Raw genomic sequence first — 144179 nt, forward strand, 5'->3', positions numbered from 1 at the left:
TGTTAATTAGATTCTGACATTTTACTCCTATCTGACCCCAAAATGTCGCCTGCCAATAGCCTGGTTCTGAGGCATTAGACGGCAACCGGAATATACTACCCACCCAAATGAAAAACTCACAACTAATTTGTATTAGAAAGAAGTCTGAGACTATCAAAACAAACAAAAAAGCCTGTTGTTATTGAGTTGATTTCAACTCCTAGTGACCCGCAGAGTAGAACTGTCCCATAGGATTTCCAAGGCTATAATCTTCAAAGGCCTCCATGTGTCTGTCACTTTGTCGTACTGTGGGGGCTTGTGTGTTGCTGTGATGCTGGAAGCCATGCCACCAGTATTCAGATACCAGCAGGGTCACCCAAGGAGGATAGGTTTTAGCTGAGCTTCCAGACTAAGACAGACTAGGAAGAAGGACCTGGCAGTCTACTTCTGAATGCCAGTGAAAACCTCAGGAATAGCAGCAGAACATTGCTGATATAGTGCTGGAAGATGAGCCCCCCAGCTTGGAAGGCACTCAAATGATGACTGGGGAAGAGCTGCCTCCTCAAAGTGGAGTCAACCTTAATGATGTGGATGGAGTAAAGCTTCCAGGACCTTCATTTGCTAATGTGGCACGACTCAAAATGAGAAGAAACAGCTGCAAACGTCCATTAATAATCAGAACCTGGAATGTATGAACTATGAATTTAAGAAAATTGGAAATCTTCAAAAATGAAATGGAACACATAAACATCGATATCCTAGGCATTAAAAAAAAAGTGAGCTGAAATGGACTGATATTGGCCATTTTGAATCTGACAATCATATAGTCTACTATGCTGGGAATGACAGCTCGAAGGGGAATGGTGTTGCATTCATGGTCAAAAAGAATGTTTCAAGATCTATCCTGAAGTACAATGCTGTCAGTGATAGGATAATATCCATATGTCTACAAGGAAGATCAGTTAATACGACTATTATTCAAATTTATGCACCAACCACTAGGGCCAAAGATGAAGAAATAGAAGATTTTTATCAGCTGCTACAGTCTGAAATTGATGGAACTTGCAATCAAGATGCATTGATAATTACTGGTGATTGGAATGCGAAAGTTGGAAACAAAGAAGAAGGATCAGTAGTTGGAAAATATGGCCTTGGTGATAGAAACAATGCCAGAGATCGAATGATAGAATTTTGCAAAACCAACGACTTCTTCATTACAAATACCTTCTTTCACCAACATAAACTGCAACACTATACTCCCCACTTGTTCCTACTAAAATAGCTTAACAGAGTTCTGGGTTTCTTGACGGTAATCACCTCCTCCTAAGACACATTCTTTACTTTGTGTCCATTAATAATTATGTCCATTAGTAGTTAGGGAAATGATTAGAGATATTACAGCACACCTGTGCACCTTGCAAATAGTAAGATGATACGTTCAAAGTTAACCACATAAATATTCACATTAAATGTAAATGGTCTAATTATCCTAATTATAAGGCAGATATTTTTGGGTTGGTTACAAAATTAAGACATAATTTTATACTGCTTGCAAGAAATTCAAATAAAAAAACATAAAAAGGTTAAAAGGAAATAGGTTCTGTTATCACCAGTAAAAAGAAGACTAGAATGACTAGATTTATGTCAAAGTAGACATCAGAGCAAAGAATATTACCAATGATAAAGAGGGCCATTAAATAGTGATAAAGAGGTCAGTTAATCTAGAGAACATACAAATTTAAACATGTATTCACCTAACAGCAAAACTTCAAAATACACAAAGCAAAAACTGATGAAATGTAAAGGAGAAATAGACAAATCCACAATTATAGCCAAAGATTTCTATACTCCTCTCTCAATAAATAATAGAACAAGTAGACACAAAATCACTAAGGATATGCAAGATGTGAACAATGTTATTATCTCATGAGATCTAATTGACATTTTTAGAACATTCTACTCAACATTAACAGATATATATTCAAGTACACAAAAGCCATCTACCAAGATACATCATCTTCTAGGTTATATAATAAATTTAAAAATAATCAAACCCAGTGCAGTTGAGTCCATTCCGACTCATAGCGACCCTATAGGACAGAGTAGAACTGCCCCATAGAGTTTCCAAGGAGCACCTGGTGGATTCAAACTGGCGACCCTTTGGTTAGCAGCCGTAACACTTAACCTCTATGCCACAAAAATAATCAAGTGAAATTAAATTAGAATCAGTAAGTGGTGCAGTGTTTAGTGCTCGGCGGCTAACCAAAGGCTCAGCGGTTCAAATCCACCAGCTGCTCCATGAGAGAAGGATGTGGCAGTCTGCTTCTGTAAAGATTTATAGCCTTGGAAGCCGTATGGAGCAGTTATACTCTATTGGAAATCTATGAGTTAGAATAGACTTGACAGCAATTGGTTTATAGATAAACAGCAAAACCTGTGAGAGCTGGATTTCAATGGGGCTGCCTTGTTTTTCTGGGTCTCACAAGTTTTTCGCCTTTGACAGGGTGTAGTCTTAAGATTTTCCTTTTACTCGGTTTAGTGGAAAATATTTGTTTTCCTTCTCTGATGTGTTTTCACCTTACATAATTCCTGGCTTTCTCAGGTTTTACACAAAATACGTTAAGGAAAGGAAATAATAGAGATCAGAGTGGAAATCAATGAAATAGAAAAACAATAGAGAGAGTCAGTGGAACCAAAACATATTCTTTGAGAAGATCTATAAAATTGATAAACTTCTAGTCAGTCAGTTCAGGAGGGAAAATAAGGAGCAAATTACGAACTTCCAGGAGAAAAAAGGTAATATCACTACAAACTCTTTAGTTCTTGAACAGATATAAAGGAATATCATCAACAATTTTTTGTCTCTAAATTGGACAACTTAGATGAAACAGGCAAGTCTTAAAAGATGCTTGCTACCAACACTGACTCAAGAGAACTGATAATCTGAATACCATTTGTCTTTTAAAGAAAATTATTTATAGGTTAAACAAAAACAAAAAAAACCTTTCGGCCAAAGAAAGCTATAAATTCAGATGAATTAACTGGTAAATTACATAATAATTTTACAGAAGAAAAAATACTAATTCTACAAAAACATATTCACAAACTTGAAGAGGTTGAGGTAATTTCTAGCTCATCCTCTGAGACCAGCATTACCTTGATACCAAAATGAGGCAAAGACATTACAAGGAAAACAAACAAACAAAAAAACTAGAGATCACTCCAAACCAAACCCAACCAACTGCTGTCAAGTCAGTTTCAACTCATAGCAACCCCATAGGGTTTCCAAGGCTGTAAATCTCTACAGAAGCAGACTGCTACATCTTTCTCTCATGGAGCTGCTCATGGTTTTGAAAGGCTGACCTTTTGATTAGCAGCTCACCACTTTAACCACTGCGCTACCAGGGTTCTCTGTCTTTCAAAAATACAGAAGTAAAAAATTTCAAGAAAGTTTAGCAAATAAAAGCCAACAATATACAGAAAAGGGCAATATGTCAAAACCAAGCAGAGTTTATCTCTGGATGCAGGGTTGTTTGACCTTCAAATATTAACCAGTGTAATTTACCATACTGACAAATCAAAAAATAAAACCAAATGATAATTAAAGCAAAAATATAAATATCACTTGACATAATATGACTTCCATTCTTGATTTAAAAAAATGTCCTCAAATTAGGAACAGAAGGAAACGTCTTCAACTTGATAAAGGCCAGTTATGAAAAACCTTAAGGAGCCCTGGTTGTTAAGCACTCAGCTGCTAAGTAAAAGATCAGCAGTTCAAACCCACCAGTCCCTCTACAATAGAAAGGTGTGACAGTCTGCTTCTATAAAGATTAAACCAAAACCAAACCAAACCTGTTACCATCAAGTGGATTCCGACTCATAGCAACCCTATAGGACAGAGTAGAATGGCCCCATAGGGTTTCTAAGGAGAGCCTGGTAGATTCAAACTGCTGACCTTTTGGTTAGCAACTGAACTCTTAACCACTTGCCACCGAGGCTCCTAGGAAACCCTATGGGGCCATTCTACTCTGTCCTACAGGGTCACTATGAGTCAGAATTGACTCGATGGCAGTGGAGTTCAGTTTTTTGTTTTTATGAAAAACCTACAGCTAAAGTACTTAATGGTGAAAGACTAAACATCCACCCTCACTATTTTCATTCAACATTATAATGGAATTTCTGGACAATGAAATAAGACAAAAAAATAAAATACAATAAAAACTTTAATAACAAGCATTCATATGAGAAAGAAAGTAAAAATATCTTTTTCATTGATGACATGACTGTGTAGAAAATCTGATGGGATCCACACAAAAAGCTACTACAACTATTGATCAAGTTTAGGAAGATTGTACCATATAACATACAAGTATCTAAAAAAAGTATCTAGTATGTGGAAATTATCAAACAATACCATTAACATCACAAGCAAATAAAATTTTGCTGAAGATAGTTCAAAAACGTTTGCAGCAGTTAATTAATAGGCAACTGCCAGAAATTCAAGCTGGATTCAGAAGAGGATGTGGAACCAGGGATATCAATGCTGATGCCAGATGGATCATGGCTGAAAACAGAGAATACCAGAAAGATGTTTAACTATGTATTATCGACTATGCAAAGGCATTCAACTGTGTGGATCATAACAAATTACAGACAACATTGCAAAGAATGGGAATTTCAGAATACTTAATTGTGGTTACGAGGAACCTTTACATAGACCAAGAGGCAGTCTTTTGAACAGAACAAGGGGATATTGCGTGGTTTAAAATCAGGAAAGGTGTGCATCTGGAATGGATCCTTTCACCATACTTATTAAGTTTGAGCAAATAACCCAAGATACTGGATTATATGAAGAAAAACATGGCATCAGGATTGGCAGAAAACTAACAACCCTTGATATGTAGATGACACAACCGTGTATGCCGAAAGTGAAGAGGACTTGTGTCACTTGCTGATGAAAATCAAAGACTACAGCGTTCGTTATTGGTAACATATCAACACAAAACAAAAATTCTCACAATGGAACCAATAAGCAACATCATGATAAATGGAGAAAAAATTAAGTTGTCAAAGATTTCATTTTAGTTGGATCTACAATCAATGCATGTGGAATCAGCAGTCAAGAAATCAATTTTTTTTCCCCATCGGGCAAGTCTGCTGCAAAAAGCCTCTTTAAAGTGTTAAAAAGCAAAGATGTCACACTGAGGACTAGGGTGTGCCTGACCCAAACCATGGTATTTTTAATCACCTCATATGCATACAAAAGTTGGACAATGAATAAGGAAGACCGAAGAAGAATTGATGCCTTTGAATCATGGCATTGGCAAAAAACTGTCAGAAGAACAAACAATTCTGTCTTGGAAGAAGTACAGCCAAAATACTCCTTAGAAGCGAGGATGGCTAGACTTCATCTCATGCACTCTGGACAGGTTATCAGGAGGGATAAGTCCCTAGAGAAGGATGTAAAGTTTGGTAAATTAGAGGGCCAGTAAAAAAGGGGACTCAGAGAGATGAATTGACACACAGTGGCTGCAACAATGGGCTCAAACATAGCAATGATTGTGAGGATGCCACAGGATCGTGCAATGTTTTGTTCTGTTGTGCATAGGGTTGCTGAGTCAAAACCAACTCTAATACACTCAACAACACCAGAATATATTCCTATATAGAAGTACTGAAATGAAACAAATATTGAAAAAAAAATTAAGATAGCATAAAAAATATTAAATACTTAGGGTTAATCTGACAAAATACATATAAGATTGTATATTGAAAACCAAAAACCATTGATGAGGGAGATTAAAGAATACCTAAGTACCTAAATAAATGGAAACCTTAGTGGCATAGTGGTTAAGTGCTATGGCTACTAACCAAAGGGTGCTCCTTGGACACTCTATGGGGCAGTTCTACTCTGTCCTACGGGGTCGCTGTGAGTCGGAATCGACTTGATGGCACTGGGTGGGTTAAGTAAATGGAGAGACATGCCATCTTCCCTGGTTGTAAGACTCAATATTATTAAAATATCATTAAACAAAAAAAAAAACACAACAAACCAAGCTTACTGTCGTCAAGATTGATTCCGAATCATAGTGAATCTATAAGACAGCAGAAATGCCCCCTGGGGTTTCTAAGGCTGTGATCTTTATGGAAGCAGACTGCCACATTTTTCTTCCATGGAGTGGCTGGTGAGTTTAAATTGCTGACCTTTCACTTAGTAGCCAACTGCTTAACTACTGTTCTACCAGGACTCCTGAAAACATCAGTAAAGATATAAAAGTCATACAAAGAAACCAAACAAATTTTGGAATGGAAAAGTATGATAAATAAAATTAAATGTTTACTAGAGGTGTTTCACAGCAGATTTGACCACAAGGGGGGGGAAAAATCAGTAAATTTGATGATAGCACAAATGAACTTACCTAATCTGAAGGACTGAAAGAAAAAAAAAATAAAGAAAAAGAACAGAGCCTATAGAATCTGTGAGTCACTATCAAGTATACACATTACGTAAGTCTCAGAAGGAGGAAAAAAGAGAGAACCAAAAAAAATTTTTTTAGAAGAAGTAATGGCTGAAAATTTGCAAAATTGAATGAAAGATGTTAATCTATACATCCAGAAGCTCAATGAATCCTAAGCAAAATAAAATCAAAGAGGTTCACAATGAGACACATTACAGTCAATCTGTTAAAAAGAAAAGACAAATATCTTGAAAACATCAAGAGAAAAGTCTTGTGTCACAAGCAAGTGATCCTCAATAAGATTAATAGCTGATGTCTTATCAGAAACAATAAAAGCCAGAAGGCAAAGTAATGATATATTTTAAGTGCTGAAAATAAAAACGTATATATATGTATCAAACAAGAATTATATGTTCTGTAAAAATCTCCTTTAAAAATGAGGGAGAAATTAAGACATTCCTAGACAAACAAAAGGTAAAGGGTTTCGGTGCTAGTAGACCTGCCCTGCAAGAAATGTTACAGGAAGTATTTGAGACTGAAAGGAAGTGACACTAGTTAGTAAGTTTAAGCCATGTGAAGAAAACAAAGATTTCTGGTTTCTAGTTTAAATTTTAAAATTACACCATATTTGGTCTGTAATTCTTCTATTTGAGTCATATATGATCTAAAAAACATATGCTTAAAACAATAATTATATATCTAAATATATTTTAATGGACACACAATGCATAAAGATATAATTTGTGACAAAATCAACTAAATGGAAGGGGAAAACCAGGGTAAAAGTAGAGATAATGTATGCTGTTGATTCTAAGTAGATATAAATTTACAGTAGAGCGTTATAAATTTAGGATGTTAGTTGTAATGCCCATTGTAACCACAAACCACTGTAGAATTTCACAAGATGACTTTAATATACATTTGGAAATGCAGAGAACTTAAAGTAATTCTGAAAAATAAAAACAAAGTGAATTTCAAGGTTTATGGTAAAGCTAAAATAATCAACACAGTGTGGAATAGGTACCAAGTTAGAAAAATAAAATGATGCTATGAAAGATTTAACATTGTTAAGGTGGCCATACTCCCTACAGATTCAATGCAACCCCTATCAAAATTCCAATGCCCTTTTTTTTTTTTCAAAAATAGAAGAGTCAATCCTTTAATTCATATGAGTTAAAAAGCTACACATAGCCAAAATCAATTTTGAGAAAGAAAAACAAAGTTGGCGGATTCACACTTTCTGACTCCAAAATTTACTACAAAACTACAGTAATCATAAAAGTGTGGTAATGATATAAGAACTGACATGTAGAACTAAAAAATAGAATTGAAAGTCCAGAAATAAACCCTTACATCTATGGTCAATTGATTTTTGACAAGGGTGCTAAGCCCATTCAATGGAAAAAGAATAGTCTCTTCAACAAAAAGTGCTGTGAAAACTGGATTTTCACATGCAAAAGAATAACGTTGGACTCCTATTTCACTCCATCTACAAAAATTAACTCACAATAGATTAATGAAATAATATGAGTTAGAACTATAAAACTGTTAAGAGAAAACATAAGGGTAAATTTCCTTGGTCTTGGATTTGTCAAAGGATTCTTAAACTTGACTGTAAAAGAACATGCAACTAAAGAAAAGATACGTAAGTTAGACCTCATTAAAATTAAAAGGAGCCCTAGTGGTGCAACAGTTAAGCACTTGGCCGTAAGCCAAAAGGTTGGCAATTTGAACTCACCCAGATGCTCCATGGGAGAAAAACTTGGTGCTCTCTGCTGTAATGAATACAGACTAATAACCCCTACAGGGGCAGTTCTACTCTGTCACATAGGGTAGCTATGAGTAGATCAACTTGATGGCAGCTAACAACAACAAACTTAAAAACTTTTGTTCAGCAAGGACATTATCAAGGAAATAAAAAGACATCCTAGAGAATGAGAGAAAAAATTGGGGGACAATATATCTGATAAGGACTTAATGTTGAAAACATGCAAAGAACTCTTCCAACTCAACAGCAAAAAGACAAATAACCAAATAAAATTGGAGGAAGGGCTGGAATAGACATTTTTTCAAAGTAACATAAATGGCCAAAAAGCACTTGAGATGATGTTTGACATCATAGGTCACTAAAGAAGTGCAAATCAAAATCACAATGAGATAATGCTTCACAACTACTGGGATAGTTAAAATAGAAAGGAGAGCAGGCAAGAAGGCAGGCAGGCAGGCAGGCAAGAGGGCAGGCAAGAGGGAAGGAAGGAAAGATGGAAGGAAGAAAGGAGTGAAGGAAGGAAGGAAGAAAAAGAAAGGAGGAGGGGAGGAGGGAAGGGAGAAGGAAAGAGGGAAGGAAGACAGTGAGAAAGAGAAAGGGAAGAGAAGGAAAGAGCAAAAATGAAATAAAAAGTTTTGGTGAGGATGTGAAAAAATTGAAACCCATATCCATTGCTGGTGGAATTTTGTAAAATGGTGTAGCTGCTGTGGAGAATAATTTGATGGTTCCTCAAAAAGTAAATACAGAATTACCGTATGACCCAACTATTCTACTCCTATATATATATCCAAAAAACATGAAACAGTGACTCACACAGATAATTACGTGCCAATGTTCATTGTAAAATTACTCACAATGAACAAAAGGTAGAAACAACCCAAGTGACTATTAACAGATAAATCTATTAAAAAAAAAAAGAGGTATATATATATATATAATGGAATATTATTCATCCATATAAAAGAATGAAGTTCTGATGCATGCTACTGCCTGGCTGAACCTTGGAAATACTATGCTAAGTGAAATCATACAATAAGAACAAATATTGTATGATTCCATTTCTATGAAATCTCTAAAACAGGCAAATTTATGGAGGCAGAAAGTAATTTAGAGTTACCAGGGCTGGAGGAGAAAGAGTTACAGCTTAATGAGCACAGAATTTCTGTTTTGGTTGATGAAAATTTTTGGAAATAGTTACTAGTGATGTGTGCACATCTTTGTGAACTAGTGCCACTTTTAATTGTGCACTTCAAATGGTTAGAATGGCAAATTTTATGTTAAAAATATTTTCCACAATTAAAAAATAACCATACAATTAGACACCTCTAGATACTAGAATGGAGAAATGAAAAAAAATGACAACAGCAAATAATGGCAAGGATGTGGAGTCACAGGCACTCTCATATATTGCTGCAGTGAGCATGAAATGATACAATGACTTTAGAGAAGTTTCGAACTTTTATTATAAAATTAATCATCCATCTACTCTAAGGGCCAGCAACTCACTTTCAATGGTCCTTTAGAGACACCATGATAATGTAGAGTCTGTGCAGGTTGAGGGTTGAGGGGAAGGGTGTTAGGAAAGAGAGTCACACTGGTTTGCCATGGAAGGTAGAAGGTGTCATTGATATTAGGAGAAGCATGAGGTGAGTAAGTAACTAGATAAAATCAAACCTGCCTAACTCACCTTGTACTGTTAACTGTCATCTTATCTACCTGAGTTACTTATTTTTATTTTCTTATATCCGTCTTATAACCAGGTCATTCATACATGATGTGTCAAATGTCTTTAATTCACTTCTTCTTGGGGCTAACATTCTTTTAAATTAACTCTCGGCTAGCTTAGTCATAGCTTCTTCTGGGAAGGTTTTCCTGACTCCCAAGTTTACGTCTTAGACCCATCCATCATGTCTCACCAACACCTTATACCTTGGGTATCACTTTTCTTTCCCGAGAATCTGTGCTTCATGTTGATGTTGTGGATATATCACCAGGAACCAGGAAAGTCCTTAAGAAAAATTTTATTGATTGGTTAATTTCCTTTCTCAGTGAAGAGTTTAGTAACAGCAACACAAATGTTACATATCCTAATATTTGTATGGACTGTATTAATGATGACCCATATTATGATAAACTCCTTTAACTTTCTAAGAATATTAAAGTAATCCTATTGTATTAGTTTCCTAGGCCTTCTGTAACAAATTACTAGAAACATGGTGTTAAAACAACAGAAATTTATTCTGTCACAGTGTGGAGGCTAGAAGTCCAAAATCAAGGATTCAGCAGAACCACACTCTCTCACTGAAGGCTGTAGAGGAGAATTTGCTCTTGTCTCTTCCACTTTTGGCTCCTCACATTTCTTGGCTTTGAGCAACATAACTTTAATCTCTCCCTTCATCTTCACATGGCCGTCTTCCCTGTGTGTCTGAAATCTCTCTCTCTACTTTCTCTTTTAAAGCTACTAGACATTGGATGTAGGGCTACCCTAAATTCTGGATAATCTCATCTCAAGGTCTGTAAATTAATTATAACTGCAAAAACTCTATTTCCAAATAAGGTCACATTCACAGGTAAAGGGAATTAGGACTTGGACAAATCTTTTTGGGTCACATAAATCTTTTTGGCCCTCCCATCAAAAAGTCTTACTGAGAGTTAAAATTTAACTAGTCAATTGGTAAAGCCTACTTTTTAGACTAAAATGAACTTTTACAAGATTAAGCTGATATAATGCACTGATTTAAAACAAGCTCTTATTTATGAAATTGAGAAATGCAATTATTTTGAGAAAAGAATTTTCAACAGGTACGAGATGATTCTTTGAAGAGATCATAAGACAAGTTTGTAATTCAGAGTATCTTACCTTTGCTACATGCCTGTATATAGTAACAAGAACAACACAGAGTAGCTATAATTTAGGAACTAATCAGATAATTTAATATTATTTATTTATTTATTTTTTAATATTAGGAGACCATAATCCATCACTGTCAAGAGGCCTATTCTCCATGAAGCATCCTACAGGACATATTAAACTCTTTTTCTGGGCAACACACATCTCAGAATATTATACTGTGATTACAGGTGGACATGGTGGATAGGCATGTTGAAGCATAGAGAAGGTACTATCCATTTCACCCACCATTATTTTATTACCATATTTAATATGTAAGCTTCTAATTTTCTATGTCAAGAAGATGGCTTTAGAGAAAATGCAAACACATAAAGGAAGCAAGGCAAATGTCTTGCTCTAAGCTTAATTGACTTAATGATAGGGCACTTATCAGATAACAGGTAATGCTGAGATACAAAGGATGCTCTTTCCTAGGCCTTTCTTTTTTTTTTTCCCCCAGAAAGAAAGCTGTGAAAATGTGATGATGTCTAGTTTAATTGAATATTGGTAATTCAAAACCTGTGTGGGAGTAAAAGTTAAAATAGAGATGGAAAAGGAGCAATAAAGGGAGCAGAGATTACAAAGGGATAAGACTTAGAAATTTCAGTAAGTTGAATCTTCAGGTGTTGACAATAGAGGCAGCAATAAAACAACTTAATGTCTAAAGTTACCTAAGAAAACAAACAACAACAATAACAACAAAAAAGTTGACATGGAGTTAATCCCATGCACGTCAGAGTAGAACTATGCTCCAAAGGGTTTTCAATGTCTGATTTTTTAGAAGTCGATTGCCAGACCTTTATTTCAAGGTGCCTCTGAATGAATGCGAACCACCAAACTCTCAGCAGCCAAGTGTGTTAACTGTTTGCACCACCCAGGGACTCCCCTAAAGATATCTGTTGTTGTTGTTAGGTGCGTTGGTCCAGCTCATAGCAACCCTACATACAACAGAATCAAACACTGCCTGGTCCTATGCCATCCTCAAAATCATTGTTATGCTTGAGCCCAGGGTTGCAGCGATTGTGTCAATCCATCTTGTTGAAGGTCTTCCTCTTTTTTGCTGACCCTCTACTTTACTAAGCATGATGTCCTTCTGTAGGGACCGATCCTTCTTCCGAAGTATGGGAGACAAAGTCTCACCATCCATGCTTCTAAAGAGCATTCTGGCTGTATTTCTCCCAAGACAGATTTGTTTGTTCTTTTGGTAGCACATGGTATATTCAATACTCTTCAAAGGTGTCAATTCTTGTTTGGTCTTCCAACTTTCACTTGCATATGAGGTGACTGAAAAAAACCATGGCTTGGGTTAGGCAAACCTTAGTCCTTAAAGTGACATCTTTGCTGTTTAACACTTTAAAGAGGTGTTTTGCAGCAGATTCATAATTAGTAATGATATGTAGTAGCATGAAATTAACAAACCAAGCAAAAAGAAGAGAAAAAGAAACCAATATACACTGCTACCAGACACTATTACTGGGGCATTATGACTAAAAACATATCAATTTCTCATGACAAGTAATTAGGCAGGGAGCATCCTCATTTTACAAGTGTACAATGACTCACAGACTAACTAACTTACTTAAGGTCACAAACATAGCAAGTACCTGAGACAGGATTTGAATGTAAGCCAGTGCAAAGTTAATGTTTAAAAAATGTTGAAGGAGGACAACATGGAGCCCTAGATAACTGCACTATGCTATCCCTCTGCAGCAAAGACCTGAAAATATAAGTAAAACAGATACAAATATCAATCCTGGAACACTAAGCACCAAATGAAGAGATAAAGAACTAGATCAAACACTGAATGGAATAAGAAATGGGTAAAAATAGAGAATGAGGAAAGATAAGAAGTGGAGGCCCCTGCAAACTAACACAGCACAGTGTCACCATCTTTGAGCACAGCCAGCAATGACCTGGGACAGGGAATATGAGAAAGCAACTTCATGGAGCTCCCAACAAGAGACAGAGCATCCAGAAACCAGAGAAGCACACTTTTCCAACTCTCAACCTTCTGCCCTTTAAACCACCTCCCTCTACTTCCCGCCCTTGGAGAAAAATGAAAAGTCACTTACAAAGAGGAAACGATAAGACTAAACTCTGATTATTTGCCAGAAACTATGCAGGCAAGAGGGTAATGAGATTATATATGTAAAACATTGAAAGAAAAAAAAAATTCCAGCCAAGAACAATATATTCTGCAAAACTCTCTCTCAAATATGATGGTGAAATTAGGACATTTCTAGATAAAGAGGAATTAAGGGAATTCATAAAAACCAAACCAAACTTACAAGAAAGATTAAAGGGAGCCCTTTGGTTAGAGAACCAATATCAGACAACGACCTGAGTCTAAGACAGTGAACATCATCCAGATACCAACCTAGATAAAGAAGTCTCAACAATAAAGCAAAGCTTAAAGACTTCAAAAAGGGACACAGAGAAGTCAATATGTAAATGTAGACAACCTCAACACAAAGGGGATATCAAGAATAGGTATAGAACTTTCAAAAGGAGAGGAAGTCAAAGGCTGTGTCAAGTAATAAAAGACTGGTTTAAACTTAGAAATATAAGGGTAAATTTCCAGTTAACCACAAAGTTAACAAACCCACCCATCAAAAGAAAAAAGAAAAACAAAGGCTGTGTAAACACAAAATCTATAATAATGAAAAAAAGAAAATCCACAAACAAAAGGAACTCAACACAAGTGAGAGGAATAAAGAAAAAATGTCAGCATCACAAAAAATAAATGAATAAAATAAAACAATATGACAGCAATAAACTCATACCTATCAATAACTACATGGAAACACTGATGGCATAGTGGCTAAGTGCTATGGCTGCTAACCAAAATGTCAGCAGTTCAAATTCACCAGGCACCAATTGGAAACTCTATGGGGCAGTTCTACTCAGATTTGACTCGCTGGCAATGGGTTTTTGTTTTTTTATCGATAACCATGCTGAAATGGCTAAAGCACACATAAAGAGGCAAACAGTGATAGAATGGATAAAAAAACACTTAGACAAAGACATAAATATATTAAAAATCAAAGGATTAAAAAAATAGATCAAGCAAACAATAATCAAAAAAGAGCAGGAGTGGCAATACTAATTTCAGACAAAATAGATTTTAGGGCAAAATCAACCTTAAAAACAAGGAAGGACATTATATAATGATTAAAGGGACAATCCACCAATAAGACATAAACTAATTAAAAAGCAACACACCCAACAATGATCCAAAATACATAAAATAAACTCTAAAAGCAAAAAAAAGAGAAATAGACCGTTCCATGATAATAGTAGAAGGCTTCAACACACAACTCTCAGCAAAGGACAGAACGTCTAGAAAGAAACTCAGCAAAGATGCAAAAGGCCTAAAGGCCACAATCAACCAACTTGACTTCACAGACTTATATAGAACACTACACCCAACAGCAGCAAAGCATATATTCTTTTCCAAAGCACAAGGAACTTTCTCCACAATAAACCACATTTTGGGACACAAAGCAACCCTCTATAAAACCCGAAACATGAAAATAATACAAATCATTCTCTCTGATCACATGCCATAAAAGTAGCAATCAATAACAGGAAGAGTTAAGGAAAAAAAAATCAAATACATGATATCTGGGTCAGGAGGCAATTTATAGCAATAAAAGCAAACATTAAAAAGGCAGAATTGGCCAAAATCAAAACTTTAGCCCTACAATGTGAACAAATAGAAGAATGGCAAAAAAAAAAAAAAAGCCCATAGGCACCAGAAGAAAGGGAGTAAGAAAGGGAGTAATAAGGATTAAAGCAGAAATAAATGAAATTGAGAACAGAAAAACAAAAGAATCAAAAAGATCAAAATTTGTTCTTTGAAAAGGTCAACAACAACAAAAAAAACCCTTGGCCAAACTGACAAAAAAGGAAGCAAATAACCCAAATAAGAAATGAGATGGATGACTTCACAACAAATCCAACTAAAATAAAAAAGGATCATAATGTAATAGTATGAAAAATTATCAGAACCTAGGGGAAAAGGACAAATTTCTAGAAACACACTACCTACCTAAACTAACACTAACCAAGATAGAAAAACAGAACAGATCCATAACAAGAGATGAAAACAAAGAAGTAGTAACAAAATACCCAATGACAACAACAACAACAACAAAAAAAAACCTGGCCTGGACAGCTTCACTGGAGAATTCTACCGAACATTCAGAGAATAGCTTAGACCAGTACTACTCAAACTATTTCAGAGCATAGAGAAGGAAGGAATACACCTGAATTCTTTCTATGAAGCCAGCATAACCCTCACATCAAAGCCAGGCAAAGATGCCACACAAAAAAAAGAAAGAGAGAAAGAAAGAAAAGTACAGACCGATATCTCTCATGAATTTAGATGTAAAATTTTCAACAAAGTTCTAGCCAATAGAATTCAGCATCATATCAAAAATATAATATACCACGACCAAGGTGAGATTCACACCAGGTATGCAAGAATGTTTCTACATTAGTAAATTAATCAACGTAATGGACAAGACAAATAGAACAAAAGAAAAAAAATCACATGATCATCTCAATCAACACAGAAAGGTCATATGATAAAGTCCAAGACCCATTCCTGATAAAAATCTTAATAAAGTAGAAATAGAACGGAAATCCCTCAGCATAATGAAGGACATCTATACAAAACCGACAGCCAACATCATTCTCAATGAAGAGAGGCTTAAAGCATTCCTCCTGAAAACAGGAGCAAGACAAGGGTTCCCTTTATCACCTCTCCTATTTAACAGTGTAGTGGGAGTCCTAGCTAAAGCAACAAGGCAAGGAAACAAAATAAAGCACGTCCAAATTGGAAAGGAAGAAGTATAACTACTCATATTTGCAGATGATATGATTCTATATGTGATGCTTAAGGTTGCATGTCAACTTGGCTGGGCCATGATTCTCAGTGATTTGGCAGTCATTTGATGTTGAGATCATATCCATGATGACATTTGATGTAATGTGATCACCTCCAAGGTGGGACCTTTTGTGAGTAGTCAATCAGTTGAAAGGGAGTTTCTTTGGGCATATGGCTGCACAGAATATAATTGGACATTCTGGCAAGGCTCATGGGCTTTTGTTATCTCTGGATCCTACAGTTGGCTCCTGTTTGTCTGAACTCCTGTTCTTGGGACTTGAACTAGCAGCTTAACTGTGGTCTTTATGGCTGATCTTAGAATTTGTCGATCTTCACAGCCTGTGAACAAGAGCCCTGCTTTCTGACCTGCTGATCTTGGATTCTTCACTCCTGTTACTTTGTGAATCAGGAGAAGCCACTATCCTGACCCAAGGACTGGGGATGTTTCAGCCTCTACAACCACGTGAGCCATTTCCTTGATATAAATCTACAAATATCGTTATATGCTTTACTGGTTTTCCTTCTCTAGAGAATGCAACCTAATACATTTGCTACCAAGAATGATTCTAGAGAAACAAAATTATAAGAATATGTTTTCTAAATTGGTTCTCAACACTGGTCAGTTTTAAAGATGTTGTTGGCTCTGCTCCTAGTAATAAATAGTGCACTGCTAATTGATGGTGTGAATTGGCAATACAAATACACAAAATATCACCACCAATAGATCAGATAGATATTGGTTTAAGTCAAGGCTCTGGGTGATTGCATGTGTAATACCTTTCTACAATTTTGTCATAATGAAAAGTATAAGGAAGCCAGTTGGTTGGTCCTATTTCGCTAGACAAACTGGTGAAAGAAAGAGATGAGCTCAGAACTTCAGCGTCAAAGTTCAAGCACCGCATAAGTGACCTCAAAGTCTCCATGTGTGCATTGAAGAAAGCCTTATTTCTTGTAGTAACAGAGCTGATATTGCCAAAAACCATACCCAGAGTCTTATTGTAAGAGTGGCTGAATTACAACACCTACTCGATTGCCAACCTCAAGAAGTATCAGAAGTTAAAGTGAGGGCATTGTTTGGGAAGAAGTGGAATACTGAAACTCAGGATGGTGACATACAGGTATATAACCAGGAAGCTGGGGACACTAAGCCCCTAAATTGAATCACTTCTGCCAACAGAACCAACCATCTCACTTTCATCTGAAGAGATTACTCCATGTTTGTCTGCTAAACCACCCTTCTCAGTAAAACCATTAGCCCCTCCACCCCCACCTAATGAGATTAACCCAGCTGTGTCTAAAGAGCTGTTGTCTAGAAAGGGTCACATAAACCAGAGACTATACCAGCCTGAGACCAGAAAAACTAGATGGTGCCTGGGTACAACCAATGACTGCCCTGACAGGGAGTACAACAGAGAATCCCTGCTGGAGCAGGAGAACAGTGGGATGCAGACCTTAAATTCTCATAAAAAGACCAGACTTAATGGTCCAACTGAGACTTGAAGGACCCTAGAGGTCATAGTCCCTGGACCTTCTGTTAGCCCAAGACAGGAGCCTTTCCAAAAACCAACTCTTCAGATGGATTGGACTGGACTATAAGACAGAAAATGATACTGGTGAGGAGTGAGCTTCTCGGCTAAGGTAGACACATGAGACTATGTGGGCAGTTGCTGTCTGGAGGGGAGATGAGAAGGCAGAAGGGGACAGAAGCTGGCTGAATGGACACAGGGAATACAGGGTGGAGAGAAGGAGTGTGCTGTTTCATTAGGAGGAGACCAACTAGGAGTACATAGCAAGGTGTATATAAGTTTTTTATGAGAGACTGACTTGATTTGTAAACTTTCACTTAAAGCACACAAAAAAATTAATTAATTAATAGCCTTTGAGTCATTGCCTGGGGTATTGGCTGAGGCAGATGCTTTACAAAACAATGATGACTGTTCTCAAAATACTCGACCACTACTGAGTTTTGCTTCTAGATCTATAACTAGGTTTAGTACCAGCAAGCCCCCAAAAAATGAAGCACAAAATGTGACACAGGAGGAGGCACACTACAGTCCAAAATAGCTGCTTAATATTTCTAATATGTACAAACAGAAACCTGGGGAATATGTGTGGGGATGGCTATTAAGGGTGTGGGATAATAATGCAAGGAACATAAAAATGGATCATTCTGTGTTTATTGATATGGGTCCACTAAGCACAGAATCTTCATTCAATATTTCAGCTTGAGAGATTAGGAAAGGATCTAATAGTTTATTTGGTTGGTTTGCTGAAGCATGGATTATGTGGTGGCCTACTCTAAATCAAAAAAAGAATTTTCTTTTTACTCTAAATCAAGTTGGAGTACCAGACCTGCCTTGGTATACTGTAGAAGAAGGTATCCAAAGGCTTTGGGAAATTGGCATGCTAGACTCAACGGCACTGGGGTTCTGGAGAGTAGATTTATCAGGATAAACCCACAGACCCACACATGGGGTGTCCCGAGGACATAGCTTTTACCAAAATGCTGAGGAACAAATTTGTGAAGGGAGCCCCAGCATCATTGAAGACTGCTGTGATTGCTATTTTATGTAAGTCAGATTTGACAGTGGGAACTGGCCTAACTGAATTAAGGTACCTTTTTTTTTTTTTTTTAACTACCATGGAGTGGATTGGACTGCATGGTAGTAAGGGCTAGTTGGTGGAACTCAATCAACAAAGACAAGGTGGGGATGGTTACTGTAAAGGACAGCAGTGTTGAAGAAGCAATCAGGATAGTCTGACTCATACAGAGTTATGGCTTTGGCTATTTAGTCATAGTGTCCCTAGGAGTGAATTAGATAGGAAATCAATTAAATATTTACAATTTCAAATATCAGCAGGGTCACCCATGGTGGACAGGTTTCAGCTGAGCTTCCAGACTAAGACAGTCTAGGAAGAAAGACCTGGTGATCTATTTCTGTAAAAAAAAATAGCCAGTGAAAACCTTATGAGTAGCAACAGATCACTGTCTGATTAGTGCTAGTAGATGAGCCCCTCAGGTTACAAGGCACTCAAAATATGACTAGAGAAGAGCTGCCTCCTCAAAATAGAGTTGATCTTATGACATGGATGGAGTCAAGCCTTCGTGACCTTCATTTGCTGATGTGGTATGGCTCAAAATGAGAGAAACAGCTGCAAACATCCATTAATATTAAGAAGGTGGAATATACAAAGTATGAATCTAGGAAAATTGGAAGTCATCAAAATGAAGTGGAATGCATAAACATTGATATCCTAGACATGAGTGGGCAGAAATAGACGAATATTGGCCATTCTTAATTGAACAATCATATGGTCCATGATGCTGAGAATGACAAATTAAAGAAGTAAGACACCACATTCATTGTCAAAACAAATATTTCAAGATCTATCCTGAAGTATAACACTGTCTATGATAGGATAATATTCATATGCCCATAAGGAAGACTAGTTAATATGACTATTATTTAATTTTACATATCAACCACCAACAATAAAAATGAGGAAATTGAAGGTTTTTACCAACTTCTGCAGTCTGAAAATGATCAAACATGCAATCAAGACGCACTGATAATTACTGATGTTTGGAATTCAAAAGTTGGTAACAAAGAAGAAAGGTCAGTAGTTGGAAAATATGGACTTGGTGATAGAAACAATGCCAGGGATTGAATGACAGAATTTTGCAAGACCTATGACTTCTTCATTGCAAATACCTTTTTTCACTAACATAAAAGGCAACTATACACATGAACCTCACCAAATGGAATACAGAGGAATGAAATTGACTACATCTGTAGAAAGAGATGATGGAAATGATCAATATCATTGGTTAGAACAAGGGCAGGGGCCAACTGCAGAACAGACTATCAACTGCTCATATGCAAGTTCAAGTTGAAGCTGCATATAATTGGAACGAATGCACAATAGCCAAAGTATGAGAGTATAATCCATCTGAATTTAGAGACTATCTCAATCTAATGATCGAATGACCAAATGATTGAAAACCAGACAAATTGTGGAATGAAATCAAGGACATCATACATGAAGAAATAAAAAGGTCATTAAAAAGACAGGAGAGAAAGAAAGTACCGAAATGGATATCAAAGAGAATCTGAAACATGCTCGTGAACATAGAGTAGCTAAAGCAAAAGGAAGAAATAATGAAGTAAAAGATCTGAACAGAAGATTTCAAAGGGCAGCTTTAGAAGACAAAGCAAAATAAGGAAATGTGCAAAGACCTAGTGTTAGAAAACCAAAAGAGAAGAATATGCTCAGCATTTCTCAAGCTGAAAGAAGTGAAGAGAAAATTCAAGCCTCGAGTTACAATATTAAAGGATTCTACAGGGAAAATAATAAACAATGTAGAAAGCACCAAAAGAAGATGGAAGGAATACACTATACCAAAAGAACTGGTTGACTTTCAACATTTCACGAGGTAGGATACAATCAAGAACTCATGGTACTGAAGGAAGAAATCCATACTGCACTGAAGACGTTGGTGAAAAACAAGTCTCCAGGAATTCACGGGATACCAATTGAGATGTTTCAACAGAAGCATGCAATGCTGAACGCATACTCTCATCTAAACCAAGAAATTTGGAAGACAGGTACCTGGTCAACTGACTGAAAGAGATCCATATTTGTGCCCATTCCAAAGAAAGGTGATCCAACAGAACGCAGAAATTATTGAACAAAATCATTAATACCACACACAAGTAAAATTTTGCTGCAGATCATTCAAAGGAGCTTGCAGCAGTACATCAAAAGGGAACTGTCAGAAATTCAAACCAAATTCAGAAGACAACATGAAATGAGGGCTATCATTGCTGATGTCAGATGGATCTTGGCTGAAAGCAAAGAATACTAGAAAGATGTTTACCTGTGCTTTATTGATTATGCAAAGGCATTCAACAGTGTGGATTATAACAAATTATGGATAACATGATGAAGAATGGGAATTCTAGAACAATTGTGCTCACGAGGAACCTGTACATAAACCAAGAAGTAGTATTTCAAAGAGAACACGGGGATAGTGTGTGATTTAAAATCAGGGAAGGCTTGCATTGACCATACTTATTGAATCTGTATTCTGAGCAAATAATGTGAGAAGCTGGACAATATGAAGAAGAACATGTCATCAGGATTGGAGGAAGACTCATTAACAACCTGCGTTATGCAGATGACACAGCCTTGATTCCCTAAAGTGAACATGATTGCAGCACTTATTGATGAAGATTAAAGATTACAGCTTTCAGTATGGATTACACCTTAGCATAAAGAAAACAAAAATTCTCACAACTGGACAAATAAAAATAAGCAACATCATAATAAACAGAGAAAAGATTGAAGTTGTCAAGGATTTCATTTTACTTGGATCCACAATCAAACCCTTGGAGGCAGAAGTCAAGAAGTCAAATGACACATTGCATTAGGAAAATCTGCTGCAAAAGACCTCTTTAAAGTGTTAAAAATCAAAGATGTCACTTTAAAGACTAAGGTGCACCTGACCCAAGTCATCGTGTTTTTAATCGCCTCATATTCATGTGAAAGCTGGACAATGGATAAAGAAGACCCAAGAAGAATTGATGTCTTTGAATTGTGGTTAGGCAAAGAATATTGAATATAACATGGACTGCTGGGAAAACAAACTAATCTGTCTTGAAAGAAGTATAGCTGAAATCCTCCTTAGATGCAAGGATGGCAATACTTCATCTCACATACTTTGGACATGTTATCAGGAGGGATCAGCCCCTGGAAAAGGATATCATTCTTGGTAAAGTAGAGGGTCAGCGAAAAAGAGGAAGACCATCAACAAGATGGATTAACACAGTGGCTAGAATAATGGGCTCAAGCATAACAACAATTGTGAGGATGGTGCAGGACTGGGCAGTGTTTCATTCTGTTGTACACAAGGTCACTATGAGTTGAAACCGATTCGACTGCACCTAACAACAACCCAAAGTGATCTAGAGGTGTAATGCAGTTCCAACCCAAATACCAAGAGCATTCTTTAAGGAGATGGAAAAACTAATCATAAACTTTATACGGAAAGGAAAGAGGCCCTGAATATGCAAAGTATTATTACAAAAAAAGGTCAAAGTGGAGGTCTCACACTACTTAATCTCAGTACCTACTGTATAGCCATGGTGGTCAAAACTGCCTGGTATTGGTACAACAACAGACACATAACCAATGGAACAAAATCAAGAATTCAGATGTAAACTCATCTACCTATGGTCAGCTGATCTTTGACAAAGAACCAAAGTCAATTAAATGGGGAAAATACAGTCTTTTTTGAAAAATGGTGCTGGTAAAACTAGATGTCCCTTTGTAAAACAATGAAACAGGACCCATACTTCACACAGTACACAAAAACTAATTCAAAATGGATTGATGGCCTAAGTAGAAAACCTAAAGCAGCAAAGATCATGAAAATTAAAATAAATAAGGGCAAAGCTAGGGACTCTAATTCATGACATAAGTACAGTACAATCCATAACAAACAATGCACAGACATTTATACTCATCAAAAGACTTCACCAGAGGCGGGGCCAAGATGGCTGACTAGGTAGAAGATATCATTGATCCGTTTTGCAAAAAAGACTCAGAAAAACAAGTGAATTGATTACATACATGACAATCTACCAAACCTGACCATCAAACACAGAACTAAGGAGCTGACCCGAGTGACAAGGGAGAAAAAACCTGTACCCTGAAGCAGTGACAGCTTCTGGAACAGACGTCCCATGCCACAACCTTGAGCCATCACGGTTCCCTGGTGAAAGAGTGGTGGGGCTGATTGCGGCTTACCGAGACAGGGTAAGCACGGGGCACAGCCCTATCCCCTAACCCCCTGGAGTACCCTTGGTAGAGACTCAGCCAGCACAAGCAGGCTGCACACTGACGTAGCTGACAAGAGAACGAGCAACCACGGGGAAGCAGCGACTGTTTTCGGAGCCTGGAGCCAGTGTCCCAGTCAGAAAACCTTAGCACCGGGCTTTGGACTAAGAATAGAGGAGCTGAGCACAGCTTTCTGAGATGGCACAAGCACGGGATGCAGCCCTAACCCCCAGAAGTAACCTCGGTGGAAACCCATCCAGCACATGCAGGCTGTACAACAATGTGGCTAACAGGAGGAGAAATCACGGGGAAGCAGCGACTGGTTTTGGAGCCTGGAGTGCAGCATCCCAGCCAGAAAACCTTGGTGCTGGGTTTTGGACTACAACCGGAGGAGCTGATCAAGGCTTCCTGAGACGGCACAAGCACAGGAGCACGCCTGACCTTCAGGGGCAATCTTGACCCAGCCAGCACAGGCAAGATACACGCCCTTCTGATATCTCAGACAAAACAGTCATCACCAAGCAAAATAAGTAACTTTGTCTATATTGCCTCCTGCTACTCTCTGCTATCTATCTGATCCCTCCCCTCCCTGCCCCAGGCGGCTTCATTAACATTGGAATTTCCTGGGCCAGGGAGTGAAGTGCTCTGCAGGGTGTTTTTTTGTTTTTTTTTTTTCTAACCCATTCTCCTGGCCTGAGAGAAGCAGCAATTAACAACCCAGGGTGGGGGATAATCCTTCCTTGACTTCCCTAAACTGGAATAAAAATACAAAACCAGCTCCAGCCAAGCATAAGAGACCACAGTCTTTGGCTTTCATCCCTAAAGGGAACAAGGTGGCTATTATAATGCAAAGGCAATTCTCATAGAGATCTGACTGTAATTGTTTTAGTGGAGCAGTGGAAAGACAAGTTTTTGAGCTCTGATACTTCTCTACCTATTAAACAGAGCCCTCACTGATCCACAGCGGGGAACTGAGGGCTGAAGTTACACCCAAACCACCTGGCCACCTGCTAAAGGGGTGTGAGGATAGTGATGCCTACCAGTCATTAGAGGAACAAGCACTGGGTGCCCAAGGTACAGCTGCAGAGCCCACCCACCAAAGTGCTCTAGGAATAGAGAAACACCTACCTCACTGGCACGTGGGGGAAGGCTGTCACCATCCTGCCCTCATTGGAGTGTGACCCCCTGCCACTACTAGAATCTGGTGCACACAACTATCACCACTACTTATCTAAGTTAACAGGTGACAGCCTACAGCACACACTTGGTGACCCAAAATCAGGACACCTAAGCTGATTCTATTCAAGAATAGTGAATGGACTCTTAGGCTTATATATCTGATAACATCTCAAACCAACTGGTAATAGGACATAAGTGATTCAAAGGCTACAACAATCAAGACAGCTCAATTAGTAGCCCATCTGGGTATATTGAAACAAAACAAAACAAGAAGGTAAGACTCAGTGAGCAAATATAAAACAAATCATTACAGTATCTTATAGGTGGCTCAGAGACAGCAGTTGATATCAAATCACATAAAGAAGCAGGCCATGATTGCTTCTACAAATCCCCAAATTAAAGAATCAAAATCTTTCCCAAATGAAGAGGTAATTCTGGAATTGCCAAATGCAGAATATAAAAAACTAATATACAGAATGCTTCAAGACAGCAGGAATGACCTCAGAAATGAAATAAGGCAATCTACAGAAAAAGCCAAGGAGCACACTGATAAAGCAGTTGAAGAAATCAAAAAGATTATTCAAGAACACAGTGGAAAAAATTAATAAGCCACAAGAATCCATACAGAGACAGCATTCAGAAGTCCAAAAGATTAACAGTAAAATTACAGAATTAGACAACACAATAGGAAGCCAGAGGAGGAGATTCAAGGAACTGGAATGCAGAGTGGGGGAGTTGAAGGATACGGCAATTAACACCAATACAGTTAAAGAAAAATCAGATAAAAGAATTAAAAAAAATGAAGAAACCCTAAGAATCATGTGAGACTCTATCAAGAAGAATAAGTTGCATGTGATTGGAGTTCCAGAACAGGGAGGGATAACAGAAAATATAGAGAGAATAGTTGAAGATCTCTTGGCAGAAAACTTCCCTGGCACCGCAAAAGATGAAAGGATATCTGTCCAATACGCTTATAGAACCGCATATAAGATAGATCCCAAAAGAAAATCACCAAGATATATATATTATCATCAAACTTGTCAAAACCAAAGATAAAGAGAAAATTTTAAAAGCAGCCAGAGATAAACGAAAAGTCACCTACAAAGGAGAATCAATAAGAATAAGTTAGGACTACTCGTCAGAAACCATGCAGTCAAGAAGACAATGGGGTGACATACATAGAGCACTGAGGGAGAAAAACTGCCAGCCAAGAATCCAGCAAAACTCTCTGTCAAATATGCAGGTGAAAGTAAGATGTTTACAGATAAACACAAGCTTAGAGAATTTGAAAAAAAACAAACCAAAGCTACAAGAATTACTAAAGGAAATACTTTGTTCAGAAAATCTATAATATCAGATACCAACACAACACAAGGTCATAGAACAGAACATCCTGGTATCAACTCAAATAGGGAAATCACAAAAACAAGATTAATTTAAAAAAGAAAAAAAAAATGCTCAAAACAGGAAATCATTGAAGTCATTATGTAAAAGATTACAATAATCAAAAAAGAGGGAATAAATACAGCAGGCATAGATCTTCCATATGGAAAGGAAAACAAGATGATATAGGACGATACAAGTTAGATTTTCACTTAAAAAAATAGGGGAAAATATTAAGGTAACCACAAAGAGATCAAACAATTCCATACTTCAAAATAAAAACCAAGAAAAACATAATGACTCAGCAAAAATAAATTCAACTACAATGCAAATAAGGAACACACAATTTACAAAGAAACACTGCTCAGCACAAAAAGTGAAAAAATGAAATTGTCAACACACACAAAAAGGCATCAAAATGACTGCACTAAACTCATACTTATCTATAATTACCCTGAATGTAAATGGATTAAATGCACAAATAAAGAGACAGAGAGTCTCAGACTGGATAAAGAAACACGATCCGTCCATATGCTGCCTACAAGAGACACACATTAGACTTAGATGCAAAAACCAACTAAAACTCAAAGGAGGGAAAAAATATATCAAGCAAACAATAATCAAAAAAGAGTAGGAGTGGCAATATTAATTTCTGACAAAATAGACTTTAAAGTTAAATCCACCACAAAGGATAAAGAAGGACATTACATAATGATTAAAGGGACAATTTACTAGGAAGATATAATCATCTTAAGTATTTAGGCACCCAATGACAGGGCTGGAAGATACATCAAACAAAATCTACCAGCATTGAAAAGTGAGATAGACACCTCCACAATTATAGTAGGAAATTTCAACACATCACTTTCGGAGAAGGAAAGGACTTTCAGTAAGAAGCTCAAGAGAGACACGGAAGATCTAATTGCTACAATCAACCAACTTGACCTCATAGACTTATACAGAACACTCCACCCAACTGCTGCAAAGTATACTTTTTTTCTAGTGCACATGGAACATTCCCTAGAATAGATCACATACTAGTTCATAAAACAAACCTTTGCAGAATACGAAACATCGAAATTTTACAAAACATCTTCTCAGACCATAAAGCCATAAAAGCACAGATCAATAAGAGAAAAATGAGGGAAAAGAAATCAAATGCTTGGAAACTGAACAATACCCTGCTCAAAAATCCCTGGGTTATAGAAGACATTAAGGAGAGAATAAAGAAATTCATAGAATGCAACGAGAATGAAAACACTTCCTATCAAAACCTCTGGGACACAGCAAAAGCAGTGCTCAGAGGTCAATTTGTACCCATAAATGCACACATACATAAAGAACAAAGAGCCAAAATTAGAGAACTGTCCCTACAACTTGAACAAATAGAAAGCAAGCAACAAAAGAATCTGTCAGGCACCAGAAAAAAAAAACAAATAATAAAAATTAGACCAGAATTAAAAGAATTAGAGAGCAGAAAAACAATTCAAAGAATTAACAAAGCCAAAAGCTGGTTCTTTGAAAAAATTAACAAAATTGATAAACCATTAGCCAGACTGACTAAAGAAATACAGGAAAGGAAACAAATAACCCAAAGAAGAAATGAGATGGGCCATATCACAACAGACCCAACTGAAATTAAAAGAATCCTATTAGATTACTATGAAAAATTGTACCCTAACAAATTTGCAAACCTAGAAGAAATGGATGAATGCCTAGAAACATATTACCTACCTAAACTAACACAATCAGAAGTAGAACAACTAAATAGACCCATTACAAAAAGAGAGATTGAAAAGGTAATCAAAAAACTCTCAACAAAAAAAAGCCCTGGCCTGGACGGCTTCACTGCAGAGTTCTACCAAATTTTCAGAGAAGAGTTAACACCACTACTACTAAAGGTATTGCAAAGCACAGAAAAGGATGGAACACTACCTAACTCATTCTGTGAAGCCAGCATATCCCTGATAACAAAACCAGGTAAAGACACCACAAAAAAAGAAAATTACAGACCTATATCCCTCATGAACATAGATGCAAAAATCCTCAACAAAATTCTGGCCGATAGAAGTCAACAAGATATCAAAAAAATAATCCGCCACGACCAAGTGGGATTTATACCAGGTACGCAAGGCTGGTTCAATATTAGAAAAAACAATTAATGTAATCCACCACATAAATAAAACAAAAGACAAAAACTACATGATCTTATCAATTGATGCAGAAAAGGTATTTGACAAAGTCCAACACGCATTCATGATAAAAACTCTCAGCAAAATAGGAATAGAAGGAAAATTCCTCAGCGTAATAAAGGGCATCTATACAAAGCCAACAGCCAACATCATTCTAAATGGAGAGAGCCTGAAAACATTTCCCTTGAGAATGGGAACTAGACAAGGATGCCCTTTATCACCACTCTTATTCAACATTGTGCTAGAGGTCCTCGCCAGAGCAATTAGGCTAGACAAAGAAATAAAGAGCATACAGATTGGCAAGGAAGAAGTAAAATTATCTCTATTTGCAGATGACATGGTCTTATACACAGAAAACCCTAAGGAATCCTCCAGAAAACTACTGGAACTAATAGAAGAGTTCAGCAGAGTTTCAGGTTACAAGATAAACATACAAAAATCACTTGGATTCCTCTACATCAACAAAAAGAACACCGAAGAGGAAATCACCAAATCAATACCATTCACAGTAGCCCCCAAGAAGATAAAATACTTTGATGTAAATCTTACCAAAGATGTAAAAGACCTATACAAAGAAAACTACAAAGTACTAGTGCAAGAAACTAAAAGGGACCTACATAAGTGGAAAAACATGCCTTGCTCATGGACAGAAGAATAAACACAGTAAAACTGTCTATTCTACCAAAAGCCATCTATACATACAGTGCACTTCTGATCCAAATTGCAACGACATTTTTTAATGTGATGGAGAAACCAATCACCAGCTTCATATGGAAGAGAAAGAATCTCCGGATAAGTAAAGCATTACTAAAAAAGAAGAAGAAAGTGGGAGGCCTCAATCTACCTGATTTTAGAACCTATTATACAGCCACAGTAGTCAAAACAGCCTGGTACTGGTACAACAACAGGCACATAGACCAATGGAACCAAATTGAGAACCCAGATATAAATCCATCCACATACGAGCAGCTGATATTTGACAAAGGCCCAGTGTCAGTTAATTGGGGAAAAGATAGTCTTTTTAACAAATGGTGCTGGCATAACTGGATAACCATTTGCAAAAAAATGAAACAGGACCCATACCTCACACCATGCACAAAAACTAACTCCAAGTGGATCAAAGACATAAACATAAAGGCTAAAACAATAAAGATCATGGAAGAAAAAATAGGGACAATGTTAGGAGCCCTAATACAAGGCATAAACAGAATACAAAACATTACCAAAAATGACGAAGAGAAACCCAATAACTGGGAGCTCCTAAAAATCAAACACCTATGCTCATCTGAAGACTTCACCAAAAGAGTAAAAAAACCACCTACAGACTGGGAAAGAATTTTTAGCTATGACATCTCCGACCAGCGCCTGATCTCTAAAATCTATATGATTCTGTCAAAACTCAACCACAAAAAGACAAACAACCCAATCAAAAGTGGGCAAAGGATATGAACATGCGCTTTACTAAAGAAGATATTCAGGCGGCTAACAGATACATGAGAAAATGCTCTCGATCATTAGCCATTAGAGAAATGCAAATTAAAACTACGATGAGATTCCATCTCACTCCAACACAACTGGCATTAATCCAAAAACACAAAATAATAAAAGTTGGAGAGGCTGTGGAGAGATTGGAACTCTTATACACTGCTGGTGGGAATGTAAAATGGTACAACCACTTTTGAAATCTACCTGGTGTTTCCTTAAAAAGCTAGAAATAGAACTACTGTATGATCCAGCAATCCCACTCCTCAGAATATATTCTAGAGAAATAAGAGCTTTTACACGAACAGATATATGGATACCCATGTTTATTGCACCACTATTTACAATAGCAAAAAGCTGGAAGCAACCAAGGTGTCCATCAACAGACGAGTGGATAAATAAATTATGGTATATTCACACAATGGAATACTACACATCAATAAAGAACAGCGATGAATCTCTGAAACATTTCATAACATGGAGGAACCTGGAAGGCATTATGCTGAGTGAAATTAGTCAGATGCAAAAGGACAAATATTGTATAAGATCACTATTATAAGATCTTGAGAAATAGTGTAAACTGAGAAGAACACATTCTTTTGTGGTTACGAGAGGGGGGAGGGTGAGAGAGTGGGAGAGGGGTATTTACTGATGTGCTGGTAGATAAGAACTACTTTAGGTGAAGGGAAGGACAACACTCAATATCTGGGAGGTCAACACAACTGGACTGGGCCAAAAGCAAAAAAGTTTCCTGAATAAACTTAATGCTTGGAAGGTCAGTGGAGCAAGGGCGGGGGTTTGGGGACTATGGCTTCAGAGGAAATCTAAGACAATTGGCAAAATAAACTCTATTAAGTAAACATTCTGCATCCCACTATGAAGTGTGGCATCTGGGGTCTTTAATGCAATCGAGTGGCCATCTAAGATGCATCAATGAGTCTCAACCCAACTGGATCAAAGAAGAATGAAGAACTCCAAGGTCGCAATGTAATTATGAGCCCAAGAGACAGAAAGGGCTACATGAACTAGAGACTACATCATCCTGAGACCAGGAGAACTAGATGGTGCCCAGCCATAACTGATGACTGCCCTGACAGGGAGCACAACAGAGAACCCCTGAGGGAGCAGGAGAACAGTGGGATGCAGACCCCAAATTCTCATAAAAAGACCAGACTTAATGGTCTGACTGAGACTAGAAGAATCCCGACGGTCATGGTCCCCAAACCTTCTGTTGGCCCAAGACAGGAACTATTCCCGAAGCCAACTTATCAGACATGGATTGGACTGGACAATGGGTTGGAGAGAGATGCTAATGAGGTGTGAGTTACTTGCATCAGGTGGACACTTGAGACTATGTTGGCATCTCCTGTCTGGAGGGGAGATGGGAGGGTAGAGGCAGTTAGAAACTGACAAAACAGTCACGAAAGGAGAGACTGGAAGGAGGGAGTGGGCTGACTCATTAGGAGGAGTGTAAGTGGGAGTATGTAGTAAGGTGTATATACGTTTATATGTAAGAGACTGACTTGATTTGTAAACTTTCACTTAAAGCACAATAAAAATTATTAAAAAGAAAAAAAAGACTTCACCAAAAAAGTAAAAAAGGAACCTACAGGATGGGCAAAAAAATGTTTGGCTACAACATATCCTACAAAGGTCTGATCTCTAAAATCTATAGAATAGTTCAACACCTCAACAACAAAAAGGCAAATAACCCATTTAAAAAATGGGCAAAGATGATGAGCAGACACTTCGGCAAAGAAGGATTTCAGGCAGCTAACAGACACATGAGGAAATGCTTGTGATCATTAGCCACTTGAAAAATGCAAATCAAAACTACAAGGAGGTATCATCTCACTCCGACATTACTGGCACTAATGAAAAAAAAGAACATAATAAATGTTGGAAAGGTTGCAGGCAGCTTGGAACTCTTGTGGGTTGCTTGTGGGAATGTAAATGGTTCAACCAGTATGGAAAACAATATGGCTCCTCATTAAAAAGCTATCCTACTCCTAGGAATATATTCCAGAGAAATAATAGCCATAACAAGGGTAGGCATACCCACACCCATGTTCATTTTAGCATTATTCACAATAGCAAAATGTTGGAAACAATCTAAGTGCCCATCAACAGACGAATGGATAAACAAATTATGGTATATACACACAATGGAATACTACACAATGTTAAACAACAATGATGAATCTGTGAAGCATTTCACAACATGGATGAACCTGGAAGGCATTATGGTCAGTGAAATGAGTCAAACACAAAAGGACAAATATCATATGAGACCATTATTACAAAAACCCAAAAGAAGGCTTATTCACAGGAAAACAAAACAATATTTGATGGTTATGAGAGAGGGGAGGTGTGGAGAAAGAAACTCACTAACTAGGTAGCGGACAAGTTTTAACTTTGGTGATGGGAGAGACAACAAACAATACAGGAGAAGTCAGCACAACTTGACCAAGGCAAAGCCATAGAACCTTCCTAGGCATATCCAAACACCTTAAAGGATTGAGTCACTGGGGCCAAGGACAGGGGACCATAGTCTAAGGGGACACCTAGTTCAATTGGCCTAAGGTAGTTCATAAAGAAAATGTTCTACATCCTACTTTGGTGAGTAGTGTCTGAGGTCTTAAAAGCTTATGAACAGCCATCTAAGATACACCTACTTGTCCCATTGCATTCGGAGCAAAGGAAATTGAAGAAAGCCAAAGAAACAAAGAAAATATTACTCTAAAGGACTAATACACCACATGAATCACAGCCCCAAGCAGCCTGAGCCCGGAAGAACTAGATGGTGTTTGGCTACCACCACTGACTGTTCTGACAGGGATCACAATAGCAGGTCCTGGGCAGACTTGGAGAGAAATGGAGAACAAAATTCAAATTCACAAAAAAAGGCTAGACTTGTCTGGAGTTTTAAAAGGTAGCAAGTGACCATCTAAGATGCATCAATTGGTCTCAAGTCACCTGGACCAAAGGAGAATAAAGACACAAGAAAAATATGAGCCCAATAGACAGAAAAGGCCACATAAACCAGAGACTCCATCAGCCTGAGACTAAAAGAACAAGATGGTGCCCAGCTACCACCAATGACTGCCCTGACAGGGAAAACAACAGGATCCCTGATGGGGCAGGAGAAAAGTGGGATGCAGAACTCAAATTCCAGTAAAAAAGACCAGACTTAATGGTCTGACTGAGACTGGAGGGACCCCACAGGACATGGCCCCTGGACTCTCTGTTAGCCCAGAACTAAAATCCTTCCCAATGCCAATTCTTCAGACAAAGATTAGACTGGACTGTGAGACATAAAATGATACTGGTGAGGAGTGTGCTTCTTAGCTCAAGTAAACACATGAGACTATGCGGCCAGCTCCTGTCCAGAGGTGAGATGAGAAGGCAGAGGGGGACAGGAGCTGGTTGAATGGACAGGGGAAATATAGAACGGAGAGGAGGAGTGTGCTGTCACATTGTAGGGAAAGCAACTAGTGTCACATAGCAATGTGTGTATAAGTTTTTGTATGAGAAACTGACTTAAAATGTAAACTTTCACTTAAAGCACAATAAAAAAAGAAAAAGGCCAGACTTACTGGTCTGATGGTGACTTGAGGAACCCGAGACCATGGTCCCCAGACACCCTGCTAACAAAACTGAAGCCACTTCTGAAGTCCATCTTACAGCCAAAGATTAGACAGGCCTATAAAACTAACAATAACACAAGCAAGGAACGTGGTTCTTAGTTCAATCGATACAGGGGACCAATAGGCAACACCTGCCCAAAAGCAACAATGAGAAGGCAGGAAAGGACAGGAAAATTGGATGAATGAACACCGAGATCCTCAGTGGAAAGGAAAAGGTGGAGAGTGCTGACGCAAAGTGGGGATTACAAACAATGTCAAACAACAATTTGTGTATAAATTTTTGAATGAGAAATTAATCTGCACTGTAAACTTGCACCTATTGCACAATAAATTTTGTTTTAAAAATGTTGAAGGAAAACTTGAGAGTTCCTTCATTTTGTAGCAATGACATTCAGACGAAGGGGCTCTTTTTATTCATTAGGCACCTACCAAAGAGCCTTTGTCGTGCATAGGTTAACCAGTCAGCTGCTAACGGAAAGGTCAGCAGTTTGAGCCCATCAGCTGCTCCATAGGAGGAAGATGTGGCAATATGTTTCCATAAAGATTCTAGCCTTGAAAACCCTATGGAGCAGTTCTACTCTGTCCTATAGGGTCACCATAGGTAGGAATGCACTCGAAGCCAAAGGTAAGGCACCTACTGCCCCAATAACTCTTCCCAGCTCAAGCTATATGTAGTCGTAGTACAGCCCAACCAAAGATGGATAGACTAATATCTTTTAAGCAGATAGCGATGATGGCAGCTCCTGCTTGGCAGTCGAAAGATTGCAGATGTAGTATAGATATATCAACTGGCAGAACTCACTGAGAGGCAGAAGATGTTACCCAGATGAAATACAGGGACCAAAGTTTTACTTTTAACAATAAATACTGTCTGTTGTTGATGTGTGCGGTTGAGTGAATTCCAACTCATAGAGACTCAACGTGAGAGAGTAGAACTCCCCCATAGAGTTTCCTAGGCTCTAATCTTTACAGGATAAGATCACCAGCCCTTTTCTCCCATGAAGTTGCTGGTGGATTCAAACTGCCCACCTCTTGGTTAACAGCCAAGGGTTTAACCATGACCCCACCAGAGTTCTTTCAATATTGCCTACAGCATGGAATATGCCTGTTTTAATTTAGCTCATCAGAAAGAAGATGCCAGAATGAAATGGATAAAGCTTTAAAAAAAAAAAAAAAAAGTCTCAGTATATAATATACTTGAATGCGATCACCTCATTTTGTTCAGAGATATATTTGGAAAAAGGTTTGTCTACCTTCTTCAAGCTTAGATTCATACAATGAGCAAGCCCCCTGAAAGTGGAGAACACCCTGCCAAAGAAGCCCCTGCATTCAGTGCCAGTGGGTCTTAAACCTTAACCAAGAAATGTTCTCTAAGGAGACAGAGAAAATTAGAATCCTATAACCTAGCCTGCATTTCCTTTCTGCCTGTGCTGAAGAACCGCAGGGCAAAAGGTAGTGCTCAGAGGACGTAACTAAATCATTCCAGGAAACTATTTTATTTGCCTTTATCTTCTTCCTAATTGGTTTTTTATTTGCCTTTAAATTTTAATTGCCTTGATTTATGTGTCTCTCACTTTATAATGCTCCTCAAATCCTTTGTGGAAAAGGCTATAAAATATAAATTCTTCAAAAAAACGATATTCTCTAGTAATACATGTCTATGAGGATACATGAAGGAAATGAAAGTGTGATTATAGAGCAGCTCCTTTTTCTACAAGTGCCTAACAGACTTGTAAAACGATTAAATGCAGGTGCTCAGCTTCATTAGCCCACTCCTGGTTACTATGAGTATGATGGGGAAGATAATCCATTCTTGTTACCCTTGACAGTATTTTATAAATACTTAGCATAGCTCTAAGCTGCGTTTTGGGTTCTTCTTCCTCTACCTTGACCACCTGGGCATAAAGGGGAGTTTGATTTAATTTTGTGCAAGATTAATAAAAAATCCCTCTCAAATGTTTGTGAAGTTCTTATTGATTATTCTGAAAATCAAGTATCACCCTGTTTAAAGTTATAATATCAGAATTGAAATATCTGTTCTGAGAGTAATTTAAAATTGCATTTGGTGTGACAGAACTTAGACATAAACTTGTTTAATTTACTTTCAATTAAGCCATTATATAATTGAATCTCACCAGAACTATTGGATTATGTTACAGTTGGATAAATTGAAAGGGCTTATGTTACCTTTTTGTTTAAAATCAGGAGAAAAGCAATCTAAATGAATCCCTCCATTGCTTCATTTTATTATTTAATATATAAGAAAATTATCCAGTCTAAAGAAACATAACAGATTTGTTACAGAAAGAAATAAGAAATGAATCTTTCTTTGATGAAATCCATTCATTTTATACATTACCATCTTGGTGCCCCTGTTTAAAGTTCACTCAACCATTATTCGCCACCAAGCAACTAAAGTTCAAGGGCATTTTTGTACACAAATGCTTAAGCAGGCTTTATGGATGCCAGGTGTCAGTAAAGTGATCACTGACTTTAACTGTGCTATATGAAAGATGTCTTAGTTTTCTAGGGCTTCCATGTCAAAATACCACAAAGTGAGTGGCTTTAAATAGCAGAAATTGATTGTCTCATAGTTCTGGAGACAAATCAGAGTGTTAGTTGAGGCTTCTGGGAGGGAAATTGTTCCAGCTTCCCTCCTAGCTTCTAGTGGCTTCCAGCAATCCTTGGAATTCCTTTGTTTTTTGTAGATATATTTTCGCAGAGTGTCTTTATCTGTGTGTGACTCTGTTTCCATGTCTGTTCTCTTTTATAAGACACCAGCCATACAGAATTACGACCCATCCTACTCTGGTGTGACTTTATTAACTAACGTCTTCAAAGAATATGAATATTTTCCCAAACAAGGTCACATTCACAGAAACAGGGGTTAGGACTTCAACATATTTTTGGGGGGACACAGTCCAATCCATAACAGGAGGGTACTGACACAATGACACAATCCAAGGGTCAGTCCAAGCTGAATCACAGGCCCCTTTGTACTTCTTACAATCCTGCTACCAACAGACTTACCAACATCTATCATGCACCAGGCATCGTGCTCGGGATCAAAAATTCAAATATGAAAATGCTTCGTTTCGTTTCTCAAGAAACTTTTGCAAGTGGAAAGGATAAAGGTGTATGGAGGAATGATCACTAATACCACGACATATGTTATTACGGAGGCATGAATAAATTATAATTAGAGCACAGAGAAGGTACAGAGAGATAAGAATGAAATGTTAGGGAAGTCTTCTCAGAGGACTACTTCAGCTGTGAGTTAACAAATGAGTCTAGCTTACCCTGGCTGGCAAAGGTAGAAGGTTACTTCAGACAAGGAATAATGAAATTGATGTCTTCAGGGAGGATACACAGTTGAATTCTGTTGAAGGGCATGGTTCTTGAGGGAGAAGTACATATGCAAATTCTTATGAGATAGGTGGGGGCAGACCATGGAGTGCCTTTTCAGGCTAATGAACCTCCACTTGAGTCTGTAGTCGATGGGGGAGCTAATGAAATCTGAAAAGCTAGGGAAGCAGCGTAACTGGATTCTCACCCTTAAAAGAAAGTTGTAGCTGAAAAGTAGAAACTGGACTGGGGGTACCAGCACCTGAAGACAAAAAGGTCCAGACGAGAGATTTAAAATAATAGAAATGGAAATGGAAAATGTATGCTATTTAAATGATGGTATTATTTTTATGATAACATCTTGAAAATTGCTTTGAAACAAGTGTCTTGTTTTTCTGAAATTTCTGAATTTGAAATGGCATATATTCTGCCATTTCAAATTCAGAAATCTAGTTATTAATGGTAGTTGATATGAAGCTTCCACACTTAATACACCTTTGGAAGTTCTTTAGAAGTTTATGAACTTTGTTGGCCCTACAGATGAATGGAACATTGATTTATTCCATCATATCCATAGTGAAGCTCCTTTGAAAACCAGCATAATTCATAGGTATCTTGTAGGGTCATCAGCAGGTTTCAGTGAATCATCTAAGAACAAAATTCATTTCCTGTGATGAAAATCTGTTACAATGTTAAGTTTAGGAAGCAGTTGTATCAGACAGGATCTGGAAGGAAGCAGATGGTACATTTAAAGGATTGACTGAACAAAGTCTAACTAGGTGACTATTCACAGTGGTGTGAGCAAGAACCAAGACTAGACAGAAGATCCTAGGGACTGCCAACCTTTACACTGCCAAGCCTGAGGGACAAGGTGAGGGAATGTTACTCCCAGAGTTAGCAAGAACTGTAGCTCTGGAAAGAGGCAGCTGCAGTGCCTGGCGGTGAGGACCATGGGGAATAAGCTACTTCCAAAACCAAGGTGAGGAAAAGAGGGAGTGAGAAACAAATAAAAAAACTGTTCTTTCCTTTCACACCCCTGTCCTGTTGGCACTGCCTGTTGTGCAAAACCAACTGCAGGACAGAGAATGACACAGCACAGAAGACACGGTGTATGGATGGCTACATCCAGGGCACAGAGAATACAGAGCTGGGTGCAGGGTGAGATAATGGGCAACACTTTAAAATATACTATCGAAGGGGGCCCCTGCTACTTTTCAGAGTCAACTGGCTATTTGAACAAACTTTGCATTTTTTAAGACATACGTCTTTGCACATGCTGTTCTTTTTGCTAGATTGCACCCATGTTCCCATCTTGCTTTTCAAATCCCTCTTAGGCCTTACTTCTGTGGCAAGTCTCCACTGAGACACATTTTCCAAAAGTTTGGATGCCTGGTTTATATGTTCAATTATGCTGTATAATATGCTAATTATGGTAAAATATATATCTATAGGTCTATAGATATATATTTTATATATCTATAGATGTTGCAATAGTTAAGTGCTTGACTGATAACCAAACGGTCGGCGTTTTGACCCCACCAGTGGCTCCGAGGGAGAAAGAACTGGAGATCTGCTCCCATAAAGATTAAAAAAAAAAAAAAAATACAGCTTACAAAACACTATGGGGCAGTTCTATTCTGTCCTATAGAGTCAACAAGAATCAGAATCAATTCAACGGCACACAACAACAACAATATATATCTCTATATCTCTGTATATCTCTCTCTATAGAGAGAGATTGATTTTTGAGGAAATGACTCATGCAATTGTGGGAGCAGGCAAGTCCAAAATTTGTAGTGTAGATAATAGGCTGGAGGTTTTTGAAGACTTTTGTCCCAAAGTGGGCAACTTGGACAATGGGGGAGGGAGAGAAATTCTGACAAGGTGTCTATTTATAGTCTGTAGGCAGAATAATCTTTGACAAGCCTTCCTTTTTGCTCTTAATGCCTTCAACTATTGACTGGAAAAGTCTGTGATGACATTATGGAAGACAGTCTGCTTTTAAGGCCAACTGATTTAAATACATGCAAATAGTTCATGATAGCATCTAAACTAGTATTTGACCAACTACTGGATGCCATAGCCTAGCCAAGTTGACACGGAAAATTAACATCACAGAGGCCTTCATGAATAAATAAAATAAAATTTAAAAAATCAAAGATTTGGATGTTATGAATGATAAACCTCAGAAGTGAATTTTCCAGAACTGTAGAACAGGCATTAAGAGATAAGGAATCATTTCATCTTGTTCAATGTTGTCATTCGCTCTTTACCTCCTTTCCACTCTTTCCAGTGAATCAGTTATCAATGCATGCTGAACATAAATGAGAGTTGATTTTAATAAAAGGATATTTATATCAAGGCAAGGGGGAGGGGAGACATCTAGAAACAGTAAGTGTTACAAGAATTGGCTAGTTGAAATAACAGTATTTTGGTGAAACAAGGATTTCTCCTTAATAGGTTTCTAGTGCATTAACTCAGCCACTTTTACAGAATTATAGACATTTTTCCAAACAAGTAATCTACTTATTATTCATAATCTTCAGAGCAGTAGCTTGATGTTAAATAGCCCTTAAAATACACTCAATAAAGTAGTTCCCCCTGTTCCCCCACTTTATCCAGAGACCTTAGAAGCACCTCTCCAATCCCTCCTCAGACACTCAGAGACTTACACCATTATTTTCAAGGCACAGGTATTTAATCAAGTGCCAATGCATATTGTTCAGTCATACAGAGGTGAGAGTTATAAACAACAAATAATGCAGAACTGGAAAAGTCAGACAAATCAGCCTAAGATTTATAACCTCGGTGCTTCGTAAGGAAACGTAGAAGAGGAAGAATGTTTGCTTGCGTGCTGCATCCTGCTGCCTGAAATGCCATCAATGTGGATGATTAGTAAAGAAAAAGTCCCAGAGAGAGGGGTTCTAGGGAAGTGGGACCCCAGACATCCTGTGCTGTAAAATGGGGATAACTGTACCCTGAGTTCAGAGAACGATGTGAGGATGAAAATGGCTAATGGAAATAAAAGTGATGCGTAAATAATGATGGTTTTATAAAAATTATCACAGTAGGCATACTAATATGCTACTGGAACATTCCAGCACTTAGTTTATGTGTAAGATATATTGATACAGAAGAAAATTATCATTTACTCTCGAACATTCAGTGATTAAAATAATTTAAGGTATGTCCAATTGATGCACATGAATTTGGCATCATAATCAGTTCCACCGCTTTCATTTAATTCTTACATGGAGTTCTGATGTAAAATCCAATTCCATGAGAGTTATTTATTATGCCAAGCAAAGTCCCAAAACTTGGAGGAAGAGAGCTGGGTAAACCTGCTTATCTTTTCTCTACCGATTCAGTCCTCTATTCAATTATACAAAGCAAAACCCTGGGAGACTTGGGCTTCCTTTTCTTCTCTTTGCATAACAAATCAGAGATCCTTTCTTAAATCCATCTTCTCTTCTTCCTAACTATAACTGCCCTAAATTACATCAATATTATACTTTGTCTAGATTATGGATTAACTTTGTGTTTTCCCATCCTCCATCTTGTTACCCACGGTCCATTTCTTCTTAAAGTGATTATTGATGCCTTATGATCAGTCTAACAGAGTTAAACTCCATAACCCCATACTATTGTTTTCAGTTGCTCCAAAATCTAGCTTCCACCTCCCTTCCAAATTCCATCTTCTGCCAGCTTTGGCTTGTACTTTATTGCCCACTAATATTAAATGGTCAGAGATTCCTATCCAATGTACAGTTGATTCATCCATGCCTTTTTGCTCATAGCGAGCCTATGATTAAGAAAGTCACCTCTACTCCTTAGGTTGTAACTGCTGCTCTCCTTGTAAGGATTATGTGGTAACTGCTACACTCCTTGCAAGGATCAACTGATCATGATCACAGACTGACCTGAAATTCTTTAAACCAATGGAATTGATTATGATGAAAGACGTAAATTTCTCCTTTTTCTCCTCCTCCATAAACCGTGTTATATGGCACTTCTCTGTGCTATGTTGGACACTGTACTTCCTCTATTACTGCTTTTATAATAATAAAATGAAATTATGTCTTATGACTTTTTTTTCCTTCAGTATACCATGGTCTAATCCCAGTCTATATCTTACTCATCCTTTCAACCCCACTTCCAAGTATACTGTAGTACACATATAGTAAGCACATTGTTCTAAGATGACATGTATACTCCTTGATCCTGATTTTCTAAATATTTGGAAAATATCCCGAAATATATAGTTGGCTTACACTGCACCTCGTGGGTTATCTACCTACTGAGTGTGTTTGCCATTTGGGTTCACTCATTTCATCTCTGTTACATTCTTTTTGGTTCCAGATATGTAAATAAACTATATAAACTCTGTTTCCATAAATGCAGAACTGGGAATTTTCTAATCCACTCTGGACCTACCAAGCAATTCTCTATGCTAATGTCATTCTAGATGATCCTCTGGTACTTGAGCTTAAGCAATGGAACTGATTATGATACAAAATACATTCTGCATGAATTGGACCTAACTTTATTTTTTAAGTTATTAAATGTTCAAAAGTGGATGGTAAATTTTCTCTACTGCAATATATTTTCTTGACATAAAAAGTGCTAAAAGGGAATTAAAGTTTCATAAAAACTGTAATATGCACTATACATATTTCCCTGTCAGACGAGCTGATTTTAGTAAAGTCTTCTAGGATATTCAGTTTCAATCAGTGTAAATTTAATAAATTCATTCTAATCCCCACTTTCTCTTTTGGCAATAAATCTGGTGAGACTTTCATAATTAATCTGAGCCCACTCTCAACGTAAGATCAATGGGAAAAACATTTTATTGATATTAAACACAAAATTACAATAGGCAATTATACTAAATCTCTGGCTCTGAAAATAATATAATTAAATAAAATTTCTGTCATCTTAAATCAAGATATTTAAATATAAACTCCTGTGGTCAGGGAAATGTAAAGCTACCCGAAGAATGATGTTTAATTCACTCTTAAAAAAAAAAAAAAAAAAAGGATTCTACTGGTAAACAGAATGGGAATTTTTTGCACATTTATAGCCAATTTCACTTCTTAATCTAACGTATCAAGTTTATCAGATTCTCTAGGCATAGACTATCACCCCTAGTATAGTCCATTTGGAGCCCTAGTGGCTCAGAGGTTATGAGATCAGGCTGCTAACCAAAACGTTGTCAGTTCTAATCTACCAGCTGCTCCTTGGAAACCTTGTGGGGCAGTTCTACCTTGTCCTATAGAGTAGCTATGAGTCAGAGTCGACTGTATGGCAACAGGGATTGGGTTTACAGTCCATTGTCTGATTTTATATTAATTTAATGGTGAAGGCTAAATGGAGTAATACAAGAAAGATCATCAACTATCAGGGTTAAACAAAGTCATCTCCAAGGCCCTTTCAGCTCTGACATTCTAAGATTATAACTATCAGACCATTGCAACTGTTTCTAGTAATGGCCTTGACATGGGGAAAACTAAAATTGAAAAAGAAATTACAACTTGTAAAACTACTGATTTCCCAAACAGATCAACTCTACCAAAGCATCTACGATCACAGACTGAGCCAAAACTCTTTAAACCTTATTTTTGTTTTTTACATCCATATACTTTAGTAAGACTACAGTCAAGTTAATGGTAACTTGATATGAGTTAGCGTTGTAAATTTAAGTCCACTGACTGTTTAAATGACTTGCCTGATTTATAAATTCTGACCATAACTTTCAAGACCATCCTGAGACTAACTCTCACCTCCAAAGCCCTAGAAGTACAGTTCCATGTAATTTTCCTTTTCTGAAATGCCCGTTTCTTACAGTGTACGTTCTCTTTTTCTGTAACAATTAACACACATAAATTTGTTTGACTCTAGGTGTATTCCTCATGGTCTTTAGTTAGGAGAGCATTGTAGTTCCTAAATCACAGGACTGCCATAAAGATTAAAATAAGCTTATGTGCCTGGCACAAAGTGAGTTTAATGTTAGCTATTGCTACTGTGCAGTTATCAATTCACTGTCTCTCAACTCCAAATGCATGCTTTATTGCCCAGGTTTATGATACTGGAGCTGAACCTTGTAATTGTTTCTCTTGAGAGCTTGTACAATGGCGTGAGTTGGACGTCCAGTAGTGCCAGTCTTCTCCAGGTTTTCCCTCATTCCAGCAGGAGGCTTTCAGCTTGCTGGTCCCAGCTTATGGCCCCATGACCTCTAGCCTTGGCTTACAGTCAACCCAACAGAGGGTTTGTACTTACCAGTCCCAATTTATGTTTTCCTGCTCTCCACCCTCACCCCACAGCCTGTGGACCAGGTCTAGGCCCAGGCAAAACAGTCAATTTCTCCACTATCCCATGTGCCACAGCCCACCAGCTTGCAACAAAGTTCAAACTCATCTTTGGGAAGTGGCCTCCTCTTCCAAGGTTGTTCCTTTCTTTGATACTCTCACTGAGCCATATATTTTTAAAAATCTAAAATATACCCAGTGTGTCGAAGAACACCACAAAAAAAGAGACTAACCGTCACCCATTTTCACCAGAATTTGTCCACTATCAAAAATATAATCATACACCGCACTATGTCCTTTCGGGCAATGTCTGACCACATATACATCTGTGGTCCCATAAGGTTACAATAGAGTTCAGAAATCTTGATTGGAGAGCTGGACATAGTGGACATAACTGGACATAGCAAACGGAACAGCTTCCTGCATGCAACATATGTATCTCATGTCTCTTGTAGACAAAGCAATTCCATTGCCAATACATATATAACCTATAATATATGTCTTCATAGTCATAATAAATGCCTATGTTACTGGCTTATTCATGTACTGTACTGTACTTTCTATTGCTTTTTTAATGTGAACATTCCCTATTTACAAATAAAGATTGCCGTATAAAAGTGTATGCCTCAATTCATAGGCAGCAGCATCCACTCTTGGGTATTGTGGGTCTCTTAAGTGTTGTAGTGGTATTTCTCTGTTTAACTTCCATTTGAAAATATTACTGTGAATTACATCATGGCCCCCAAATACAGCAAAACCAGTGCTAGTGATAGCAGCAGTAGGGGGCAAAGGAGAAGTATCAGTTTGGAAGTGAAATGAGGTATCCTATACATCTTTGCTAAGTATGTAATATGGTGGTCGAATAACGTCAAAACCACATAATGTACTATTTCACAGAGTGCATTGTGGACGTTTAGAGACACATGACTGTATATTTCTTCCAGTTTTATATTTTGTGCTGTTTTAAGAAAAAACTTGTTTCTTTAAAACAATGCATGCTTATTAAAAAGAATTTAAACAGGAGGCGGGGCCAAGATGGCAGAGTAGTCAGATGCTTCCAGTGATCCCTCTTACAACAGAGACCTGAAAAAGCAAGTGAATCCTTTACATATATGACAAGCTAGGAACCCAGAACATCAAAGGCAGAGTTAAGAAATTGGACTGAGTGATGGGGGAGGGGGAGAGAGTGCAGAAGCATCAAGCAGTTGCTGGACCATGGCAGCACCTCAGCCCTGATTCCTTGGTGCAACTGAGGTGGGGCAACTGGTAGTTTTCAGGGACATGGTCACTCCAGCGAAAGAAGGCAAGCAAAGTGGCACACCCCTGACCCTGTGACGTGTCTGCAGTAGGGCGGGCCATGGTGTTTAGAAGACCACAGTTTCAGCAAAAGAAGGCAAGCATGGGACGCAGCCCTAAACCCCTGGGGTGATCTCGGTGGAGACCCAGCCAGTGCACACAAGCTACACATGCCCCTTGAATCTGAGATAAAACAGCACTCTTGCCACAAGAGAAGTGATTTTGTCTAATTTACTGGAAGGATCTAATAGCTCCTCCTTTTGAAAGAATTCTCGACTATCTATCTGATCCCTCCTCCCTCTACCCCATTTGGCTTCAGTAACAGTGGATTTCCCTGGGCCTGAGATCCTGCTGCACTCTCTGAGCCATTCTCCTGGCCTTGGAGAAGGAACAAATTAACTAATGAGGAAAAAATACTCTGCCAACTCCCCTAATCTGGAAACTCAGAGCAGAAGTGGCTCCAGTCCAGGCACAAGTGATCCACAGACTTTCATTCCTGCATGGATCCAGATGGTCCCACTATTATATTGCATGGGTGAATCTGTTTGAGGCCTGACTGTAACTGTTTCAGCTGTGCCGTGGAGAGGCAGATTTTGGACGTTTGATACAGCTTTGCCTATTAAACGAGGCCTTCACCTACCCACAGCAGGGGCCTGAGGGCTGGAGCCTCCAACCACACCACCTCACCATTTGCGAAAGTGTTCCAAGGATAAGTGGTGCCTACAAGTACTTACAGGTAAAAGCTTTAGGTGGCTATGGTACAGCTACAGAGCCTACCCACCAGAGTGCTCTAGAGAACAGGTAAGTGCCTTCCTCACAGACACTCAGGGGAAGGTTGTCAGCCTCCTGCCTTCCTCAGAGTGTGACCCCCTGCTGATACCAGAAACCTGTGCATACACCAATCACCACTCACCCTCTAAGACAGTAGGTGAGAGCTTAAACCACACTTTAGGTGACTGAGTATCAGGACACCTGAGCTAAATCTGTACAAGAATAGTGAATGGACTTCTAGGCTCAAATACCAGGTAACAGCTCTAGCCATCTGGTAACAGGACATTGGTGCTTCAAAGGCTCCAATAATCAAGTTAGTTCACTCTAGTAGCCTATTTGGGTATATCAAAACAAAGTAAGAAACTAGGATACAGTGAGCAAACATAAAGTAAAATAATACAATAACTTATAGATGGCTCAGAGATAACAGTTGCTATCAAATACATAAAGAAGCAGACCATGACTGCTTCAACAAACTCCCAAACAAAGAACCAAGGACTAACCCAGATGAAGATTAATTCCTGGAATTAACAGATGTAGAATACAAAACATTAATATACAGAACTCTTCTAGACATCAGGAATGACATTAGGAATGAGATCAAGCAAAATGCAGAACAAGCCAAGGAACCCACAGATAAAACAATTGAAGAAATTAAAAAGATTATTCAAGAACATGATGAAAAATTTAATAAGCTGCAAGAATCCATGGAGAGAAAGCATTCAGAAATTGAGAAGGATAACAATAAAATTACAGATTTAGACAACTCGATAGAAAGTCAAAGGAGCAGAAATGAGGAAATGGAAGGCAGACTTAGTGAGACTGAAGATAAAACTCTTGGCAATAATATAATCAAAGAAAAATCAGATAAAAAAGGTTAAACACAATGAAGAAACCCTAAAACCCTAAGAATCTTGTGGGACCCTATCAAGAAGAATAACCTGCGAGTGATTGGAATACCATAACAGGGAGGGATAACAGAAAATACAGAGAGAATTTTTGAAGATTTGTTGGCAGAAAACTTCCCTGACGTCATGAAAGATGAAAGGATATCCATTCAAGATGCTCATCAAACCCCATACAAGGTAGATCCCAAAAGAAAGTCACCAAGACATATTATAATCAAACTTGCCAAAACCAAAGATAAAGAGAAAATTTTAAGAGCAGGCAGGGATTAGCGAAAAGTCACCTACAAAGAAAAATCAATAAAAATAAGTTTGGACTACACAGCAGAAACCATGCAGGCAAGAAGGCAATGGGATGACATATATAAACCATTGAAGGAGAAAAATTGCCAGCCAGGAATCATATATCCAGCAAAAAATGTCTCTCAAATATGAAGGCGAAATTAAGACATTTCCACATAAACAGAAGTGTAGGAAATTTGTAGAAACCAAACCAAAACTATGAGAAATACTAAAGGGAATTCTCTGGTTAGAAAATCAAAAATAATATCAGCCATCAACCTAACACTAGAACACAGGACAGAGCAACCAGATATCAACCCAGATAGGGAAATCACAAAAATAAATTAAGATTAAAAAAAAATGCTCAAAACAGGGAAGCAGTGATTTTATTATGTAAAAGATAATGACATTAAATAAATAAAGATGGACTAAATAGGTAGGCATAGATCTTCCATATGGACAGGAAATCAAGGCGATATAGGGAATCACATGTTAGGTTTAAACTTAGAAAAATACAGGTAAATATTAAGGTAACCACAAAGAAGGCTAACAATCCCTCACTTCAAAATAAAAACCAAGATAAACATAAAGAGTCAACAAAAACAAATTTAACTACAATGAAAAAGAGGAACACACAATCTACAAAGAAAAACTTCCCGGCACAAAAAAGTAAGTGGAAAAATGAAACTGTCAACAACACACAAAAAAAGGCATCAAAATGACAGCACTAAACTCATACCTATCTATAATCATGCTGAATGTAAACGGACTAAATGCACCAATAAAGAGACAGAGAGTGGTAGAATGGATAAAAAAGAAACATGATCCATCTATATGCTACCTACAAGAGACACATTTTAGACTTAAAGACACAAACAAACTAAAACCCAAAGGATAAAAAAAATGTGTCAAGCAAACAACAATCAAAAAAGAGCAGGAGTGGCTATACTAATTTCTGACAAACACAGACTTCAAAATTAAATCTACCACAAAGGATAAGGAAGGGCACTATGTAATAATTAAAGGGATGATATACCAGGAGAATATTACCATATTCGATATTTATGCACCCAATGACAGGGCTTCAAGATACATGAAACAAATTGTAACAGCACTGAAAAATGATATTCATAGCTCCACAATAATAGTAGGAGACTCCAACACACTATTTTCTGTGAAGGACAAAACATGCGGAAAAAAGCTCAATAAAGACATGGAAGATCTAAATGCCACAATAAACAAACTTGACCTCATAGACATATACAGAACACTTCACCCAACAGAATCCAAGTATGCTTTCTTTTCCAACTCACATGGAACATTCTCTAGAATAGACCACATATTGGGCCATAAAGCAAGCTTAACAGAATCCAAAACATCAAAATATGACAAAGCATTTTCTCTGAGCATAAAGCCATAAAACTAGAAGTCAATAACAGAAAAATTAGGGAAAAGGAATCAAACACATGAAAACTGAACAACACTTTGCTCAAAAACGATTGGATTATAGAACAAATTAAGGACAGAATAAAGAAATTCATAGAATACAATGAGAATGAAAACACTTCCTATCTGAACCTTTGGGATACACCAAAAGCAGTGCTCAGAGGTCAATTTATATCAATAAACGCACACATACAAAAAGAAGAAAGGGCCAAAATCAAAGAATTATCCCTACAACTTGAATAAATAGAAAGAGAGCAACAAAAGAAACCTTCAGGCATCAGACAAAAGCAAATGATAAAAATTAGAGCAGAATTAAATGAAATCGAAAACAGAAAAACAATTGAAAGAATTAACAAGACCAAAAGCTGGTTCTTTGAAAAGATTAACAAAATCGATAAACCACTGGCCAGACCGACAAAAGAAAAACAGGAGACAAAGCAAATAACCCGAATAAGAAATGAGATGAGCGATATCACAACAGAACCAACTGAAATTAAAAGAATCAGAGTACTATGAAAAGTTGTACTCTAACAAATTTGAAAACCTAGAGGAAATGGACAAATTTCTAGAAACACACTACCTACCTAAACTAACACAAACAGAGGCAGAACAACTAAATAAACCCATAACAAAAGAAGAGATTGAAAAAGTATTTTAAAAAATCCCAACAAAGAAAAAGCCTGGCCTGACGGCTTCACTGGAGAATTCTACCAAACCTTCAGAGAAGAGTTAACACCACTACTACTAAAGATATTTCAGAGCATAGAAAATGATGGAATACTCCCAAACTCATTATAACTGGGCGCTCCTAAAAGTCAAACACCTATGCTCATCCAAAGACTTCAGCAAGAGTTAAAAGACTACCCACAGATTGGGGAAAAGTTTTTAACTAAGACATTTCTGATCAGGGGCTGATCTCTAAATCTACATGTTACTGCAAAAACTCAACAACAACAACAACGAAAGACAATCCAATTAAAAAATGGGCAAAGGACATGAACAGACACTTCATTAAAGCAGACATTCAGTGGCTAACAGATACATGAGGAAATGTTCATTATCATTAGCCATTAGGGAAATACAAATCAAAACTTCAATGAGATTCCATCTCACTCTAACGGGGTTGTGAAGAGACTGGAACACTTCTACACTGCTGGTGGGAATGTAAAATGTTACAACCACTTTGGAAATCGATTTGGCACTTCCTTCAAAAGCTAGAAATAGAACTACCATATGATCCAGCAAACCCACTCCTTGGAATACATCCTAGAGAAAGAAGAGCCTTTACATGAACAGATATATGCACACCCATGTTCGTTGCAGCACTGTTTACAATAGCAAAAAGATAGAAGCAACAAAACTGCCCATCAATGGCTGAATGGATAAATAACTTATGGTATATTCACACTATGGAATGCTATGCATCAGTAAAGAAGAATGATGAATCCATGAAACACTACATAACATGGAAGAACCTGGAAGGCACAATGCTTAGTGAAATTAGTCAGTTGCAAAAGGACAAATATTGTATGAGACCACTATTGTAAGAACTTGAAAAAACAGTTTAAACAGAGAAGAAAATATTCTTTGATGGTTATGAGATGGGGAGGGAGGGAGGAAGAGAAAGGGGTATTCACTAATTAGATAGTAGACAAGAATTAATTTAGGTGAAGGGAAAGACAGCACACAATACAGGAGAAGTCAGCACAACTGGACTAAACCAAAAGCAAAGAAGTTTCCTGAATAAACTGAACACTTCTAAGGCCAGTGTAGCAGAGGCAGGGGTTTGGGAACATCTAGGTCAATTGGCGTAATAGAATCTATTAAGAAAACATTCTGCATCCCATTTTGGAGTGGCGTCTGGGGTCTTAAACTCTAGCAAGCGGCCATCTAAGATGCATCAATTGGTCTCAACTCACATGGAGCAACAGAGAATGAAGACTACAAAGACACAAGGTAATTATGAGCCCAAGAAGACAAAAAGGGTCACATAAATTAGAGCCTACATCAGCCTGAGACCAGAAGAACTAGATGGCGCCTGGCTACAAATGATGACTGCCATGACAGGGAACACAACAGAGAATCCCTGAAGGAGCAGAAGAACAGACCTCAAATTCTCATAAAAAGACTAGACTTAGTGGTGTGACTGAGTCTGGAAGAACCCCAGAGGTTATGGTCCCCAGACATTCTGTTAGCCCAAGACAGGAACCATTCCCAAAGCCAAATCTTCAGACAGGGATTGGGTTGGACTCTAAGATAGAAAAGCACACAGGTGAGGAGTGAGCCTCTTGGATCAAGTATACACATGAGACTATGTGGGCAGGTCCTGCCTGGAGGGGATATGTGAAGCCCAAGGGAGATAGAAGCTGGCTGAACGGGCACGGAAATGCAGGGTGGAGAGAAGGAGTGTGCTGTCTCATTAGGGAAAGAGCAACTAGGAGTATATAACAAGGTGTATATTTTTTGTATGAGAGACTGACTTGATTTGTAAACTTTCACTTAAAGCACAATACAAATTAAAAAAAAAAAAAACAATGTATAAAAGTACAAAAAAAAAATTCTCCAACCTTAACAGTCAGAAATTATCATTAACATTAAGTAAATGTAATTTTATATATTTTACCATACTTAAATGGAACTAGAAGGAACTCTAGTTAGACAGATGAATATAAAGAAAGAAATGAATACTTTTATTAAAATAGGATCAAACATAGATGTTAGTTTCTTAGAGTATTTTTAAGACTTCTTTTTTAATCCCTTCTCTCCCTGGTAAGCAGGAAACCTCCCACAGGAATGCTGGAAAACTTGACAGCACTGGGTGTCTACACACTCTACTGTACCAACTACAGAAGAGAAATTTTACTGGTTTATAACTCTTTATATTATTTTTTTTTCTTGTTTAAATCACTGATGCATTTTCTGTCTCCCAGTTTGTCCCTGGATAGTATAGCTACTTGAAAGAGTCTTCTTTAAATGTAAAGTTTTTTATGTGAATTTACCTCCAGACTTCTCAACATCTCTTATTTTATTTATTTACGTTAAACCTTTTGCACCACCCAGGGACTCCTCCCCCATACTGCTATGGGAAAAAGTCTTAGAAAATATGGATCTGATCATGTGACTGTCCCTCAGTGGAAAACCCTTGCTAGTTCCCAGTTTTCTTTAGGAAAAATCTCAGAGGTTCTAGCGCAGTGTTCCCAGCCCTCTGTTCTACTGTGTGGCTACCTCCGGGGTTTCATGCCATGCTGCTTTCTGCCACCCCTCACAGTTTCTGCTCCTGTGGCACCAGACCACTTCCAGTTCTGAGATTATGCAACGCTGCTTCTGGCCTCTGTATCTCTGCTCATGAACCTCTGTCTGGCTGGCATGTTTTCTCCCTGCTTATTTATGTCTGAAAAACTTCCCAGTCAAGATGCCACCTCCTTAAGATGCTCCCTCCCACTCTCTCACACTACCCTGAGGAGTCCATCAGTCCCTCCTTGGGACTGCTTCTGTACTCCATGTATGTGTCTGTCATTTTTTTTTTAATTGTACTTCAGATGAAGGTTTATAGAACAAACAAGCTTCTCATTAGACAATTAGTACACATATTGTTTTATGACGTTGGTTACCAACCCCATGGCAAGTTAACACTCTTCCTTCTCAACCTTGTGCTCCCTATTACCAGCTTTTCTGTCCCCTCCTGTCTCCTAGTCCTTGCCCCAGGGCTGATGTACCCCTTTAGTCTCGTTTTGTTTTATTGGCCTGTCTATACTGGGTAATAGCTGAATGAAGGGTGAACCTCGGAAGAGACTTCATTACTGAACTAAAAGGGTGCCCAGGGGCCATACTCTTGGAGTTTCTCCAGTCTCTCTCAGGCCAGTAAGTCTGGTCTATTTTATGATTTAGAATTTTGTTCTACATTTTTCTTCAGCTTTGTGAGAGATCCTCTATCGTGATCCCTGTCAGAGCAGTCAGTGGTGGTAGCCAGGCACCAACTAATTGTGTTAGACTCAGTCTGGTGGGGGCTGTGCTAGTTGTGGCCAATTTGTCCTTTGAACCAATCTTTCCCTGTATCTTTGGTTTTCTTCATTCTCATGTGCTCTAGATGGGGTGAAACAGTGGAGTATCTTAGATGACCACTCACAAGCTTTTAAGATCCCAGACACTACTTACCAGAGTAAAATGTAGAACATTTTCTTTATAAATTATGTTATGCCAATTGAGCTAGATGTTTCCTGAGACCTGGTCCACACAGCCCTCAGCCCAGTAATTCTGGGAGTTTGGATGTCTCTGTGGAACATCTCTTATTTTATTGTGGCCTCTTGACCTCTGACCAACTTGACCACAAAACATAAACTAGTTCTTGATGTGGGTTATCTTTAGTTTTAATGCCTTGCTCTTCCCTAATTTCTGATTCTTTTTCCAAGACACTGGCTTGGTCAGCTATTTATCTTTAGGCCTGGTTGGGGAATTTCTGTAAAATGACAAGCCTTTCTCGGAACTTTGCCTCCAAAATAATGTTTTGATTGTAATAAAATCTAGATATTGAATTTTTGCTTCCCCCACTCCACTCCTTGCCTGCCCTAATCTCATCTTTCTATGTAATAAAGGTATATATATTCCTGGTAATGCTAATAATAATAACAACTGTTGTCGTTGTTAGGTGCCATCGAGTCACTTCTGACTCATAGCGACCCTACGTGCAAGAGAACGAAACACTGCCTAGTCCTGCGCCATCCTTACAATCGTTGTTATGCTTCACCCTATTGTTGCAGCCACAGTGTCAATCCACCTCGTTGAGAGTCTTCCTCTTTTCTGCTGACCCTGTACTCTGCCAAGCATGATGTCCTTCTCCAGAGACTGATCCCTCCTGACAACATGTCCGAAGTATGTAAGACACAGTCTCGCCATCCTTGCCTCTAAGGAGCTGGTTGTACTACTTCTAAGACAGATTTGTTTGTTCTTTTGGCAGTCCATGGTATATTCAATATTCTCCACCAACACCACAATTCTAAGGTATCAATTCTTCTTCAGTCTTCCTTATTCATTGTCCAGCTTGCACATGCACATGACTCTATTGAAAATACCACGGCTTGGTTCAGGCGCACCTTAGACTTCAAGGTGACATCTTTGCTCTTCAACACTTTAAAGAAGTCCTTTGCAGCAGATTCACCCAATGCAATGCGTCTTTTGATTTCCTGACTGCTGCCTTCATGGCTGTTAATTGTGGATCCAAGTAAAATGAAACCCTTGACAACTTCAATCTTTTCTCCGTTTATCATGATGTTGCTCATTGGTCCAGTTGCGAGGATTTTTGTTTTCTTTATGTTGAGGTGCAATACACACTGAAGGCTGTGGTCTTTGATCTTCATCAGTAAGTGCTTCAAGTCCTTTTCCCTTTCAGCAAGCAAGGTTGTGTCATCTGCGTAACACAGGTTGTTAATGAGTCTTCCTCCAATCCTGATGCCCTGTTCTTCTTCATATAATCCAGCTTCTTGCATTATTTGCTCAGCATACAGATTGAATAGGTATGGTGAAAGAATACAACCCTGACTCACACCTTTCCTGACTTTAAACCATGCAGTAGCCCCTTGTTCTGTCCAAACAACTGCCTCTTGATCTATGTAAAGGTTCCTCGTGAGCACAATTAAGTGTTCTGGAATTCCCATTCTTTGCAACGCTATCCATAGTTTGTTATGATCCACACAGTCGAATGCCTTTGCGTGGTCAATAAAACACAGGTAAACATCCTTCTGGTATTCTCTGCTTTCAGCCAGGATCCATCTGACATCAGTAATGATATCCCTGGTTCCATGTGCTCTTCTGAAACTGGCCTGAATTTCTGGCACTTCCCTGTCGATATATTGCTGTAGCCGTTTTTGAATGATCTTCAGCAAAATTTTGCTTGCATGTGATATTAATGATATTGTTCTCTAATTTCCACATTCAGTTGGATCACCTTTCTTGGGAATAGGCATAAATATGGATCTCTTCTAGTCAGTTGGCCAGGAAGCTGTCTTCCATATTTCTTGGCATAGACAAGTGAGCACCGCCAGCGCTGCATCTGTTTGTTGAAACATCTCAATTGATATTCCATGAATTCCTGGAGCCTTGTTTTTTGCCAATGCCTTCAGAGCAGCTTGGACTTCTTCCTTCAGTACTGTCAGTTCCTGATCATATGTTACGTCTTGAAATGTTTGAACATCGAATAATTCTTTTTGGTATAATGACTCTGTGTATTCCTTCCATCTTCTTTTGATGTTTCCAGAATCTTTTAATATTTTCGCCATAGAATCCTTCACTATTGCAACTCAAGGTTTGAATTTATTCTTCAGTTATTTCAGCTTGAGAAACACTGAGTGTGTTCTTCCCTTTTGGTTTACCATCTCCAGCTCTTTGCACGTGTCATTAGAATATTTTGTCTTCTTGAGCCACCCTTCGAAAACTTCTGTTCAGTTCTTTTACTTTATCAATTGTTCCTTTTGCTTTAGCTGCTCAACGTTCAAGAGCAAGTTTCAGAGTCTCCTCTGACAACCATCTTGGTCTTTTTGTCCTTTTCTGTCTTTTCAATGACCTCTTGCTTTCTTCATGTATGGTGTCCTTGATGCCATTCCACAACTCGTCTAGTCTTTGGTCACTAGTGTTCAATGAGTCAATTCTATTCTTCAGATGGCCTCTAAACTCAGGTGGGATATACTCAAGGTCATGTTTTGGCTCTCATGGACTTGCTTTGATTTTCTTCAGTTTCAGCTTGAACTTGCATATGAGCAATTGGTGCTCTGTTCCACAGTCAGCCCTTGGCCTTGTTCTGACTGATGATATTGAGCTTTTCCATCGTCTCCTTCCACAGATGTAGTCAATTTGATTTCTGTGTGTTCCATCTGGCAAGGTCCATGTATATAGTCGTCATTTATGTTGGTGAAAGAAGGTATTTGCAATGAAGAAGTCATTGGCCTTGCAAAATTCTATCATTTGGTCTCTGGCATTGTTTCTATCACCAAGGCCATGTTTTCCAACTACCAATCCTTCTTCTATGTTTCCAACTTTCCCATTCCAATTGCCAGTAATTATCAATGCATCTTGATTGCATGTTTGATCAATTTCAGACTGCAGCAGCTGATAAAAATCTTCTATTTCTTCATCTTTGGCCCTAGTGGTTGCTGCGTAAATTTGAATAATAGTCATATTAGCTGGTCTTCCTTGTAGATGTATGGATATTATCCTATCACCAACAGCATTGTACTTCAGGATAGATCTTAAAACATTCTTTTTGAGGATGAATGCAGCACCATTCCTCTTCAAGTTGTCATTCTCAGCATAGTAGACTACGTGATTGTCTGATTCAAAATGGCCAATACCAGTTCATTTCAGCTCACTAATGCCTAGGATATCAATGTTTATGTGTTCCATTTCATTTTTGATGATTTCCAGTTTTCCTAGATTCATACTTCATACATTCCAGGTTCCAATTATTAATGGATGTTTGTAGCTGTTTCTTCTCATTTTGAGTTGTGCCACGTCAGCGAATGAAGATCCCATCAGCTTTATTTCAACCACATCATTAAGGTCGACTCTACTTTGAGGAGGCAGCTCTACCTCAGTCATCTTTTGAGTACCTTCCAACCTGGGGCGCTCATCTTCCAGCACTATATCAGACAATGTTCTTCTGTTACTCATAAGGTTTTCACTGGGTAATGCTTTTCAGAAGTAGACTACCGGGTCCTTCTTCTTAGTCTGTCTTAGTCTGGAAGCTCAGCTGACCCTACTGATATCTGAATACTGGTGACATAGCTTCCAGCATTACAGCAACACGCAACGCCCCACAGTACAAGAAACTGACAGACACGAGGGGGAAAATAACAACTGTACTAACATTTATTGTGTAGTTACTCTTTTGCCAGGCACTGTACTAAATGCTTTACACTTTATTTAATTCTCACAGTAATTGTCTTAGTTATCTGTGCTACTATAACAGAAACTGAAAATGGGTGGCTTTAACAAACAGAAATTTATTTTCTCACAGTTTAGGAAACTAGAAATCCAAATTCAGGGTCCTAGCTCTCTCTGTCAGCTCTGGAGTAATGTCCTTTTCTTTTCTGAGTTTCTGCTCCTAGGAGATCTTCATTAGGCTTGGCATGTGTCTTTCTCCATCTCTGCTTCCTACTGTGCTTTTATATCTCAAAAGAGATTAACTCAAGGCACACCCTACAGTAATGCTGACTCATTAACATAAAAAAGACAACCCATTACCAATGGGATTATAACCATAGGCATAGAGGTTAGGATTTACAAAACACATTTTGGGGGGACAGAATTCAATCCATAACAATAATCCTACTTGTTATGTACTGATATTGAAACTGAGACTTGGAGAAATTTAGTAACTTGGCCAAGATCAAGCAGCTAATAAGTAGCAAATCTGAGGCACTAATTTTTAAATTTATGCTGTAAACCATTAGGCTATTCTATTCAAGTAAAAGAAACTGTCCCTAAGTGTCCATTGTCAGTAATTATTCAAATTTAAACTGTTATTATTTAGCTTGTTATTTCAACAGAGATCACAGTATCATCTCCCTGTGGTTTTAAAAATATATATATTTTTTATTTTCAATGAAGTCTCTATAATGCTGAATTTAACAGCTGTTCATGGTGTTTAAATGAATATCCCTGTTTGAATCTCCCTTTTACAGTGACATTTGATTTAGTAATTACTACAAAGATGATAAAAATTACTCGAACATGTACAAAACTGATTGGATTGACTTGGTAATGTCAATGAGTGCAAAAACTTTGCCCTGATGACCCCACCTACTAAATCTGGGTGAAGGAAAGATCACTGACTACGTATTTGGTGCAATTTAATTAATTAAACAAGACTCTGCTAGTTGAAAGTATGATTTATTCTTTGAAATGGAGTTCATAAGCTCATACCTAGAGCACACTTAAAGTAATTTAAATTCAATTGTTGCTGTTTGAGCTGAACAAATAAATAAATCATTTTCAAATATAATTATACATGGCTTCCATATAATTGGGAAGACTTGTGAGGCTAGTAACCAACAAATAGACTGTAAATGCAATTAATTAGCCTTAGTCAACAAAGCATGCAGTTTAATTTCTTTTAGATCAGGTAACACCATATACCAGTTTATTCTCCTCCACAGGTCTGGTTTAGAAAAAATGAATATTCACACATAATTTAGCAATGAGATATGATGAAAAGAAGAGCGGATCTGAAAAAATAATTCCTTCTTCATAGGAGTTTTAGATAGTCATATTAATAGCAACTTTTTGTAAATAAAAATTGAGGTGGGCATCGCAGGGCTATGATAAATGTCAAATAAAATGATGTGTGTGTGTCAAAAATGTAACTAAGTAACGCATTGTTGTCAAATCAGTTCTGACCCATAACAACCCTGTAGGACAGAGTAGAACTGCCCCAATAGGGTTTCCAAGGAGATGCTGGTGGATTGGAATTGCTGAACTTTCGGTTAGCAGCTGTAGCTATTAGCCACTACATCACCTGTGCTCCGCAGCATTATATAAATGTAAATGGCCTGCTGTTATAAGCCTGTTGTAAACCTCAAATCTTGTTCAGTTCTTCCTGCTTTCACAGTCCTCTATTCATTCTTTGCTTATTGAGGATTTTTGTTTCTCTCAACATCCTCAGTTTTTATTTATCACAAAATCTTTAGAAGCTGTTATTCTTTCTAATAAGTCAGAAGGGAGAAATACATGCCTTTAACCTATAACATACAGTGAAACCTGTGAGAGCTGGAACTCGATACGGTTGCCTTGTTTTCCCTGGTCTTGAAAGTTTTCCATCTTTGACAGGGTGCAATCTTACCACTTTTCAATCACTCATTTCCATCTTTGACAGGGTGCAGTCTTACCACTTTTCAATCACTCATTTCCATCTTTGACAGGGTGCAGTCTTACCACTTTACAATCACTCTTTTTAGTGGAAAATATGCCAGTTTTTTCTCTGATAGGTTCCCACCTTACACAGGCTCCAGCTTTGGCAGGTTTTCCTCTATAATTGCCATATAATGGAGGAATCCATAATAAAAACACTGTTACAAATCTTCCAGATGACAGACAGAATTCTGTTGTATTCATTTTTATGACATTTAATATACTGTTTTTATTTTTAATTTATATTCCATAAAATTCATGTTTCAGGCTTTACTATTGTGTGATTTTTTACACATGCATAGACTTACATAACCCCCATCATAATCAGGATACAAAATGATTCCGTTACCACAGAATTTCCCTTGTCTTGCTCTTTGTTATCAAACCTTTTCCTCTTTTTTAACCTCTGACAATCACAGATCTGTTCTGTCTCTACAGTTGGCCTTTTCCCAGATATCTTCCAAATGGACCCATACATTGTGTAGGCTTTGAGTCTAGAGACTTTTACTTACCATAACACAATTGGGATTTATTCACATTTTTTTTTTTGTGGGTATGGGTAGTTCATTTCTTTTGATTTTTAACTAGTATTTTTTTATATAGAGGTATCAGAGTTTGTATAGTCACTCATCTGTTGATCGACATTTCGGTTGTTCCATTTTGGGCAATTATTACTAATGCTGCTATAAATATTCACATGCTTTTGTGTGAACACAAGTTTTTACCTCTCTAATAAAAATACTTAAGAGTGGGATTGCCGAGTCTTATCGTAAGCACCCAGTTAAGTGTATAAGCAACTTCCAAACTGTTACAAAAAGTGACTGTACGATATTGCATTCCCACCGGCAATGGGTGAGATCTCTAAAACCTACATATTCTCACCAGCACCTGGTAATGTCAGGTTTTAAATTTTACTCATTCTAATACTTGAGAGGTAGTATCTCATTGTAGTTTTAATTTGCATTTGCAACTGTTTATGTGATTTTTTTTTCTTCTCATCTATATATCCAATTTGGTGAAGCGTCTATTCAAATGCTTTGACCCCCTTTTTTTTTAATTAGGTTGTTTGTTTACTTATTGTTGAGTTTTGAGTGTTCTTTCTATACGCAAATCATTTGTTAGATATGTGATTGATTGCCATATGTTCTTCCAGTTTGTAGATTATCTTTTTATTTTCTTAACAGTGCTGTTGACAGAACATTTTTTTTTTTTTAATGACATCTAATTTATGTATGTTTTCTTTCATGGATTGTGCTTGTTATATGTATATAAGAAATCTTTGCCTAACCTAGCTCACATAGACTGCCTCCCACGCTTTCTTTTAAAATTTATAGTTTCACATTTTGCATATGAAATTAAATTCTAGAATCCTGTTTGAATTAATTTCTTGAAAAGTTTGAGGTATAGATCAAGATTTGTGCATTTGCTTATAAATGACTAATTGTTCTAGCAAACATTTGTTAGAAAGATAATACTTTCTTCATCAAATTGTCTTTGCATCTCTTTCAAAAATCAATTCCTTTTCAACTTCACTTCATCCCAAAGGAATCGGAAGGAATTAGAATTCCCAAAGGAATTTGCATGAAACAAAGAGCAGTGACACTTTAATAAGCCCAAGTCCCAAGAGGCAGTTTTATTGGCTAGGATCTAAAAACCTCCTACATTGGAGTGTCAGCCTGTGATTGCTGCACTTTCAATCCAAAGGGAGTGGCCTAGGAGAGAAAGGACCAGATAGACTCCAGCTCTTGGCTCTCTCTCAGTCTGACAAGATAAGTTGGCTCAAGAGCTTTATCCAAGAGAGCTTCAATTGAATAATTACCAAACCAAACCAAACTGGTTGCCATGAACTCAATTCCAGCCCACATTGACAGAGAAGAACTTCCCCATAGGGCTTCCAAAGAGTAGGTGGTAGATTTGAACTGTCAAACCTCTCTAATACAGCTCACAGACCTCTGGTGGCACAGTGGTCATAAGAACCACTGGTGGCACGGTGGTTAAGCTCCTGGCTGCTACCCAAGGTCTTTGGTTTGAATCCACCAGCTGCTCTGCAGGAGAAAGATATGGCAGTCTGCTTCTGTAAAGATTCCAAAACAAACCAAACCTGTCGCCATACAGTCGATTTCGATTCATAGTGGCCTTATGGAACAGAATAGAATTGCCCCATAGGGGTCACTATGAGTCGAAATTGACTTGAAGGCAACTAACAACAATAGCAACAATCTAGGCTTTAAGGAAAAATAATTTCTGTTTTGTTTTGCCTCTTGATTTTAGTTTAGATAAGAAGCTTTCTATGTGGTGCAGTCAAGCTCACCAGGGTTTTATACTTGGCTTCTTCATCAGTCAGTCATTATATCCTGGGCATATATTTCCTTCAGGTACCTGATAGGGAGGATTAGCTAGTCTAGAGGAGGATCCCAGTTTTAGATCACTTGCCCAATCTGTCTACCTCATTTCAATACCATTGCAGTAGTTGCTCCAACTATCTGCTGTTTTCTGTATTCCTCTATACGACACTGATGGGACCTAGTCATCCTGGTCATCCTGGAGTTTATACACTGCCTCTAAGCTGCTCAGAGCCCTCCTTTAGTCTGCAAAGAAGACGCATTGTTACTGTCACATTAGGGATGTAATACACAGACTTTGATTCAAATCACAGCTCTGCTGACCTTGAGTATGCCACTTAAATAAACTCTTTGAGCTTTTATCCCCACATCTATAAGGAAAATGCAATTCTCTATATCACCTAGTAGTGTAGATCAAATAAACAAATGAATTTAAAAGCATCTAATGCCTATTCTGTGAAATAGGGGACAAGGAGGTGGGGGGGGCAAATGTTCTGAGATCAGATGAGGCCGGGCCTGCTAGACATTCTATCCTGTAGTTGAAAACTCATGATGCTTATTGACTTACTGGAAGCTCTGAAGATTTCTCAGGTAACTAAATACCAATAGTTTTATTTAAACAGAGAACACCAACTAACTGGGAGTTGGGACCATTTTTCTTATCTACCCAGACCCAGTGCCACTGAGTCGATTCTATTTTTCTTTAATGTCTGATAAAGCCAGTGTCCCACGTTTTCTCTTTTGAGCAACTCTTTGCAGGGCTATAGGGTCAATTTTAGCACCCCTCTACTAGCTCATAGATACACAATGGCTCACACAGATCCTCCTGAGCAATAAGCCAAAATGTTTTGCCTTCTCTTCCTTTACCAGCCTGTCCACCGGGAAGCTTAGAGTCCTCTGGGGGCTCTTAAAAATGCAGTCTTTGAGTCAGTCTGCCTCCTCGCTCCTCCAGCCCATTGCTAATCTCCACTAATCTGCAAGGTGTTGGTGATTAGCACAGTAATTATCTTAGCAACAGGATGGCAGCTGGGAAAGCATCTGAGCTTCCAAGCTGTTTTTATGAAAATTCTGCCCGAGAAGGTGTTGAGAGAGAAGGCAGGAAAAACATGATTGGGCCAAAAGTTGAACACGTGCCTTCCCAAATGCCATACGGCTTTGTTGAGTCATTCATTATACAGTGTTGGATGATTCACCATGGATCAGCTTTTCTGGTTAACAAGCCATTTCCTTACATTTCCTTTCTTCCCACTTGTGTCTCTGGATATTTTTACCCAATTTCCCAAAATTAACAAATATTTATCGAGTCCTAGATGAGGACGTTTTGGAGGATAGAGAGCAAGGGTAGTATTTATCTTGCCCCTCAGAACTAAAATTTTAACAGCTCTCAAGATAGACTTATAAATTTTGTTGTTGTTAGTTGCCGTTAAGTTAGTTCTGACTCATAGCGACCCTGTGCACAACAGAATGAAACACTGCCTGGTCCTGTGCCATCCTTACAATCACGGTTATGCTTGAGCCCATTGTTGCAGCCACTGTGTCAATCCACCTCCTTGAGGGTCTTCCTCTTTTCCCCTGATCCCTGACTTTGGGAAGCACGATGTCCTTCTCCAAGGACTGATCTCTCCTGACAACGTCCAAAGTATGTAAGATGCCGTCTCGCCATCCTTGCTTCTAGGGAGCATTCTGGTTGTACTTCTTCTAAGTCAGATTTGTTCCTTTTTTGGCAGTTCATTTATACTTATAAATAGGTATAATCAAATGATAACATTAATGAATATCCTGACAGAGGCTCAGGGAAACAGCTAGGAAGGTGAGGGAAAGACAGGTATTATTTCTTCATGGAAAAATGTGAAAAGCTTCATAGAAAGTGTGGGCTTGGACCATGGCCGCGGGAATTCTCTATTAGACTGAGCGTGGCACATGAATTTCTCACTGGAGCTTCTCCAGCATGTAGCACAGCACCTGGGACCACTGCAGATGTCTAAAAAGTTTTGGGCTTTGTTTTTAAATGTCCAGAATCTTGAAGAGTAAGTTTCCCAACATGGAGAGGAAGGCCTTTGAGGCAGAAAAAAAATCCTTAAAAAAAAAAAAGAGCGTAAAGCGCATAGCCCTTAAAGTGGCCTTAGGGCTCTAGACCTGGGTCTGACTCCCTACTATAAAACCTTCTAACTTTGTAACCATGGTTGAGACATATGATCTCTTTATGTATCAGTGCCCTCAATTAGAAGATAGAGACAATAAAATTAACTTATAGTTTCTACTAGCCATGCCCTAAACCCCAAACTCTGTGAAAACCACCCCAGGTGTGGAGGTGGCTTTGTAACAAAACATACGCATGTTTGATTCCAACTTTACAATTTACTTTTCATGTGACATCAGTGAAGTTATTTAATCTTTCTGAGATATACTTTATCTTAGCCATAAAACAAACAAACAAATAAAAAAAACAGGTATAACAGTATCTGGTTTGCTGATTAAACTTGATGAGAAACATAAGAATCTAGTAGGGCATGAAGTATTAGGCTTGTAACCAAAGTTAGTTCCTTCCTGGCTAGGCTTTTCCCCAGTTGCACTCAGTTAGTGGTATGCTTTTCTTGTTTTCTGGTGTTGCCTTTGGGGGAGGGGTAATGGGTTGTTAAATTTTGGATGAGAATGAGATATAGAGAAGTTCTTCAGGATTAAACTTGTATTCTAAACCTAGTTCTATATATATATATATGTGTGTGTGTGTGTGTGTGTGTGTATGTAGTTATGTGATCTGGGGCATGCATTCTACGTGATTCAGTTCCTAAGTAGAACTGTTACAGTTATCAAATGCATGTTGAGAAAGCTTGAAGAAATCTTCAGGCATATATGTAGATGAGGGGTCCATAAGTATGGGCTTTCTTCTCTGCATCATCCTTTCCTTGAGGAACACTTTCTTTCAGGTTGTCATCTGCCTGAGCTCCAGGAAACTGAATTGGCAAGTGAAGTTCCCTTCATTTGTATAGAGATATGGTTTTTCTCTGAATGTTTAACTGGGACAAAAGTAAATATCTCCTAATTTGGTTCAAAAAGTAAATTGGAACATTCCAATGGCCATCTGAAGCACAGCATAAGGGAGATTGGAGCTCTTGCTGTGGATTCCATCCTGTGCCCCTGCTATAGTATTGTCTACCAGTTAAGTGAAATCATATTAAGTCCTTTTCTTTGTTTCTGTAGAATAGTTTCAGAATTGCATCTCTACTTCACAGACAAGAATAATTGGTGGCCATTTTTTTTAACATGAAAAAGATGATCTTAATAAAACAATAAAAAGTATTCTACTACACAAATCTATATACACATATCTTTATATGTTTAATTCATTCACATAAAGCAGATGTGAACATATCTTCCTTAAGATGTGGGAAGTTTTTCTCATGAGAACCAAAAATAGAAAGGGGAATTTTAAATTGAAAACTGGGACATGAGCTCCAAATTAGATAATGGCAAGTAAGAATCATAGGACGTGAGGGCTAAAAGAGTCGTTAGTGGGTATCTATCCAATTTCTGCACTTTGAGGGCACTGAAATTCAACGAGTTAAGATTTTGATCTGAGGTTATAAAGCAATGCAATAACACAACAAGGACAAGAATCTAGGTCCTTTGCTCATCAGCCTCTGGTGCCCAATTAGCCCTTCATTAAAGTGACCTTGAATGTCCTCCACTGTCACCTCATAAAAGCCTATGCCCAATTCACTTTCCCAGCCAGAGCTCCCAAGAGAGAAGTTTGGTTATAAAATATTCATTATATATATATTTTTTTTAACTGACAAGAAACACTGAAGGAATTCCATTATTCAACAGTGTAAGTATTAACAACAATTGGCTATGATTTTGCTTGCTCATGGCTAAATTTACATGTGGTTATTTAAGTCCAAATTCCCACCCCATGTGGGACACCCTTTGACTTTCCTTCTTTGACAAGGTTAATCTAATCCTTTCTGTCTCTGCCAGTGACAGATTCCTGTCACTCTAACTCCACTCTTGTATTGCTGCAGCCTTCTCACTGACCTCCCTGTCACAATCTGTTTTTTGTTTGTTTGTTTATTTGTTTTTATATTAGTCCATACTGGTGGCATAGTGGTTAAGAGCTTGAATGCTAACCAAAGGGTCAGCAATTCAAATCTACCAGCTGCTCCTTGGAAACTCTATGGGGCAGTTCTCCTCCGTTCTATAGGGTCGCTATGAATTGGAATCGACTTGACGGCAATGAGTTTATACTCAAAACCATCACCAGAGAAACATTTTGCTACAATAATGCATCTGCTTTTCCCATCCCTGCTCAATGGTAGTATAATGTCCATCAACAGATGAATTGATAAACAAAATGCGGATCATCTATACAATGGACTATTACTCAGCCATAAAGAGAAACAAAGTCCTGAAACACACTACGACATAAATAAAACTTGAAAACATTACGCTGAGTGAAATAAGGCAGTCACAAAACATCAAATATTGTATGATCCTGCTTGTATGAAATATCCAGAATAGGCAAATGTATGGAGACCAAAGTTAATTAGTGGTTGCCAGGGGAGGGGAAGGGGAGGGAGAGGAGAGTCATTGCTTAGGGGGCACTGAGTTTCTGTTAAGAGTGATGAAGACTTCGAAAATGGATCATGGAGATGATGGTACAGCGTGATGACTGTAATTAATGTCTCTGAGTTTTACATGTAAAAACATGTTGAAATGGCAAACATTTTGTTACATACATATTTACCACAATAAACAAAGGCGGTATCTTTTTCAGGATTAAACACAAAATGTTTTGGCTAGGCTGACGTAGCTTAAGTCCTTTAAGATACAGTGCCTAACTGACATTCTACCTTTTTTCTTGACACTTCTCCTACTGCAACTGAACAAGTAGCCACTAAAGAAAATGTCATCTCTAAATACGCTCATTCAAGTCTCTTGGCTTTGGTCTGTCAAAACTGACTTCTCCTCCTTTAAACCAGTTGCCTTCCAGTCGATTCTCATATGAGCCTGGTGACTCCATGTGTCAGAGCATGACTGTGCTCCACCAGATTTTCAATGGCTGATTTTTTTTTAGAAGTAGATTGCCAGGCCGTTTTTAGGATCAAACTGCTCATTAACAGCTGAGATTACTGGCCATTTTTGCCACCCAAGGACTCCTATCCACCTTTATCACCTGACAAATCCCCACTTATTATTCAAAATCTTTCTGAGATGTCATTTTTCAGAAACTACTCTTGGTGTTCCTTTGCAGAAGAGCCATTCCTGGGCTCGGTGCTCAGGCTGGGTCCAAGAATCAGCAAGAACCCTTTTATAGAGCAGTCTGTGAGGCCAGTGATTGCAGACCACCTAGCCGTGGTAGACAAGGGAATGCTTAAGGAAGGAAGGAGGGAAGAAAGGAAGGAATAAATCTTTTTTTAAAAATATATTTTATTGTGTTTTCAGTGAAGGTTTACACAGCAGTTTAGGTTCCCATTAAACAATTTCCACACAAGTTGTTCAGTAACATTGGTTACATTCTTCACAATGTGTGAACACTCTCATTATTTCCGTTCTGGTTGTTCTGTTAAGGAACAAATCTTTTATTTTGGCGTTGGTGTGGGAAACGGTTGGGACACCTCTGGTAAGGTTGATACCGGAATATTCTTTCTGCTCACACTTTGGAGGAAAAAAAAAATCCTGTTGTGTAATGCCAGTTTGATCTCTTCCACTGCAATAGTTTTTCTAGAGATGCATCATTTTTTAAAGTGGGTTATTCCATGCCAAAAATAAAACATGAAATGGTCATAGGCCTAAAGCTTTCATGTTTAACAACCTCTAAAATATCTCAGAAGGGCAGAGCTAAGAGCCTAAAGTTCTCTTCAGAAAAGCTTGTGAAGAAGGTAGTGCTAGAGTTCTGGCTGACATGGGTAAACTGCTACCTTGAGATTTATTACTAAGCCCTTGTGAAACAGAAAACCAGATAGAATAAGTAAATGAATTGTGAAGAAATAGATCGGTAACAGCCTCATTTGTAGAACACACGTTTGTTTTTAAATTGTACTAAAATCTCATTTTTGTCAGAAGGCTTATGCTACCGTAAGGGCAAATACAAAATCTAAAAAGGAAAAGTAATAATTTTCATGATAAAAAAAAAGTAAGTAAAGAAATCCCTCCCCTCTTTTCTTAGAGAATTTTCTTTTGGAAATTTTTGTTGTAATTTTTTTTCTCTGTCCTGTCCCTATGAAATGTATGCAAATCTTTTTAAAAGCTAAATGAGCCTCTTGACAGTTTTACAGTCCAGGATTCTGTTTTTCTTAAGAACAGGGGAGCCATCTCTTTGAAATGTAAACATCAAGAAAGGTGTCCTTTGTTGCCTTCAATCAGCTCCAACTCACTGACCCTATGTACAACAGAACAAAACATTGCTTGGTCCTGAGTCATCTTCACAATTGTTGATACGCTTAAGCCGTTGTTGCAGCCACTGTGTATTTTGAGTGCCTTCCCATCTAGAAGGCTAACAGTACTATATTGGGCAATAGTCTATTGTGAGCTATAGGGTTTTCATTGGCTAATTTTGGTAAGCAAATGGCCAGACCTTTCTTCCTAGTCTGCCTTAGTTTGGACACTGCTGCAACCTGTCCACCATGGATTACCCTGATGGTATTTGAAATTAAATATCAGTGACATAGCTTCCAACATCACAGCAACATGCAAGCCACCACAGTATGACAAACAGAGATGACAGAAGGGGTGGTGGAAAAAGAAGGTAACTCTCCTGTTCCCCCTTCTCAGTGAGAGGGTAAGAGTTTAACCTAGGTACCTGGCTCCAAGTGGTAAAACTACCTGCTTGTCATAGAGATGAGAAGTTCTCTGGATAAAGACAATCAGGTAACACAGGTGCCACTCCAATTACCAAAGGAATGTAGAAGAACTCTGTGTGACAGATGGTACTGTCCAATCCTCTTGTTGAGGACTACATACAGTTTATCTTGAGGACATTTATGTAAGGGTTATACCCAGCTTGGCTATATAAAAGGGTGAGATTTCCTTCTGTATTTACAATCTCTTTAGCAGAGTACCTGTGATGCACATCACAAAAAAAACAGTCTGGTTTAATTCCTACTCTATAACAAAACCTTTTTTTCCCCCTCTACCTTTGTGGAGAGGTTTTCTGGGTTAGCAGGAGATAATTTTTTTTTAAACTATTTTCTGAAAACAACCTGCAAACTCCTACTCCTATATTTTAATAGTCTAGGAGATTATAAAAATATTATCTCTAAGTTTATTATACAATCACAAAAAGCATTGATGTTACATGCTATCTTTCACAATATTTCAAAAAGGATGGGCCTTAGAATTCCCATGGTGCTGTAGGTATTTGTTTGCATGCTTGTTTTCCATAAAAATGGAATATATTTCAATATATTTCAGCAAATCAACTGTATCAGGCATGTGGAGTGTGGCTTTGCATGAAATTTATAAGAAAGATAATTAAAAAGTATTTTCTATTCATCCAACAAAATTCTGGAGTATCTATTATGTGCCAAAGATTGTGCTAGAAAATATCTCCTGTTCTTTCTTACAGCAAATGTAAATATTTTACAAGTAAATATTGTTAAGATATTTAAATTTCCAATTTTTTAATAACAATAAGAATGGTCAAAGTCAAAATTCTAGTTACCTATTTACTTATTACTATATATATATATATATATATATATAATCCTGATTTCTTTTCTTACAAAGAATAATTTTCCTTGAAGTTTAGGACTGAGGCTTTTCAAGTGTATCAACTATTTCATTTGTCTACATCAAGAAGCTTTCAGAACTACAGTGAATTTTCAGGCTTCCATGACATCATTTAACTAATGGATAAACCAGTGTGTTACATGATGCTGTGATGAAACGATTTAATCAATGAGCCTATTATAATAACATTACAAAGCTTAGATGATGGAACACAAAGGGTCAGATTGTCAAATCAAATCAAATGAATCAGAAATCTTATCCAGGGTCAAACTTTACTGATAGTTTCAAGGATGCAAACATTCAAGAGGCACAGACAAAGCACAGAGAGGTTCTAGAACATCCTGCATGGCTACCAGGCACTTCCTTCCCATATTGGATATAGGCTTTAAATAGATTCCTGAACCACCTCACAACCATAGTAAGTGCTTCCATTATGAAATATCTTTGTTTTATAGATTCAGAGAGTTGTATGGCTTAGATGATTTTCCTTGGAGAATCAGGCCACAAAAATCCATAAATTGGTGAACTTTTTCTCATGAACAACCCTAATCCAGGAGTACTCGACTGTTACTGTTCCAGAGAAAAGGATTCTTCTTCTATCAAGTATCATTAGTCTATTTGCTAAGAGGTCAAATTACCAAACTGTCTCTATGGCAAGAAACCAAAAGAGACCTACATAAATGGAAAAACATACAATGATCATTGATAGGAAGACTCAACATCGTGAAAATGTCAGTTCTACCCAAAGTGATCTACAGATGCAATGCAATTTTGATCCAAATACCAATAGCATTCTTTAATGAAATGGAAAAACTAATCACCAACTTCATATGGAAAGGAAAGAGGCCCTAGATAAGCTGAGCATTATTGAAGAAAAAGAACAGAGTAGAAGGCCTCACACTACCTGATCTCAGAATCTACTATACAGCCACTGTAGTCAAAACAGCCTGGAACTGATACAAAGACTGGGACATAGACCAAGGGAACAGAATAGAGAACCCAGATGTAAATCCATCCACCTTTGATCAGCTAATCTTTGACAAAGGATCAAAGTCCATTAAATGGGTAAAAGACAATCTTTTTAACAAATGGTGATGGCAAAGCTGGTGCCCACCTATCAAAAAAAAAAAAAAAGAGGACCCATACATCACACCACACACAAAAACTGACTCAAAATACATCAAAGGCCTAAATATAAAACCTAAAATGATAAAGATCTTGGAAGAAAAAATAGGGACAACACTAGGGGCCCTAATACATGACATAAATAGGATACAAACCATAACTAACGATGCACAAACACCACAAGGTAAGCCAGGTAACCAGGAGCAACTAAATGCTCATCAAAAGACTTCACCAAAATAATAAAAGGTGAACTGACAAACTGGGAAATTTTTTGGCTAGAACACTTCAGACGATGTTCTAATCTCTAAAATCTATAGAGTACGTCAACATCTCAATAACAAAGACAAATAACCCAATTAAAAAATGGGCAAAGTTGATGAACAGGCACTTCCCCAAAGAAGATATTCAGGCAGCTAACAGACACCTGAGGAAATGCTTGAGATCATTAGCCATTGGAGAAATGCAGATCAAAAGTACAGTGAGATACCATCTCACCCCAATGTCAGAGGCACTAATCAAAAAAACAGGAAACAAATGTTGGAAACCTTATGGGGAGATTGGAACTCTTATGCACTACTGGCGGGTATGTAAGATGGTATGAACGCTATGGAAAACTACGTGGCACCTCCATAAAAAGCTAAAAATAGAAATACCATATGATCCATCAATCCCACTACTAGGAATATATCCTAGAGAAATAAGAACTGTCATCACATGAACAGACATATGCACAGCCATATTCATTGCAGCATTATCCACAATAGTAAACAGATGGAAACAACCTAAGTGCCCATCAACAGATGAATGGATAAACAAATTATGGTATATACACACAATGGAATACTACAAAATGATAAAGAACAACGATGAATCCGTGAAACATCTCACAACATGGATGAATCTGGAGGGCATTATGCTGGGTGAAATAAGTCAAACACAAAATGACAAATATTGTATGAGACCACTATTATAAAAACCCAAGAAAAGACTTGTATACAGAAAAAAAACCAAAAAACAATCTTTGATGGTTATGGGTGGGGAGAGGTGGAGAGAAGAAATCACTAGACAGCAAACAAGTGTTAACTTTATGGAAGGGAAAGGCATTGGTCTGTTTTCATTGTGGAAAGGATAGCGTTTCATTCTTACTGGGATAGACACTCTGGATACAGATTTGCCTTCCCTTCATGCAATGCTCCTGAAAAAACTATCATCCATGGACTTTCAGGATGCCTTTTCCACTGTCATGATATCTACCTCACACAGCATTACCTTGGATCAAGAGACTCAACTTAACAGCAAATGAAGTGTAGCAATGGACTTACACTCATGCAATTCACTGGTCTTACCCATGTTCCTCATTATCCTGAAACAGTTGACTTGATAGAATGATGGAATGGCCTACTAAAGCCACAATTCCAGTGCCAGCTACGTGACAGTACTTTGCATGGTTGAAGCAATGTTCTCCAGGTGCCTGTATATGCTCTAACCCAGCATCTCTCCCCTAGCCAGGATTCACCATACCAGAAATCAAAGGGTGAAATATGGGAGTGGCTTGACTCTCAAAATTTTTGCTTCTTGTCCGCATGACCCTATTCTCTGTGAGTCTACAGGTCTTAGTTTCAAAGTAGGAATGCTTTCATCTGGAAAAACAGCATGGATTCCATTGAACTGAAAGTTAATAATGCCAGCTGGGCACCTTGGGCTTCTCAAGTCTCTGGATCAACAGACAAAAAAGGGAGTTACCGCATTGGCTGGTGTGATTGATCCTGACTACCAAAGGAAGCACTGGTGGCGTAGTGGTTAAGAGCTCGGCTGCTAACCAAAAAGTCAGCAGTTTGAATTCTTGAGTCGCTCCTTGGAAGCTCAATGGGGCAGTTCTACTCTGTCTTATAGGGTCACTATGAGTAGGAATTGACTTGACTTTTTTTTTTTTTTTTTGTACCAAGGGGAAGTTGGACTGATGTTGCATAATGGAGGTAAAGAAGAATGTCTGGAATACAGAGGATCTCCCCAGCCCTCAGCCCCAGTAACTCAGTCCTTCAAGGTGTTTGGATGTGCCTAGGAAACTTCTATAACATAACATTGGTTAAGTTGTGCTGACTTCCCCTAGATTGATATCTATTCCAATTAGGCATTCTGGAACCCACTATAGGATGGGTTCAGGGACCCACTGGACTCATCGTGAGATGAACCTGAGCTAAGACTCCATTAATAACCTGACCTTCATATGCTTCCACTCTGAATGGTGGGCCACAATGACGTCTTGAGTCTCCTGGAATTAGTGTCTGTTCAGTCAGTATCCAGTAATCCCTGAAAAGTCTGGTTATTTTCTTTCCTCCAATGAACAGTCACTCTCATAAAGGGCAATACATCCCTTTGGGGAAGGCTTGGAGAAAAATTTACAGTATAAATTTTTGGCAGTGTAGTGGGATCCTTCCTCAGGGGAGTCTGGCCCCCCCTTCATTCAAGGAATTGTGGGTCTTTAAACTCGCTTAAATCTGGGAATTGATTGAGGCTGCGTTAGTCTCTATTCTGGCAATTCAAGTAAGACTTCCATTCACTTGACCTAGAATTCATCTGCTTGTACAGATCAAGTAAATATTTAGTAGATTTCCTTCTATTTCACTCCTAGCGACAACAGGACTAAGGAGCCAACACCACAAGCCCACACAACTCACACTATTCTGGTTATTGCTTTTACTCCACTGTCTATTATGGTAACCATGCCCACCTTGTCTTTGTCAATTGAGTGCCACCAATTTGTCCCTACTGCCATGAGATCCAATAGGCCCCATTGTTGTTAGGGGTCTTAATTCAGTTAGGGCAGTCCCCACTGTCAAATCTGACTTACATAGCAATCGCAGCATTTTCCAAGGACATTGGGGCTCCCTTCACAAGTTTGTTCCTCACCATTGTAGTGAAAGGTATGTCCTCTGACCACTCCACGTGTGGGTTGGTGGGACTAACCTGCTAAGTCCACTCTCACATGTTAATTTCCCTAAGCTTTTGGATACCTTCTTCTACCATAAAACAATGCAAGTGTGACACTTTGACTTGATTTAGTGTAAAAAACACAAAGTAGGCCACCACTTAATCTATGCTTCAGTGAACCAACTAGATAAAGTATTACATCCTTTCTGAACCTCTCTAGCTGAAACATTGAATGAAGGATCGGTATTAGTGGACCCACATCAATAAACTCAGACTGACCCAACTTTATGTTCCTGGCACCTTTATCCCACACTGTTAGTAGCCATTCCCACACATATTCCTGAGGTTTTTGTTTGTACATATTAGACAAGTCAGGCAGTTCTTTTAGAATGATTTTGTGGCTTTAGTGGTATAGCCTGCTGTTCTGGAATTTTGCCTCCAGAGTTTCTAGAGTTTTGCCTAAGGACATTTATCAAATTAATACTTAATTTAATGCCTTAACATTATCTACTGATGATTTAGTAATTTGAAAGCTTTTCTGCGTATCATAAAATCTCTGCTGAAACATATTTTGTTTTTGAAAAGAAATGCATTCTTCACATTTATTAATATTTTATTTTTAGTATTTTAAAAGAGCTTCACTTCCAATTTCTTGAACTGTTGATTTTTAAACAGCTAATTCCATTTGGATAAATTTATTAGTGATCAGTGTTAAATGGTGCAATTGATTTAAAAATATGATGCAAAAACTAGATGGAGATATATTTTTAATCATTTGATTTTTGCCAAAGATGCCAAACAATTCAATGGGTAAAGGGTAGGTTTATCAACAAATGATGCTGAAATAATCAGATATCTACAAGCAAAGTAAAGAATTTAGAGCTTTACCTCTCATCATGCACAAAATTTAACTCAAAATGGATCATAGGTCTAAAAGTAAGTTAAAATTATAAATTTTTAGGAGAAAATCTTTGTGATCTTGGTTTGGGCAAAAAGTTCTTATAAATTACACCAAAAGCATGATCCATAAAAGAATAAATTAATAAATCTGACTTCATAAAAAATAGAAAACTTTGTACTTCAAAAGACACCATTAAGAAAATAATAAAACAAGTCACAAAGTGGGAGAAAACATTTGTAAGTCATGTGTTTGATAAAGGGCTTATATCCAGGATATATAAAGAGCTCTTATTTTTCAATAATAACAAAACAAATAATTCAATTAAAAAATGGACAAAATGTTTCAAAAGACATTTCACCAAAGAAGTTATGTGAACAATAAATGAATATATAAAAAATAATTGTCTGTTCCGTCATTTCCTTAGACTCAGGCAGACATGGCTCCAGCAGCATGCTTGTCCACTTCCCACTTTTGCTTTTTTGAATATATGCCAAATAAAACTTTCTGCTTAAAAAAAAACTCAAAATCATTAATCATTAGGGAAGTTCAAAGTAAATCAAAACGATATACCACTATACATCCATTAGAATCACTATAATAAAACAGACAAAGCCAAGTGTTGAAAAAGATGCAGAGAAATAAGAACCTTGTGCATGGCTGGTGGAAATATAAAATGATATAGCCACTTTGAAAGCAGTCTGGCATTAAAAAAAAAGGTAAACAAACTTGTCATCCTTTTTCCGTTATTGTGACCCTACAGGACAGAGTAGAATTGCCCTATAGGGCTTCCAAGGCTGTAATCATTATAGAATTAGACTGCTACATTTTTCTCCAGTGGGGCAGCTGGTGGGTTCTAAGGGATGATCTTTCAGTTAGCAGCTGAGTGCTTAACCACTGGGCCAGCAGGATACTTTAATCATACAGCCTAGCAATTCTCTTCCCAGGAATCTATTGAAGGGAAATGGTAACATAGGTCCACAGGAAAGTATGTATGTAAATACTCATAGCAGTACTATTCATAATTGCCAAAAAATGCCAAACAAACCAAACATTCATTAACTGGTGAATTAATAAACTAAAACGTTATAAATCCATTTCATTGAGTGCTATTCGGTAATTAAAGGGCTATATACTACAACATGGGTGAACCACAAAAACATATTGCTGAGTCAAAGAAGCCAGATACAACTACTACATAATTGTATGAATCCATTCATATAAAATGTCTAGAAAAGACAAAATGTTAAGGACAGAAAACAGATCTGTGCATGCCTAGGGCTGTAGGTGGGAGCAAGGATGTACTGTACATGGGCACAAGCAAATTTTCTGAGATTATGAAAATGTTCACAACTGGATTTTAGAGATGGTTTCACAACTCTATAAACTTACTGAAAGTTATTGAATTGTATACTGAAAATCAGAAAATTTTTTGATTAATTATACTCAAAACTTTAAAAAAAAAAATACTGTATGTTTATCTTAGTAGAATTCTACTTTCTCTTCTCTCCCAGGTTTTCAGTGTCTCCATTTCTACCAGATTCTTCTCACTGGTGGTATTCAAACATTCTCCAATCTCTTGATCTTCAAAAATACCCTTCCCTTCCCATGCCTGTCTACTCTCTCTCACCTGACCTCTGAACTTTGTAGTCAAACCACCCTTTCTCATCTTTACTCTCATGCACCCCTGAATATATGACTGTCTGGCTTCCGCCTCTACCATTTCACTATTTTTGTTTGTTTAGTTTTTAAACCACCAATGACTTTCTTGTCATCGAATTAAATGGATCTCCTAAGCCTTTAACTTTTGTAAACTCAGCGTACTTTCTGACACTGTTGACCCTTCTTTCTCCAAAACCTCCTCCTCACTTGGGTTCTTTTACACCAGATGTTTTTTTCTTGTACATTTCCAGCAAGTATATTGGAATCATTGAATGTTCCTCTGTGGCTCATGATTTTAATAGTAGTGGAGTCTGTGTCTGAGGCTGCTCCTATTCTCTTTCTCACTCTCCATGTATGACATCATCCTTGATGCCTACTCTGCCTCTTTATTGCCTTTCCCATTTTCATGAATGGCCTCACTCTCTAGTCAGGTGCCCAAATTGGAAACCTGACGTCATCCTGAATTTCCCCTCTTCCTTGTTGCTCCACAGCAAGACAATCACTAAATCTGGCTACTCTATCTTCTAAATATTTATTTCGTGATCACAGTTCTCTCTTGTCTTAACTACCTCTCCGTTCCCAGTTTTGGAGTTTCCTTCCTCTTGTCTCTACCTCCAATCATTCGTCACATCAGCATAACTGGTCCATCACATTTGGGACAAAACCCTCCTCTTTGTGACCCCAAAGCTCGATGTGCTGCTCCTGTTATTGCGTGTCTCATACAATCACATACTTTTCAGTTTTGGTGCCTTTTTTTTACCCCTTAGACTGTAAGATCTGTGAGAGCAGAGAGTACCACCCAGTTGCCATCAAATTCCAACTCACTCATAGCAACCCTATGTGTATGAAGTAGAACTGTAATCCATAGTGTTTTCTAGGTTATGAACTTTAGGAAGCAGATCACTAGATCTTTCTTCTGAGGTACCTCTGGGAAGGTTGGACCTTCTACTTTTGGTGAATCGTTCCATTATTGTCCTATGTGGCAGTATTTCAGGGAATGAATAAATGCATTTTTTAAAAATAAGGGTCTTAATTTTAAGCTCAACGTTAGTCAACAGAGTGATTTGATCAAAAACAAAAAGTTTTACTGAGAATAGAGGCTGAACAGAAAACATACCTGCAGAATAAGTCAACAGTTCTAGTCTTGCCAGATAACTTCAAGCCTGGTCTAATCGAGAGTCCTCACAACAACACAAACAAACCCATTTAGGGGACAGTGATGTGTGTTCTCCACACCACATTAAATGAGGGAAATACAATGGAGGTATGGAAACATTCCAAAATATTTTTAAGGCTCTCATATGGATAAAATATAATTTCTTTTATTTTCCACAAGGTCTCTGAAAAAAGCAATCTGGGGATGTTAATGGCATATTGGTTTTTAAGAAGTTCTTTATGTCAGAGAAAGATCCCTAAAGATGGAATAGCATTATATTGACTTCAGTAACTACAAGTGTTCAAGGTTACAACTTGGTAAAATACTGACAAAAGTTTTAAACATTGTATTGAAGTGTTAAACATTATATTGAATTGAAGTTTCATACATTACATTAAAGAAGCCCTGGTGGTGCGGTGGTTAAGAGCTATGGTGATCTACAGCTGCTGGCCAAAAGATCGGCAGTTTGAACCCACCAGCTGCTCCTTGGAAATTCGATGGGGGCAGTCCTACTCTGTCCTATAGGGTTGCTATGAGTCGGAGTCAACTCAACGGTAATGGGTTGGGTATTGAAGTGTTGACCTAGGTGACTCAAACTTTCTTTGGGTCAAGAAAGCCTATGACAAAGCAGGAAAATATAATTAAGTACAGATCAATAGTTAAGTAATGAAGCAACCAGAAATATGAACTATTAACATAATCCCAATTTGCCTTAAAAAATTAAACTTAGATTTTATGGTTAGCAAACAATAAACTTTGTAATGCCAATACATGAAGCTTGCATATGTGATTTATAATTTAGCAGAAACCTAAGAAGAATTCCTCATTACCTCAGAGAATCAACCCAATTAAAATAAATATGGATTTTAACAAGAGCTACACAGTCAGTTAGACATAAGAAGGCCTGTTCTAACTAATAAAAAATAAATGAGGAAACTAACAAAACGTACTTTGGAATTAACTGCTGTCAAAGTGGTCCCCAATTCCTGGCAACCTCACGTATTACAGAGTAGAACTGCTTCATAGGATTTTCTTGGCTGTACTTTTTATGAGAGTGGTTTGTCAGGTTTTTGTTGTTGTTGTTTTTTGCAGAACCCCTGGGTGGGTTTGAATGCTAACATTTTGGTCTGCAGCCCGTTGCAAACCATTTTTGCCACCCAGACTCCTTTCCTGACCATACAGATAAATAATATGGAAAAAGAGAAATACTTAATAATACTATACCATGAACAAAATAATTCATGGATGATGCCAAAAGAGATTAGTATGCACAGATCTTTTCATAGGGGTGCTTAGTGTTGAGTAGGGAAGGAGCTTGTAGCTAAAATGACATCGATGTAGAGTATAACACAAGACAAAAAGTGCTTAGAGTCAAACAGGTGGGGTGCTTTGGGAATGCTGAAGAGAGAGAAAATGCTTCCCTTTAAAGAGAACCGGAACTGACATCTAGTAGGGATTCTACTTCCTAACCCTCTTCCGGGACTCTAGAATACTGGCAGTCCACTTGCATGTGGATGAGAACTAAGGCTTTAGAGCCTGAGTCTTAGACCAAGAAAGATCCTAAATTTTCCATTCAGATTCTCTATTGTTCCTCAGTGTTGAAGATAGGAAGAAAAGAAAGGAAGAAATGAGAGTTAATCATTTTTATGTGAAGTAGGGGTTGCTTGGGCTCCCACAGGCTTTGAGTAGGAGATTATCCCAGAAAATGAACAGTCGCGGCTCTTGCAGTTTCTATTTTAATAAGGATTTGGTCAATTACTGTTGACAAGCTCATGAATATGACAATAGGCTCAGTCTCCTGTTTCCTCCAACTCCGCAGATATGCAATAGTCTTCAGTGTGCATTTACCTCCCAGGTTCTCTATTCCAAGACCCTGAACCATCTTCCTGCAACATAAGTTAAATTCCCTAGGTATCCATATTAAACCCCTGTTGCTTGTATTTCCTTTCTATTGCCCTTCAACACTTGGTCATTTTTATCTGATGAGCATACTCACCACTGGGTTTGCAAGTACAAAATTGACGTTATTCATTTCTACCCACAATTTATTAACTCTGCTACAGTCTCTGATATAAAGGGCTTGTGTGTGTTTCCTGAATTTGCTGGTCCCTTTGAGATTTATTTCGAGGCACTTTGTGACCCTGTAACTTTGAAAAGCCTTGTAGAAAACAGGGTTTATTATTAGAGCTACAACCAGCAGGGTGGCTTTAGTTATGGGCTTGGAAGCATTTCTATGACAGATTCCTTTTTTTTACTTATTTTTGTGAACTAGACCTCAGCTTAAAATTTAACAAGCAAGCAGAGAGTTTGTCTTAACAAACTATCATTCCATGAGATTGTCTTTTCTGAGGTAAAGTAACAACAGACCTTTTAAAAAACACCAACAGAGACCTGATAGGTTCATCATTCCTTAACATATTAAAAAAATAATTATAATTTCCTAAGGATCAGTATAAGGAAATGATGGCAAAGAATGACGATGACAACGGCTTCTTGACAATGACAGTCTGGAGTCTTAATTTTTGCAGGTGTGCTGTCATTTCCTTTCCTTCTATAATGTCATCTTTGGAGTTATTTTAGACATGCAGCAGTTAAATTGAAAATCAGCTCTTGCTGATGCCTATGAGCTGTTTACCTAGGAAGTGCACACACATTGTTCATTAAGCCAACAGGCAACGCTTTAACTGTTCATTAATGTTCAGATCCTATGAGGTTGGCCAGCTTCGGCAAAGACATCATAAGGCCATTGCATTGCAATCAGTATAATGCTGTTTTAAGAGTCCCTGGGTGGTGCAAACTGTTAAGCTCTTTACTTCTAGCCAAAAGGTTGGCAGTTCGAACCCACCCAGATGTACCTCAGAATACAGTCCTAGGGATCTGCTTCTGAAATGTCACTGCACTGAAAAACCTATGAAGGAGTTCTAGTCTACTCTGCACACAAGGGATCACCATTGGTCAGAATGGACTTGTCAGCAACTGACAACAATAAATGCTATTTTATCAATGCTGGGGATATGTACCATTTTCCCAGTTAGTATGGAAATACAGCTTTCTTTTGCTCATCCAATAGCACTGATATCTAATGGTGAATTATTTGACGACAACGGAATGAAATAAAACAAGAAAAAAATTGACTTCTTCCTTTAATTTTATAGAAGAAATGTATTGGCATAGACATTTATGATTATGATTCAGAAGTCCTAGACCCCAGTCTTGGCAATTAGTCAAATTATTAAGTGCACTGAATTCATCTATTGAGCAGGGGAGTGACTTTGCACTCAGTTGATCCCATTAAGACATTGGAGGAGAAAATGTTCTGCTGCTCAGCTCAGGACTCTCAAGGAATCAGGAGTTCCCAGAGTCACCATTGGCCTTAAAGTCCTGCATCCAGAAACTCATTTAATCATGCATCCAGAGCTGACTAATACAACAGTTGTCCAGTATGTTAAAAAATAACTGAAAGCCATAGATATGCTCCTAGTATCTGAGAGTTCCCAATGAGAATTATTTATTTTGTGCCTTCATTCTCATGATAATGATAAAAGATTTAAAAGCATATAAAGCCACCATACAATGTAATTAAAAAAAAAAAAAATCCATTGCTATTGAGTCGGTTCTGGTGAACGTATAGTACAGAGTAGAACTGGCCCATGGGGTTTCCAAGGCTGCAGATCTTCATGAAAGCAGACTACCACATCTTTCTCCCATGGAGTGGCTGGTGGGTTTGAACTGCTGACCTTTCAATTAGCAGCCAAGAGCTTAACCACTGAGCCACAAGGGCTCCTATACAATGTAGTACCGTTGAATAATTACATTCCTTATATTTGATGTGTGTTTCTGATCAAATCTGTTAAAAATTATTTTAATCGTAAGGTACTAAGTAATAAAGAACTAAGGTAGACTTAATACATAAATAGCATTTTTCTGTTACAGATTGAATTGTGCCCCCCCAAAATATTTGTCAACTCGGCTAGGCCATGATTCCCAGTATTGCATGATTGTCCACCATTTTGTCACCTGATGTGATTTTCCTATGTGTTGTAAGTCCTACCTCTATAATGTTAACCGGAGCCTTGGCAGCGCAGTAGTTAAGAGATCTGCTCCTAACAAAAAGGTTGGCTGTAGGAATCCACCAGTCACTCCTTGGAAACCTTATGGAGCAGTTCTACTCTGTCTTATAGGGTCACTATGAGTCAGAATTACTCTATGGTGACAGGTTTATGATGTTAATGAGGTGGCATTAGTGGCAGTTATGTTAATGATGCAGGACTCAATCTAAAAGATTATATTGTGTTTTAAAAGAGAGAGATGAGCAAAGACACAGGGGGACCTCATACTACCCAGAAACAAGAGCCAGGAGAATAGTGCATCCTTTGGACCTGGGGTACCTGCACTGAGAAGGTCCTTTACCAGGGAAGACTTATGACAAGGGCCTTTCCCCAGAGCTGACAAAGAAAGCCTTCCCCTGGAGCTAGCACATTGAATTTGGACTTCTAGCCTTCTAGGCTATGAGAGAATAAACTTCTTTTTGTTGAAGCCACCCACTTGTGATATTTCTGTTATAGTAACCCTAGATAACAAGACATGTACCAAATAATGTATGCTGCTCAAATAAATGTTTCACATCTCTTAATCCAACAAATATTTTTAGAGTGTTTTCTCTGTATCAGGCGTTCCTCTGTACCTCACACTAGAGAAAGAGAGTTGAATGAGAAAGACATGGTTCCTGCACACAGGGAATATAAATCCTCATGAACCAGAAAAAGAGGTACCAAATGAACTAATGCATTGATAAATTGATTAATTAATTAAAAATAAAACCCTAAAACCAAACCCAGTGCCGTCGAGTTGACTCCAACTCATAGCGACCCTATAGGACGGAGTAGAACCACCCCACAGAGTTTCCAAGGAGCGCCTGGTGGATTTGAACTGCTGACCCTTTGGTTAGCAGCTGTAGCACTTAACCATTACGCCACCAAGGTTTCCAAAAATAAAAATAGAAGATAATTATATGAGCTAAGCAGCAAATTAAAATACTGTTGTTGTGAGGAAGAGAGGGACTGGACAGCTAGTTGAGATTGTATGGTTAGGAAAATTGACTCTAATATCTAGATGGTAAGAAGGAATTGTAGCAGTGTGAAGTCAATGTCATGGGAAAGAGTATGCCAAGTTGGGAACACCTCCCAGGGTGAACCCCTTACAGCAGAAACACAAAACTCACACCACAAATATGCTGTGGCTACAGTATTGACAGCTAGCCCATGCCTGGTATGGAAAGAAATCGGGGCAATAGCTAAGCCCAGAACATGCAGAACTATGTAAATTCATGGCCAGGAGATGGGATTTTGTGCTAAATTCAATGGGAATCACTCCAATAGTTTTAAATGTGGAAAAGGTATGGATTGATATTCATGTGTGAATGATAATCCAGGCTATTATGAAGATTAAGTATGTAGAGAGTCAAATGAACCAGTTAGGCTGCTGTTGCTGTGATCCAGGTGAATTAGGATGAAGACAAACTACTACAACAAAAGAAGTGGAAGTAGTGATTTGGAAGTAGGGTTGATGAATTTCTAAGAGATTGGAAATGGAAGCTATAGAAAAGATAGGGATCAAGGTTAATATCAGGTGGTTGATGTGAACAGCTAGGCAGATGGCAGTGCTCATTATTGAGATGAGGAAAGAGAAAGAGGGATCAAGAAATCAAGAGTTCTGTTTTGACCATGGATAATTTTAAGATGGAAACCCTGGTGGTATAATAGTTAAGAGTTTGGTTGCTAACCAAAAGGTCAGGGGTTCGAATCCACCAGGAACTCCTTGGAAACCCTATGAGGCAGTTCTACTCTGTTCTATAGGGTCGCTATGAGTCAGAATCAACTCAAGAGCAACAAATTTTTTATTAGGTCTGCAAGTAGAAATAACAAGTAAATGAGAGTATTTCAGTCTGAAGATGTAGAGTTAAACATATACAGATTGTGTGAGGCTCCTTGGGATTCAGTAAGATAATATAAGGAGAGAAAGAATGAAAAATGGCCTAAGACTAAATGGTCCTGTAGCACTCTCACTGTTTCAGTCAAGCTGAGTGACTTAGGTAAGATACCTAATACTACTGAGAAGGAGAGGCCTATGACGTGGGAAGAAAATTAGTCAAGTATGACACCACTGAAGACAAGAATAGAAAGTGCTTTAAGAAATAGAAAGAAGGTCTAGGGTGATAAGAATAGAGAAGTAAACATTGAATTTGTCAATGTGGATATCACTGACCACCTTGATGAGAACAGTGTCATAAGAGTATGCTGAAAAGTAAAGGTTAAGTGAGTAAGCAGAGACAGCAAAAATAGAATCATGGTTTTAAGAAGTTTTTTCTATGGGAAAGTAAAATAAGGCAATAAATAGAGATGGAGAGTTGTGGATTTAAGAAGGATCTCTTTATTTTGTTCATTTGTTTGTTTTAACACTGAGATATAAAGCAAGTTATGTATGCAGAAGGGAATGATCCAGAGGAGAGGGAAAAATATGTGCTGCATGATGAATCAAGCCCAAGTCCCTTGCCTTCGAGTCTATTCCAACTCATGCAACCCCACAGGAAAGAGTAGAACTGCCCCATAGGGTTTCCAAGGAGCAGGTGCTGGATTCAAACTGCCACCTTTTAGGTTAGCGTCGAACTCTTAACCACTGTGTCACCAGGGCTTCCCACGATGAAGAGAGGGAAAATGAAGAAGCAATGTCTTGATAAGACCAAAGGATTAGAAACCCAGGCAAAAGCAGAAGGGTTGACATTGGATAGGAACTGGGACACTTCAGAGCTACAGTGAGCTATGGCTACTAAGCAAAAGTTGGACGGTTGGAATCCACCAGCCTCTGCTTCTAAACCCTTTGGGGCAGTTCTGTTCTGTCCTATAGGGTAGCTGTGAGTCAGAACAGACTCAGCAGCACTGGGTTTGGTTTGGTTTTTAGTTTGGGACACTTTATCCAGATTATCTAGGATGAAAAAGCAGAGAATATGGAAACAGATGCAGGTGAGTTGATAGTTACTGTGCCTGGAAGGCTTTATCCTGGTTGTTTCCAATTTCTCAATTTAGTCTGCTCATAATAATTGTGAATATTGATGTGTACAAGTGTGTGTGTTTGGTAGTGGCTGTTGATGGCAGTGTGTAGAAGGGTTGAGAAGATAGCATGAATTAGACGTTCTAAAGAATGGAATTGTGGTGTTGGCGAATAGTATTGAATATACCATGGACTGCCAAAAGAACTAACAAATTTGTCTTGAAAGAAGTACAACCAGAATGCTCCTTAGAAGCAAGGATGGAGAGACTGCGTCTTATATACTTTGTACATGTCGCCAGGAGGGATCAGTCCCTGGAGAAGGACATCATGCTTGGTAAAGTACAGGGTCAGTGGAAAAGAGGAAGACCCTCAATGAGGTGGCTTGACACATGGCTGCAACAATGGGCTCAAGCATAACAACAATTGTAGGGATGGTGCAGGACCAGGCAGTGGTTTGTTCTGTTGTGCTTAGGGTCGTTATGAGTCAGAATCGACTCAACGACTCCTTAAAACAACAATAAAGAATGGAAAAGCTACCAAAAGAATATGGTAGGATTGTTGAGCAGCATCGGAAGCCTTTTTGAGATTTGTGAGCACGAATTTATAGTGAAATAAGATAGCAAGTTGTTTATGTATTTTCTTCTGGTGGTATTCAGGAGAACTAGAGAAAAACTGAGTGGCTGAGTTTCACTGAAGATTGAACCTTGCTAGTCAAGTATGTCAGAGAAAAAGAATGGCTGAAATTCAAAATGAGAAAACAGGTGTGAGAATTGATTTACACTACACACATGGCAAACACAGAAAACTCAAAAAGCCCACAGTAGAGAAGGTTCACATTCGCATTGCAAATAGGAATTTAGTTTCTGAAAATCATACCACACTGTATTTAATTGAAGTGAATTAAAATTTAAATTTAGTTTGTAAATACATCTGACTTTGTAGATTTAATATGGCTATAAACATGAGTGGTTTATACACAGGTTTACATCTAAATATGTTGAGGCAGTTCTCTCAGCTATAAAAGAATTCATCCATTTCTTAAGTTTGAGAAAATTGCTGTAAGATGATGGCTCGTGCCAACCAGACTAACGAAAATCCCAGTATTTTTATGAAAGGTACACAGCATAATTGTTAATTAAAGTGCCTGGGCCTAATGTGTTCTCCGTAGCTAGAAACATTACAGGAGAAGATCAATTAAAAGCACTTGTTTCCGTTAAGGACATGGACTCAGAGTGAGGGGAGTCTATTGCTCTTACTGGACAGTCATTAGGCCTGTTGGGGCATCTCCACAAATGGAGGCTGACCATCCAAGTGCCATAATACCCTTTTTCAACTGGTCTGAATATTTTCTCTTTTATTTTTAAAGCATTGTGGCCTATTTTTGTTCTTTAAGTCATATCTTCTTCCCCTTAGATTACAAGAAAACTCATGGTGATTAAGGAGGGTTAAGGGATTTTTCCAAATTTACCATTTCCTAAGTGTTAAAACTGGGATCCCACCTTATGACCATTTATAATTACAAGATGTGTCCCTTTTCTTCCATATACGTACCCCACAGCAACACAGAAGTACATCATTAAATGCGAAGAGATGAGATCTTATCCCCGTTTGGGAAGCATTTGTCCTTAGGGAGGTGAAGGAGAGAATGGTTTCATTACATGATCTAATCTTCATCTTTGTGCTCTTACAAGAGATGCGCAAAGTTCATCACTAACAGTGAGAAACCATCCAAGATAAACCTGGACCTTCCTGATTTCCTGATTCAAGGGATCTTGTTAAGCTCTATATCGTCTGCTCCCTCATATCTGACAAACACCCAGATTTCATAAACATTTCACCTCCAAAAGTCTAATTATACCCCACTTACCAAAGGAGATTTTTAAATGTTCTCAGATTAAGAGTAGAAAAAAATCTCAAAGAAAATGTTACAGACACGAAGTGTCCTTCCTTTGTAAGATCCTCAACACTTTAGTGCTGGTGGATTGGATTTGAAGTCAGACAGATCAATCAACCACTTTCTGGTTTTGCAACTCTGGTTGATATTCCCTAATTTTCTCATCCCTAACATGCAGACAATAAGAGGTAAAGGGCTTAGCATAGTACCTGATACCTTTAACCCCAGAATCTCAGAAAATATTAAAGACTACTTATTTAAATAATTCTCCAGTAATTATAATCATAAACACATAGCTAAAAAAACCTTGGGAGTTTTATAGTCAAGATTCGTGTTTCCAGATGAGGAAAGTGAAAGAATGTTCCTAAGCCTATGTATTGAAACTTTGGGGTAGAACAGGGACTAGAAAGAAGCAGGGTGTGCTAGAATCAAGGCCATGGTCTTCCCTACCTTCCAAAGGAAAGCCCTGCCTCCCCTACTGATAACCCAAAGTTTCTGGGGAAAAGTACGCTTGTCAGATCGTTCCTGATGCCACCAGAGCACCCATCAAAGGGCAATGACTCAGCCCATTCCTGAGAGCTAAGTGCTCACCACAACAGAAGGAAGGCAAAGAGCAGTAGAGAAAGAAGATTAGACCCACCCAACATCCACTGGCAGTGATGCAGCACTGCACACCGGTTCAGTGATCTCAGTGATGTTCTCTCTCATCAGACGCCTGTCCTCCCAGCTTGTCCTCCAAGCAAGCATCACCTTTGGTCATCAAGTTTCCCTTCTATTGAAAGACTAAGGTAGAATTTATGTATCTGAGTCCATGATCACAGCAGATTTTTTTTCTTTCAGTTGGGTTACTCCATAAATAAGGCTACATCGGCTGATTTCAGCCTCTAAATAGAAGTCTTGTGTTTAGACTAAAAATAGTTAATTCACACGCAGCGCAAAAAATCCTGGATCCTGGCATTTATTTTGAAATTATCCTTTTCTGAGTTGGCTGGGCTTTAATTTGATTATTGTTCTGTAGGGAAATGTAGAAGAAAACATTCTTCATATCTAATGGAACTGTCATCGAAATGAAACTTGCATTGTTTTAAAAATGTAAAGAAAATGTATTGCATATATTCAGAATGAACTCTAGCAAGAAGAATCAGAAAATTCACCCAAGTATTGATTGGGTTTTACCGAACAGGTTGATTCTTCAGAGCAATTTTCTGCCAAGTTAGCGTTTACCTGCTTCTATGGCCAGAGTTGTTAAATGGGAAAAGATTTGATGATTCTGGCCCACTGGAGTGAAACATAAATAAAAATTGCAGTTTAGAGATCATTTATATCTTTGAAGGTCTCCTGGAAAAACACCCTTTGGGGGTACCAGGATCCTTCAAGCAGATGTTACCTTGAAAGGAAGCTCTTTTCCCTTTGGACGCCAACCACACTGCTGCTAAATTTGTGGCAATCTCTAGTCCCTGAGTCATAAGCAGTGTGATCTAACTTTGTTCAAGTGCAGCAATTTTAATTTAGAAACAAATGCTATCCGTGTATTAAAAAAGTGTGATGGTCTTTTGGTGATACATGTTAAAAGAGTGGGTCAATTACTTATGATTTAAGTCAAGCCCCCACCCACTCAACCCCATATGAATTCTAAATTCTCTTGAGGCATTTTGATATATCAGGTCATGCAAGCAAGCCATGTCATTGTTGCCACATCTGCAAGGACCATTTTTCCACCACTAACCTCGTGAGGTAGACCCAGCCCTCCTTAGGATACCACAGGTACCAAGGGCATTGCTCATTAAGCTCCATGTCAAGAGCTAGAACGATGCATCACCCTTCTTCACACTGAGCAGGAGTCTGGAGGTCAGCAGTAGGGAACATTGACATTTAGAGCTCGGCTTCTAACCAAAAGGTCAGCAGTTTGAATCCACCAGCCACTCCTTGGAAACCTTATGGCAGAGTTCTCCTCTGTCCTACAGGGCCTCTGTGAGTCAGAATTGACTTGATGGCAATGTGTTTGGGTTTTTTTGTTTTTTATTTTTTGGTTTTGGGTAGTTTATGTTCTCTGTGTAAGGTCTATCAGTAAGAGAAGAAGAAACACTTGAAACCAGGAATTCAGTCCTAAGTCAGAAGAAAGCCATGATCAATCTACACTTCCTGCATTTTTATTTTGGGTAAAGTAAACCACACGAGGGCAAGAGGTCCTGGTTCGGATTGGCCTAAAATTTTGCCTACAGACCTTTGTCTCAACCTAACACAGCTGCAATGGAGCTTCTGGAACAAAAGGCAGGAGCATCATTACCCTTCAGTTGATTTTGCCTTGATTTACTGTAACAAACTGAGCTAGTTTACTGGGTCTTTGTCACTCAAAGCCATGTGCCACTCAGATCCGTGCCTTAATATTTAGGCTGTACAAGTAGTTAACTTATCAGCCATACAAAATCATGACTATTTGGACTTCTATATTCCCTTTTATTTCTGTTTACAAATGAGTCATTCTTCTGAGCGTCACTTTCCTTCTCTGTTTCCCTCAATCTGTAACACTTTGGCAAATAGAGGCATAGCAATCATTACACAGTAAGAATATATATATATTTTTATCCAATACCCTACACCAGAGCCTCAATTTCAGCTGGCAATTTCCCAGCTATTTCAGGTGACAGCTTTGCCAAGTATCTCTTCAAGGCACAGCATGAATTGCAATTGTTTAAGCCTTGAATCACTTTTGCACTGCCTGCCACCCGGATGTGAACCCAGTGATTTCATTTCTATTTATTTATTTTGTGTGTGTGTGTGTGTGTGTGTGTGCATGTGTGCATGTGTGTATGGGTGGGAAGAGATTTGGAGAGATATGGCTGTTTAAACACAGAGTAAGATCTCTGGAGTAAGTTTCCCTGAGCTGGAACGCCAATTCTGCCCTTTATTTATTTTTTTAAACTGGGATAACATTGGAAATGTTACTTAAAGTTCTTTTCCTCATCTCAAAAAATGGGTTGTCTTCTGGAGTAAATGATTGGATGTTTCTTTCCAAAGCCCTTAGAACAATGCCTGGGACACAATGCACATTATAATAATCCTTGTCAAATAAATGTGCCACCACAGCTGTAACCTAGCCATTGACAGGTCATGTGCAGTTTATGTCAAATACAAACATGCACTGGGCAATGACAAACAGGCAAGGGCAATGGGGGAGTGGGACCAGAACTAAGTCTGAACTCAACTCCACTGAAGCAGAGATTGCAGCAAAGTACTGGGAAAGCACTGGAGGAGGTTAAGAGGGTTGATCAATGGGATGGCAGAGTGACTTACTAAGTGTGCAGTTAGGACCATTTGGATGCATTCTTTTCCTGAGATTAGGCCACCTGCATCCAATAAGGACCTAAGGAAGGGAGAGGGAGGTAAAAAATGCCCTGGTTAAATAAATACCTGTATAATGTAAAGGTCAGGGTGAGAGGGCAGTCAGGGGCCTAGAGTTAGGGAGAAGCTCTTCTAGAGTTTAGTCAAGTTAAACAACATAACCCAGGATATCCCCAACCTGGAACAGAACCCTAACTTGCACATGCTCCTTGCAGCCTGCACAGCATATGCAAGTTGTCTCAGAGGTGGTCCTAAGGTCCCAAGCAGCCACAAGACTACCAGGATGAGGCCCACCCACCAGTAGCATCAACCCCTCTACAGATGCTGCGTCCATCTAATCTGAGAAAGCCACACACACAAGACACTTACAAAGTGTTGGCAAATCGCTCACAGATAACAGCAAACACAGTAACAGTTCCAAGGTGAAGGGTCCATCCTGGCTTGGAAAGCTGTCTGGACCGAAATGAAGACTCTTCTACACACACCTCCACTTTGCACTGTAGGCGAGGGACCCCAAAGTCCCTCCCATAACCAGCCTTATACTCCAGGGGCTACATGACTCACTGCACAGTTTTTGGACCACCTGAGGAAGAGGTATGATTAGACATATAGGTAGCAGTCAGAATGTTCTCTCTTTAGCCCTGCTAGTTATCTGGACAGCACATCAGGCTTGCGGGGTGGGGGCTAGGGAGAGGGATTCTTTGTTCCCCAAGCCTAGAGATGCAAGCCAGGGTGGGGGTGGGGGTGGGCGAACAGGGGGCACTAAAGCCGGTGGGCTGTCCAAAGGACTGCCTCCTCCCAGAGCCTGTCCATTATGTTATATGACACTCAGAAAATGGCTTCTATGAATTTCTGAAATCAAAATGAATAAAATCCAAATCGGAGCTCCTTTTTTATTTTAAAATGTAATCTCTTCATTTTCAAATAGCTCTCTGCAAAACGTATTCTTAATTTCGAAAGTACTACAAGCACAAAACATCACATAGAATAAAATGACAAGGGAAAACTCCCGCCCATCAGCACCCAGTTCCATTTTGCAGAGGGAACCACTGTCGACATAATTTCCCAGGTAGTTTCTGTGTCTAGTAAACATGCTTTGTTGTGTTCTGTTTTTAAAGAAGTGGGATCATACTGTACTGAATGTTCTACAAAATTTTTCACCTTCAAGCACTAGATAAAAGCCGAAGGGAAATCAGGAGAAAGACATGTAATCTTCACAACAAAGAAATATGGCTGAGGCTGCCAATCTCACGGCAATCAGGCAGAAAGTAGGGGTCTGGGAGAGAGAGAGTCCAGAGAAATACCTACTGTGCGTTTTTAACAAGCCTGAAATCACCAGTTCTGGGTAGGAGTTTTTGTTAAATTGGTAAAAGCTGAAATCAAAAGTTAAACGACTGTTGGGGAATTACAGTCTGTGTGTGATCCCGTGAAAGCTAATTTTGTTTTGAATTGTTTTTCTTTGCCTCTTTCTTTGCTCAGACTCCTGCATGGATAGAACCCTGCTGGTGCACTGTAGGATGGTAGCATGTTTAAGTAACTGACTTTGAGTTCCTCATCTGACAGAGAGCAGTTTCTGGGTTCACTTCAGGGTCACTGATTTGGGGGCCTATCCCTCTTCCCTGGCACTGACTCTGAACCCCCAGAGAGCCTCCCCCATTTCCCCTGTGCTCACCCTCTAGCCCTCCTCACAGAGACCTTCTGCCTGAGAATTGGCCAAAATTAGAAACTTTGAGAATGGAGAATTTGCCTATTCCGACATTTCTCACGACTCAGTTACCATAGTTTACAAGGCCTCAAAAGTGCACTGGGAGTCCCCAAGGGCAGTGACTTAGAAGACACGAATCCAAATTGGAGATCTGCTATTTACCAGCTACATGGGCTTAAAAATTTGCTCATCCTCCCCCTGCCTTGCCTCTGTTTCATCAGCTGTAAAATGGTGATAATACTGCCTGCTTGAAGTCCAACAGTGTTTTGAGCTTCAGATGACTAAAATGTATTAACATGTTATTAATCCTTACTGTAGTAACAGACTGAGGGGGAGTTATTTACAGCCTCAAAGTATTGCCCCCCAAATGCTTATTCACCTTTTCTCCTGGGCTGACAGGTGGAACGGGACGCATCTGTGGTCCCTTGGCCTCAGCCTCAAGCTGTTTCCTCTGCACGGCTTGCTGCCTCATGAAATGTGCCGGGTGAATAGCGCAGTGCCTCTGGTCTGCACCAAGCCTTCAAAGGCCACAAGATCCCGTCTTACAAACTGTGTCCTGAGGCTTTACCACCCCCAATATTTTATATCATCCACCCACATTCCTCACTCCTTATTCCTTCCAATATTTAGTGCCTACAGCGTCCTTTGCAAGCTGCAAGCAAATGGAAAGTAATGGACTCTCTTCCCTGTGATTCGACATGATTTGATGATATTCGATGCAACTCGAGGCAATTCAACACAATTCAACTCTATTCTCTTCTATTCTCTTCTTCTACTGTCTCTATTCCACCCTTCACTCCCCTACCCTACGCTACCCCACATTACCCTACTCTTGTCTACTCATCTAGGCTACTAGCCTAGGGGAATAGTCTAGACTACTAGTCTAGTTTACTCTAGTCTACTATAGTGCACCGTAGTCTACCCTACCCAAACTTACCCTACCTTACTCCATTCTAATCTAGTCCACTGCTTCCGATTCAAAGCCATTCAATGTGATTGGACGGCATTTGATGGGAATCGACGGGATTTGACAGGTATCGAAGCGATTCCACACGATTTGACACGATTAGAGGCAATCCGACAGGATTCAATGTGATTCGACAAGATTCCACGGGATTCCATGCCATTCGACTTGATTCGACCCAATTCGACGGCACTCGACTTTGTTTGAAGGGATTCAATGCAACATGACACAGATTGACACGATTCAACCAATTTAATGAGATGCGATGGGATGTGACAGGAATCGACCTGATCAGACGCCAATCGAAGCCATTTGATGCGATTCAATGGAATTCAACCGGTTTGGAACTGACTTGAAGTGATTCGATGCCATGGATGCGATTTGACAGGAATCGAAGCATTTCGACGTGTTGTGATGGAACTCCATACGATTTGACACGATTCAACAGGATTCGACAAGAATCGACAGGGTTCAACGGGGTTTGAAGAGATTCGTTGTGATTTGACGGAATTCAATGCGATTCAAAGGGGTGTGACGGGATTCAACGCGATTGGATGGAATTCGATGGGATTCGATGCGATTTGTTGGAATTTGTTGGGATTCAATGGCATTCAAGGAGATCCGTTCGAGCTGATTCGATCCGGTTGGAATCGGATGGAAGCAGTTAGATTCGCTTGGAATAGGAGGGATGAGGTTGGATCAGGTTGGATCCAGATGGAACCAATAGCAACCAGTTGGAACTGGATGGAACGGGATGGATCCAGTTGGAACTGGATGGAACCAACTGGAATGTGTTGGATCTGGTTGGAAGTGTTTGGAGACAGATGGATACGGTTGGAGCTGGATGGATCCGGTTGGAAGCGTATGGATCCGGATGGAAATGGTTAGAACCAGGTAGTTCCAGAATGAACCGGTTGGAACCAGATGGATCCAGTTGGAACCGGTTGGATCCAGCTGGAACCAGTTGAAACCTGATGGATCCGGCTCGATTATGAATGGACCCGGTTGGAAGCTCATTGATCTGGAAGGAGCGGGTTGGACCTGAATGGATCCAGTTGGATCCGGATAGTTCCGGAAGAAACTTGTTGGAACCAGATAGATCCAGTTGGAACCGGCTGGAACCAGTTGGATTCTGCTACAACCAGTTGGAACCTGATGGATCCAGCTGGGTCCACATGGAACCAGTTGGAACCGGGTGGATCCGTTTGGATCCAGGTGAAACCAGTTGAAAGCTGATTGATCTGGCTGGATCCGGATGAATCCGGTTGAAAGCTGATTGATCCGGATGGAACCGGTTGGAACCAGATCGATCCGGTTGGATCCAGCTGGAACCAGTTGAAACCTGATGGATCCGGCTTGATACGGATGGATCCGGTTGGAAGCTCATTGATCTGGAAGGAGCGGGTTGGACCCGAATGGATCCAGTTGGATCCGGATAGTTCCGGAAGAAACCTGTTGGAACCAGACAGATCCAGTTGGAACCGGCTGGAACCAGTGGATTCTGCTACAACCAGTTGAAACCTGATGGATCCAGCTGGGTCCACATGGAACCAGTTGGAACCGGGTGGATCCGTTTGGATCCAGGTGAAACCAGTTGAAAGCTGATTGATCCGGCTGGATCCGGTTGGAAGCTGATTGATCCGGATGGAACCGGTTGGAACCAGATCGATCCGGATGGAACCGGTTGGAACTGGATAGTTTCGGAAGGAACGGGTGGAACCTGATGGATCCAGTTCAAACCGGCTGGAACCGGTTGGATTCTGCTAGAACCAGTTCAAACCTGATGGATCTGGCTGGGTCCACATGGAACCAGTTGGAACCGGACGGATCCGGTTCCAATCTGTTGGATCCGGTTGGAACCAGATGGGAAAGTTTGGAACCTGATGGATCCGGTTGGAACCGGTTGGGACTGGTTGGATCCAGGTGTATCTGTTTAGAACTGGTTGAATCCATTCGGATGTGACTGGAACCTTTTATGTCTGGCTGGATCCGGTTCTATTCGGCTGGATCTGCTTCTATCCACCTGGATTCGATTGGATCCACTTGGATAGAGTTAGGCCCGGTTGGCTCTGGCTTGATCCGCTTGGGTCTAGTTAGATCTGGTTTGATCTGGTTATGCCCGGCTTGATCTGGTCATATCCAGCTTGGTCTGACGGGGTCCCATTTGATCCTTGCCTTGCCTTGCTCCATTCAGGTCCTTTCGGCTCGAATCGTGTGGATTCAGCTTGATTAGGCTCGATTCGGCTGGATTCGGCTCCATTCAGGTTGATTCAGCTCAGTTAGGCTCCATTCGGCTCACGTTGGCTCTATTAAGGGAGGGCTGGGCGGAAGCATTAGAGATTTGTTTTACAACAAGGATACCAATCATACGGATGTGGCATTCAGTTTGCTTGGAGGTTACCTTCCAGAGCACCTGACCTTGGCTCCCAGAGTGTGAGGCCAGCAAATCACAGGTGGGCATACCTGTGCACAGGGCAAAGGGTTTGATACAATGAGGTGCTTATCCTGAAGAGGGAAAGGCTTTTACCACTCCCAGGGAGAAAGGATCAGCCACAAACAGGTCTGGAGAAAAACAGTTTTTGGAGGAACTTAGGAATCACTCAGTACGGTTTGTCTGAAGGTGGGCAATGCCTGCCTTCAGATCCATCTAAGGATCACTATGGTTATTCTGGTGGCTGTTTGTTTTCAAATTACAAACGCCTCATTTTGACTGGGCTTTCCTGCAATCCCTACTCCGTTGAGTGTGCCCCATCCAGCAAGTGGCCTAAGGTGAAGAAAACAAAAGATTGCCCTGGGGGAGCTGAGAGCCCAAGACGTTTCACCAGTCCGAGGCTGGGGTTTTGTCAGCATGAAGCTCCTGACGGGTATATTTCCTCCCTTGCCTCCTAGCTCCCCGCACTGCTGTCGTTATTTCTAATTTCAATGGCTAGACACCTTGCCAAATCCCAAATTAACCCTCCTGCTGGTAAATCACCATCCCTCTCTCTGTATACCCAGGGCAGGTCCACTGAAGAATATCCCTTGGTTCTCCCTGAAAACAGCATTCCTTTCTGTTTGTGCCCACCTGTGCTCTCTCTTCCATCTGTTCTTCTTTCATTCTGCAGGGAGATTTTACTCATCTTCAGTGAACGTGTCAGTGAACATCCAGTAATAACCAATTGCTCTGGAACCGATTCCGACTCCCAGTAACCCAGTGTGTGTCAGAGCAGAACTATGTCCCGTAGGGTTTCCAATGGCTGATTTTTCCATAGATAACCAGGACTTTCTTCTGAGGTACCACTAGGTGGACTCAAACCTCCAACCTTTCAAGTAGTACCTGAATGTGTTAATGGTTTGCACCACCTACAAACTCCTATGCCATAATTGCTTCCCCTGTTTAGCTTTCCTGGATACTATTTCCCTCCTTCAGGATCCCCATTAAGCCCACAGTCCCAAAGATATTGCTCTGTGACAGCACTTAGGACAAGTTTGTCAGTGTTATCATTTCAGTACCTCCCACTCACTCATTCATCTGCCGGTTTCTCTTCGCAGCCACATGTGGGTCGGGAACAGTCCCTGTAACACACAAGAAACGCTGAATGAGAGTATGAAAGCCTGAAGAAGTGCATCAGTGAGTTGTCATAGCCCCTTCTGCTCTGTGAAGTCATTGGCCACAAGGAACAGTTGTCTCAGTGCCCAGCAGAGTAACTGCCCGTAATAAGTTCTCTATCCCTGTCTTCTGAAAGAGTGACAGAAATGAGAGAGTTGTTGTTTGTAACTGCAACAAGGGGCTTCCCAGCCTTGTGCGTATCTCAAATCCAATAGTCAAATGAGACAATCAATTGCTTCTTCTATGGCGTGTTACACCTGATCGACTTGTCTGTCCCATCCATCGTGAGGGCTCGCCTCAGGCTAGATCGTCTGTGCTGCTTTTGTTTTATGATTTAGCCCAGAAAATGTAACATTTATTCTTTTAAAGATGAATTTGTTAAATGGCATTCTGTACAACTTAGCAAATACTTTAAATATCTGCATTGGTGGATAAAGTGGCTAATGTCAGTTTGGAGTATTAATAGTTCCCTTGGATAATATAAAAATATACACAAAAGTAACCAGATAGCCCCCTCCCTCCCCAGGGCTTAATTACTATCCTTGCATAATTAAATAATCATGGGTCAAAGGCTTGAACACTCAAATGTTCTTGAAAATGAAAAAATATACTTAAACTGATGTTTATTTACAATAAATATTTGGGCACTGTTTTACAAAGTTACAGGAGTTTAAGGCATGTATTATTTTGAAATTGAACAGCAGGTTTCTAATTAAAGGGAAATAAAAATACAATGTAAATCTAATTTCTGGACCAAAAGAAGTCACTTATTCTTCTATCAATCATTTAAAATTATTTATTCAAAGTTTTGGTTTATGTATTTTAAGAATAATACCGTTTAGTAAATAATAGAATGTGAATTTAAAATAACTTAAATACAATGAGGCTTCCAATATTTGAGGGATTTGTTTTTTCATGAATAACATTTTCAAAATATTGATCAAATATAAAAGTTACAATGTTATATAACATATAAGGATGAACCAAAAGGAAATGGTGTTTTTTGAGACCAAACGTGATTGAATATTAAATGTAGCAGATAGTACAACCTGAAAGTATATGAATTCAAATAGTCTACAAGTTATTATAATGTGCTAGACATGTGTAAAGAGCTAGATATAGAAAACCAAAAGGGAAGAAGATGCTTGGCATTCCTCAAGCTGAAAGAACTGGAGAAAAAATTCAAGCCTCGAGTTGTAATAGTGAAAGATTCAATCAGGAAAATACTAAACAAAACAGGAAACATCAAAAGAAGATGCAAGGAATACATACAGTCATTATACTAAAAATAATTGGTCAATGTTCAACCTTTTCAAGAGGTAGCATATGATCAGAAACCAATGCTACTGAAGGAAGAAATCCAAGCTGCACTGAAGGCATTAATGAAAAACAAGGCCCCAGGAATTGATGGAATATCAATTGAGATGTTTGAAGAAAGGTGATCCAACCAAATGTGGAAATTATCAAACAATATCATTAATATCACAAGCAAAATTTTGTTGAAGATCATTGAAAAGTGGCTGCAGCAGTCCACCGACAGGGAAGTGCAGGAAATTCAGGCCAGATTCAGAAGAGGACTCGGAACTAGGGATACTGTTGCTGATGTCAGATGGATCCTGGCTGAAAGCAGAGAATACCTGAAAGGTGTTTATCTGTGTTTTATTGGCTATGCAAAGGGATTCCACTGTATGGCTCATAATAAATTATGGATAGCATTGCAAATAATGAGAATTCTCGAACACTCAATTGTGCTCCTGAGGAACCTGTACATAGATCAAGAGGCAGTTGTTCAGATGGAGTAAGGGGACACTAAGTGCTTTAAAGTCAGGAAAGGTGTGCATCAGGGTTGCATCCTTTTACCATAATTACTCAATCTGTACGCTGAGCAAATAGAATCTGAGACCACAGCTTTCAGTATGGACTACACCTCAACATAAAGAAAACAGAAATCCTCACAACTGGACCAGTGAGCAACATCATGATAAACAGAGAAAGGATTGAAGTTGTCAAAGATTTCTTTTACTTGGATCGAAATCAACACCATGGAAGCAGCAGTCAAGAAGCCAGAAGACACATTGCATTTGGCAAATCTGCTACAAAGGACCTCCTTAAAGTGTTGGAAGGCAAAGATGTCACCTTGAAAACTAAGGTGTGCCTGACCCAAACCATGGTATTTTTAATCACATCACAGGCATGCTAAAGCTAGAATGAATAAGGAAGATCAAAGAGGAATTGACGACTTTAAACTGTGGTGTTGGTAGAGAATACTGAATATACCATGGACTGCCAAAAGAAGGAACGAGTCTGTCTTAGATGAAGTACAACCAGAATGCTCCTTAGAAGCAAGGATGGCGAGACTATGTCTGACATACTTTGAACATGTTGTCAGAAGGGATCAGTCTCTGGAGAAGGACATCATGCTTGGTAAAGAACAGGGTCAGCGGAAAAGAAGAAGACCCTCAATGAGATGGATTGGCACAGTGGCTGCAACAGTGGGCTCAGGCACAGCAACAATTGTGAGGGTGGTACAGAACCGGGCACTGTTTTGTTCTGTGGTACATAGGGTCACTATGAGTTGGAACCGACTCAATGGCACCTAACAAAAACAAGTTGTTAATACTAAGGACAGTAAATTATTTCATTACAACATTGTTGTTGTTAGTTGTTGTTGAGTTGATTCTGACTCACGGCAGCATTATATTAGGAATCAGGAGAATTACAATTATGCTAAACACTATGACTGTGATCATGGGCAAGTTACATTTTTCCTTGACCTCAGCTTTCCCATTTAGAAAATTTGGAAAAGCGAATATAAAATATCTTATTTCTGTCTCAATTTTGAAATTCTTTAATTAGATTTGGAAAATTTTTCTTGCTATTAAAAATATTTGCCCTAGGATGTGAGTAAACAATTACCAAGGAGTCAATTCCAACTCATGGTGACACCATGTGTGTCAGAGTACAACTGTGTGCCTTAGGGTTTTCAGTGGCTAATTTTTCAGAAGTATATCTCCAGGCCTTTCCTCCAAGGCACCTCTGGGTGAACTGGCACTAACAATCTTTTGGTTAGTAACTGTTATGGGTTGAATTGTGTCCCCCAAAAGGGTGTGTCAACTTGTCTAGGCCATGATTTCCAGTATTGTGTTGTTGTCCACCGTTTTGCCACCTGATGTGATTATCATATGTGTTATAAATCCTAATTTCTATGTCAATGGGAGCCCTGGTGGTGCAGTGGTTAAGAGTTCAGCTGCTAAACAAAAAAAATGCAGTTTGAATCCACCATCTGCTCCTTGGAAATTCTATGGGGCAGTTCTACTTTGTCGTGTAGGGTAGCTATGAGTAGGAATTGACCCAATGGCCACAGGGTTTATCCTGTTAATGTTACGATGTTAGAGCCAGTTGTGTTAATGAGGCAGGGTTAGAGACAGTTATGGTAATGAGGCAGGACTCAATCTACAGGATTAGGTTGTATATTGAGTCAATTTCTTTTGAGACATAAAAGAGAGAATTGAGGAGAGAGGAGGGGGAAACCTCATACCACCAAAAAAGAAGAGCATAGAGTGGAGTGTGCATTTTGAATCTGTGGTCCCTATGCTGAGAAGCTTCTAGACCTGGGGAAGATTGATAACAAGGACCTTCCCCCAGAGCCAACGGAGAGATAAAGCCTTCCCCTGGAGCTGGTGCATTGAATTCAGACGTCTAGCCTACTAAACTGTGAGGGAATAAATATCTGTTTGTTAAGCCATCGCTCACAGTATTTCTACTACAGCAGCAGTAGATAACTAAGACAGTAACCTAGCACGTTAGGTATTTGTGCCACCCAGGGATTCCAAGAAGTCAGTAGAACTCTTGATTTTTGCTATAAACGTTTATCAATGTAATTAATAAAGCATATTCAATCATTAATTCAGCAAATATTTACTGAGTACCTACTACGTTCCTGGCACTTTCCAGTCACTGAGGGTATATAAAACAGACAATGGTACTGCGCTCCTGAAGCTGACAGTGAGTGAGGCAGATAATAAAAAAACAAGGAAAATATACAGTATACTATAGAAGTGAGGGGAGCCCTGCTAACCAAAATGTCAGCAGTTTGATTCTACCAGCTGCTCCTTGGAAACCCTATGGGGCAGTTCTACTCCGTCTTACAGGGTTGCTCTGAGTCGAAATCAACTGTACACAATAAGTTTGGTTTTTTTTTTTTTTGTTTCATAGAAGTAAGGGGGAGAAAGAGTAGTGAAGGGGAGAAGGAGCCCTTGGGTGGGGCAGGGTGCCAGGTTAAATAGGATGAATATTAAAATCTCATTGAACTGTTGCCATTACAATATCAGATGGGAATGTCTATATCTAAAAGCCCCCTCCGACAGTGACTTAAACAAACAGGGGGTTATTTTTGTAACATAATAAGCAACAAAGAAATAAGTACTCCCTGACATTGACTCAGCTGCACAAAGATACCATTAAGTACTCAGACTTTCCATCTTTCCCTGTCCTATGTTTAGAAGATTTACTTTTCCTCCTAATATTTATGACCTCATGGTCATGAAAAAGCTGCTGCTCTGCTAGACATCATAAATAGGGAGCAGCAACGGTAAACTCTCTTCTCCTTTCTGAACCACCCCACCACTCTACAGGTGACTTTTTCTTACATGACATTGATCAGAACAATCACAGGCTAACCTAGTCTTCAAGAGCACTGGAGAAAAAAGGAATATTTGCAGTAAGGTTATTGTAACTGGTCTCATACAATCAATTCAGTTTTTGATGTTAGTCATGTTGCAACCTTAAATAAAAAATTCTGTTAAGAAAGAAAAAAAGAGGAGCGACTGCTGGATCTCACCCACAAATCCCTCATACTGTCTTTGGTCTAGGAGAAGAGCAGCCCTATGATATCTCTAAGCTAAAAGAGGACTACAGAGAGTCTCCTTCCATTAAATATTCCATACTCTTCTCCCTTCCTTTTCTCACGTATCTAGCGATTTTGTTGTTGTTGCTGTTCCTAGTTCCTAAATTCACAGAAGCTCCCTGACTGTGAAATCCCAGCTAGAGACATCCTCCTCAAAGACTCAACGGGTCTTTATTTTTGATCTGCAAAGAATTTTCTTGTTTACGAGTACAAATTATTATTTTGTATCTTTTTGCACATTTCTACGTGCTCTGATTTGAAAAGAGAATCTTTGGTATGCTCAAGCCATCATTTTGAACCAAAGTCTCCTGAGGATGTATTTTATTTCTATCAGAACTCCTCCTCTTCGTGGAGGAAGGGAGCTTTTATTAAAGGTATGGGGCCAATAAGAGTCACCATGTTATTATAACATGTTCTGGAGAAGGCTCTGAGTAGAACTTTCTGGGAGGAAGGAACTGTTCATCCATGTCATCCAATACAGCAGACACCAGCCATGTGTGGCTTCTGGGTACTTGAAATTACTTTTTGGTGGGTAAGGCACTGGACAGCACAGTTATAGGGTTTCAAATGTCTCTTTAGTGTTGAGAATGAAAAATGTGTTTGGAGTTTAATACTCAGCATGTTTATCCAATGATTAGCTTTTTTCCATTCCCCTTGCTGCTGGAGCACAAGGGTAAAGAAGTTTGGAGGATAATGGTTCTGTGAATGCTTACCTCCTGTAAGTTTTAACCAGAGACTCCCTTTTGGTGCATCTACTTGCCAAATCCCACCCAATTTAAGAGACACTCTAAAAAAGGGAATGAGTGATCAGTCACCGTTCCCCACTGATAGGTGTTAAATTGTGTCCACCTGAAATACATGTTGAATTCCTAATCCCTTCCCTGATGGCTCCGTGGTTAAGACTTTGGCTGTTAAAAAAAAAAGACCGGCAGTTCAAATTCACCTGCTGCTCCTTAGAAACCCTATAGGGCAGTTCTACTCTGTCCTGTGGGGTCTTTATGAGTCGGAATCAATGGGACAGCAACGGGTACTTGTGAACGAAATTTTGTTTGGAAATAGTGTCTTTAAAGATGTTATCAGTTAACATGAAGTCATACTGGGATAAAACCAGAAAAACGAACCCATCGCCATTGAGTCAATTCCAACTCATTATTTCTCAGAGTCCTCAGAAGGAGTCAGCAGAGCCCATACCCTGATTCCAGCCTCCAGAACTGTGAAAGAACAAATTTCTGTTCTTATACGTCACCCAACTTGTGGCACTTTGTTATGCCAGCCATGGGAAGTCAGAATTGAGGTGCCCCATGCTGAGAGCTGAGAAGACTTCTCAGCACATGCAGGCCTCTGGTGCCTCAGGCTTTTCTGGTACATCTGCCTGATATAATCAGTGTGTTTGAGAATTCTTTTTCTGTTTTTTGGTAATAATATGCCTTCAAAGAATGATTCTTGACTTCAAACCTCAGCCACTTAGTTGGGTTTCCATCTGCTTACGTCCCACTGGCTCTCTTTTGGGGGACCTGAAACAGCACTCTGGGCTGGTACCACTCAGCCAGTTACCAGACAGAATAGCCAAACTGCTTGTCAATTATTAAAATACTTGTCAATAAATTGCCTCTGTCTCAAACCCCATCGCATGCTCCTTAGCTGCCCTGACTGTTCCGGTTGAAACCCCAGGCGTGCCTCCACCCACCATTAATCAATCAATCAATGGCTGATATCTGTTGTGATTGATTGGTGCCCTTTCAGCCCCTGCTGCTTGGGGAAAACACCTTCAGCCAGCTTGGGGAGCCTTCCCCCTCCCTGCCTTCTCCTCTTCCCCAATGACTCAAATTATTAACAGCTTTGAATACCTCAGGGTTTATCCTGCCTTGGTTATGAAAGTTTTCTCTGAAAGGCATTTATTTTCTTAAGAAATCATGTTACACTTCCAATTCTTCTGATAACTTTCTTGAAAACATTCCAATAGCACTGTAGCTATTTTCCAAGAACGGAAATGAGCCTGCAGGCACATTTGCTTCTCTGTTCCCTGTCTACCCACATTTGTCTATAATTTAGAATAGAATGAGAGCTACTAGCTAATATTCACTGCCAGTGGCAGAGTAAATATGCACAAACTTTGTGGAAGATTTGCCAATAATTATCAGGTCCTTGAAAATGATTATGCCTTTCAAACCATTAATTTGACCTTACTAATTCTTAGAAATTAAGTATATCTATCTAAAAGGCTTTTTTACAGTCACGATATCAGGAAACAACCTAGATGTTCAACTGTAGGAAAATGCTTATGTAAACTGTAGTTAATCCTTGCCATTGGATAATATTTTTTTCAGTAAAATGCATTTTAACATATTTTAATGTCATGGGAAAAATACATATAATGAGGTAAATTCAGAATAAATTGGAGGAATTTAAAAGAGAGATGGCAAAAACACTTAATAGACAATAGATAAGTGGTAACTTTAGTGAAGGGGAAGCCAGCACAACTGTACAAGGCAAGCCCATGGTAGCTCCATAGAAACTTGGACCTGAGGGACTGAATTGCTGGGCTGAGGGCTATGGGGACCATGGTCTCAGGGAACCTCTAGCTCAATTGGCATACAGAGTTCATGAAGACTATGTTCTATATTCTACTTCGATGAGTCGCATCTGGGGTCTTAAAAGCCTATAAGTGGTCTCACCCCTTCGGGAGCAAGGAAGAATGCAGAAAACTAAAGACGTAAGGGAAAGATTAGTCCAAAGGACTAATGGACCACATCTACCACAGCCTCCACCAGACTGAGTCCAGTACAACTAGATGGTGCCCCATTACTGCCACTGACTGCTCTGACAGGTATCACAATACAGGGTCCCAGACAGAGTTGGAGAAAAATGTAGAGCAAAATTCCAACTCAAAAAGAAAGACCAGACTTGCGGGCCCAACATAGACTGGAGAAACCTGAGCGTATGGCCCCCGGACACCCTTTCAGCTCAGTAATGAGGCCACTCCTGAGGTTCACTCTTCAGCCAAACATTAAACAGTCCCATGGAACAAAACAAGACTAAAGGGGTGCAGCAGCCCTGAGGCAAGGACTGGAAGGTAGGACGGAACAGGACAGCTGGTAATAGGGAACCCAGGGTTAAGAAAGTAGAGTGTTGACATGTTGTGGGATTGTTAACCAATGTCATACAACAATGCGTGTACTGTTTGATAAAAAACTAGTCTGTTCTGTAAGTCTTCATCTAAAGTTCAATTAAAAAAAAAGTTAAAAAAATAAAAATCAATATAAAAGATGGCAAATTAATGTCAAAAATATTAATAGTGATTTCTAGTAGAACATGAGAACAAAGACTTTTTCTTTTCTGTATGTTTTCATTCTTTACAAATTTCATAGTCTACACACATCACTTTTTGAATCAGAAAACATGTTTAATACATATGTAGATGTATGTGAGCATGTGTGTGTGTGTGTACACACATACAATAATCAACAGGCATGAAGAAGCTAATGAGATAAGCTGAACAGGCCATTAGATAACTACTGAAAATGACCCTGTTGAAAAATTTGTGAAAATGTTCATAAAGTTATCCCAAATGAATAGTCAGAATATGAAATTGTAACTAGGATGTGCTCTCACCTTTATTCAATTTAGCAAAGGATCTGAAATTTCAACAAAGAAAAATATGTTAAGAAAACAAAAGATGACCGACATTACATTATCGAAGGCTAAATAGAGGGGGCTAAGTTCTTCTTTCTACTTTGTCAGTGTTTTCCACATTGTTTTAAATAAATGTACACTTGTTTTAGAACTAAACATGACTGTCACAAGGCAGGCAGGACCCTTTCCTTACAGTATGGCGATAGCTCTAATCCTGTGGACGTCCACATTCTCTCAGTGATGGGTGAAGAATAGTGTACACTGCTGCCTGCTTTTTCAATAAACCAAAAAAACCAAACCCATTGCCGTCAAGTAGATTCCGACTCATAGTGACTTTATAGGCCAGAGTAGAACTGTCCCATAAGGTTTCCAAGGAGCAGCTTAATCAATAAGCTCTCCAATTCACTTTCCAATATGCCAGGCAGACTGTACAAACTCTTGCTTTCTCTGGTTAGTTTGAAATTAGAGCAAAAGAGTCTTATAATATAAATGTGTCTATTTCGATGGTTTGGAATTTTCATCAATATTGAATATTTAAACAAACCATTTTTACAAGGTTGTACACATGAGGCTTCCTTTTCCCTTAGTCAAATGTATTTTTCAGAACACAAAATGAGTTTCCTAACACGGTTGTAGAATCTGACTTTTTCACTTTATTGCTTCTGAAGAGCAAAAAAGAATAGAAGTACTCTTGGGGGCATGTATATCTCCTAAAATAAGCCTTATCTGGCAAAATCTACTAAATAATAAAACGTGTCCATGTTAACTTTTTCTCCCTTTTTCCCTAATGGTCTTCTTCAGTGTTCCACTTTCTCAGCTTGAAAGAAGCTTTAAAAAAATCCTGAGTTTAATGTTTCCCTCCCCTATTTGGAGAAAAGAAACAGTTTTGTTTTGTATTTTTTAGATTAGCCTCTCAATCCCTGACAGCTAGCTGTTTCTGGGCAAAAACACCATCATCTCACACATGGATGTTCTGATCTCTTACATGTTCAGAATTCTCACAAACTCTGCTGTGATTCTTCACATCAATGGGAATACAGATTGCCAGTGAGGAGGCTGAAGTCCTTTGAAGCAATCAACCCAGGCCTTCTCTTCATGTGAGAAAACAGCAATTCCACAGAGCAGATAATACCAAGGCTAGAAAATGTAAATGTCTTCAGAGGATGGGCAGGAAGTCTGCAGGGACTGACCTGTGACTGGCGTAAAACACAGAGGTGGTTGACGTTGCTGGGAGCTGGGGCTAACAGGCAGGACAGATTCCCCCGGAGGCATTCACATTCTCCTTAGAGACTTCTCATCCTTCACTCTGAAATATAAAATTCAATGAAAAAAGAGACCAACCATTTGACTTAGAGTCAAGGCTGACTCATGGGGACCCCACGTATGTCAGAGTAGAACTGTGCTCCATAGTGATTTCAGTGGCGGATGTTTCAGAAGAAGATTACCAGGCCTTTCTTATGAGGCAACTCTGGGTGGACTCGAACATCCAACCTTTCTGTTAGCAATGAGCACATTAACTGTTTACACTACCTAGGGACTCACGAGAGTAGAGGTATACAGGGCTCTATGATGGAGACCTGTGTCCAACAGATACATTGGATTTTAAACAGAAATTATATGTATTTTTAGACAGGGTTTATCTCTGGAGATATCCTAATTATATTATTTTGAGGCAAAAAAAAAAAAAAAGAAGACAACTGTTCTCTCACGAAGGTAAGTTTTCTTGTAGCTGTTGTTATTCTTATAAATAACTGAATCGTCATTGAAGGAAACCACCCACAAAATAATATTCAGATTATCATTGCAAACTCATCCTCTAAGAACATTTCTAATGGTTTTCTTCTGTCTATCGAAATCAGATTTCAACAGATTGGAGGCATTCATGTTAATTCCTAAATCTCACTTTCTGGAAATCTCTGGGGCAAGAGTTTGGGAGGGAAATAAACCCAGATAAAAAGTAAGCACAAGTAGTGCTCGAAAGGGGGAAAAAAAGCTTTAAATTTTAAGTGACAAGATGGAGAGAACATAATAAGAAAAAAGAGAGACGAAATTTATTTCCTCGTACATAATACCAAAGAGCTATTTGCAAAGGAAAGCGTGTTGGCATCTAGGAAGTCACATTCGTTTACAGTCAGGGGTGATTTAAACCCTTTGTCGGGGTGAGGCCGATGGCCTCTTATAAGGTAAAAAGGAGAAGCGTAGCCAGACAAAGGTGCCAATGGTTTGCCTCAGTGAAGCCTGGAAGGGGGAATGACAAGGAAGGAGATAAGCAGGTGATAGCAAAATCAAATGGACAGACATCACGTTCATATTTACCACACTCAGAAGCACCACACTTCAAGTAAAAATGAGATCGTGGTGGGGACTGCAGCTAAAAAGCATTTGATAATTGGTGACTATGTCAGTAAGTTAGACCTTATGCATTTTATTAAGCGGATTTTCCTTGTACAAGCACTTTTTTTTAAAGATGGAAACTAGGTACCTAACAGAAAAAGAGAGATTGTATTTTTCATACTGATTATGCTGCCTGTGAATGATATGATTGTCCTCTGTGGCTCTTTTGACTTCAATCTCATCCACCTTGTGAATATAAAAAACACACCCTTTTCTCTCTCATTAGGAACGATTACAGATGTTTGTTTAACCACTATGCAGGCTGTAGTAAAGAGGGAAAAAAACAAAGAGAAAGGAGTGCTCTGGACAGATGACCCTAGACAGCACAAGGTGTCAATTACACGGATGTCTACCTGGCTGTGCCATCTCACAGTAGAGTAGGCCTCAGTGCCATGCTAGCCTACAAAATAAAGCTTAAACAAAACAAACAAAAAACCCATTGCCATTAAGTCGATTCCGACTCATAGCGACCCTATAGAACAGACTAGAACTTCCCCATAGAGTTTCCAAGGAGCAGCTGGTGAATTTGAACTGCCAGCCTTTTGGTTAGCAGTTAAGCTCTTAACTACCGTGCCACCAGAGCTTCAAATTTAGGGTGAAAAAAAGAGGTCCCATAGTGACAACAGCTTAATGTCTATGTAAAGACATGCAATGAATTAACCAATCATTCACTCAGTCACCAAATATTCATTGCGTACCTAGTATACTCTTGGCTTGCACTAGGGATTAAGAAAAAACCTCAAAAATGAAACGGTTGATGTTGAGTTGATTCCAACTCATGGCAACCCCATGTGTCAGAGTAGAGCTGTGCTTCACAGAGTTTTCAACGCTGTGACCTTTCAGAAGCAAAAGGCCAGGTCTTTTGTCCAAGGAGCCTTTGGGTAGGTTCAAACTACCAACCTTTTAGTTAGTATTCCAGTTCTTAACTGTTTGTGCCACCCAGGGGCTCCTCCACTAAAGATAGAAATATGAAAACCAATCTCTCTCTCACACACATTCAGAATCTTTTATGTGCCAGGCGTTAGAAGAGGTACTGGAAAAAAAAAATCTACTTTCAGAGCACTCATGGTCTTGTGTGGCAACTTCCCAGGGCAGCCATCTCTGCTCACCCTAAAATGGTTGCAACCTCCCATGCATCTGGGCCATTCTGATCCCACATAAGGCGGTGTCTTCACCGGGAAGTGGTGCCTAACCAGCTTCCCACTCCAGAGACTGGGTTGGTGTTCCTTGCCTGGGATCCAAGAGCAAATGCCATATTTTATTAAGATTTTGTTTGTATTGTCTGTTCCTTACACAAGACCATAGGAGCCTTTTTGTTGGTACCCAAAATACCTCTCTTAGTGCCTGGCACACAAGAGGCTCTCAATGCGAGTTAAATCTTGGGCACTGGTTAGGGCATTACCTCAACTGTGCACAGCCCCCACTGAGCATGGACAAGGCAAGAAATAACCATCATCTATCAAAATGACCACACCCAAGTCATCTGGATTTGAACTGCCCACATTGTACAATACCCAGGGAGCACTTATATTTAATGGGGTGATGTATACATTTAATTCTCCTCCTACTCAGTATACTTCTTGGTCACTTCTTTCTACCTTAGCTGAAATATATTTCAAGAAGAAAAATTCATTTTTATCTTCACACCAGAAAATAACGTAAGGAAAAGAAATAGACCTTTGCACGTCTAAGGCAGCATGACAGAGCAAAAGAACACAGACTTCAGGTTCAGATGGACAGGGTTACAACTCCCAACTCCACCCTGAATGGTATGTGACTTGCAGCATGTTACTCAGTGAGCTCCAGTGTCCTAATCTGGGAAGCAGGGGACCATGGTGCCTTTTATTCAGGGTCATTGTAAAGATTTAATAAAATAATAGGAGGTTGGTTAGTTGCAGGCACTAAATCAGTAAGGGTTGTCTGTATTATTATTAACGTGAAAGCAGTGTATGATGACAGACTGGTTATTTTATGTTTTTTGGTCAGTTTTGTCATATAATAAACACATCAATATCATCAATTAAAACTGGAGGTCAAAGATGCCTCCAAGTGATAAATAATTGATTATATTGTGAGAGGATTAATCAAAGAAATGACATCCAACCAATTAAAACGATGTTTATCAAATGAAATACTGGGTTTTATGTTAAATTAAAAAGCTAGATACACAACTTAAATAAAGTGTGATAACAACTATGATCCAAAACTATACTTAGAGAAAGAACTGGAAGGAAATACAATAAAATGCTGACAATGAGTTTATGGATATAAGAAATTTGGGGGATAGTTTTCTTTAATGCATTCTTATACAAGAGTTATTTATCATCATAAGGCGTTCCATGCCTTCCTTGTTTGCTTTAGAAATGTCATTTCTGTGTTGCTCTTCTGAGGCAGCAGGAAGGATGGGTACTGAAAACGGCTTTGGGAGTTTTGGAAGCTAAAACCCTGAAGGAAAATCCCCTGTGGCACATGCAAACGTTGCAATAATATGGAGGAGGTTTTTAAAAGGCCCTTCGTGATATTTTCAGTTTGGACCCATAATAGGGCCTTTTGTATCTATTCATATAAATTCTACATTTCCTTCCCAAGGACTGATTACTGAGGAAAAGAGCACTAGAGCTGAAGTCTTCCCTAATGCTCTGTTCTCTTTGTGATTGTGAGCTGGTGCCTTTACTGTTACAGGTGACATAGAGCTGAGACCTAATTTGCTGGTGTGTGGAGACAGATCATGATGCTCCAAAGATTTTCCCGGTACACTTAAGGCAAAGCAGGCTCCTGACTACTTGGGAACATTCGAGAAGCTCTTAACTATAATACAGTGTTCTGTGATTTTGAATTAGTTGTCCAATCACTAGGAACCCAGTGGAAAGAGACTTGTAACCATGAAACGTGTGTATAATTGAGAGAGGGTAAATAGGAGTGGCCATGGTGACTCTTGAAAAATTAGGTTCATGGGGATATAGGACCACCTCTTAGAGAAAATCATTATAGTTTAAGAAATCTAGCCCACTGGTTGGAGAGCTGTAGTTGGAGAGACCTCCAGAGCAGGGACAAAGTGAGGCTATGCCTGTTTTTATACTAACCTAGCCTCCCTGAAATGATAGTTAAACAAAGGGTGTACACTTCTTTACTGTTAGAGCCCTTTCTGAAAGAGCTGCTATAAAGGAGTAAAATGAATTCTCTTGCTGGACCTAGAGGAATAAAAACACTGGCATTCACAGTTTGTAGTCTGGCGTTCAGAGATCAGCCATACCTAGTTGGATTGCCAGCATCATGGGCAGTGGTGCTGTTAACTACCAGGAAAGAGCACAGTTCCTACATTCAGGGACCAAGAGAGAACCAACCTCAGAGCTGAGAGCCTTGAGAGCTGATGGCCTCTATCTCAGTGGCCCTGAAGGATAGCTTGGAGGTATATCTCAAGGGGTGGAGGGACATGAGATCTTAGATCATTGACAGGAGCTTAAGAATGCTTCCAAGGAGTTGTATGCTACTAGAGGATAGATAACCAACCAAACAAGTAAACAGACAAACAAAATATGTAATATAATACAAAGTTCATGAAGAATAGACGAACTGGGGGTGTTATTTTAGATCAGGTGGTTAGGGAAGCCATTGTTAAAGCAGAGACCTTGACTAACCTGACAGCCTGGACTTAAAGTCTTTTTTTAATAGGTTCATATAATATATTTACACTTGGAGTAAACCTAGAATAAATTTACACCTCTTTTGTTTATTTGTTTTTTTGAAAAAGTTATTGTTAGCTGCCCTCAAGCCTCTTGTCCTACTCCATCTTAGTCTGGGAGCCCTGCTGAAACCTGTTCAGCATCATTGTAACATTCAAACCACCACTGACAGATGGTGGCTGCACGTGAAGTGCACTGACTGGAAATCAAACTCAGGTCCCTTTTCATGGGAAGCAAGAATTCAACCAATGAACATCCAGTGTTGTTGCTGTTAGGTGCCATTGAGTCGGTTCTGACTAGAGCAACACAGTGAAATGCTGTCAGGTCCTGCACCATCCTCACAATCATTGTTGTGCTTGAGCCCATTGTTGCAGCCACTGTGTCAATCCATCTTGCTGAGGGTCCTCCTCTTTTTCACTGACCCTGTACTTTACCAAGCATGATGTCCTTCTCCAGGGACTAGTCTGTCCTGATTGATAACCTGTCTAAAATATGTGAGATAAATTCTCACCATCCTTGCTTTTATGGAGCATTCTATGGCTGCATTTCTTCCAAAACAGATTTCTTCATTCTCCGGGTAGTCCATGGTATATTCAATATTCCTTACCAACACCATAATTCAAAGTCATCAATTTTTTGGTCTTCCTTATTCGTTATCTAGTTTTCACACTCATAGGAGGTGATTGAAAAGATTATGGTTTGGGTCAGGTGCACCTTTGTTCTCAAAGTAATGTCTTTGCTTTTCTGCTCCACGTGTCTGTCAGTTTGTCATACTGTGGTGGCTTATGCGTTGCTGTGATCCTGGAAGCTATGCCACCAGTATTTCAAATACCAGCAGGGTCAACTATGGAGAACAGGTTTCAGTGGAACTTCCAGACTAAGGCTAGGAAGAAGGACCTGAAAAAAAAATGGCCAGTGAAAACCTTATGAGTAGTAGCGAAACCACCAATATTCCCTTGAAAATGTTAGTGTTACAGTATTAAGGTATTGGTGAAAAACAAGGCTCCAGGAACTGAAGGAGTACTGACTGAGATGCTTCAACAAATAGATGCAACACTGGAAGTGTGGACTCATCTATGCCAAGAAAGTTTGAAGATAGCTACCTGGCCAAATGACTGGAAGATATCTATATTCATGCCATTCTAAAGATAAATGGTGATTCAACAGAGTGCAGAAATTATCAAAAAATATAATAAATACTACATGGGTACTGTGTTGTTTAAAAGTGGAAAGGGTGTGAGCCAGGGCTGTATAGTTTCATTCTGCTTATTCAATCTGTATGCTGAGCAAATAATCCAAGAAATTGGGCTATATGAAGAATACAGCATCAGAATTGGAGGAAGACTCACTAACAACCTGTGATATGCAGATGACACAAACTTGCCTTGCCAAAAATGAAGACAATTTGAAGCACTTACAGATGAAGATCAAAGAATACAGCCTTCAGTATGGATTATACGTCAACCTAAAGAAAACAAAAATATTCACAACTGAATCAATGAGCAACATCACGATAAATGGAGAAAATACCAAAGTTGCCAATGATTTCATTTCACTTGGGTCCACAATCAACACCCATGAAAGCAACAATCAAAAAAATCAAATGACATATTGCATAGAGCATGCGCTGAAAAAGATCTCTTTAAAACCTTAAAAAGCAAAGAGGTCACTTTGATGACTAAGGTATGCCTGACCCAAGCCATGGTATTTTCAGTCTCCTCCTATATGCATGCCAAAACTGGACAATGAAAAAGGAAGACTAATGAAGAATTGACACATTTGAATTATGGTGCTGGTGAAGAATATTGAATATACCATGGACTGCCCAAAGAAGGAACTAACCTGTCTTGGGAGATATACAGCCAGAATGCTCCTTAGAAGAGAGGATAGTAAGACTTTGTTTCACTTACTTTGGACATGTTAACAGGAAGGACCAATCTCTGGAGAAGAATTGCATGCTTGGTAGAGTGGAGGGTCAGTGAAAAAGAGGAAGGCCCTCAGTGTGATGTACTGACACAATGGCTACATCAGTGGGCTCAAATATACCTACTCTTGTGAGGATGGCGTAGGACCAGGCAACATTTTGTTCTATTATATATATACTAGGAGGGGGTTGCTGCTCAAGGATGTGTGGATGTTCAGCTTTAGTGGATGCTACCAAAGAGTTTTCTGAAGGGTTTTGATCTGCTTGCTCTCCCATCACCCACATATGAGAACGCCTGTTGTTTACCATCCTTACCAATTTTTAGAATTGTGAGGCTTTCTGATTTGTACCAATAAGGTGATTTTCAGCGTGCTTTTAATATTCTCCTTCTTTTACATCTTCCCTTCTCCATGGTTATAGCTACTCTTATACCTTTCTTTCTGCCCTAGGCCACACCCCTTACTCTTCTCCCTATCCATAACTGTCCCCAACTATGTCTGATCAGAGAAGGATCTGATGAACAAATATTGCTATAATATTCACAACTGAAAATTGCTTAATGAGCTGTTTTCTCTCCAGGTGTTGGGTAGAACAACTATGCTGCCCATCTAGTACAGATAAAGTCAGGTGCTAGGCTGCTGAATGTAGATGCAAAATTACCCATATTCCATTTATATAAACTCTCTGTCTTTTATTTTCCATATTGTATGCATTAAGTGCCTCATTCCTTTTATTTTTCTCTGTGATAATTAGATTATTGTTGTTACCCTTGACGTCACAATCCTTCTAAATACTGGTGACAAAATATATTCAGTGAAAAATAAGAAGAAAAGTGTTTTTCTTTTCCTGCAACAACAGAAAGCATACGCTCTTCCTTTTTGCATCCTAAAACTGAACTTGCAAATATTATTTTACCAAAGGAGTCTTACAGCAACCTGTGCGTCAGGGATTGAATTATGTCCCCCCAAAAATGTGTGTATCAATTTGGCTGGGCCATGATTCCCAGTATTGTATGATTTTCTTACATGTTGTAAATCCAGTCTCTATGATGTTAATGAGGGAGGATGGGCAGGAGCTGTGTTAGTGAGGCAGGAATCAGTCTGCACAATTGGATTGTGTCTTGAGACAATCTCTTGGGATACAAAAGAAAGAAGTGAGCAGAGAGACAGGGGACCTCATACCACCAAGAAAGCAGGGCCAGGAGCAGAGCATGTCCTTTGGATCTGTGGTCCCTGTGCAGAGAAGCTTCTAGTCTGGAGGAAGATTGATGAGAAGGCTGACAGAGAGAGAAAGCCTTCCCCTGGAGCTGACGCCCTGAATTTGGACTTTTAGCCTACTTTACTGTGAGAAAATAAACTTCTCTTTATTAAAGCCATACACTTGTGGTATTTCTGTTATAGCAGCATTAGTTATCTAAGACACTGTACAACAGATATGGCTGCTAAGTTCTGTGAAAATAAATTTTATCTCCAAAATTTTTGCCATTTTTTGAATAATTTATGACCCATGAAACTATGTGAATTTTTATTGCTGTGCTCTAAATATAAAAATAGGTTTTGCTGTTGTTGTTCTTTATCATTTCTCTTATCTCCCATATGGCTCTGCTGGATTTCTTAAAGAAACAGTTTAAGACTTTTACCGCTTAATTGACCATCAGTGACTTCCTGTGATAAATAACTGTATATAAAACACTGTAAAAATAGAAGTCATAAAATATTACTAAAAAAGTTGAAAACGAGCACTGTTTAGAATAAAATATTTGAACTTTATTACAAATGATTAAAAGTCATTGATTTATGAAGCTCTCTTAGAGCTCAATTAAAATAATCTTATAGTAAGAAAAAAATTGGCAAAGGACTCGAAAAGGCAATTTACAAAAAAATAAATAGCCAATATGAAAAATCCTTTAACCATAACAGTAAACAAAGAAACTCAAATTAAAAATGACTGAGCACCAATTTTAAGAATTCATCATATCAGAAAATATTAGAAAAAATGAAGTAGGATTAGCAAAAGAGCAGATAATCAGATATTCATAAAATAAATATTCACAAACAACTGATAACAGATTAAAATCTCCCTTACTGACAAGGCAGAAGAGCACTGAATTTTCCCCTCTGGAATTATAACAGATGACAAACTCTTTGCCCTGATTTATTTCCCCAGTGGGCAGTTGCATACTTTGTCCCTCTTTTGGGGAAGGTTTGACTCCAACTCTCACTAATCCTTCAGGGCAGAAATACTTGAAGAAGGAAAGTTATGTCAACCACCCCTTGACTAATTGTTTACAACAGCTTTACTGAGACATAATTCATGTGCCATAAAATTCACCCTTTTAAATCATACAATTTAGTGGCTTTTAATACAATCATCTGTCAGTTTGTTGTCCTGTGGTGGCTTGCATGTTGCTATGATGCTGGAAGCTATATCAATGGTATTCTAAATACCAGCAGGGTCACCCATGGGTGGTAGACAGGTTTAAATGGAGTTTCCAGACTAAGGCAGACTAGGAAGAAAATCCTGGTGATCTACTTTCAAAAATTAGTCAATGAAAACCCTATGCATCACAAAATACTGTCTGAGATTTTGACTTACTTTGGAGCAATTGTTGGAGAAGGACATCGTGTTTGGTAAAGTGAGGTAAACTCTCAATGAGATGGACTGACAAAATGGCCACAGTAAGAGACTCAAATATAACAACGATCATGAAGATGGTGCAGGACCAGACAAAGTTGCGTTCTGTTATACATAAAGCCACCATGAGTCAGAGCCAACTGGATGGCAATTCACAATAACAGTGTGTTCACATTTGAGAAACCAACACCACTATCTAATTTTGGAAAATTTAAATTCACCCAAAATGAACCTGTACCATTACTCCCTAGGTTTCTCATGATTCCCAAAGATTTAGATCATTAAAAAATAATTCAAAAATTAAAAGCAAACAAAGCAAAACTTATTCTCCTAATAGGGAGAATAATCAGAAACAACAAACAATATTTTCAGACCCCCATGACTTCAGATATCGGACTTATCAGAAACAGAATAGAAAATGAATATGCCTGACATGTTCAAAATATAAAATAAATAACTGAAAACTACAGGAAGCAATAAGAGACTATTATCAGTTGCTTTGAGCTTTGCAAATGTCTTTTCTGGAGTGTCTCTTAAATCTGTCTAGATCCAGGGAGAGACCACCTACATCGACTCTTGTCTGGATGCCCTCAGTAGGTGAGCCAGCCCCAGGCATCCCTACAGCAGACATAAATGATTCCTTTACCCTACGATGGCGTTCCATACTCTTTATTTGTCAGCTCACATGCCTATCATAAGGGTATGAAGGCTGCTTTAGAACATTACTCGAAAGTTAATGAATAGGTACATAGTAGTCTACCCTATTGATGTACCATGTTTGAGGTTGTCTTCAGTTTTTCATCATTAGAAATAAAAACAGAAGAGTTTTATGAATATGTATTGGCTATTCACAACTTTCCAGAATAAAGTCTTAATATTGGAATTATCAAATCAAAAGAGGTAAAACTTTTTGAGACTCCTAACACCAAATTTCTTCTAGAATGGCAATACCAATTTATATATCCTCTCATGGCAGTATTTGAGACTGCTGATTTTTCCACACCTTTCCTAGCACTGACAAATAACATTAAAAAACGTTCTTAATATGATTGTTTCCATTTGCTATTTTTAACTCCTAAGCCAAAAAGAAAACAACAACAATAACAAAACTTTCATATGTTTATTATTTATTTGAATTTGCTCTTTTGTAGACTATTTCTAGGTCTTATTTGTCTGTTTTATTTCCGGGAATTTGTATTTTCTTATTAATGCACATGAACTCTTAATATTTTCAGCATATTCCCCCACAAAATGCATTTGTTCTCATCATCATACAAATTTTAATTTTTGTTGTTTTCTTCATGTACAAGTATATTTTTTCAAAATGTTTTGTTTTAATCTATCCACTTAGCTTTGTCATTTCTTTTATATGGATTTTTTAAAGAATATTTTGACCCATCTGAAAAGTATTAGCTTCAGTTTCCTCTTAATTCTTTTGTGACATCCATTTTTTTTAAATTTGACTTTTATTTCAGCATGTATTTATTTTGGTGGCAAAATAGTAAAATTTTCTTGATAAAAAAAATTCCCCCAACACCATTTATTAAATCTTTTGCTCTTTCACCATTGATTTAAAATGCTCATTTATCAGTCATTAATTTTTATGCACACTAGGTTATTTTTCTGTGCTTTATATTCTTACTATTGATCTTGCGAAATGATCTCATTGTTTCAGGTACTGATGCGACTTAAATACATTTGATTACAGTAAAGGCTGTGAAAGACAGGACCTGTGTAGGGCAGAAACCTATCAGAGAAGGAAAACTCAATATTTTCCACTAACAGAGTGATAGAAAAATGGCAAGACTGCACCCTGCAGAGGCAGAAAATGCATCTTGTAAGTCAAGATCCCTCATCACTTTCCTATATCAAGTATTTCTTAGTTATGTTTGGTTCTTTTTTCGTAAGGATTACAAATAAACAGAGAGCAAAGAAGCAGATATTTGGAAAACAGGACAAGAAGTTGTTAGAATATTAAAAAAGATATAATATATAGCACACTCCAAACTTCCATACGGCCATTTGCTGACCTACTTCCAATCAGTGCTTAGGCAAGTGAGATCCATTATAATTCCGGGGCTGTCAAGGAGCACCTTCTGCACTGATTTGTAGCTGAAGCTCAAAGCTGCCTTTCATCTCTGCCACCTCACTCCGTGCATGCAAAAGAAGAAGATTGCTCCAGAGAATCGGCAACTCACCCAAGGGCAAAGAAAGGCTTTGTAGAAGTTTCCAACCCCCATGCAAATCCTGCAATTACAGCTGAACTCAAGATAGCAGATAGATTTTCATCTTCCAAATTTTACTTAGAGAGCTATGCGATACTATGCAAATTGTTTAGGATGAAAAACAACTTGAAGGCCGGTGGACTGGGAAGGGCCCAGCCATAGAGACTGCAGGCATTAGAGAGAGTTATTGACCAGGGCCAAGGCCTCTGAAGTGTTCTAAGGCAGCCCAAATCAACTTTTTACCTTTTGACAGTTTTAACTATCCAATCACTATATCTCAACTTTTTAGATGTTTTCAAATGCTTACCATGGAAGCGTATGTTCTGTTCAAAAGGCCACCAAGAAAAAAAAAATTTTTTTTCATTTGTTCATACAGCAAATGTTTTAAGATCCACAAACAAAAATGATAATTCAATATAAAATAAGTGAACGGTAGCTTTCATTGTGATATAATGGTACTAAAAGTTTGCTTATATAAGTCAGGTAGAAACACTTGGATGTTAATGAAAACTGGCAGGAACAACACAGTGCCTGAAGGCACATCAGGTGAAAAAGCATGGGGTGTTTGACACTTTTCTAGACCAAAGGAAACCCTGAGTGATTCTGGGAAGAGAAGTAGCAGAATCAGGAGAGCCAGTTAAAAGACTACTCTGGCAGATTTGCATCAAATGAATTGGAGCAGGGGAGGTCAGAGGCAAGACAGTTAAAAGGCTGTGGGAATGAATCCACAGTGATAGCCGTGGATGTGCTCCAGAGCCCAACCTCTCAGACCCTATTAGGACATTGGCTACTCAGTTAGGCTGAACATCAGTGTCCGGAGCATCCTGAGGTTTGTATAAGTACCAATACTTGGTTTTTGCCCTCAGCCTTCTAATTCAAAAAGTCTAGGATATGGCCCTAAGTGGTGCAAACAGTTATGTGCTTGACAACTATCTGAATGGTTGGTAGTTAGAACACACCCAGAGACACCTTGGAAGACAGGCCTGGTGAGCTGCTTCTGAAAGGTCACAGCCTTGGAAACCCTATGGAGCAGTTCTATTCTGCATGCATGGGGTCGCCATGAGTAGAGATTAACTAAATGACAACAAACAACAACAGGATATGGCCCAAGGACCGATACTTCAAAGATCAGCTTCTCCATGAAATTCTGAAGTTCGGCCATGTTGTGACAGGCTGGTCTGGAACAATTTGGTCCTTCCTGAAAGTATATTATCAATCACATTAAATGCATTTTGTATTATTTTCATGTACACAAAGTTTGCCATTTTAACATATCAGGTTGTGATGGTAGTAAGTTACCTCAATAAACACTGTTGGAAAAGCCTGAGGGGAAAATTAAAGAGATACTTAACTGATAAAAACCAGTTGCTGTCGAATTGATTCCAACTTATGGCGACCCAATGTGTGTCACAGTAGAACTGTGCTCCATGGGGTTTTCAATGGCTAATTTGTCAGAAGTAGACCTCCAGGCCTTTTTCCCAAGATGCCTCTGGGTAGACTCCAACCACCAAACTTTCAGTTAGCAGCCAAGCTCATTAACCATTTACAACACTCACCCACCCAACCACACACACACACACACTACTTTGATGCACATCTTTAAGAGCCTTCTTCTCAACCCGCCACATAAACACACATATCAGATTGTAGTTAGTAATTGGGACTCATTTTTCTGGGTTTTTCTAGAACTGAATGCCCTACTTGATGCATGGAAACATTTTAGACAATCAAAAGGATTTTATCACTTGAGTGATAAAATGGCAATACATGAGCAAGGTAGTAAAATTTAGTGTTAGTTCTTTATGTAATTCACCATAGTTTTTTTGGAAATAGGTTGTGATTGCATGGGGAAGCTGTTTTTTTTTTTTTTTTTTTTCCTCCCTCTCAAATGAAAATCACTTTGCACTTTGGAGTATTTTGTACTAAAACCATGTTTAGCTCTCTATCTATAATCCACAGAATTTAGGGTTACCCCTAGATATCCATGGAAATCTAAGTGGCCTGGCTTACAGTCTTCCACATGACTTCATCTCCTGCATCCACGTCACCTAATACTGGGACTTAAAGTCCCTTGTCTTTCTCTGTTCTCACAGTCTTTAGAAGATGGATCTTTGGTACCGTGTCCCTGAAAATGCTTGACCATCAAAGTCTTAAACTAATTCTAGAATCTGATTCCTTTCCTGACAATTTAAGTTTCCTTTTCTCTCATGTCCTTGTTCCCTTCACATATATTCTTTTTTAAACATCATCATTATCTCTAGTTTTAGCCTTCCCTGGTGTGCTACCAGGCCTCAAGTGTCCTTCTGATTTCATGTTCTTGTCAAACCAGTCCAGATGAAACTCCCAAAAAAAGTTTGTTAACTCCAATTCCCTCTTTCTCTTACCCTTTGCCAAAGGCACCCTACAGATTTTTACCCTTGGTTAAATCTCTTTTTCATATTCCCACTTCCACACAAGGAAACTGGTCCTGCCTTGTGAAGCACTATTTTTCATATTCCAAGTACATTGTTGATATATATCAGAGAATCAGTTGATGGAGTACACAATGATTTCATTACTAGTATAGCTTCTGATCATTTTTATATAGCTTCTGATCATATTGGGTCCACACATCATTAGTCCTGATATTAGCACAACTAGAATCATTTATTTCCAAGATGAATGAAAGTCCCTACCTAGAGCATTGAAAGATTAAATCATGCATATTCATGAGGAAAACTGACTACTCCCAAATACTTAACTGGTTTCCTTTATGTTTCTATAATAAAAATAACAAAAAGTTCAGGGAATAAGGTCAAGCCCAGGTTTACTATCATTATCGGGTGTGAACACAGATCTTTGCTATCTATATGGTCTGAGAATATGGCTTAGCTGCATCTGAAATTGGGAATATTAATATTTATATAACAACATAAAGCCCTGATGGCCCAGTGGTTAAAAGCTCAGCTGCTAACGAAAAGGCTGGCAGTTCAAAGCCACCGACTGCTCCTTGGAAATTCTATGGGGCAGTTCTACTCTGTCCTATAGGGTCACTATGAGTTGGAATCGACTTGATGGCTATGGGTTTTTTATATAACATCATTGTGAAGACAAGATAATGTCACATGTATATAATTCTACATTATGATGCACAGCATTACATATGGCATATAAAAAAAACCAAACCCGTTGCAGTCAAGTCAATTCCCACTCATAGCGGCCCTATAGGACACAGTAGAAATGCCCCACAGAGTTTCCAAGGAGCAAGTCGTGGATTTGAACTGCTGACCTCTTGGTTAGCAGTCTTAGCACTTAACCACTATGCCACCAGGATTTCCATATGGCATATGGTAGGTGCTTAATACACAATTTCCTTCCCTTCCTCTGAGATAAGCAGTTGCCATTAAGTGAATTCCAACTCATGATGATCCATGTGTGTTAAGATAGAGCTGTGCTCCACAGAGTTTTCAATGGCTGATTTTTTTGGAAGTAGATCAGCAGGTCTTTCTTCAGAGGCATGTCTGGATGGACTCAAACCTCCAACCTTTCAGTTATCAGCCAAGTGTGTTACCCATTTGCACCACTGGGGGACTCCTCCCCCTAAGGTAGTTCTTTTCAAATGATTCTTGTTTCATAAAGTTGGAGAAATGAATTTATTCTTAGGCATATTATTTTTTTGTAGATGAAGGATTTGAGCACTGTGTTCCAAATTTGTCACTGGCAACCATCATCCTCTGTTCAAGAAACCCTGAAAGTTGAGAGGACCTCATGCTGGAAGCAACCTCGATAGACAGAGGTCATCCTGCCTGGTCAGGTTATCAGAAGCGACTGATAACCTCAGTTAGGAGAGTTAGCTACAGAGGGTCTCATTCGTTTTATGTTTGTTTCACATTCTGGCTTCTAAAATTATTTGCTTTTTTCTCATTTTAGTTAAAATATTATTATCCAAATGAAGCAGTGTAGTATACCCAATTCCATAGTATGCTGTTATATTGTGATTATATCCAACATTTGTGTTTTTACTGCATTTGCAAACTGATTTCCTTGTGTTTTATCTAATATATGTATGTGTGTGTATATATATGACCTTGGAAAGAGAACATCACACTTTTGTCCAGAATACATGCTTTCATGCGGAATTTAGATTATTCACCTACAGAGAAATACTACTTTTAAACATAAAACCAGCCACTTTCCTGAGAGCCTTTCAGGTTCTGTGCTCAGTGCTCCCTGTGGCCGTCCCTCAGTGCCCTCCCCACACACAACCCTCAGTCAGCCGTCCCTCACAGATGCCCCCTCTACAAGGACTGGGGTGGCCTTGGGCATAAAAGAGCATTTAAAAGGTATACCCAGAACATTTGGTGCCCCAAAACAAAATCTCATAAAAAGTGTTACATTTGGAGTCAAGAGTACTAATTCTCCACCCTCGGCCCAAACTACCCATTTTGAAAGGTTACAGTTGGAATATATCACCTGTATGTAAAAGTATGGATTTTTCTACCTTGTACTTTCTGTGACTGTAATTTGTTAGTTAAAACAAATAAAAATGCAACCAAAAGCCCAAAAAGTTATTCATTATGGCTTCTCAAAACAGGGAGATAATGGGAAAGGGAGTTATTGGTACTCAATCTCCACAGAGAGAAAAATAATCCAGTCACCACCACTGTCACTCTTGCTGGCCCCATAATCCAGTCACCACTACTGTCACTCTTGCTGGCATCTGTACCCTGCTCATTTTCACTGCCATTTTTCTTTCTTGTGCACCAGAGTCAACTGACTTGTTAACCCACTGTGATTTGAAGCTGTGGATTTTTCAAATGAATGGGTCCATTCTGCAAGAACACACTCCCAGATTGTTAGCAGACTCACAACGCACTCTGTGGTTGTCCCTCACGTGAACCACAGCTCGACTGTCTCTAAGAAAGTCAGTGAAGAGTGCATAAACAAATTATATTACATAGCAATGAACGGAATGAACAAAGAATGCAAGCAACACCAGGAATACATCTCATAGGCTTTGTATTGACTAAAAGAGTCTGGGCACTAAGAAATATGTGGTCTATGAGCCCCTTTATGTGAAATTCAAGAACAGGTAAAACAAACTGTGATAGAAGTCAAAATAATGATTACTTCTTGGGTGGAGACTGACTAGAAAAGGGGATGGAAGAATTTTCCAAGTTGATGGGATTATTCTATATCTTGATCTGGTTGGCAGTTACATGGCTAAAAATTCACCACAATGTACACTTAGGATTTTTGCATTATGCGTATGGATGGATAGATAGATATAGAGATATATTAACACAATAGCCACAACAGATTCAAACATACTAACAATCATGAAGATAGCACATGGCCAGTGAATGTTTTGTTCTGTTATAGGTAAGAAGATTACCATGAGTCAAAGTCCACTCAATGGCAACTAATAACTGTATATAAATTATGTCTCAATTTTTAAAAAGACAAAGAAAATAAGGTGATGTCTCCTGCAGTAGTTGTGGGTGTCCTTCTGTGGGGTGGACTCCAGAGATTTTCCTGGCATTGTGAAATAAGTTGCAAGATTTGTAAAATCTAAAGCCAAGCCAATGGTTTTATGATTTCTCTTAAAAAACGAAGCAACGCAAAACATTAGCATTAGATTGTGTATATCCTAGTACTCACAAATTATTTTTTGGCTAAATTCTGGAAGTGAACAAAAAAAAAAAGATTTCCATATTAGGATACTGACAAAGTGCCAACTACATTCTAGCCATTGTGTATTGGGGCTACAGTGAGAACAAAAACATTGATTTTTACCTTAAAGACCTTGCCATCTGAAAGGAAGTCATACCATCTATCTTTATTTACTTATTTTTATTATTTATGTCAATTTTTTAGTTTCTTTTTATTTGCACACTGAGCTACATTTACTGAGTGCCAGCTACTCACACCGTATGCTTACATGGTTCTAAGCACTTTATTTGTATTAAGTCATTTAACATGCACAACGGCCTCTGTTAGAGAAGTTAAATATCACGTCCCAAATCACAGAATTAATAAATGGCAAAGGGAATATATGACACCAGCTCTCTGGTTCCAGAGCCTATAGTCTTATCCACAAACGTCATCACCTTCCAGCTACACTGTAAATTAGAAAATTTCCTCCTGCTTGTCCTCCACACATCTTTTTTGAGTTATCTTTCCCTTCTCTACTGTACTTCTTAGTCTCCACACTGATTTATTTTTATCTGCCTGCCCCCAAAATATCAGTCTTCTACTGTCTTTTTCCTTGAACTTCTTTCTTCCTAATTCCGCAAATTCTTCCTGAGGACATCATTTATTCCCAGTTTCAACCACCACCTGGAAGAGACCCACATATTCTCCTCTTTGCTAGACGTGTTCACCTGTATTTTCCAAAGACACTTTAAGCTTTCCACAAATTTGACTCAACCTCTATAACCATCTTTTCTCCATCTCTCACACTCTCCCTTCCTCTACATCCCCAGTGATATTTCCTTAGCTCAACTCTAGTCATCCTTGTCAGAATTGTGGCCACAGACTCTAGTTTCAGCCACCTTTATCCATTTCCTGAACATGGCCATGGGGAGCTTCCTAAAGTTCACATCCGATTTTATATATGTGTGTGTATTGTATAGATATAGGTATGTGTGTATATATATATGTATATATATATATAAGGTATTTTCTTAAAAACCCATATTTGGTATGATAAAGTCCACAGTAGTTAGCATGGCATGAAAGGTTTTTGCCATTAAGCTCAAACCTCCAACTCCGGAAGTCGCCAGCCCTGGAAGCAGTGAGACTGCCCTTGCTGGGTGTAGCAGATAAAAAACTGGGGTCGGGAGCAATATTAGTAATAAGAATCAGAGTCTGAGGTAAAAATAAGAAGTAGGAGGTCTTTGGAAAGTTTTTGTTTGTTTTTATGAAAGTAGATGGGGGAGGGCATACTACCAATATTTTTGAAATGTTTGCTTATATCTTCAGTTATTAAAAGAGGAAGAAGCTTGATTCTGAATCAGATTCCCAGTTATTCTTCAATCCACCACACACATCTATCCACTCATTTGGTTGGGAGACGAATGGGAGGGAAAGGAACTTGAGTTAATTGATCATTTTCTATGTGCTGGTCTTGTGGGCGTAGTGGTTAAGTACTATGGCTGCTGACCAAAAGATTGGCAGTTCGAATCTGCCAGGCGCTCTTTGGAAACTCTATGGGGCAGTTCTACTCTGTCCTATAGGGTTGCTATGAGTCGGAATCGACTCGGTGGCACTGGGTTTGGTTTTTTTTTTTTTTAGTTTGGTCTTGTGGGGGTATTCTGCATCGTTATGCTAGTTCTTGATTTTTACTCAAAATAAAAAAAAAAATCCATCTCCGTCGAGTTGATTCTGACTCATAGTGACATTATAGGACAGAGTAGAACTGCCCCATATAGTTTCCAAGGAAAGCCTGGTGGATCTGAACTGCCAGCCTTTTCTTTAGCATCCATAGCACTTAATCACTATACCACCAGGGTTTCCTGGTTTTTGCTACTTCCTTCCATTTACCTCATTTCTCTTGTATGCTGGGGTTGGCTCACCAAATCCCGTTTTCACTAGCCTGATTCTATTATACAGGCAGGAGAAGTGAAAACGCTCATTTTCTCAGCCTTCCATGCAACCCCTGGGGGCCAAGTGTCATAGGTCCAGTCAGCACAGCACCAGCAGAAGACCCCATTAGCCATCGATTGAGTTCCTCTGAAATACCTGGGGTGTGAGGCAAGCAATGCCAGATTTATTTAAGATAGGGTCACCTGGACACGCTGCTCCACTCAGCTGAAAACCTTCTTAACTGATAGAGCCTTTCCCACCAATAAAGAAAACCCAGAGAGTTATCTGAAGCTAGAAGAGACACAAACCACTGATTTTCCACATGGAAGCCTGAGACTCAGAACAGAAATGACTTGCTCAAGGTAAAAGAAGCAACAGGTTTCCCACATTGTGCACCTTCTACTCCTTGATCCCGCTCTGCTGCTCACATCTGCCTTGTCCCCTGAGAGGCTCGCCATTACTAGGGGCATTTCCTCTCAAGCATTTTGTTCCATGTTTTAATTATAATTTTGTATAATCTCTTTTTTTTTCTCCACAGATATCATAGACAATACAACATAACTGTAGAAATGCTGTGTTCTTGCAGGCTGGTGACCTGGTCTGGAGCTCTACCTAGGACTGCGTTAGAGAGACCTAGACAGTAACTAACTGATGCCGTGCTTTGGCATGAATGCTTCTGATTTAAAACTACATCACTTTCCTATCTTCGGAGAGACACATAAAAACTAATATTTATTGAATTTCTACTACATATCAAAAACTGGTTAAGAGCTACGACTGCTAACCAAAAAGATCAGGAGTTTGAATCCACCAGCTGACCCTTGGAAACTCTATGGGGCAGTTCTACTCTGATCTGTAGGGTCGCTGTGAGTCAGAATCACTCAAGAGCTGTGGGTAATTTTTATCTGCCTAGTACAAGATTTTTTTTAGTACAAGATAGGCATGATTATCATCATTTCACAGATACCATAAAAAAAGCACAGAGAGCTTAAATAGCTTGTATTGGCTAATAAATCTTGGAGAAGTCCTCCTACCCGAGCCAAATGGCACTCTACTTCTGAAAAATTAGCCATTGAAAACCCCAGAGAGTATATAGTTCTACTCTGATACACACGAGGTTGTCGTGAGTCAGAATATACTCCATGGCACTGGTTCCTAAAACCAAAGAGGTAATTTTCTATCCTAGGGCCAACTTTAATGTGAAATGCAGTGATTTGGTGTGTTTTTTTGGTGGTGTTGTTTTCTCTTTTGGAAATAAGGAAACTGAGGCATACAGAAACACTTAGGCTTTCGGACTTGCTAATAGTCACAAAGTCAGGTTCGTTCTTTGCCTCTCTCCTCAATCTTTATGTACATCGCAGCAGTTATTACTCAACACGGCAGAGCAGTGAACAGCCTCTTTCACTCTTTTAAGGCAAGAAGCTATGCTAGACATCAGTAGGAAATTTTGCATCATTAAAAATGCAATGCCAACAGTTAGAGATTTATTCTACTTTTAAAGATACATTTGTGTATTATTCTTAAGGCATCAGAGAATAATGGGCTATTCCCCCAAAGGGTATTTATCCTAGCCTTTTTTTTTAAACTGAAAATATTATATTAAAGACATTTTAAAAAATGTGGGTCTGTATGATAGCTGTCTTTGAATTGTGACTTTAGAATTACAAATTTATTTTTTTTCAGTACTCAACATTTATGTTATCTATTAACCAAGCATAATAAAGTAATTAAAATAAATTAGACTGAGAAATTGCAGATCAACATATGCCAGTACTAATTGTCAAGGGTTGAACAGGGCTGAGGACAAAGCTGAAGAATCACGAAGAATTCTTTCATATTCATTAATGACATGAAAATCCTAAATCCTTATATAAAGGTACTGACTTCTCTATGCAACATGCCGTTAAGAAAAGTCCCACCACCTCTGGAAATGTCCAGATCTTTTCCTTTTCTCCATCCTCACTCATTTGTTCTTTTTGTCTCAGTATTCCTATCTCTGGGACCTTCTTTCCCATAGTTTCTCACTTCAGGTTCCACCTCAGGCCCCATTCCCTGATTAGATCCCTCATCTCTGCTGCTTGCTCTCTTCATTCACTCCTGCAGCACCTCCGGAGTTCTCTCACTTCCTCCCAGGATACCAAAACTGACACATGTGCTCTCCTGCTGGGTTCAGGGAGTGGTTCAGGGAGTGGGCTCTCCTGCTGGGCTGCAGATGTGAGGGTAGAAAACATAGAGATCTTGTCCTATCCTGGCAGAGAGAGCACTTTTTTTTTTTTTTTTCCCATCTTGTGTCCCTATGTTTATGATCCCATTTTATGTCCTCTTCCTTCTAGGACAGGTCTGATTTTAATAAATTCCCCCAGTTTTTGTCTGAGAAAATCTTTATTTCTTCTTTATTTTTAAAGGATTTTTTTTTTTTTTTTTTTGCTGAATATAGAATTCTGGATTAGCATTTTGTTGTTGTTGTTGTTGTTTTTCTTTTTTTTCTTTTAACATTGTAATTTTTGGCTTTATTCCTCTATAACTAGTATTTTTTTTCCCTCTGTCTATAATATTTTCTTTTGTCCTTGATTTCTATAGTTTGAACATGATGTTGCCAAATGTCTGTGTATGTGTGTGTATGTGCGTGTGTGTGTATGCGTGTGGTGTTAATATTGCTTGCTGTCTCTTAGATCTGTGGTTGGTGGTTTAGAAAAGTTATCAGTCATTATTTCTTCAAATATTTTTTTTCTTCCCCTTTCTTTTTTGACTTTCTGGGATTTCAATTATGCATATGTTCTACCATTTGATATTGTCCCACATTGCTTGAATATTCTGTTTTTTCATTCTTTTTATTCCAGTTTCAGAAGTTTTTCTAACACTGTTTTCAAATTCAGATTCTTCCCTCACGTATGTTGACTCTACTGATGAGTCAATCAAAGGCATTCTACATTTCTGTTATGTTTTGTGTTTTGTTTTGGTTATTTTTTGTTTTCTGGCATTTCTCGTTGATTCTTTCTTATAATTTCCATCATTATTGAAATTACCTGTTGGCTTTTCATGCTGTCTACATTTTTCCATTTGTTGTTGTTAGGTGCCATTGAGTTGGTTCTGACTCATAGTGACCCTGTGTATGCTAGAATGAAATACTGCCCGGTCCTGTGCCATCCTCACAATTGTTAGGCTCGAGTCCATTCTTGCAACCACTGTTTCAGTCCATCTCATTGAGGGTCTTCTTCTTTTTCGCTGACCTTCTAGTTTACCAAGCATGATGCCCTTCTCCAGGGACTGGTCCCTCCTGATAACGTGCTCAAATTATGTGAGACATAGTCTCACCATCTTTGTTTCTCATGAACATTCTGGCTGTACTTCTTCCAAGACAGATTTGTTCCTTCTTTTGACAGTCCACAGTATATTCAATATTCTTTGCCAATGCCGCAATTCAAAGGAGTCAATTCTGCTTCAGTTTTCCTTATTTATCCTCCAGCTTTCCCATGCATATGAGAGGATTGAAAACACCATGGCTTGGGTCAAGCATACCTGAGTCTTCAAGGTGACGTCTTTGTTTTTTTAACATTTTAAAGAGGTCTTTTGCAGCAGATTTGCCCAGTGCAATGGATCTTTTGATTTCTTGACTGCTGCTTCCATGGGTATTGATTGTGGATCCAAGTAAGATGAAATCCTTGACAACTGCAATCTTTTCTCTGTTTATCATGATGTTGCTCATTGGCTCAGTTGTGAGGACTTTTGTCTCCTTTATGTTGAAGTTTAATCCATGCTGAAGGTTGTGGTCTTTGATCTTCATCAACAAGTGCTTCAAGTCCTCTTCACTTTCAGCAAGCAAGGTTGTGAACGAATAACGCAGGCTGTTGATGAATCTTCCTCCAATCCTGATGTCCTGTTCTCCTTCATATATTCCAGCTTCTTGGATTATTTGCTCAGCATACATACTGAGTAAGTGTAGTGAAAGGACACAACCCTGATGCATACCTTTCCTGATTATAAACCATGCAGTATCCCATTGTTCCACTAGAACAACTGCCTCTTGATCTAGGTACAGGTTCCTCATGAGCACAGTTAAGTGTTTTGGAATTCTTATTCTTCTCAATGCTATCCATAATTAGGTATGATCCACAGAGTTGAATGCCTTTGCATAGTCAATAATACACAGGTAAACGTCTTTCTGATATTCTCTGTTTTCAGCCAGGATCCATCTTACATCAGCAACAATATCCCTGGTTTCACGTCCTCTTCTGAATCTGGCTTGAACTTCTTGCAGTATCCTGTCGCTGTACTGCTGCAGCCACTTTTGAGAGCTCTCCAGCAAAATTTTACTTGTATAGGATATTAATGATATTGTTCAGTAATTTCTGCATTTGGTTGGATCACCTTTTTTGGGACTAGGCATAAACATGAATATCTTCCAGTCAGCTGGCCAGGCAGCTGTCTTCCAAATTTCTTGGCATAGAGGGGTGAGCACTCCCAGCACTGCATCCATTTGTTAAAACATCTCAGTTGGTATTCCATCAATTCCTGGACCCTTGTTTTTTGCCAGTGCCTTCAGTGTAGCTTCAACTTCTTCCTTCAGTACCATCGGGTCCTGATCATATGCTACTTCCTGAAATGGTGAATGTTTACCGATTCTTTTTGGTATCTTTGGATGCTTCCTGCTTTGTTGAAGATTTTCCCTGTAGAACCCTTCACCATTGAAACTCTAGGTTTGAATATTTTCTTCAGATCTTTCAACTTGAGAAACGCCAAGCGAGATCTTCCCTTTTAGCTTTCTATCTCCAGATCTTTGCACATTTCATTGTAATATTTTACTTTGTCTTCCCCTGTTGCCCCTTCAAATCTTCTGTTCAGCTCTTTTGCTTCATCATTTCTTCCGTTCCCTTTAACTACTCGACGTTCAAGAGCAAGTTTTAGAGTCTCTTCTGATATCCATTTTGGTCTTCTCTTTCTTTCCTGTCTTTTTAATGACCTCTTGCTTTCTCCAGGTATGATGTCCTCGATATCATTCCACAACATCTTTGGTCTTCAGTCATTAGTGTTCAACACGTCAAATCTATTCTTGAGATGGTCTCTAAATTCAGGTAGGATATACTCAAGGTCGTACTTTGGCTCTCGTGGACCTGTTCTAATTTTTTTCAGTTTCAGCTTGAACCTGCATATGAGCAATTGATGGTGTGTTCTGCAGTCGGCCCCTGGCCTTGTCCTGACTGATGATATTGAGCTTTCCATTGTCTCTTTTCACAGATGTAGTTGATTTGATTCCTGTGTGTTCCATCTGGCAAGGTCCACATGTATACTTGCCATTTATGTTGGTAAAAAAAGGTATTTGCAATGGAGAAGTAGTTAGTCTTGCAAATGTCTATCACGCGATCTCTAGCATTGTTTCTATCACCAAGACCATATTTTCCAACTACTGATTCTTTTTCTTTGTTTCCAACTTTCACATTCTAACAACCAGTAATTGTCAATGCATTCTGATTGCATGTTCGATCAATCTCAGACTGCAGAAGTTGGTAAAAATCTTCAATTTCTTCCTTTTTGGTGTTAGTGGTTGGTGCTTAAATTTGAATAATAGTGGTATTAACTGGTCTGCCTTGTAGGCATATGGATATTATCCTATCACTGACAACAGTGTACTTCAGGATAGATCTTGAAGTGTTCTTTTTGACAATGATTCCAACACCATTCCTTTTCAAGCTGTCATACCCTTTGTAGTAGACCATATGATTGTTCAATTCGAAATGGCCCATACCAGTCCATTTCAGCTCACTAATGCCTAGGATATTGATGTTTATGTGTTCTATTTCAATTTGATGGTTTCCAATTTTCCTAGATTCATACTTCATATATTCCATGTTTCAATTACTAATGGATGTTTGCAGCTGTTTCTTCTCATTTTGAGTCTTGCCACATCAGCAAATGAAGGTCCCAAAAGCTTGACTCCATTGATGTCATTAAGGTAGACTCCACTTTGAGGAGGCAACTCTTCCCCAGTCGTCTTTTGAGTGCCTTCCAACCTGAGGAGCTCATCTTCCAGCACTATGTAAGACAGTGTTCTGCTGCTATTCATGAGGTTTTCACTGGCTAATTAAAATATTGAGTATATAGTTATTTTAAATTTCATTCAATAATTCCAAAATCTGTATCATATCTGAGTCTGCTTTTGATGATTGCTTTGTCATTTTGGAGTTTTTTTTCCCCCTCTTTGATATGCTTCATAGTATTTTGGTGCAGGCCAGACATGTTGTGCAGAACAGGTGATGAGGAGCTAAATTTTTTGATGGTAGGAGAAAAACACAAGCTCTCTTATGTGAGGCTTTAAAAATGGAGACATGCTGATCTAGTCAGAAGCTGAGCTGTGTTTGAAGTTTGCTTACACTGTACGCAACAGAAATTCCTGACTGATCTATTGTTACCTTCTTTTTAAATCCCCATGCTGTGGGAAAATATGAGCTTCTGCCCAAAATGGGGACTCCTTAGGCCTTCCTTAGGCTCCTCTTTTTCCTGATGTCTGCAGTGCCCATGTATGGCTATTCAAGATACCCTCAGGCATGGAATGCTGAAGGCTGTTTCTTGCTGGAATTCAGATCAATTTCAGAAATGCATTCACTGGAGTAACTTCCCAATAATAAAACATTTTGACTTTTGAAAGGAAAATTTCAAGTATTTGGGTATGTGTGTGTGTGCACATTGAGATTGAGGGAATATTTGTCATAACCTAGTAATTAAGTCTCTTCAATTATTTTCACTGAAAATGGAAGTCTCATCCCTACAATTTTTACCAGTCTGTCATCCCTAGCTTCTAATCTAAACTCTTCGTCTACTTGGCTCCCCCCTCATTAATAAATGTCAGCTAACTAAATGACATCAAAGCAAATCTAACAGACTTTTAAAGTGAACTATATACCATGCATACTTGCCATGCATGATCTAAAGTGTCTATTACATGCACGCTGTTCCAAGAGAGGGGGACTGGTATATGCCATTTTATAGCTTGTATAGAGGTTCATCTTCATAAATATTTATCTTGATAGTTCTTCCATGGCTCTGAGTATGTCTAATTTTGTGACAAAGTACATAAACTAACATTCAACCTTTGTCAGTATCTGTTTTTCACTTTTTTAAAACAAACAAGTGTGTTCACAAATATTAATTGTGAAGACATCTATTAACCCATGAGTAAATTTCTGAAAGGCTGAAAGAGAACCTTGACATTATACTATCTAAGCTTTAGAATTTTCTTGTTTGCAAAGAACTGAATTTTGGCAGTTCACACTGTCTATTTTAATACAGTCACGTAAAATAAGGGAAAGTCAGATCAAAAGTAACAGTGTTAGGTACTGTCATTTATTGCTCAGTGTAACTATCACTTTAAGTTAGGATATTTCTAATTTCAAAATCAGGAGGCAATTTCAATTAGATGAAACACATTGAAGCCACACAAGTCAAGAGTAGATGATGTGTGGTTAAATGAAGGGCTGTTGACCCGAGAGCCTATGCAGGTGAGGTGCCATTTATATCCTATTAAAACTTTAAATACTCACCCCTAAAGAGAAATGAAGTCCCAATACATGCCTTAACATGTATGAACCTCGAAAATCTTATGTTGAATGAAATAAGTCATTCACAAAAGGATAAGTATTGTATGATCTCACGTAAAATGAAAAGGATAGGCAAATATATAGAGACTAAAGTTTACTAGTGGTTACCAGGTACAGGAAGGAGAGGGGAAGGGGAACCCATTGTTTGGGAAGCAGTAAGTTTTGTTTTGTTTTGTTTTTTTATGGTGATGAAAAATTTGTCAACCATTATAAGGTGATAGTCGCACAACATGGTTGATATAATTGATATCACTAAATTCTAACACCTGAAAAATGTTGCATTAGCAAACAAGTTATATATATTTTTGCAGTGATTATAAAAAAAAATAAAACTTTAAAGAGGTTTACCATAACTACCAAGAAAAATGGAGGGGAACAACTATTCATAACACATCCTATTTTCATGGATAGAACATCTGAGTTTCATTTGCAAGACCTACCCATGGTCATGGGCAAGTCAGAGGCATAGGAGTCAGGCACTGTGAGGCCATACACCCCTTTCAGAACCATCCCTTGCTTCTATCTTCCTCATCTCCTTTCTGTAGCCTTATTTAACTGTTCACACATCCCCAAGAACCCAACCTCTTTCAGTTTCATGCATTTAGAAATACTGTTGTTTTCCCAGAAAATTTTCTACCTTTCTCTTTCTAAAGAATTCCTACTCAAACATACTACCTTGCTAAAGTGCCATCTTTTTTCTAAAGACAAACGGTGGCTATTTACGTTTTCACCAGGGCTTCTTACAAGTTCTTTCTGGCTTAACCCCTGCTGACAGTTTGCATTTATAACAGTTTCCCAGGTGATGCTAATGATGCTGGTTAGGGACCAAATCTGAGAAGCATTAGTAGAGTAAAAAACAAAACCAAATCCATTGCTGTTATGTCAATTCCAACACATAGCAGACCGTGTAGGACGGAGTATTCGCTTTGGGGCCCCATAGGGTTTCCAAGAAGCAGCTGGTAGATTTGAACGGCGAACCTTTTTGGTTAGCAGCCATAGCTCTTAACCACTGCACCACCAGGGCTCCATTAGTAGTGTAGCAGTTCTCGATATTTATTATACATAAGAATTCCTGGGGATCTTGTTAAACTGTAGATTCTAATTCAGTATATCTGGGTGGAAATGCAAATTCTCTGCAGGGGTTCAAACTGGAACAAACCGGTTCAAAGCCCTGGCTCTCACAGAGGCAATTTCTTCTTTCCAAGTGTTTTCCTGTTTTGTTCAACTATACCTACTTGAAGCCAGTGTTATGACTATTCATTGTACATGTCTGCACTCCCAGCTCACAGCCCAGAACACAAAAGGAGCTTGAAAAGTATTTGGATGGGAGGAAAATTAGATGCTAATCACAGTAGGCATTGACAAGAGTATCCATGTGCCGAGACATGCATTTATCAACAATTCATTTTACTATTATTTTCTTCTTTAAATCCCCCATGTGTTAATGAGAAGCACTTCGGTTAAGTACTTAATAAACAAGCAATTACTAAATAAGCACTTAAGGGGTTGCTCTGTTATTGTCTCTAACATAAAGTGATGTAGGGAGAGATACAAATCAGACCCCACCATTTATAGATCATGCATGACAAGCTGCTAGAGATTATTTCAAAATATAGACATCATTAAGTCCTGACCTGTTTTAATTAATTGCTAACCTGTTTAGCAATTGTGTACTTCACTAAATGACTTGGAAGTTACAAATGAAATATTAATATAAATAACTCCTCCTTAAAAAAAAAAAAGTTAACACCTATGATGACGCCACACAGAGTTGGATTGACAAATGTCCTCTTGGTTTGTTTATGCACAAGTTTTTCAATTTGTTCACACTAAAATGCATGTCTGGAAGAGGCTAAGGCTCTGCTGCAAGCAAACCTGCCGTGGCCTATCATAATACATTCACTTTTCTCACAGCTGAACATCCTTAATCCTACTCAGATCATCAGTTAATCTGATGGACGTCCTGGATCCTCTGCAAATCAGTTCTCCCATCCAGTGGGACTTGCAGCAAATCAGAATCTAGTGGTTCACCACAGCTGTTAGTCTCCAGGACCTCTTCCTCCATCTCTGAATATGACATCGTAAAGAGATTAGACCTAGAAGTCAGACATATAGGGGCTCAAGCTCTGGCTCCATGATTCAGCACCTGGGGATATGGTGCTGTTTTCTCATCTTCTCTGGGACTAGGTTTCTTTCTTATAGAATTGGTGTAGCAGTACCTTATAATATTGCCAAGCTTTTATTTTTATTTGTTTATACTGAGAATATCCTCAGCAAAACACTTAATTTAATATTTTGGTTTAGTCATTTTCTTTTTTAATATTTTGTTTTTATCAAAATAACATGTATGAATTTTAAAGGAAACAAGGCTGATGAAGTAAAAAGCATTTCCTCATTCCAGTTCCTCCCACTGCCAATTCCCATTGCTGTGGGCAATGGCTTTAATCTTTAGCCTTTTCTTCTGGCTATTATGTATACTCATATTTCTAAACAATAGGCTTATACAATGCCTTCTCATTTTTCAGTTTTAAGAATTGCCTATTGACTTGCTACTATAGAAAATGAGGATTTAACTGTTGGACACCAGGTACACCACACACACAAACACACTTCACCTCCTGCTGTCTTCCCAGTAGTGTAGTTTTGAATTAGACTGATATTCTGTTACATTTCTATGATTAAATGAATATGATTCACATAGTAATGCAGTATATCTTGAGTGCAATTGCTTCTTGTACGCATTTTTATCTCTGCTTCCCACATTTTTTTTTTGGCGTAGTGGCTAAGTGCTATGGCTGCTAACCAAAGGGTCAGCAGTTTGAACCTGCCAGGTGCTCCTCAGAAACTCTGTGGGGTAGTTCTACCCTGTCCTATAGAGTCGCTACAAGGTTGCTATGCATCGGAATCAACTCTACTGCACTGGGTTTTTTTTTTCCCACATTTTCAGTGTTTTTTTTTTTTTTTTTCTTAGCCTCTATATTGCTTTATTGATGAGTCACAGTCTAAATTTTAGCTTCCTTGAAGACTGACCAGTGTCTTTTCCTTGGGATGTCAGTGGGCAAGGTCGGGAGTGAGTCCCAGGAAATGTAGCCAGGATACTCGGCAGGACCATGGTATGAGCCAGGTACAGGGTTTCCACTAGGTGTATGGTCAGGAAGAGTGGGCTTCTCTCTATGTCTAGCTTCATATCTCACCATTGCCTCCAAGTTATCTTCCCTCCAACCCCTTTGTTGAGTTTTTCGTTTCTGCTCTTCTGCTTTCAATTTTTCAGCCTGTTTTTTGCTCTTCAAAACAAAGGAGCTGGAAACCATAGCCTGTGGGGGGAATCTAACCCATTACCTGATCTGAAAATAAAATTTTGTTGGAACACAGCTACCTGTACTCATTAAGTATTACGCAAAGCTGTTTTCTCACTTCAACAGCAGAGTTAAGGAGTTGCACCAGAGAATGTATGACCTGAAAGTTTAAAATATTTACTATCTGGCTCTTTAAGCCAAAAGTTTAAACACTTCTCTATGGATATCAGTAATATTTTTAGCACATTGTTCTCTCTGAAAAGTCTCTGTTTACTCCAAGTTACTTTTTTTTTTTTTTGGTAATTGTTGCTATATTGCATGTCAGATAGTTTTCTCAGATATCTGCTAATCCTTGTTAGTAAACACCATCTTTCTGCTCATACTTCAGAAAATGGACTGGAAGCAGGTAAAACTGCAACAACCAAGAGTCACATCCCTCTTTCCCCTTCCTTCTACTCTTCCTTTGCCTGGCACTACCACAGTAGCCCCTGTAATTTTGCATTTTTTCAGAGAGAATGATATCACTTTCAATCGATTGACAATGAAGTTGCTAAAAGTATGAAGTTAGTTAAATAAATTTGCATAAAAGTGAGACAGAAAAATCTGATCAATCAAGATATCACATTAACAAATTCTAACTATTTTTGTATTAATAAAATTAGGACACAAAAATATTCCTTTTTGTCATTTGTAAAGTGTGTGTTCTTACTCATGTGTTACTCCTACCCAATTATGTTTTATATGTAATAAAATATTTTTAAAGGAAAAAGCTTTATATTTTAGCTGTCTTCCCTCTTCCCTTCCACTGCTTTTTGAATGAGGGATCCACATTTTCACTTTGCACTGGGTCTTGAAAATTATATAGCCAGCCGTTGTAGCACATATGGAAAATTTATTTTTCAGAAAAGTTTTCCTTTATAAAGAAAAGTGAAGACTTTCACTTCCCAGAAAGCAGAGCAGATATGCTTTTCCCTATTCCTCCTAATAAGTACAAGTAAAAGCAAACATAAGAAGACTCTGAAAGGTGGTGAGGAGAAGGTGAGAAACAAAAAGCTGGTGAGTTCCCTGGCATCTCAGCTATCTACTGCTGCTATGAAAGAGATACCACAAGTGGGTGGCTTTAACAAACAGATATTTATTATGTCACAGTTTATGAGGCTAGAAGTCTGAATTCAGGGGACCTAGGGAGTCTTTCCCTTTCTATCAGTTCAGGGGGGAGGTCCTTGTCTCTTTTCAGCTTCTGTTCCTCAGTTCCTTGGCAAGCTCCTTGTGACGTGGCACCTGTCTTCCCCCATCTCTGTTTCCTTCCTTCTGAGCTTGATCTGCTCCTTTTATATGTCAAAAATGATTACCATAAGACACACCCTATACTGGTGTGGCCTCATTAACAAAACAATAACAAAAAAAAATCCTACTCCCAAATGAGATTATACCCACAGGTATAACCAAAACTGTTGCCATCGAGTAGAATCCGACTCATAAGAACCCTATAGGACAGAGTAGAACTGCCCCACAGGGTTTTCAAGGAGCAGCTGGTGGATTTGAACTTCCGACCTGTTGGTTAGCAGCCTGAGGTCTTAACCACCATGCTGCCAGGGCTCCAGCCACTAGGTTATGATTTACAACACAAATTTTTGGGAGACACAATTTAATCCATGATACCTGGGTTTTCTTTTTTGCCTCATATAGCCTAGACTTGGAACTGAAGGAGCCAGTAACTCAAAATCCCAGGAGGTGCAGACAAAAAAAAAAAAAAAAAAAAACCCTACAAAAACCTACTCTCTCTAACCAAAGTACAAGGAAACTGGCAGTCTAGGAAAACAAAAATCTTCAAGAAAATACTCTAGAAAGAGTGAAGAAAGAGAATGGAGGTTTAAAAAAAAGTACTGTAAAGAAATAACGTTAGAAAACTTCTTAAGTTTGGTAAGAGATGTCGACTTACAGATTCAAGAATCTGAGTGAATCTGAAACAGAAAAGAAAGAAATTGATGCCAAGACACATCACAGTCAAATGTAGAATACTACTTAGAATGTACTCAGCAATAAAATTGATTAGTAATACACTCAACAACCTGTGCTGATTTTTAAAAAATCCCAAAAGTTTACATATTTTATGATTCCATTTATATAACATTCTTAAAAAGACAGCATTATAAAAATGGAGAACAGATTACGGGTTTTCAAAATTTGAGGAGGGGCTACTGATGGGAGGGAAGTGGGAAGAGAATAGGAGATATCATTATGGGATGGAAATTTCCTGTATCTTCACAGTATAAAAATTAGTATCTCACTTGTAATATTGTTCTACACTTTTTTAAAAATAATTTTTATTGTGCTTTAAGTGAAAGTTTTCAAATCAAGTCAGTTTGTCACATATAAGCTTATATACACCTTACTCCACACTCCCACTTACTCTCGCCCTAATGAGTCAGCCACTCCCTCCTCCCAGTCTCTCTTTTCATGACCGTTTTGCCAGCTTCTAACACTCTCAACCCTCCCATCTTGCCTCCAGACAGGAGATGCCAACACAGTCTCAAGTGTCCACCTGATACAAGTAGCTCACTCTTCATCAACATCTCTCTCCAACCCATTGTCCAGTCCCTTCCATGTCTGATGAGTTGTCTTCGGGAATGGTTCCTGTCCTGGGCCAACAGAAGGTTTGGGGACCATGACCGCTGGTCTCAGTCAGACCATTAAGTCTGGCCTTTTTATGAGAATTTGGAGTCTGCATCCCACATTTCTTCTGCACCCTCAGGGGTTCTCTGTTGTGCTCCCTGTCAGGGAAGTTGTCGGTTGTGGCCGGGCCCCATCTAGTTCTTCTGGTCTCAGGATGATGTAAGTCTCTGGTTCTTGGGGCCCTTTCTGTCTCTTGGGTTCATAGTTATCGTGTGACCTTGGTGTTCTTCATTCTCCTTTGATCCAGGTGGGTTGAGACCAATTCATGCATCTTAGATGGCCACTTGTTAGCATTTAAGACCCCAGACGCCACACTTCAAAGTGGGATGCAGAATGTTTTCATAATAGAATTATTTTGCCAATTAGCTTAGAAGTCACCTTAAGCCATAGTCCCCAAACCCCCGCACTTGCTCTGCTGACGTTCGAAGCATTCAGTTTATCCCAGAAACTTCTTTGCTTTTTGTCCAGTCCAATTGAACTGACCTTCCGTGTATTGAGTATTGTCTTCCCTTCACCTAAAGTAGTTCTTATCTACTAACTAATCAGTAAGTAACCCTCTCCCACCCTCCCTCCCTCCCCCCTCTCATAACCACAAAAGAATGTGTTCTTCTCAGTTTATACTATTTCTCAAGATCTTATAATAGTGGTCTTATACAGTATTTGTGCTTTTGCATCTCACTAATTTCACTCAGCATAACGCCTTTCAGGTTCCTCCATGTTATGAAATGTTTCACAGATTCCTCACTGTTCTTTATCGATGCGTAGTATTTCATTGTGTGAATATACCATTCATCCGTTGATGGACTCCTTGGTTGCTTCCAGCTTTTTGCTATTGTAAACAATGCTGCATTAAACATGGGTGTGCATATATCTGTTCCTGTAAAGGCTCATTTCTCTAGGGTATATTCTGAGGAGTGGGATTTCTGGGTTGTATGGTAGTTCTATTTCTAACTTTTTAAGAAAACGCCAGATAGATTTCCAAAGTGGTTGTACCATTTTACATTCCCACCAGCAGTGTATAAGAGTTCCAATCTCTCCACAGCCTTTCCAACATTTATTATTTTGTGTTTTTTGGGTTAATGCCAGCCTTGTTGGAGTGAGATGGAATCTCATCGTAGTTTTAATTTGCATTCCTCTAATGGCTAATGATCGAGAGCATTTTCTCATGTATCTGTTAGCTGCCTGAATATCTTCTTTAGTGAAGTGCATGTTCATGTCCTTTGCCCACTTTTTGATTGGGTTGTTTGTCTTTTTGTGGTTGAGTTTTAACAGAATCATATAGATTTTAGAGATCAGGAGCTGGTTGGAAATCCATAGCTGAAAATTTTTTCCCAATCCGTAGGGGGTCTTTTTACTCTTTTGGTGAAGTCTTTAGATGAGCATAGGTGTTTGATTTTTAGGAGCTCCCAGTTATCTGGTTTCTCTTTGTCATTTTTGGTAATGTTTTGTATTCTGTTTATGCCTAGTATTAGGGCTCCTAAGGTTGTCCCTATTATTCCTTCCATGATCTTTATCGTTTTAGTCTTTATGTTTAGGTCTTTGATCCACTTGGAGTTAGTTTTTGTGCATGGTGTGAGGTATGGGTCCTGTTTCATTTTTTTGCAAATGGATATCCAGTTATGCCAGCACCATTTGTTAAAAAGACTGTCTTTTCCCCAGTTAACTGACATTGGGCCTTTGTCAAATATCAGCTGCTCATATGTGAGTGGATTTATATCTGGGTTCTCAATTCTGTTCCATTGGTCTGTGTGCCTGTTGTTGTTCTGTTTTGACTACTGTGGCTGTATAATATGTTCTAAAATCAGGTAGAGTGAGGCTTCCCACTTTCTTCTTTTTCAGTAATGCTTTACTTATCTGAGGCTTCTTTCCCTTCCATATGAAGTTGGTGATTTGTTTCTCCATCACATTAAAAAATGTCATTGGAATTAGGATCGGAAGTGCATTGTATGTATAGATGGCTTTTGGTAGAATAGACGTTTTTACTGTGTTAAGTCTTTCTATCCATGAGCAAGGCATGTTTTTCCACTTATGTAGGTCCTTTTTAGTTTCTTGCACTAGTACTTTGTAGTTTTCTTTGTATAGGTCTTTTACATCTTTGGTAAGATTTATTCCTAAGTATTTTATCTTCTTGGGGCCTACTGTGAATGGTATTGATTTGGTGATTTCCTCTTCGGTGTTCTTTTTGTTGATGTAGAGGAATCCAAGTGATTTTTGTATGTTTATCTTGTAACCTGAGACTCTGCCGAACTCTTCTATTAGCTTCAGTAGTTTTCTGGAGGATTCCTTAGGGTTTTCTGTGTATAAGATCATGTCATCTACAAATAGAGATAATTTTACTTTTTCCTTGCCAGTCTGGATGCCCTTTATTTCTTTGTCTAGCCTAATTGCTCTGGCTAGGACCTCTAGCACAATGTTGAATAATAGTAGTGATAAAGGGCATCCTTGTCTGGTTCCTGATCTCAAGGGAAATGCTTTCAGGGTCTCTCCATTTAGAATGATGTTTGCTGTGGGCTTTGTATAGATGCCCTTTATTATGTTGAGGAATTTTCCTTCAATTCCTATTTTGCTGAGAGTTTTTATCATGAATGGGTGTTGGACTTCGTCAAATGCCTTTTCTGCATCAATCGATAAGATCATGTGGTTTTTGTCTTTTGTTTTATTTATATGGTGGATTACATTAATGGTTTTTCTAATATTGAACCAACCTTGCATACCTGGTATAAATCCCACTTGGTCATAGTGGATTATTTTTTTGATATGTTGTTGAATTCTACTGGCTAGAATTTAGTTGAGGATTTTTGCATCTATGTTCATGAGGGATATAGGTCTGTAATTTTCTTTTTTAGTGATGTCTTTACCTGGTTTTGGTATCAGGGATATGGTGGCTTCATGGAATGAGTTAGGTAGTATTCCATCATTTTCTGTGCTTTGAAATACCCTTAATAGTAGTGGTGTTAACTCTTCTCTGAAAGTTTGATAGAACTCTGCAGTAAAGCCGTCCGGGCCAGGGCTTTATTTTGTTGGGTGTTTTTTGATTACCTTTTTAATCTCTTTTTTTTGTTATGGGTCTATTTAGTTGTTCTATTTCTGATTGTGTTAGTTTAGGTAGGTAGTGTTTTTCTGGGAATTCATCCTTTTCTTCTAGGTTTGCAAATTTGTTAGAGTACAATTTTTCGTAATAATCTGATATGATTCTTTTAATTTCAGCTGGGTCTGTTGTGATATGGCCCATCCCATTTCTTATTCGGGTTATTTGTTTCCTTTCCTGTATTTCTTTAGTCAGTCTGGCCAATGGTTTATCAACTTTGTTAATTTTTTCAAAGAACCAGCTTTTGCCTTTGTTAATTCTTTCAATTGTTTTTCTGTTCTCTAATTCATTTATTTCTGCTCTAATTTTTATTATTCGTTTTCTTCTGGTGCCTGATGGATTCTTTTGTTGCTCACTTTCTATTTGTTCAAGTTGTAGGGACAGTGCTCTGATTTTTGCCCTTTCATCTTTATATATGTGTTCATTTATTGATATAAATTGACCTCTGAGCACTGCTTTTGCTGTGTCCCAGAGGTTTTGCTAGGAAGTGTTTTCATTCTCGCTGCATTCTATTAATTTCTTTCTTGCCTCCTTAATGTCTTCTATAACCCAGTCTTTTTTGAGCAGTGTATTGTTCAGTTTCCAAGTATTTAATTTATTTTCCCTGATTTGTCTGTTATTGATTTCCACTTTTATGGCCTTGTGGTCTGAGAAGATGCTTTGTAATATTTCGATGTTTTGGATTCTGCAAAGGTTTGTTTTATGACCTAATATGTGATCTATTCTAGAGAATGTTCCATGTGCGCTAGAAAAAAAAGTATACTTTGCAGCTGTTGGGTGGAGTGTTCTGTACAAGTCTATGAGGTCAAGTTGGTTGATTGTAGCAATTAGGTCTTCCGTGTCTCTATTGAGCTTCTTACTGGAAGTCCTGTCCTTCTCCGAAAGTGGTGTGTTGAAGTCTCCGACCATAATTGTGGAAGTGTCTATCTCACTTTTCAGTTCTGTTAAAGTTTGTTTTATGTATCTTGCAGCCCTGTCATTGGGTGCATAAATATTTAATATGGGTACATCTTCCTCGTCAATTGTCTCTTTAATCATTATGTAGTGTCCTTCTTTATCGTTTGTGGTGGATTTAACTTTAAAGTCTATTTTGTCAGAATTTAATATTGCTATTCCTGCTCTTTTTTGCTTGTTATTTGCTTGGTATATTTTTTTCCATCCTTTGAGTTTTAGTTTGTTTGTGTCTCTAATCTAAGGTGTGTCTCTTGTAGGCAGCATATGGATGGATCGTGTTTCTTTATCCAGTCTGAGACTGTCTGTCTATTGGTGCATTTAGTCCATTTTCATTCAGCGTAATTATAGATAAGTATGTGTTTTGTTTTTTTTTTTATGTGTTTAGTGCTGTCATTTTGATGCCTTTTTGTGTGCACTGCAGGCTCCAAAACCAGTCGCTGCCTCCCAGTGACTTCTCCTCCTGTCAGCTGCATCACTGCGCTGTCTGCGTGCACTGGCTGGGCTTCCCCCAAGGTCACTTCTGGGGCCTAGGGCTGCATCCAGTGTTTGTGCTGTCTCAGGATGCCATGCTTAGCTTCCCTGCACCCAGTCCAAAGCCCGGCGCCAAGGTTTTCTGACTGGGACGCTGGCTCCAGGCTCTGAAAACAGTCGTTGCTTCCCCGTGGTTGATTGTTCTCAGTCTCTGTCACTCAGGTCAACTCTTTAGATCTGTGTTTGATGGTCAGGGTTCATAGATTGTCATGTATGTGATCGATTCACTTGTTTTTCCAAGTCTTCATTGCAAGAGGGATCCGAGGTAGCTTCTACCTAGGCAGCCGTCTTTGCCCCCCTCTACACTTTTTCAGTATGTTACCATTAGGGTGAATTGGATAAAGGTCTATGGGACATTCTCTGTATTTTTCTTAGAGCTGCATAGAACTCTACAATTATCTCAAAAATGTTTAATTAAAAAATAAATAAACAAAGTGGTGCAGAGAGCAGTTTCAGAAATATACTTAGCATTTTCACCCCAAATATAAATCAAGTTCAAGTGAATTCAGTAAAAATTTTAGCAAAGTTTAACTAGTAGAGAAATACACAAAGAATTTTACCTTAATGTTGAGTAGATAGTTTCAGAGCTGTTCAAAGATGGAATGGACCACATATAAAGAATGTGGTTTCCGGGCCAGGGACGGTTCAGGTGCAGACTGAGGAACAGTATGCCAGATTTGTTGAAGAGAGTGGTATTCATGTTTCAGATAAGGGTCTAGATTAAATTGCCCTTAAAGTCCCTTACAAGTTCTTTTGTTTTGATCTTAACCAACATGGCCATGGTGGTCTTGTCACAGTAAAGTCACCTCAGTTGAGCATGTTGTGGATGAGGGAATCACTTTAAAGGCTCCAAGGCCAGCTTTGTGAATTTACAGAACAAAGGTGATAGAATAACTAGTAGCGAAGAAAAGACCTGGTCACCAAAGGGAAAGAGAAGGATAAGCCAAAGAAGCATAATATTGAGAACATATTTGGAAAATATTGAGAGAAAAAGGAAGAGAAATTGGGGACAGATGATATACTTTGATGGACAGAGTTTTGATAAAATAGGTGATACAAAAGAATTTTAATGAAGTTTTGCTTTATGGTCTAAATGGATCACACATTCGGCATGACATTTAGCACTTACAGGGACATTCCGGTTGTTTCTCTGTTATTTTTGGGTGAGTGAATGAGGGTTTCTTCTGGCTGTGGAAAGAGGCACAGTGAGTCACGAGGCTTCTCCAGCACAAATGGACATTTAAGGAGATAGATACAGAGCTATAGCTCCTCCCGTTCTACCTCCATCTTTCTAAAAGAGTGGTACTGAAAATTAAAAGCAATTGTCAGCGTGTGATCAAACCACTGAATAGTTCAAGGATCTTCAAACACTTTTATTCTAGATATAAAATCTCCTTTAAAAAATATATTTATTTGTATTTTTTCTTATCAGATAAAAGATGTCATTAATAATGAACCAAATTAAGAAAATAACCCATATGTTGAGCACCTACTATTTTATCTATCATTTCTCCTCCCCTATCCCATCTCCTAGCTGCTCCCATAGAAATGAGGCCAGTTAGAAGCTTCACAGTGCACTGACCATCAACTCATATTAAATTAATAAACATGTTTCTAGGCAATAGTCACAGGATCAGCTATCAGAAAAAAAATGTAAAAAGCAAAAACAGCAACATACTTGTAAGTGTTGTATATACTGACTTTGCGTGTTCTAAAGGTGTTTTCTAATTAGCTGAACATTTTCAGACTACATCTGTAACACAAATGTTTTTAAACTTCAAGTTCAACATTTTTATTATAATTGGACCTCACGAAGGCAAGCAGAAATGTATTTGGAAGAGGTGGATACCACTGCTGACCTTGTTAGGCTATTATATTTTATTAGACTAGAAAATGCACAAGTAATGCTAAAACCTAAGCAGAGGAAGTGAAATGTTTACTGAGCACTGTGACCTTACTTGGAAGCCCTGGTGGTGCAGAGGTTAAGAGTTTGGCTGCTAACCAAAAGGTTGGCAGTTCAAATCTGCCTGGTGCTCCTTGGAAACCTTATGGGGAAGTTCTACTCTGTCGTATAGTGTCACTATGAGTCGGAATCCACTCGACAGCAACGGGTAACAGGTGATCTTACATAGTTTTTTTTGTGATTATTCTAGCAGCTTCTACATTGTTTTCTGAATACTCTAATTTTCACCACAGGACTATTTTATTTGAAGTTAGCTGTACAGTATCTGTTTTCTCAATGGTTTCTAATATTTGTTATGCATCACTTGTCATTGGCATGAAGGGCATGCAGCTTAGTAAAGCTGTTCACAAGTCTTAAAGAGCTTAGTTTTTGATTATTATGCTGGATTAAAAAATATAAATCTGGTGTTTGAAAATTGCCTCAATGCAAAGGCCCCTAGGACATTATGCATTTAGTTAAGTGTCATAACTGGTTAATAAGCATTAACCTCCTAAATTAACCCAATGGAATTGAAGAAGATGGAAGAATCACACGGGTGAAACCTTCACATTACTTCACATTTTATGACAGATATCATGCTGGGATTTGTCTATTTTCTCTATACGATGAATAATTTCTTGTGTAACAATTATTAGAAACCATATGACCATCTAACGTTATATTATTTCAATTAAATTCACTCATAACTCTTGTAATTTTCAGAGTCAATATTCCTTATTCTTTGATTTAAAAGTATTTTTATGTCACATCCATTCAAAAGGAAAAGGATATATAAACAGATGAGATGGTAAATTAAATTTATTACCATAACATCTCTTTTTATATGGAACTATACAAGGCAAATGCTCCAGTGACCAAAAAAAAAAAAAAAAAAAAGGCAAGTGCTCTGGAAGTCATCAAAATCAATGGTGCAGATACAATATTATATTATAGAGAGGATGGTCCTGCTCTGCTTATGTAAGGCTACATTTGCGTGCTGTGTTTAGTTCTTGATGTCACACTGGAAATGAGTACAGACAAAATGCTGAGTTTTCAGAAAAACATAGCCCTGGAACTAAAAGAACTAATACTATTCATCCAGTTGATTCACTGAACGAATATATATTAAATGTATCCTCTGTACCAGGTACCAGGCAAGGTGTTAAGCATATAACAGTAAGACAAGGTCTCTGTGCTCAGGTGTGCCCTTATCCAATGGGAGAGATGCACGTGTGAACAGATAATTACAATAAAGTGGTCCCACAGACAGTGCTATTAGTTTGTGCCAAGGAAGGAGCGCAAAGAAAGGAGACCAAACCCAGACTTTTGAAGTCATGAAATGTTTCCTAGAACTGGTGACATTTGGGTAAAGGCTGGAAGGATGATTGTGGGCCATAGCAGAATATGTGGGGAGAATATTTATTCCAGGCAGAGGGAACAGAATGAGTATAGACCCCAAGGAAAGTGTATCTTTTGGGGGTAAGCTCATGGTTGAAGCTCAGATGAAAAGGAATGGAGAAAGAAAGGCTGTAGAGGTAATACCACGGTTGATGCTGTCCTATTTCTCTCCTCAGCAGCAGAAACAGGGAGTGATGGTACTGCTGGTAGGGAGCAGGGGATGGCAGGCAGCTTTACCATAAAAATTCAGAGGAGAAATGGGACTTAATATATTTTTAGGGTAGAGAATCTCTTCTTGTTAGTTACATTGAGTTGGCTCCAACTCATGGAAAACTTACGTTTAACAGGATGAAACTTTGCCCAGTAATGGACCATACTCATGTTCTTTGGTATGT

This window comes from Elephas maximus, chromosome 8 (genome assembly GCF_024166365.1).
Source record: "Elephas maximus indicus isolate mEleMax1 chromosome 8, mEleMax1 primary haplotype, whole genome shotgun sequence".
Taxonomy (NCBI): domain Eukaryota; kingdom Metazoa; phylum Chordata; class Mammalia; order Proboscidea; family Elephantidae; genus Elephas; species Elephas maximus.